The sequence below is a fragment of the Caloenas nicobarica genome, chromosome 5 (genome assembly GCF_036013445.1).
Source record: "Caloenas nicobarica isolate bCalNic1 chromosome 5, bCalNic1.hap1, whole genome shotgun sequence".
NCBI classification, from domain to species: domain Eukaryota; kingdom Metazoa; phylum Chordata; class Aves; order Columbiformes; family Columbidae; genus Caloenas; species Caloenas nicobarica.
The window spans coordinates 2,016,128-2,135,058 of NC_088249.1; the positions used below are offsets into that span (position 1 = coordinate 2,016,128).

Consider the following 118,931-nt stretch of genomic DNA (forward strand, 5'->3'; position numbering starts at 1 on the left):
TGGCCAGGCCCTCCATGCAGGGTGAGAACCCACCCCCGGGGGCCGCGTTTCTGCCCCGGCCCCCGTCCAGCCCGGCCTCCCCCCACCTGCGCACTCACCGCTGGCCCAGGCCGGACTGGGGCAGCGCTGCTGCCGGCGCCCCTTGTATACCGCCCCGTGGAGACCGGTCCCCTCTGATGTCACAGGCGCCAGAGCGCGTCACAGGCACGCCCGCCGGCCAGCCCGCCCTTCGGCCCCACTCACAGCTGCCCCGGTGTCCTGGTGAAGGCTGGGCCAGAGTTCATGTTCTTCATGGGCCCTCGCATTGTGCTTCACGTTGGGTTTGTTGTCCTCTGCCTGCCCATGGCAATCTCACAATCACAGAACATTTTGGGTTGGGAGGGGCCCACGAGGACCATCTAGGCCAACCTCTGACTCTGCACCTGGCAAGCTTCAAGTTAAATCACACAGCCATTGAATCATTGAAGTTGGTAAAGAGCCTTAAGATCATCGAGTCTACGGGAGGCTGGAGAGCAGCCGAACAGAAAGAGATGTGGGGGTTTGGGTTGATGGGAAGTTGAACATGAGTCACCAGTGTGTCCTGGCAGGCCAAAGGGCCAAGCGTGTCCTGGGGCACACCAAGCACGGCATCACCAGCCGGGCGAGGGAGGAGATTGTCGGGCTGCACACTGCGCTGGTGCAGCCCCACCTGGAGCACTGTGTGCGGTTCTGGGCACCACAGGAGAAGAAGGACATGAAACTCTTAGAGTGTGTCCAGAGGAGGGCGAGCAGGATGGTGCAAGGTCTTGAGGGCAAGACTTCTGAGGAGTGGCCTGGGTCACTTGTCTTGTTCAGGTTGGAGAAGAGAAGGCTGAGGGGTGACCTCATTGCAGTCTACAGCTTCCCGTGGCAGTTGCACATCGCCTGACAATATCCCAAGCCTTTGATAGCATGCTTGATGGCTCTTCAGCACCTACTGTGCCCCGCTGTGCCCCACTGTGCCTGTGTCCACGTACACAGCTGGGATGGTGCTGACGGTCACGTCTTCCCCACAGCTGGGGTCAGGGTGACTTCACCTCCCCGTGGCTGAGTGGGCAGGAGGGGTGTGACCCTTGGTCAATTGACAGGGTCCTCCACAAAGGAGGTTCCCCGAGAAGCTTCTGGACGATGTTGTAATGCCCACAGCCAGATCTGACCAGGGTATCTAATGGGGTCCCCTTCGAAGACCCCTTTTGAGTGGCCTTCTGGGAGCAGCGGCTCTGTGAACTGGAGCCCTCCCCTTAGACGGGGACGCTGTCTGAGGAGACTTCCCGGGATTGAGAGCGCCTCACCTCCTCCCTTGGGTGAGTGGTTGTTTTTCTCTGCTGGATATACCCTTGAGTGAGTCGCGGCCTAAACCAGGCAAGTGAATATTTGTTCTGGGTACCCTTGAGTGAGAGGCCTCTAGTTTGGTTTCTGGTGAGTGTACGCATGCACACCGTGGATTTTGGTGATTCTTTGTAGTCACACCCCAATAATGTCCTGAGCTGATATCCGAGTCTGTGATTTATGTTGTCGGAGTGCTAAGTAATTGGTATAAACCCAGGTTCCAGTATAAGTTGTGGAACAAGCCGTTAGAGAGCAGTGCAGGGGAAAGGGAGCTGGTGGTCCTGGGGGACAGCAGGATGACCATGAGCCAGCACTGGGCCCTCGTGGCCAGGAAGGCCAATGGGACCTGGGGGGGATTAGAAGCGGGGTGGTCAGTAGGTCAAGAGGGGTTCTCCTGTCCCTCTACTCTGCCCTGGTGAGACCGCATCTGGAATATGGTGTCGAGTTCCGGGCCCCTCAGTTCCAGAAGGACAGGGAACTGCTGGAGAGAGTCCAGCGCAGCCACGAAGGTGCTGAAGGGAGTGGAGCATCTCCCGTGTGAGGAAAGGCTGAGGAGCTGGGGCTCTTGAGCTGGAGAAGAGGAGACTGAGGGGTGACCTCATTAATGGTTATAACTATGTAAAGGGTGAGTGTCAGGAGGATGGAGCCAGGCTCTTCCCGGTGACAATCAACGACAGGGCAAGGGGCAATGGGTACAAACCATCCTGGGAGGTTCCATTTAAATATGAGAAGAAGCTTCTTCGTGGTAAGGTATATAGAACACTGGAGCAGGCTACCCAGGGAGGTTGTGGAGTCTCCTTCTCTGGAGTCATTCAAACCTACCTGGACACGATCCTGTGTAATGTCATCTGGGTGTTCCTGCTCCGGCGTGGGGATTGGACTGGATGAGCTTTCAAGGTCCCTTCCAATCCCTGACATTCTGTGATTCTATTTCTAATCTGTTTATTGGCTACACATTCCAGCTAGAATAAAGTCTGTTTTGGAACTTATTGTCTGCATAAAATTGACATTTGTGGTGCCTCCATGACACTGAATCAGGGGAAATTCAGATGGGACATTCCCAAGAAGTTCTTCCCTAAGTAGAGTGGTTGGCCGCTGGAACTGGCTTCCCAGGGAAGGGGTGACGGTAGCAAGGCTGTCCGAGTTCAGGGAGTGTCTGGACAGCAATCTTAGGTATATGGTTTAATTTTAGGTGGTGCTGTGAGGACCTGGGAGTTGGAATTGGCGATCCACATGGGTCCCTTCCAAGTCGAGATATTCTATGCTACTACCCGGAGAGCCATGCAAGGCCAGGATGTTTTGTGGTAACGCAAGGTGCAGGGAGGCAGAAGAGTTCCTGAAAAGGCAGGTCTGCCGGCAGACCAGGGCAAGAGTGAATGAATTCTTTTTTTCACTCTGCGTGGGCATGTAGCTCTCGCTTTACCTACTAAGCTGCCTTAACTCAACGCACAATTTTTCCCACTTTTACCCTTCAGATTTTCTCCACTGTGCCACTGGAGGAAAGGGCTTGAGCAGCTGTGTGATGCCAAGCTGCCTGCTGGGATGAACCCACAACGCCTGGGAAGCCAAAGCCAAGTGAATCATGAAACCAGTACCCACCACATCAGCTCTTCTGCAAAATGCTCCCTGCTTCTGCAGCAGCTCAGCAGTGTATTGGCTTTGTGTGGCAAGGTCGTGTTTTTTGCCAGGGCTTGCACAGGGGTGTCTTCTGTGAGAAGCTGCACCCTATGCCTGTGTTCCCCGAGGAAGTGATGCACAGACACAGATGCAGCATTTGTTCAAACACAAGTTTTATTGGCAACTTTGCACATGCTAAAGCTCCCAGAAGGAACGAACGCTGTCAAAGTCAGGAGTGCGGTCGCTGTCCGGGTGGCGACGGAGTCCCTGTCACAAGCCTCCTCGCGATGGCCTCTTCAGCTGCATCGGGTCCCCACTCCCCAGCGAGTGCTTTTGCTGGGCAGGAAAGGTGCGGCACCAGTTCCCACTGCCGACTGATCGGCGTGTTCCTCGTGTCCAGCGTGCTCGTTTCTGTGGCACCAGCTCGCCGGGGAGTGTCTGGGGTGGGCAGAGAGTCTCCCAGACCCCAGAGGACACGCAGAGGCAGATGGAGCCCTTTGTCACCAATGTAGACATCACCGGCTGCTGTGCTGGGGAGACCACTGAGAGGGGAATGCTGCCACTCTTGGCAGAGCACTGCTGCACAGGGTGTTCCCTTTCCTTTCCATGCCCTGCTTTCTCCCCTCTTTTTTCTTCCTGGATGATGCAACACAGCTCTGTACAGGAAGACCTCTTTCAGCGTCCTTGGAGCACCAGTCTACGAAGCCGATGTTGCAGCACCAGAAACTCAAGCCATGCATCCTCATAGGCATCCGGATCCTGCTCCAGGTGCTGGAAGAGGTTGAGCGGTTCAGCCATTTGCAAATGCGGGGGCAAAATAATCGTCTCGGGAACGTTGTCGTTGCCAGTGAAGAAGTGGTTCAGGCATCTGTCCTCCAGGCAGCTGCGCAGGTACTGCAGGATGTCCTCCAGCCGCTCCAAGAAATCCCTCCTGCCCCAGTCTGACAGGGGTATGGTGGTCAGCAGGTGCATCAGAAGGGTCTTCAAGGTATAGGTGGAAAACTGTATGCGCAGAAGCCTGTGGGCGCAGAGCTGCAGGCATCTGAGGTGGACGCTGTCAGGCTGCGCCTGCCTGGCAATATGCCTGAAGAACTTCATCTCTGCCACAGAGTAGCTCTCCAGCCAGGTCGTGCTTGGGGTGTAGGCAGCCTCTGTATTGTGGCTGCTCAGAAAGATGTCCGAGTCGCCTTGCTGCACCCCAAAGATCAACTCAATTAAGAGCCTTTTCTCCGGGCCTTGTGTCACTTGGAATTTGCAGGAGCGGTCGGAGGGCAGCATTGTTAGGCGGTGTGTGGCTGATTCGGGCAGAATCCTCCAGGAATGTCTCACGATGTTCTGGAACCAGCGCGCAATTTTCTGCACATCTAGGTAGGAGTCAGTGCAGAGGTCGTGTAGGATGCTGGGGCCCTCCCTCCCCCTCTGCTCCTCCTCGGGGTCATGGAGGAAGCAACGTGTCTCTCCTGCCGGCTGCTCCATCTCACAGGTACACACCAACTCCACCCGGATGCGAAAGTTCCTCGTCGGCCACACGGGGTCCTGCTCGAGGTGGAAGATGTGTCCACGGGGTGGCTTCAGGGGCACAAGCAGGCGGTAGGTGATGTCTTCTTCACGGGGACTCCATCCTTCAAAAGCGCTGCCCACTTCAATGGCTTTTTCCAGCAATGGGTACCACGGCTTGAAGACGACATACTTGAAGACAAAGAGGAATCTTTCCACCAGGTTCTTCACAGCCTCGCACTCTCTGTCCCAGTTCTGAACTGGCCTCTGGATGTGCTCCACAAAAAACCTTGCCGGGTCATTTGCATCTCTCTCTGGCTCACGGCTCCGTTTCCTGAGCCAGCAGCAGAGCCCGAAGAGCAGGACCAGGACTCCAGCAAGGGCCCAGCATTGCCAGTGCTGCAAGGCAGAGAGGAGCAGGGGTGCCCAGGCAAAGCCGCTCTGCTCCTGGTTCCTGTGCTCCTGGCTCATCTCCTCTACCTCCTGCCACAGCCGAGTCATCTCCCGGTTCAGCATCTCCGCACGCTGCTCCATGCGCTCGCGCGTCTCCTCGTCCGGCTCATAGCCGACCGACTGCACGTTCAAGGTAAGAATTTGCCAAATCCCAAAGAAAATGTCCACGATAGCCATGGCCTGCAGGAGAAGGGAGAGAAGGGGCTCAGTGGGGCTGGGCAGGAGGGAGGGGGCTGGCGGTGGAGGGAGTGGGGCCGCGGACCAAGGGAGCTGGGGCATGTAGGAGCGGGGCCAAGGCAGCTGGGAGGCAGCAAGGGCTGCCCCAGCCCCGGCGGCGGCTGCTCCGAGCCCTGGCCAAGGTGCTCCCGCGAGTGGCCAGGCCCTCCATGCAGGGTGAGAACCCACCCCCGGGGGCCGCGTTTCTGCCCCGGCCCCCGTCCAGCCCGGCCTCCCCCCACCTGCGCACTCACCGCTGGCCCAGGCCGGACTGGGGCAGCGCTGCTGCCGGGGCCCCTTATATACCGCCCCGTGGAGACCGGTCCCCTCTGATGTCACAGGCGCCAGAGCGCGTCACAGGCACGCCCGCCGGCCAGCCCGCCCTTCGGCCCCACTCACAGCTGCCCCGGTGTCCTGGTGAAGGCTGGGCCAGAGTTCATGTTCTTCACGGGCCCTCGCATGGTGCTTCACGTTGGGTTTGTTGTCCTCTGCCTGCCCATGGCAATCTCACAATCACAGAACATTTTGGGTTGGGAGGGGCCCACTTGGACCATCTAGGCCAACCTCTGACTCTGCACCTGGCAAGCTTCAAGTTAAATCACACAGCCATTGAATCATTGAAGTTGGTAAAGAGCCTTAAGATCATCGAGTCTACGGGAGGCTGGAGAGCAGCCGAACAGAAAGAGATGTGGGGGTTTGGGTTGATGGGAAGTTGAACATGAGTCACCAGTGTGTCCTGGCAGGCCAAAGGGCCAAGCGTGTCCTGGGGCACACCAAGCACGGCATCACCAGCCGGGCGAGGGAGGAGATTGTCGGGCTGCACACTGCGCTGGTGCAGCCCCACCTGGAGCACTGTGTGCGGTTCTGGGCACCACAGGAGAAGAAGGACATGAAACTCTTAGAGTGTGTCCAGAGGAGGGCGAGCAGGATGGTGCAAGGCCTTGAGGGCAAGACTTCTGAGGAGTGGCCTGGGTCACTTGTCTTGTTCAGGTTGGAGAAGAGAAGGCGGAGGGGTGACCTCATTGCAGTCTACAGCTTCCCGTGGCAGTTGCACATCGCCTGACAGTATCCCAAGCCTTTGATAGCATGCTTGATGGCTCTTCAGCACCTACTGTGCCCCGCTGTGCCCCACTGTGCCTGTGTCCACGTACACAGCTGGGATGGTGCTGACGGTCACGTCTTCCCCACAGCTGGGGTCAGGGTGACTTCACCTCCCCGTGGCTGAGTGGGCAGGAGGGGTGTGACCCTTGGTCAATTGACAGGGTCCTCCACAAAGGAGGTTCCCCGAGAAGCTTCTGGACGATGTTGTAATGCCCACAGCCAGATCTGACCAGGGTATCTAATGGGGTCCCCTTCGAAGACCCCTTTTGAGTGGCCTTCTGGGAGCAGCGGCTCTGTGAACTGGAGCCCTCCCCTTAGACGGGGACGCTGTCTGAGGAGACTTCCCGGGATTGAGAGCGCCTCACCTCCTCCCTTGGGTGAGTGGTTGTTTTTCTCTACTGGATATACCCTTGAGTGAGTCGCGGCCTAAACCAGGCAAGTGAATATTTGTTCTGGGTACCCTTGAGTGAGAGGCCTCTAGTTTGGTTTCTGGTGAGTGTACGCATGCACACCGTGGATTTTGGTGATTCTTTGTAGTCACACCCCAATAATGTCCTGAGCTGATATCCGAGTCTGTGATTTATGTTGTCGGAGTGCTAAGTAATTGGTATAAACCCAGGTTCCAGTATAAGTTGTGGAACAAGCCGTTAGAGAGCAGTGCAGGGGAAAGGGAGCTGGTGGTCCTGGGGGACAGCAGGATGACCATGAGCCAGCACTGGGCCCTCGTGGCCAGGAAGGCCAATGGGACCTGGGGTGGATTAGAAGCGGGGTGGTCAGTAGGTCAAGAGGGGTTCTCCTGTCCCTCTACTCTGCCCTGGTGAGACCGCATCTGGAATATTGTGTCGAGTTCCGGGCCCCTCAGTTCCAGAAGGACAGGGAACTGCTGGAGAGAGTCCAGCGCAGCCACGAAGATGCTGAAGGGAGTGGAGCATCTCCCGTGTGAGGAAAGGCTGAGGAGCTGGGGCTCTTGAGCTGGAGAAGAGGAGACTGAGGGGTGACCTCATTAATGGTTATAACTATGTAAAGGGTGAGTGTCAGGAGGATGGAGCCAGGCTCTTCCCGGTGACAATCAACGACAGGGCAAGGGGCAATGGGTACAAACCATCCTGGGAGGTTCCATTTAAATATGAGAAGAAGCTTCTTCGTGGTAAGGTATATAGAACACTGGAGCAGGCTACCCAGGGAGGTTGTGGAGTCTCCTTCTCTGGAGTCATTCAAACCTACCTGGACACGATCCTGTGTAATGTCATCTGGGTGTTCCTGCTCCGGCGTGGGGATTGGACTGGATGAGCTTTCAAGGTCCCTTCCAATCCCTGACATTCTGTGATTCTATTTCTAATCTGTTTATTGGCTACACATTCCAGCTAGAATAAAGTCTGTTTTGGAACTTATTGTCTGCATAAAATTGACATTTGTGGTGCCTCCATGACACTGAATCAGGGGAAATTCAGATGGGACATTCCCAAGAAGTTCTTCCCTAAGTAGAGTGGTTGGCCGCTGGAACTGGCTTCCCAGGGAAGGGGTGACGGTAGCAAGGCTGTCCGAGTTCAGGGAGTGTCTGGACAGCAATCTTAGGTATATGGTTTAATTTTAGGTGGTGCTGCGAGGACCTGGGGGTTGGAATTGGTGATCCACATGGGTCCCTTCCAAGTCGAGATATTCTATGCTACTACCCGGAGAGCCATGCAAGGCCAGGATGTTTCGTGGTAACGCAAGGTGCAGGGAGGCAGAAGAGTTCCTGAAAAGGCAGGTCTGCCGGCAGACCAGGGCAAGAGTGAATGAATTCTTTTTTTCACTCTGCGTGGGCATGTAGCTCTCGCTTTACCTACTAAGCTGCCTTAACTCAACGCACAATTTTTCCCACTTTTACCCTTCAGATTTTCTCCACTGTGCCACTGGAGGAAAGGGCTTGAGCAGCTGTGTGATGCCAAGCTGCCTGCTGGGATGAACCCACAACGCCTGGGAAGCCAAAGCCAAGTGAATCATGAAACCAGTACCCACCACATCAGCTCTTCTGCAAAATGCTCCCTGCTTCTGCAGCAGCTCAGCAGTGTATTGGCTTTGTGTGGCAAGGTCGTGTTTTTTGCCAGGGCTTGCACAGGGGTGTCTTCTGTGAGAAGCTGCACCCTATGCCTGTGTTCCCCGAGGAAGTGATGCACAGACACAGATGCAGCATTTGTTCAAACACAAGTTTTATTGGCAACTTTGCACATGCTAAAGCTCCCAGAAGGAACGAACGCTGTCAAAGTCAGGAGTGCGGTCGCTGTCCGGGTGGCGACGGAGTCCCTGTCACAAGCCTCCTCGCGATGGCCTCTTCAGCTGCATCGGGTCCCACTCCCCAGCGAGTGCTTTTGCTGGGCAGGAAAGGTGCGGCACCAGTTCCCACTGCCGACTGATCGGCGTGTTCCTCGTGTCCAGCGTGCTCGTTTCTGTGGCACCAGCTCGCCGGGGAGTGTCTGGGGTGGACAGAGAGTCTCCCAGACCCCAGAGGACACGCAGAGGCAGATGGAGCCCTTTGTCACCAATGTAGACATCACCGGCTGCTGTGCTGGGGAGACCACTGAGAGGGGAATGCTGCCACTCTTGGCAGAGCACTGCTGCACAGGGTGTTCCCTTTCCTTTCTGTGCCCTGCTTTCTCCCCTCTTTTTTCTTCCTGGATGATGCAACACAGCTCTGTACAGGAAGACCTCTTTCAGCGTCCTTGGAGCACCAGTCTACGAAGCCGATGTTGCAGCACCAGAAACTCAAGCCATGCATCCTCATAGGCATCCGGATCCTGCTCCAGGTGCTGGAAGAGGTTGAGCGGTTCAGCCATTTGCAAATGCGGGGGCAAAATAATCGTCTCGGGAACGTTGTCGTTGCCAGTGAAGAAGTGGTTCAGGCATCTGTCCTCCAGGCAGCTGCACAGGTACTGCAGGATGTCCTCCAGCCGCTCCAAGAAATCCCTCCTGCCCCAGTCTGACAGGGGTATGGTGGTCAGCAGGTGCATCAGAAGGGTCTTCAAGGTATAGGTGGAAAACTGTATGCGCAGAAGCCTGTGGGCGCAGAGCTGCAGGCATCTGAGGTGGACGCTGTCAGGCTGCGCCTGCCTGGCAATATGCCTGAAGAACTTCATCTCTGCCACAGAGTAGCTCTCCAGCCAGGTCGTGCTTGGGGTGTAGGCAGCCTCTGTATTGTGGCTGCTCAGGAAGATGTCCGAGTCGCCTTGCTGCACCCCAAAGATCAACTCAATTAAGAGCCTTTTCTCCGGGCCTTGTGTCACTTGGAATTTGCAGGAGCGGTCGGAGGGCAGCATTGTTAGGCGGTGTGTGGCTGATTCGGGCAGAATCCTCCAGGAATGTCTCACCACGTTCTGGAACCAGCGCGCAATTTTCTGCACATCTAGGTAGGAGTCAGTGCAGAGGTCGTGTAGGATGCTGGGGCCCTCCCTCCCCCTCTGCTCCTCCTCGGGGTCATGGAGGAAGCAACGTGTCTCTCCTGCCGGCTGCTCCATCTCACAGGTACACACCAACTCCACCCGGATGCGAAAGTTCCTCGTCGGCCACACGGGGTCCTGCTCGAGGTGGAAGATGTGTCCACGGGGTGGCTTCAGGGGCACAAGCAGGCGGTAGGTGATGTCTTCTTCACGGGGACTCCATCCTTCAAAAGCGCTGCCCACTTCAATGGCTTTTTCCAGCAATGGGTACCACGGCTTGAAGACGACATACTTGAAGACAAAGAGGAATCTTTCCACCAGGTTCTTCACAGCCTCGCACTCTCTGTCCCAGTTCTGAACTGGCCTCTGGATGTGCTCCACAAAAAACCTTGCCGGGTCATTTGCATCTCTCTCTGGCTCACGGCTCCGTTTCCTGAGCCAGCAGCAGAGCCCGAAGAGCAGGACCAGGACTCCAGCAAGGGCCCAGCATTGCCAGTGCTGCAAGGCAGAGAGGAGCAGGGGTGCCCAGGCAAAGCCGCTCTGCTCCTGGTTCCTGTGCTCCTGGCTCATCTCCTCTACCTCCTGCCACAGCCGAGTCATCTCCCGGTTCAGCATCTCCGCACGCTGCTCCATGCGCTCGCGCGTCTCCTCGTCCGGCTCATAGCCGACCGACTGCACGTTCAAGGTAAGAATTTGCCAAATCCCAAAGAAAATGTCCACGATAGCCATGGCCTGCAGGAGAAGGGAGAGAAGGGGCTCAGTGGGGCTGGGCAGGAGGGAGGGGGCTGGCGGTGGAGGGAGTGGGGCCGCGGACCAAGGGAGCTGGGGCATGTAGGAGCGGGGCCGAGGCAGCTGGGAGGCAGCAAGGGCTGCCCCAGCCCCGGCGGCGGCTGCTCCGAGCCCTGGCCAAGGTGCTCCCGCGAGTGGCCAGGCCCTCCATGCAGGGTGAGAACCCACCCCCGGGGGCCGCGTTTCTGCCCCGGCCCCCGTCCAGCCCGGCCTCCCCCCACCTGCGCACTCACCGCTGGCCCAGGCCGGACTGGGGCAGCGCTGCTGCCGGCGCCCCTTGTATACCGCCCCGTGGAGACCGGTCCCCTCTGATGTCACAGGCGCCAGAGCGCGTCACAGGCACGCCCGCCGGCCAGCCCGCCCTTCGGCCCCACTCACAGCTGCCCCGGTGTCCTGGTGAAGGCTGGGCCAGAGTTCATGTTCTTCATGGGCCCTCGCATTGTGCTTCACGTTGGGTTTGTTGTCCTCTGCCTGCCCATGGCAATCTCACAATCACAGAACATTTTGGGTTGGGAGGGGCCCACGAGGACCATCTAGGCCAACCTCTGACTCTGCACCTGGCAAGCTTCAAGTTAAATCACACAGCCATTGAATCATTGAAGTTGGTAAAGAGCCTTAAGATCATCGAGTCTACGGGAGGCTGGAGAGCAGCCGAACAGAAAGAGATGTGGGGGTTTGGGTTGATGGGAAGTTGAACATGAGTCACCAGTGTGTCCTGGCAGGCCAAAGGGCCAAGCGTGTCCTGGGGCACACCAAGCACGGCATCACCAGCCGGGCGAGGGAGGAGATTGTCGGGCTGCACACTGCGCTGGTGCGGCCCCACCTGGAGCACTGTGTGCGGTTCTGGGCACCACAGGAGAAGGACATGAAACTCTTAGAGTGTGTCCAGAGGAGGGCGAGCAGGATGGTGCAAGGCCTTGAGGGCAAGACTTCTGAGGAGTGGCCTGGGTCACTTGTCTTGTTCAGGTTGGAGAAGAGAAGGCTGAGGGGTGACCTCATTGCAGTCTACAGCTTCCCGTGGCAGTTGCACATCGCCTGACAATATCCCAAGCCTTTGATAGCATGCTTGATGGCTCTTCAGCACCTACTGTGCCCCGCTGTGCCCCACTGTGCCTGTGTCCACGTACACAGCTGGGATGGTGCTGACGGTCACGTCTTCCCCACAGCTGGGGTCAGGGTGACTTCACCTCCCCGTGGCTGAGTGGGCAGGAGGGGTGTGACCCTTGGTCAATTGACAGGGTCCTCCACAAAGGAGGTTCCCCGAGAAGCTTCTGGACGATGTTGTAATGCCCACAGCCAGATCTGACCAGGGTATCTAATGGGGTCCCCTTCGAAGACCCCTTTTGAGTGGCCTTCTGGGAGCAGCGGCTCTGTGAACTGGAGCCCTCCCCTTAGACGGGGACGCTGTCTGAGGAGACTTCCCGGGATTGAGAGCGCCTCACCTCCTCCCTTGGGTGAGTGGTTGTTTTTCTCTGCTGGATATACCCTTGAGTGAGTCGCGGCCTAAACCAGGCAAGTGAATATTTGTTCTGGGTACCCTTGAGTGAGAGGCCTCTAGTTTGGTTTCTGGTGAGTGTACGCATGCACACCGTGGATTTTGGTGATTCTTTGTAGTCACACCCCAATAATGTCCTGAGCTGATATCCGAGTCTGTGATTTATGTTGTCGGAGTGCTAAGTAATTGGTATAAACCCAGGTTCCAGTATAAGTTGTGGAACAAGCCGTTAGAGAGCAGTGCAGGGGAAAGGGAGCTGGTGGTCCTGGGGGACAGCAGGATGACCATGAGCCAGCACTGGGCCCTCGTGGCCAGGAAGGCCAATGGGACCTGGGGTGGATTAGAAGCGGGGTGGTCAGTAGGTCAAGAGGGGTTCTCCTGTCCCTCTACTCTGCCCTGGTGAGACCGCATCTGGAATATTGTGTCGAGTTCCGGGCCCCTCAGTTCCAGAAGGACAGGGAACTGCTGGAGAGAGTCCAGCGCAGCCACGAAGATGCTGAAGGGAGTGGAGCATCTCCCGTGTGAGGAAAGGCTGAGGAGCTGGGGCTCTTGAGCTGGAGAAGAGGAGACTGAGGGGTGACCTCATTAATGGTTATAACTATGTAAAGGGTGAGTGTCAGGAGGATGGAGCCAGGCTCTTCCCGGTGACAATCAACGACAGGGCAAGGGGCAATGGGTACAAACCATCCTGGGAGGTTCCATTTAAATATGAGAAGAAGCTTCTTCGTGGTAAGGTATATAGAACACTGGAGCAGGCTACCCAGGGAGGTTGTGGAGTCTCCTTCTCTGGAGTCATTCAAACCTACCTGGACACGATCCTGTGTAACATTATCTGGGTGTTCCTGCTCCGGCGTGGGGATTGGACTGGATGATCTTTCAAGGTCCCTTCCAATCCCTGACATTCTGTGATTCTATTTCTAATCTGTTTATTGGCTACACATTCCAGCTAGAATAAAGTCTGTTTTGGAACTTATTGTCTGCATAAAATTGACATTTGTGGTGCCTCCATGACACTGAATCAGGGGAAATTCAGATGGGACATTCCCAAGAAGTTCTTCCCTAAGTAGAGTGGTTGGCCGCTGGAACTGGCTTCCCAGGGAAGGGGTGACGGTAGCAAGGCTGTCCGAGTTCAGGGAGTGTCTGGACAGCAATCTTAGGTATATGGTTTAATTTTAGGTGGTGCTGCGAGGACCTGGGGGTTGGAATTGGTGATCCACATGGGTCCCTTCCAAGTCGAGATATTCTATGCTACTACCCGGAGAGCCATGCAAGGCCAGGATGTTTTGTGGTAACGCAAGGTGCAGGGAGGCAGAAGAGTTCCTGAAAAGGCAGGTCTGCTGGCAGACCAGGGCAAGAGTGAATGAATTCTTTTTTTCACTCTGCGTGGGCATGTAGCTCTCGCTTTACCTACTAAGCTGCCTTAACTCAACGCACAATTTTTCCCACTTTTACCCTTCAGATTTTCTCCACTGTGCCACTGGAGGAAAGGGCTTGAGCAGCTGTGTGATGCCAAGCTGCCTGCTGGGATGAACCCACAACGCCTGGGAAGCCAAAGCCAAGTGAATCATGAAACCAGTACCCACCACATCAGCTCTTCTGCAAAATGCTCCCTGCTTCTGCAGCAGCTCAGCAGTGTATTGGCTTTGTGTGGCAAGGTCGTGTTTTTTGCCAGGGCTTGCACAGGGGTGTCTTCTGTGAGAAGCTGCACCCTATGCCTGTGTTCCCCGAGGAAGTGATGCACAGACACAGATGCAGCATTTGTTCAAACACAAGTTTTATTGGCAACTTTGCACATGCTAAAGCTCCCAGAAGGAACGAACGCTGTCAAAGTCAGGAGTGCGGTCGCTGTCCGGGTGGCGACGGAGTCCCTGTCACAAGCCTCCTCGCGATGGCCTCTTCAGCTGCATCGGGTCCCACTCCCCAGCGAGTGCTTTTGCTGGGCAGGAAAGGTGCGGCACCAGTTCCCACTGCCGACTGATCGGCGTGTTCCTCGTGTCCAGCGTGCTCGTTTCTGTGGCACCAGCTCGCCGGGGAGTGTCTGGGGTGGGCAGAGAGTCTCCCAGACCCCAGAGGACACGCAGAGGCAGATGGAGCCCTTTGTCACCAATGTAGACATCACCGGCTGCTGTGCTGGGGAGACCACTGAGAGGGGAATGCTGCCACTCTTGGCAGAGCACTGCTGCACAGGGTGTTCCCTTTCCTTTCTGTGCCCTGCTTTCTCCCCTCTTTTTTCTTCCTGGATGATGCAACACAGCTCTGTACAGGAAGACCTCTTTCAGCGTCCTTGGAGCACCAGTCTACGAAGCCGATGTTGCAGCACCAGAAACTCAAGCCATGCATCCTCATAGGCATCCGGATCCTGCTCCAGGTGCTGGAAGAGGTTGAGCGGTTCAGCCATTTGCAAATGCGGGGGCAAAATAATCGTCTCGGGAACGTTGTCGTTGCCAGTGAAGAAGTGGTTCAGGCATCTGTCCTCCAGGCAGCTGCGCAGGTACTGCAGGATGTCCTCCAGCCGCTCCAAGAAATCCCTCCTGCCCCAGTCTGACAGGGGTATGGTGGTCAGCAGGTGCATCAGAAGGGTCTTCAAGGTATAGGTGGAAAACTGTATGCGCAGAAGCCTGTGGGCGCAGAGCTGCAGGCATCTGAGGTGGACGCTGTCAGGCTGCGCCTGCCTGGCAATATGCCTGAAGAACTTCATCTCTGCCACAGAGTAGCTCTCCAGCCAGGTCGTGCTTGGGGTGTAGGCAGCCTCTGTATTGTGGCTGCTCAGGAAGATGTCCGAGTCGCCTTGCTGCACCCCAAAGATCAACTCAATTAAGAGCCTTTTCTCCGGGCCTTGTGTCACTTGGAATTTGCAGGAGCGTTCGGAGGGCAGCATTGTTAGGCGGTGTGTGGCTGATTCGGGCAGAATCCTCCAGGAATGTCTCACCACGTTCTGGAACCAGCGCGCAATTTTCTGCACATCTAGGTAGGAGTCAGTGCAGAGGTCGTGTAGGATGCTGGGGCCCTCCCTCCCCCTCTGCTCCTCCTCGGGGTCATGGAGGAAGCAACGTGTCTCTCCTGCCGGCTGCTCCATCTCACAGGTACACACCAACTCCACCCGGATGCGAAAGTTCCTCGTCGGCCACACGGGGTCCTGCTCGAGGTGGAAGATGTGTCCACGGGGTGGCTTCAGGGGCACAAGCAGGCGGTAGGTGATGTCTTCTTCACGGGGACTCCATCCTTCAAAAGCGCTGCCCACTTCGATGGCTTTTTCCAGCAATGGGTACCACGGCTTGAAGACGACATACTTGAAGACAAAGAGGAATCTTTCCACCAGGTTCTTCACAGCCTCGCACTCTCTGTCCCAGTTCTGAACTGGCCTCTGGATGTGCTCCACAAAAAACCTTCCCGGGTCATTTGCATCTCTCTCTGGCTCACGGCTCCGTTTCCTGAGCCAGCAGCAGAGCCCGAAGAGCAGGACCAGGACTCCAGCAAGGGCCCAGCATTGCCAGTGCTGCAAGGCAGAGAGGAGCAGGGGTGCCCAGGCAAAGCCGCTCTGCTCCTGGTTCCTGTGCTCCTGGCTCATCTCCTCTACCTCCTGCCACAGCCGACTCACCTCCCGGTTCAGCATCTCCGCACGCTGCTCCATGCGCTCGCGCGTCTCCTCGTCCGGCTCATAGCCGACCGACTGCACGTTCAAGGTAAGAATTTGCCAAATCCCAAAGAAAATGTCCACGATAGCCATGGCCTGCAGGAGAAGGGAGAGAAGGGGCTCAGTGGGGCTGGGCAGGAGGGAGGGGACTGGCGGTGGAGGGAGTGGGGCCGCGGACCAAGGGAGCTGGGGCATGTAGGAGCAGGGCCGAGGCAGCTGGGAGGCAGCAAGGGCTGCCCCAGCCCCGGCGGCGGCTGCTCCGAGCCCTGGCCAAGGTGCTCCCGTGAGCGGCCGGGCCCTCCATGCAGGGTGAGAACCCACGCCCGGGGGCCGCGTTTCTGCCCCGGCCCCCGTCCAGCCCGGCCTCCCCCCACCTGCGCACTCACCGCTGGCCCAGGCCGGACTGGGGCAGCGCTGCTGCCGGCGCCCCTTATATACCGCCCCGTGGAGACCGGTCCCCTCTGATGTCACAGGCGCCAGAGCGCGTCACAGGCACGCCCGCCGGCCAGCCCGCCCTTCGGCCCCACTCACAGCTGCCCCGGTGTCCTGGTGAAGGCTGGGCCAGAGTTCATGTTCTTCACGGGCCCTCGCATGGTGCTTCACGTTGGGTTTGTTGTCCTCTGCCTGCCCATGGCAATCTCACAATCACAGAACATTTTGGGTTGGGAGGGGCCCACGAGGACCATCTAGGCCAACCTCTGACTCTGCACCTGGCAAGCTTCAAGTTAAATCACACAGCCATTGAATCATTGAAGTTGGTAAAGAGCCTTAAGATCATCGAGTCTACAGGAGGCTGGAGAGCAGCCGAACAGAAAGAGATGTGGGGGTTTGGGTTGATGGGAAGTTGAACATGAGTCACCAGTGTGTCCTGGCAGGCCAAAGGGCCAAGCGTGTCCTGGGGCACACCAAGCACGGCATCACCAGCCGGGCGAGGGAGGAGATTGTCGGGCTGCACACTGCGCTGGTGCGGCCCCACCTGGAGCACTGTGTGCGGTTCTGGGCACCACAGGAGAAGAAGGACATGAAACTCTTAGAGCGTGTCCAGAGGAGGGTGCCCAAGATGGCAACCGGCTTGGAGAAGAGAAGGCTGAGGGGTGACCTCATTGCAGTGTACAGCTTCCTCAAGGGGGGCAGTGGAGTGGCAGGTACGGACCTCCTGTCTCTGGCGACCAGCGATAGGATACGAGGAGATAGAATGAAGCTGCGTCATGGGAAATTCAGATTGGACATTAGGAAACAGTTCTTCTCTAAGGTGGTGGTTGGTCTCTGGAGCTCCCCAGGCTCCCCAGGGAAGGGGTCACGGCACTGAGGCTGCCCAGTTCAAGGAGGGTCTGGAGGACAGTGTCATATTGTTTCATTTTAGGTAGTCCTGCGAGGAACAGGGTGTTGGGCTCAATGATCCTTATGGGTCCCTTCCAACTTGAGGTATTCTATGATTCTCTAAAAAGGAAGATGAGGGGAATGAGTTAAAGCTCCTTTCCTCAGAGACCAGCTGCTGCAGACAGAGCACAGACACTGGGCAGACTGCACTAGGCTGTGCTCACGAGTATTCCAAAATATTCCTCATGTCAGCAGGACTCTGCTTGGCTGGAACTGCTTGGCTAATGCCAACCTTCAGGAACAGCATCCAGTCCAGAATTCGGAACTTCAGAGGAAAAACCTCCAGTTACTGCAAGGGTTTGTGTCTGTCCCTGTCCTTTCTGATACAACACTTGAGTTCACTGTGAATTTGTCTGTTGCAAGGATCCATGGATTCCTGCCTTGCCAGGGAGGGAAAAACTACAACGTCTAGGCTGAACAAAATAAGCCAAATCCCTTTCTGCACGAGAACACATTTAAGGTGTGATCTCTAAAAGGGCTTTACAGGGCTAAGTGTTTTGAAAAGAAAATAATTTCCTCACCTCTCTGATGTAATAAACATCCTGTTTCTGTCCTTAACAGGTCACAGGCTTAAATCTGCCAGCAAAATAGGAGTTGGGAATTCGGGTTGTGCAGTGTGAAACAGTAGCTATGGAAGCTGCTCAGGGATGCAGAAACCCCACAGGAGAAGTGGGCAGAACAAAGATGAGGTGGCTGAACACAGCGGGCTTGTGAGAAGTCACAGAGTACAAGTACACAGCAGTACAGGAATACCCCATGGAAAGGGGAAGGCTAAGAATATTTTGAATTTCCTCAGCTGCAGTCTGCTGCAGTTCAGGAAAATGACATCATTGCATCACTGCAGACACCGGCGCCATAGGAGCTCAACTGCCCCTGCAGATCGTTCCCCTGGAGAACCGCTTATGGACACGAGTAATCCCCCCCAGTTCCACGGGACTCATGCCGATGGCGAGCTCTACTTTCAGGAGCAAGCCTCGGTAGGCTCTGGCTCAGTCCTTACCAAGGTGAGACACAATGTGGGTCGTGGAGCTGCATCCCAGTTATTATAAATGAGCATGTGGCAGTTGCACTTTCCCCCGCCTCGCCCTGAGAACTGTGCACTGGTGACTGCCCATTCCTCCCCCCTGCCCTTCTCAGGACTGGGGCCTTCCATGGAACAGCTAGCGGCTTTCTTTGTGGAGACCCAGAGTCAGTGGATAGGGTCTTCAGCAGAGGAGGGGCTAAGAGTGCCCACAGCCCAGAGAAGCCGAGAAGCTTCTCAAAGGCCCACACTCGGGGGCGGGGCGTAGAGAAGCTTCTGGAATGCCCACAGTCAGATCTGAGCAGACTCTAAATGGGGTTCCCGCTGGAGACTGCCCTTTGTGTGGTCTCCTTGGAGCTGCGGGTCTGCCATGCTGCCAGAGTCGCTCCCCTTAGACGGAGAAACCATCTAAGGTAACCTCCCGGGATGGGGAGCACCTCACCTCCGCGCTTAGGTGAGTGGTAAATGACTAAACATATGTTTTAATAATTCACTCGTCTGAAGCAGACGAGTGTGAAGTCCTCGTCTGGAACAGATCAGTGTGAAGTCCTGGCTGCAGTAGCCAGTGTTCCTCTTTGTGCACAAATAGGGCAGAGAGGGCTGCGGTTTTGTTTTGTGAGTGCGTGTATGCACGCTGTGGATCCTCATTCTTATTTTGCTGTATCACAAATAATCTCCTAACTTGATATCTGAACCTGTATTTTATGTTACGGAGTGCTAGTTAGTTGCATAAACCCTGTCCCTAATCGGTTTATCGGCGGTGTTTTTCTTGCCAGAATAAAGTTTAATTTTGGACCTTGTAGTCCGCCTAAATTTATTTTTGGGGTGCCTCCATGACATTTAATTGGCGTAGTCGGCAGGATTATCAGAAATGGAGACATTATTTCGGGATTACAGCTGTGATAATCCTTCTGTGACAACTTGCACCCAGACGGGAGTGAGCTGGTGCGGTCCGGCGGTGACGGTGGCTGCGTGCGCCGCTGCTTGTGTTGCCGTTGGCGCCATCGTATGTGCTGCCTTTGGCGCCATCCTATGTGCTGCCCTTGGCGCCATCCTATGTGCTGCCTTTGGCGCTGCTCTGTACGCTTGTTTGAAGCAAGCTCGAAAGCAGCCTGAACCGCGCGAACAGCCAGAGGGGCGTGATTATGAAAAGGAGCTGGAAATACATAAGTTGAAAGAGCGAGTACGTTTGTTAGAAGAGCGGGAAACAGATAAACTGAACAAGCTAGTACGTTTGTTAGAACAAAAGCTTGGGCTTAGAAGCAGAGCAAAGCCCCCGAACTCGGAAATCTATTAGAGATCCTGAGGACTGGGACGAGGTTCCTGGGGAGATTCTGATAATAGTGTTGAGGAAGAGGAGGTAGAGACAAAGAATGTACGTCCTCTCATTAAAACTGAGACACACACAGGGCCACGGGCTGGAAATCCTCGAACTGCCGTTCGTAGCATCCCGTGGACAGGACCTGAGCTCGGCGACTTGCAAGCTACATTCTCACGCAAGCCAGGCGAACCAGAAACGGAATATCTCTGGCGCGTTTCGCTTACGGGCGGTGATCAGATATTAGTAATGAGGAAGCCGCGGGCTTTTGGGGACCTGTTGTGTTTTTAAGTGATGGTCCGGACGGTAATCAGCCCATAACATCTCGTGTGGCTTACTGGGCAGGTGGTGTAGATTCCAGAGAACACGGAGAACCTGGCATTATTAAAATACGAGGCTTGTCGAAGCTGGTAGAAGGCGTTCAAAAGGCTGCTTGTATACAAGCAATGTATGGGAGGGGGCATTCACTCCCCATGGCTGCGTCAGTGAATCCCACCCACCTTCGTCCTCTCATCCGGGGGATTACCGGGTGCCTTAAAGATATGTGTCCAGTCCCTCAGGGAGAGAATTCAGGAAGTCATCGATCGTAATAAACAGAACCCCCGAAATCCTCCCGCACATGTATTAACTTGGGCTGAAGTCCTACACAATTTAGTCACCTACGGGCGTGAAATGGGATGGGTGGACTCGGTTAGCAACACTGACGGGAACAGGAGAGTTTGGAAAATGGGTTGGGGGGCTTCCCCTGGACGACTCTCTCCCCTCCCGCGACCGATTAAACCGGCCTGGCAATAGGGAGCGAAGCCCTTTGTGGCGTCAGGCACTCGCCTTAAGGGTCTCTCAAACGATGCTACACCAACTCTCTGGGGAACATATACAGGAGCTGGTGGGATTACTAGAGGGGAGGACTGAGAACATGAAAAGAGCACCGGCAACCGCTCCTCCCCTTGAGAACAGCCGAGACGTTAACCCTTTCATATCCTCACGAGGGGAATGAAAAACCAGAGGCTGCGGGTTGGGATCTGGACCGCCCGACCCGCCTAGTACTTTCTTGCCAATGGTCCGCTGGTAAGGAACCATACATACATATTCCCGTCGGGTCAAAGCGGATAAGTTTAAAATTCTTGATTGACACAGGTGCCCAAATCAGTGTTTTAAACAAGCAACAAGCTGATAAACTCGGGATTAAACCATCAAGGAAGGCTATTAATATAGTAGGGGTAACGGGTGCAGTGGAAAGGTGTCCTTTAGCTCGAACTCAGTTTTGGCTGCCTGGGGAGAAGCGAATGACGGCTGTGGAAATAGCTCTGAGCCCTTACAAGGGAAATGTATTGGGATTTGATATCTTGGAAGGTAAATGGTGGTGCTTGCCTAATGGTGAGATTTGGAGTTTCGGGAGCCATGCTGCAAAGGCAGCTCGCATTAGGATCTTGCAACTCACCTCTGTGCCACTGCAGCTTAAGGGGGCTGCTGATATTAGGATTTTGCAAGTTGCTTCTGCTTTGCCGCCATCTAAAATAACCTGCACTCACAACCGCAATACCCACTGCCAAATGCAGCAAAACGGGGTATTACGGAAGTCATTATTGATCTTGAAAAAAGACAAATAATCAGCCGCACCCACTCTCCCTATAATTCTCCGGTTTGGCCCGTTCACAAACCTGATGGGCAGTGGTGCCTAACTATTGATTATCAGAAACTGAATAGCAATACCGCATCCCTAACAGCTGCCGTACCAAATATATCCTCAGCAGTGACTGCAATACAAGCAGCAGCCCATCCATGGATGGTCACCTTAGATGTCAAAGATATGTTTTTTATGATTCCCCTAAGGGAGGAAGATAAAGCACAATTTGCTTTTACCTGGGAAGGGAAACAATATACCTTTACTTGGCTCCCTCAGGGGTACAAACACTCTCCTACTATTGCCCATAATGCCCTTGCCACACTTATTGATGCTGTGGAGGTTCCCCCATACATTTGCCTATATCAGTATATAGATGACATCTTGGTGGGCGGAGATAATAAAGGACAGGTTGGACAAACAGCAGAGACTATTTGGAATCTATTGACACAGACTGGATTGGATATTCCACCTTCCAAGTGCCAAGGTCCTGGGCAGGAAGTTAAATTCCTAGGGGCTTGGTGGATAGTGGGAGCTATGGCAGTGCCTGATGATACCCTAGCTACTATAGAAAGGGGGGAAATCCCAAACAACAAGACAGATTTGCAACAGCTATTGGGTACACTAGGGTATTGGAGAAAGCATATTCCAGGGTTTTCCGTGATTGCCTGCCCCCTATATGATCTACTCCGGAAAAACAAAAAATGGGATTGGACTTTACAGCATACAGAGGCCCTTAATGTTCTAAAAGATGAACTTAAAACCTATCAGAAATTGGGCCCACTGCATCCACAAGACCCATTAAGGGTGGAATGGGGATTTGCAAAACATGCTTCTTATTGTGGCATATTCCAGAAGGGGCCAAGTGGACCAACCGGACCCCTGTTGTTTTCTTCCACCGCATTCAAGGAAACTGAACAACAATAATCAGAGTGGGAAAAGGGACTCCTCTCACTCACCCGAGCAGTTAAAGAGGTAGAGAGACTACGTACGTCACAGGACGTTATTGCGCAAGGTCCTTTCCCTCTGTTAAATTCTATCCTTAAAGGGTCACCCCCCCCCGAGGGGGTGGCACAGAAAGCAACAGTACAAAAGTGGTATGCCTATTTGGAGGGAGTTAGTCAGTTGTTGCCATTGAAAGAGGGTCCTGTTAAAATTTCAAAACTCCAACAACCTGTGAACGCTGATCCAGTCCTGCTGAGCCTGTCTTATAAGCCCTCCCCAATTAAAGAAGCACCTGAGTTAACCCGAGACTCAGACACACAGCGGGTCTGGTTTACAGATGCATCATCCCATCGGATAGGGACAAAGTGGCAGTATAAGGCAGTAGCTTTGGAGATTGCCACCGGGAAAACAATAGTTGAAGAGGGGGAAGGTAGTGCTCAAGTAGGAGAGTTACGTGCTCTCTTGTTAGCAGCAGCAGCAGGAGCCTCTGCAATTTACACTGATTCGTATGCAACTTATAAAGGTGCAACTGAATAGATATGCCGATGGGAATGCAACCAGTGGGAAGTAAGTCGCACTAGAGTGTGGAGAGCTGAAGACTGGCAAAGACGCTTAGAGGTAGGCAGGTCACAGCCCTCGAGTGTGGGCTGGGTAAAAGGACATGCAAAAGATGGAACCCGGGCTGCCAAATGGAACCAGCAGGTTGATCATCTGGCCCAAATTAGAGTGGTTAAAGGCATATCAGAGGAATGGTCACGGTTGGCCGAATGGCTACGTGTTAAACGAGGCCACTCTGGGAAAGCAGATCTGTGTTATGAATGCCGATCTCGGGGATGGCCAGTGTCCATGGAGACAGGTGAAGCAGTTTTGACAGGCTGTCCGCAGTGTCGGATAAGACTTAAAGCTGATCACCCAAATCAGGCCCCGGCCCAGCACATCAGACAGGGCAAGGCTCTCTGGAGTACGTGGCAAGTTGACTACGTCGGGCCATTAAAACCCTCTCATGGAAAAAAATACATCTTGGTGGGAGTTGAGGTGGTACCAGGACTATCAATGGCTACGGCTGTCAGCGCTGCCACTGGAGACCAAACAGTGCAAGTATTGTGTGAGTGGTTTAGTGTTCTACCTGCCCCTGAGGACATCCAAAGTGATAATGGCACACATTTCACAGCTGCCACGGTTCAAGATTGGGCTAGGAGGGAAGGTATTAAGTGGGTGTTTCATACACCATATTACCCCCAAGCCAATGGGATCGTGGAACGGACCAATGGTTTGATTAAAAAATATGCAGACGTCTCACGACACGGCTGGGACACACGGCTGACACGAGCTGTCTTCCTTGTTAATAACCGCTGGGGAAGCTATGGGAGCCCCAAAATTAGGGCATTTTGCCCTGATAGGCCAGTTACCAATAGTGGCTCTACAACAGACAAAGGGACAGACCAGCCCCCAAGAACACAAGTGGGTCAGCCTGTCATGGTGAAACTACCCTCCACTGATATTGTACCCATGACTTTAACAAAACCCACGGGGGTTATATGCTTGGGAGGCCCTTGATGAAAATGGGAAAACCCACCACATTAGTGTCCAGTGGATAGTTCCGGACTTTTAAAGCCCGGTTCCAAGGGACCGAGGCCTGTCTTTGTGTTCTCTTGCAGGACAAAAGGAAGATGAACAATCCTGACCGCCCCAACATATGGACGGGGTGGAAGAAGCTCCAGCTGGAACTGGGTGGTGGTTAAAGTCAGTCTTTGGAATGAGAGTCACGCCAGGGAGACATCATTGAGGAAGATTAGTGCCTGCGTGTGTAAGCAGTTGGTCTCAACAGAACTCTGTTACCTGAAATGTGCTTTTAGAGTTTCTGTAATGCTGGCTTGTCATCTGTACACTATATGAACTCTATGCATGATGTCACATAGGCTCCCTAAACAGAGTGATTGTCCAAAGCCAGGCCATACTACACTTGATCCTGTTGAAGGAAAAGGTGTATACTGGAAGCTGTGTCTACATCCTGAGCGTCTGGGTGCCATCACAAGAACCGCTACAAGGACAAATAACAGAGGACACAGGGGCAATTGTTGCTGTACTGGGGACCAACTGATAAGAACTTTCACTGTATTTGTTTTCTTTATCAGGATGGCTAACCAGCCTCCTCCAATATTTGTTGATAACTGTAATTGTTGTAATTTGCACTGTTCTATTGATTTGTGATGGTTGATTTGTGATGATAATGACAGCAAGGAGGTGACACATAAGGTATGGTGATCCACAGTGGGCATTAAACTCACCAACAGAATGCCCCTTTTGACTTTGGAGGCAAGAGGCGACTGCACCGCCACTCCAAAGTGGTCTGTCAGATCATGACTGTGGTCACGGGGTGGATTGTGTGGCAGTTGCACTTTCCCCCCCCTCGCCCTGAGAACTCGTGTGGCAGTTGCACTGGTGACTGCCCATTCCTCCCCCCCAGAGCAGCAGCAGCAGAGCTGGGGTCTGCATGTTTTTCCCCAGGCCTAAGGCTGCTCCCTGCACCTTGCAACTGCGTAGCCTCTACTTAGGAAGCCTGTAATCACACCACAGATTGTGAAGAGGTTAGGAACAGGGATGCAGCAGGCTGGTCTCCAAAAACTTGAGTTTTTATCCACTTTGCTTTAAACACAACTGCTTGGATCATATACTGGTTTTCTATCCTTTCTGTGTAACAGCCACACAGCTTACTTCAAGTAGGAGGATGGCAATTTAAAAATACACCTGCCAGCACCTCTGGAGAGAAATCATCCATGGTATAATAATACTATAATACACTAATTATAATACAGGTCACTGTTCCCAACCAGCAAAGTCTCACCTATGACAGATGAACACTTTAAGCAGCGATTCCTGTTTTGTTTTTTAAATTTGAAAACCATTAAGATAAAAAGGACTATGCCTACCATGTGCCAACTAACACCACCTGTTAAAGTAAAGCATATATGAAATGGAATGACAAAGTCATGCGGAATCTTACTTAAATGCCGTAGCACACTACCCAGTGTTGTCTCACCACAAGAACGTTTCTTTAAATATATGCTTAACTTCAAGAAATTTGCTTCAGGAACCAGAGGAGGGAGCTAGCAGACAGCATGGGAAATCAGCCACAAAAAGCATAGTTGTGGCAGTAAAAGACTCCACCACCGTATGTAAAGTTACAGCATTATTAATTAGCCAACAGTTCCTAAATATAGTGTATCTAAATGTACTTTTATTTTTTTCTTAAAGTTTCTATAGCATTTTCATTTAATATACATTGCTGTGGGTCAACAAAGTTTAACATTTCTGATGGTGGGAAGGAGGGCATAGAAGTGACTTCTGAGGCTGATATTTCACTAAGAGACTCAAGATTTCCTCGCACTCGTTTATCACTCTTACATGGTTGAATTCTTTCTTGGAGGAGAGATGCTGGGTGAGTTGTTAACTCAGCACTATTTGAGAGCTACAGACAGAAAACGTCTCTGCTAAAACTCTCAAAACAGGACCGTGTCCAGGTGAAATACTGCTCCGGCACCTTTGCTAAACAGCCTCATCCATTTCCTCACATGTGATTCAAAGGTGGAGTATTTTAACACAGAATTTATCAGAAAAGCTTCCATAGATGTTTCCCATAGTAGCCTGCCCTTCATTCTTCTAAGCATATTTAAAATCACAATATCTTAAAACAAATTCTCTTAACAATGCCATTTACTGTACATATAAATAAGGAACAACTCAGTAGACTACAACTCACGACGGTACAGAATTTCTTTAGCAGAGGACAAAATAGCATAGGAGTTGCCAGAGTTAAGTTTTTAAACTATACCTAGATGTGGTTTTAAACAGTGTTAGTATCTACCACCATACTCCCCCAAAACATCCATATTTTTCATATTTAAGTGTTACACACAAATTACTTAATTAAAAAAAAAAAACCAAACAGTGCCAATGCATATATATCTACTTGAAACAGATGAGAAGAATTGTTGTGTAGCATTTGGAAGCTTATTTCTCAGTAGAAAAAGCCCTCTTCATCAGCGGCGGGGGTGCTTTTCCAACATCAAACATCATTTCCAGTGGAGGATTATTAAGACAGCACCAGTCAGGTATACGGCCGGTCTGGCTGTAATATTCTTTGGACACAGATCGGCTCCCAAGTATGTCCTGAAGTGCTCCAAAAATGGCTCCTATATTATTGGGGCGAAAAAAAAAAAAGTTGCATTAACTTGATGTAGTGAATTTCTTCTTCTGCTTCTTCCCATCTAGACTCCCAACTATTCTTTTTCAGCTCTGTCTCAAAAATTTAAGGAATGAAAGAATCTAGCTGCTTTCCTTTTCAGTAGCCCAGCTAGTCCTAAAATTCATCTATTTATGTCTCTCAAAAGTGACTGAAAACAATCACCTACTTTCTGCTGACAGCAAAACTGGCCTCGCTGACCAAAAAAAAAAGTTTCCTGGAAGTGTTTAGTTTAAGTACTTCAAACAAACCACCCTGTGTTTCAGGAAATTTCCCCTCCCCAAAACGGGTGCCACACAACGCCCAGGAGAACTTTACACACATTGTGAGATGATTCAGACGCCAGCAGCTGACAAGCGCTGCCAGGGAAGAAAAGGATCGGAGAAATTGGTGCAGAGAATTCGTTCTTGTTTGCTACTCCTAAAAGTGGACTCAAAAGGTTTTACGACTAAAATCTGATAAACATTTACATTTCAATGCACGCGGAAGTAAAATCTACCTTCGCAGCTAAAGTTAGTTCCTTATACATCCCAGATGGGCTCAGCTTTTTAACCAAAAATTTAGAAAAGCATGAATTCTTATCAACCTCAGAACCTTCCTTAAGAGTTGCTAGCAACAGAAATCCCTTCTTTTTCCCAAACAGCAGCCAAAATCCAGTGCTGAGTTGCTGGTTTTGTTATCGGTGCTGGTGCACAGCACAGGGAGTCAGAGCCTCTGGCCCCTCTGTAGCTCACAGCTCCGCAGTCAGTAATTCATCTTGTTTTTTCAATAAGCAAAACTTCCTAAACCAAGTCTCTGCTCTGCCTAATTATTCACTGGTGCCACCATACGTCGGTAGCCTTGTACTGCACCTGGGACGACAACTCCTCTTCCACACCGTTTTTGTCACCTGTTTAAAGCTCCCGTAACCTCACTCCGCAGGATTTCTTCCAGGAGGGCGTAACAATTCCACAGAGCTCCAATGCAGCTTGATTGCAATAACTCACCTAAGTCTTCCTGCTATCTGTTCACTACAAATCCCACTTGGAAGGTTTGTTTTCCCACTTTGTACCTTAACACCTGTTGCCACTCTTACCTCCCAGCCAGGCCACACAGTTGGGTTTGGCAGGTGGAGTGTGAATTCTGAAGGTTTTAGTAGCAAGCGCTTCTTTGTATTTCGGTTTCTCTACCAGGTATCTGATTTCAGCCATGAGCCTGTGAAGGAATCCTGGCAACATCGCGGTGCCACCAATAACCACCAAGTTCTCTGCCAGCTGCTTCCTGGTGTCTATGGGACACTAACGCAAACAGAATAAAAAAAATAACAAGAAACAACTTAACTGCAGTTGCATGAACAAGCATTCAAAGGTGTGTTAGAAATTCAACCAGTCCACACTGGTTCAACCAATTCAGAAATTCAACCAATACACACATCAACTGCTGTTTTCTCTTTGCTGAAACATAGCTGAAGTATTTTCTCTAGACTTCCCAAGAAAACCAGGCTTAAGGAACTGCCTAGTCAAGGCTTACGTGAGCCCAGTGTGAGTCCCTGTAAAGCCCTTCAGGTGAGACAGGCACACAGAGGACAGAGGTATCGGTGACCCTAATTCTCATGAGTTACAGAATCACGGAATGTCAGGGATTGGAAGGGACCTCGCAAGCTCATCCAGTCCAATCCCCCCGCCGGAGCAGGAACACCCAGATGAGGTTACACAGGAAGGTGTCCAGGCGGGTTGGAATGTCTGCAGAGGAGGAGACTCCACAACCTCCCTGGGCAGCCTGGGCCAGGCTCTGGCACCCTCACCATGAAGAAGTTTCTTCTCATATTTACATGGAACCTCCTGTGTTCCAGTTTGTACCCATTGCCCCTTGCCCCGTCGTTGGTTGTCACCGAGAAGAGCCTGGCTCCATCCTCCTGACACTCACCCTTTCCATATTGATCCCCAAGAATGAGGTCACCCTTCAGTCTCCTCTTCTCCAGCTCCAGAGCCCCAGCTCCTCAGCCTTTCCTCACACGGGAGATGCTCCACTCCCTTCAGCATCTTGGTGGCTGCGCTGGACTCTCTCCAGCAGTTCCCTGTCCTTCTGGAACTGAGGGGCCCAGAACTGGACACAATATTCCAGATGAGGTCTCACCAGGGCAGAGCAGAGGGGCAGGAGAACCTCTCTGACCTACTGACCACCCCCTTCTAATCCCCCCCAGGTCCCATTGGCCTTCCTGGCCACAAGGGCCCAGTGCTGGCTCATGGTCACCCTGCTGTCCCCAGGACCCCCAGGTCCCTCCCCTACACTGCTCTCCAACAGGTCATTCCCCAACTTATACTGGTTCTGGGAGAAGATGTGCCAGAGAGAGGTGAAGCCTCAACCAGTGCTCTCAGAGTGGGAAAACTGTTACATATGAGATTGATTTTTTTGCTCCATGTAGGAGAGAGGTGCTACAAAAGCTGCAGAAAAGGTTTCTGCTGGAGCTTGCCTCAGGCATCACATAACCCAACTAGAAGACACAATAGCATGAGAAAGCCGAGCTTTGTGAGTTCTGCCCCTCACAAACAGATCTGTGCTATCCCTAGGAAAAAAAAATTCCTCTTGTCCAGCAGAAGTAACTGGATGCTATTTAACACTTGAAATTTAACATTTATTTTTTCCCTCTGGGCAAAGAGTGATATAAGGTAAGTGCCTGGAGGTACAGAGCTGAGGGGTCCAGGCACCCATCTTATTAAACAATTTGTTTTCATAAGGAATTCTAATTGAAGTGTTTGTCATGAAGTCCAAGCCTACGGCTCTCCAATAAATTATGTCTCAGCAAACTAATTCCAGTGGTAGCAAGAACTACAGGAAGTCAAATTTAATTAACATACCTATACCACCATATAATGAAAATTTCCATTTATAGTGGTTTTCTAACTCTTTTTTTCCTAAATATAATAAGAAATGAAACATTTGTACATGTCAAGAAAATTTTCCATAATATATCTAATATACTGCCTGTAATAAAGATGTCCAAATTAGTTTTATTCTGCCTTAGGTAAACCAGCAGTCTGTAGGACTCAAAGCCTAACTTAGCAAAACACCTTGAAAAAAAGAAGGAACAGAATACCCGTGTCATTTTGGTTTAGCAGTGTAATTCCCGCAACACCAGGTACTAGCGTCTCCTTTGTCATCACTTATGTAGAACCTCACCCCCCAAATAAACACAAGCTAGTTTATTATTTTTGCTGAGGGGGGAGTGCTGCGTTTCTTAGAAAACTCCCCTAGACACGCTGCAGTATATCAAAGAGTAAAAAAATACGATCAGAGAGTGGATGACAGACGGTGACGTGTGACCCCCACAGACATTCATCACGTGGCAGAACCCTAAGAGTCACCCTGCGCCGAACTTTTTAAACCAATCGCAACCCGCAGTCAGAAGGGTGCTAGTCTAGAAAGCATCACTTGTAACAGCAGGTTCTGCAAGGATGGATGCATTCAGTAAATTGTTTATAATATAAAGACACCTGAATGAGTGAGTCCAAGATCAAAGTGGCAACTGATGTCTCTTCGTTGTCCTGTTCAAACAGTATTTCGACGACGGAGTCTCTGTTGAAAAGACGAGAAATGATTGTTAATGAGAAGCAATACGTCGTTATGAGCTCACGCTCATCAACAGCAGGGCTGGAAATCACCACCCACTTCCTGCTGACAACGTGTCATCACCACTTCTTCTGTGCTGACACCCTGTTCACATCACTAAACCTGCCTCCCCATCCTGCACTGATGCTCCATCTCTCATCCCTCCAATCTCTTTGCTCCCATCTTCAACCACAAGCCCCCTGGAGAAGCTGACACCTCTCGTTATGGGCTTGCACTCTGCCCAGCACAAAGCCTTCATTTAAGAGACATTAAAAGCATATGCAAGTGTTCCATTAAAATTCAATTATATGAAAATTTACATGCTTTTACAGAGTTGAAAATATATCTCTTCCTAATGATAAATACTCTGCTGTGGTGTTTCTCACCTGATGGGGCCAACTACATGGAGAATCTTTTCTCCATCTAAAGGATAGTCCACGTCTGGAGGTGGTGAAGGACGCTAGAAGTAAAAACATACATGCATTATTTGAGAGGCCAAAAAGGCGACATCTGCTTCAAAAGACAAGGATGAGCTTCATTCTCCACCCACCTCAGCGCTGCCATCAATGTTGAACTTGGCTGCCTTGATTTTCAGCCCACGTTGGAGATCACTCACAAAACAAGTGCGGACTGCATAAAAGAGATGAAAGGGGCAGAAGAGAGACTTCACTGGATCCTTTCACCACTGACACAGACAATAATTTTGCTTCATTTAGAGAACACACACTTCAGGTCCTTGCTGGTCCAAGACATTATCAAATAAATGCAAAGAAAACCAGTCTCTACACTTCAGCAGATTTCAGGTGCTATCTAGACCACGAGTTTAAATGAATTTACACCAAAACTACGCTAGGACAGACGAGATTCATTTCTCCAACAAGCTACATAAGATTTAAAGACAGAGGCACTTTACTAATCGCGCCTTCAGTTACCACCAGGTGCCAGGGTTGGACTGCACTATCAAACACATCACTGCGGGTCTTGCACCACGGCTTCAAATGAGACATTGCAGCAGCGTGTTTAGCAAATGAGCAATCATGCAATATTTTCCCTACTGCAACTCTTCAGCACCCTGAGAATTCCAGAACGTGGGGTTTTTTTTGTTTCCTCCAGGTGACACTTCCAACAGGAACATATCCAGTTCCGCCCAAAGATATACTTTATTTTTTTCTGGTGTAAATGTAGTCCTTGACTCATCTCGCCTGCCTGACACACCAAAATGTCTTTTATACATACTTTATTTTTTTTCAATATTGACTTTAAGGCAAACTGAGCCATCCGAGTTAATTTATAAACAACATTAACTTAAAATATTCTCATGTCGTGATGTTAAGACTGCTTAAATGCTGCATCTGCAACCAAAGCATATATACGATAACAGGTTTTGAACATTCGATCTGGTGACTCTAAGCCCCATATAGAACACACACTGTACATGTTATACCCAGAAAACAAAATGTCAGTGGTTAAAAAACGCGATACCAAGAGAACCTGACCCACTGATCACAGGAGATACACAACCGCGCAATACTCTTACTGCGCTGGTTACCAAATGCATCTGTGAGCTACATCTTGACAACACAAAGGCTAAACCCGAAAGAGGAATTCAACATTGTTTCGGTTTTGCTTTCAAAGATCAAAACCATCCCAAGTTCTTCCAGTAGGTAAGAAATATGATAGAGAGAGAAGAAAAAATAAATTCCTAACGGTAAAATATTGCACATTTGTTATTATTGTACTTTACTGCACAATTTAATAAACTAGAGTTTTGTGAAGCAGAATGTTTTACCTTTTATATCCTCTACTATGTCTTCTGGAACTGAGCCTGAAATAAAAAAAAGAACTTAGACGGCAAGTTTTATAAGCAGACAGAGAATTTAAGAATGAAACTAAGTTTGAATTACATTTAGTACATTAAACTTTCCCTTTGACAGCAGCTTTTGAAGATTTCCAAGGAAGAAAGAATATTAAGAATGGAAAAAAAAAAAAGTGTCCTCTCTCAAAACAGACTGAAAAATTACTGCAGAAATTTTATCTCAGCCTTCATTCGAAGCTACTGCTATGAGTGGTTTATCATAAAAACAATGTATTTGTTAAATACAAAGAAAGAAATCATAAAAGTGAATACTAAACTCATTTTATTCACTCCACCGGACGGACCTTACCCATCACAGACGGGAGGCTTTGTCCTTTGGCTAATCCGGTATCGACTGTGCACTTCTCCAACAGCTGACATTCCAGCTCCCTAAAACATTGCACATCAAGCTCGTTAAAGACAGCTATTAACTCGGGCTGATTCTCTACATCATGCTTAAGGGACAGTATTTATTCCCTTCAGCTACATTCTTCTAAATAGAAACTGAAGCAGATCTGATTTCCACAGATTTTACTACAGCAAAAAAAGCCAAACAGGGGTAACTTTACAAACCAAATGCTGTCACAGCGGTTATGATTTAAGTCATGCTCAACAGGAATCTCTGCTCATTAGTCAAAGATGAACTTTCACAAATAGATCATGGCTAAACTGGAATGCATAACTGTGAACTTACTTGTGGATCGCCTTTCCTCCCAGAGGCAGAGAACCCCAGCAGCTCAGAATCGGAATTCCCTCATAAATCTATACAAAGATCAGGAAACTCTCCTTTTTTTGTTATGAGTTTTCAGTCTTCTGGAACTAAAGGCTTTTTCCCCTCAGCTTTCTCTTGCATCAGCTATTGGTAACACTTTCTAGTTGCTTTTCTCCAAAACTAATTTCTAGTATATAAAGGCTGGAGTTATGAACCACCCTTCCCAAGTTTTGAGGGAACACGGATTTAGCACGTGAGCTGCGAAGAGATTCCCCAAGTCATGACATCTTACAGTCAAAAGCCAGACTGAATCATCTGTTCCTGTTACTTTTTAGCACACTTGAAGTCTATAAAAAGACCAACTTATTGCTGAAAATGGTGTTTGTGTGTTACTAAAGGATACAGGCAGCACCAAGCTTTCTGCATATCCACAGTCCAGCACCATGGCAGAATTGATCCCAAGTGTCAGGAGAGACATGAGATGACTTGGAGCAAACAAAACGGAAGGTACCTGCATGGAGACCAAAAGGACAGTTGACAGAAGGGGGGAAAAGAAACAAACCACCCAAAGCACTGATGCTTTCTCCAAATATCATATTAAAAGCAAAACCCAAACAATTGTATCTTGAAATATCCATTTTAAATTTCGTTTTTAAGGTAGTATAGTAATGAACAAACTACAACAGGATTCTAAATTCTACGTTCATCTTATTTGTGGTACATACCACTTACTTCAGTACTAATTAATCTTGGAATGGGTTTGTAAGAGAAGCAAGTGTTAACTACAAAACTCATCTTGCGTCATAGATCAGGTTTCTTAATGCCATTGTCATCGAAAAGAAATTAAAGAAACTAAACCACAGCTACTTGAAATGCTGTATAAAGACTTGAAGATGCGAACACAGGTGCCAGAAAACCCCGGACGTGTACCTTACGAGAACACGCTGGTGCACACAACTTCCCAGCAGAAGATATTTAGAACACTCTCCCCAAAGCAATGTGCAAACTCAAGCCAAAATCACAAAATAATTACTTCCTTCCCCCAGATTTCCGTAAATCAAGTTTCCTAGATAGTGACAGCTCCTTTTCTTGAAGTGTGAATTAAATGAGCAACTTCAATAAATTCTGCATTTAAGTGCAAAATTAGAATCATAGAATGTCCTGAGTTGGAAGGGACTCACAAGGATCATCAAGTCCAACTCCTGTCCCTGCACAGGACAACCCCAAAATTCACACCATGTGTCTGATACTTAGCCCAGAGACACAACTTACAAACATTGACCTTGTATTAATATGCCACTCTTACTCTTTTACAAAATGGAAATACTAGTCAGAAAGAATTAACCCTCCATCAGTATTAGTTCGTTTCTTAACAAGTCACAGTCTCTCAATTCAAATATGACTTTCCAAGTCACAAGTCTTTTTCAGCAACCAATTCTGCACGGGAGCGCTGTATCTGAGACATATTTTTTTTCATGTAAGGGGATTAGGAAATAAAAAACGCTCCAAATCCCTCAAATCTTTCAGCAATTTCAAGTCATTGGAAAATATTATCAATAGTAGGAAAGAATTACACTGAAGCTTAAGATTAGTTGGTAAAGTGTGTTGTGGGAGCACAGTGAAGTACTGCAGACAAACTAGGTTTCACCACTTTTTATAGAAGAACCTTAACCTTTGTTCTAGCTGAACTGGAGATGGATTCGCCTTCCAAAACATCTCCAGTTAGAACTGAGCAAGAATTAGGTTCAATGTTTTCTTCAGAAAGGCCAATTAAGCTGAGAAGATAATAAATTACATGTAAGCTCTTAGCTAAATGAGTGGAGCCAGAGGTTAAATCACATGCCAGGCACAGATATCGACTGGTAGAAGTCATAAGATTTGCTGAGAGAGCACTAGCAAGGGTTGAAATATAAATCTAGCTTCAGGCAGCACTCAATAGGGATTATTGGATCTGTCTGGAACAGCACGATGCGAGCTGTATTTTCATATAAACCACAGAAACCTTTCAGATTCTTGTTAATAGCCCCTGTTCTGTGGTCTCACGAAGAATCAGAATGGAATGAAAACGGCCTTTAGTCCAATCTCCAAGTCCTACTTCCCCAGATGACCATCAGCTTTATTTTCCATTTTGGCATTGTTTTCATTTCTTTGTCCACATCTGGTAGTGATTCTAAGTAAAATTTCTACCGGCAAGTGCTATGCTGAGCACATCCAGCAGTTATGTAAAACACGTACCTCAAAATGCTTGAAAAGGACCCTTGTGAGCGTGTCCCTGAAGTGTGAAGGGCACAGGACAGACTCTATGATCACAACACGGCGGTCTCGGGGATTCACCAACAGATGTCTAAAGAAGACAAGACGTGTAAAACAGAACTGGTAAGTTAAAGCACGTATTATGAGACGTACTTTAAGTTCATATTCCATTCTCCTCAAAAATCCTAAAAATTTGCATGTAGGTAGAACTTTCTATAGCAGATCCCAAAGTCTTTTTCTCAAATTCTAAAAACCCAACGCTTTCCTAAAAGAAAGTCAGGAAACTGAGTTATGGAAAACAAGTTATAGAGCCAGCAGGCTGTCATTCTGAATATGTTATACATTTCTAAATCAATATAAAGAAATGTAAAAAAAGGCATAAACAATAGCCATTAGTGACTTGTTCAGTGTCATACAGTGTATCCATAGAAGAGAGAGAATAATGATGTAGATTTTCTGATTCCAGTGGAAGAGGATGGAATTGTCCCAATTTCAATTAGAAAGTAATGATTAAGGACAGGAAAAAAGCCAGAAACCCACCCCGGAAGATCTGAGGCGCAGAAATTACGTATTGGTTTCCCTGTGTCAAGTGATGATTTTTACTGTGTAAAAATAAGGAATGGAAGTAAAGAGAAAAAACTAAGTCCCACTTTATTATTCGCTTATGGTACTAAAAATACAATAAAAAGATATATTAGTAGGGTAAAAGTATTCCAAATCACTGTCATGAGGAGAGTTCTGCACCGATGTAAAATGAGTTTCGGCCCTACCAAAATCAGTACAGCTCCTTCGATAATGACTTTCCCCATCAAGTCTTTTACAAGTGCCACAGTTCAAAGGCAATTTATCAAATACTTTTTAATTCCAGAGAGCAACTGATGCTGCAGGACACTAACTCTTTGTAACACAACCTGAATCTCGGCACCACTGAATTTCTCCTGCAAGAACACAGCCAGACCTACAAAATCTTGTTTCTGTTTCTAATTTTGCCACAGCCTCCAGTCACACATGTAACACCTCCCAACGCACTTGGAAAAGAGCTGCAGAAGGTTTGAATAACTGATATCCAAGCATCTCTTACCTGAAATACAGCATATGGATAAATTCCTTCAGATATGAATATAGCTCTTCTGTATTAATGTTGTACTGAACAACTTTGACAGGCTGTAAGGTAAAAATAACCACAGTCATCTTAAATACTAGGCAGTGATTCTATATAAATAAATATATTTATGAGAGATATATATATGATAATATATCTGAACATATGTAACCTGACATATATTAAGAAATCCTGACTCTTGCCTGATTTGCTCTATGTCCTTAACAACGCATCTCATAAACTCACTCTATAACTAAACTCCAGGGTTTAATAACGCTGATTTTTCACACTGCTAACTTATCTCTACATGAGTTTTGCAAAGCTGCCATCCTCTACTAAAAGAAAAAAAAATAGCCAGACAAAGCAATTTCTCAATAAATGACTAAAATATAAGCTGCAGGGCTGATGAGAACCAATTACTATCAGTGTAGGTTACTTGTATATATTATAGTTACAATCTTTTAACAGCAGTTTTTATAAGATAACAAAAAATAGCTTATGATGGACAGAAAATGTATCTGAAAATTCATTCTGTATCATAACATAGTTCAGGTAAAATAGTTTAATTTACCTTTGCGACATCAGGTTTCTTTATTTCACTAGGAATAATGCATCTTGGTCCTGTTTCTCCTGCAAACCCACACCTAAAAGACAACGATGAAACCTTTATCATTTGAAGTCACGCTTTACATGCACAAAGGCTTTGTTAAATCCCCTCCATAGCCACACTGGAGTGATTTCCAGGTAACGAAGCAAGTACAACTTCATATAAAACCAAGTTTCATAGTTTCATGGCCTCTTTAGAGCAGCAGAGACACCCTCAGGGGTACAAGCAGGTAAATGCAACCACTCTAAAAAGAGCAGCACACACCTGCAGAGGTGCTTTTCCTGCACTACAATAATTTTTCTGTGTGCTGGCTGGCTCCCTGAACAGGCCACTGAAACTCAAGGAGCATCAGCAGAGTATTTTAACCCCAAACACGGGGCCGGATTGTTTAAACAGCCCGTTTTCCACGAGGACTGAGTGCACCTGGGACATGAGCACGGGGGGAGTTGGGGATTTCTCACACAATGGGGTATTTCCACATGGGGCAGCAGAGGCACAGAGACATTTTTGGCCCATGACATTTTGGTGAGACCCCACCCGGAGTCCTGTGTCCAGCTCTGGGGTCCTCAGCACAGGACACACATGGACCTGCTGGGGAGGGGCCAGAGGAGCCACAGAAATGATCCGAGGCTGGAACAGCTCTGCTGGGAGGACAGGCTGAGAGAGTTGGGCTGTTCAGCTGGAGAAGAGAAGCTCCAGGGAGACCTTAGTGTGGCCATTCTGTACTTAAAAGGGGCCCATAAGAAAGATGGGGACAGACTTTTTAGCAGGGCCTGTTGCAATAGGACAAGGGGTGATGGTTTTAAACTAAAGGAGGGAGATTCAGGCCAGACATGAGGAAGAAATTGTTGGCCCTGAGGGTGGTGAGAGCCTGGCCCAGGTTGGCCAGAGAGGTGGTGGCTGAACCATCCCTGGAGACATCCCAGGCCAGGCTGGACGGGGCTCTGAGCAACCTGAGCTAGTGCAGATGTCCCTGCTCATGGCGGGGGGGGGCACTGGGGGAGCTGGGAAGGGCCCTTCAACACAAACCATTCTGTGATTCTACAAATTCCTAAACACCGAATGTTTCTGCCACCACCTCGAGTTACACCCTGTTTGAATCTAAAACGAGACTACAACATAAGGCTGCTATTGTCGGCTTGGTACCACGCAGATCACCACAGAAAGGGGTTGACGGGGGAAAGCAAACCAAAACCAGACCAAAAACCCGCAACCACAATCATCCATCCCGACGTCAGGCCCGCCCCGCAGTCGCGACACTGGCTCCGCGGAGAAGCCTGTCGCGACATGAAGCGGCGCAGGCGCAGCACTCACTTGGTGAAGGCCTCGCCCAGGTCGATCACCACGGCGGTTTTCTCGCCGCCGCTGCCCAGACCCTCGTACAGCGGCATCACGGCCTCCGGCTCCTCCGCCAGCGGCACGGCGGGGCCTTCTTCCGGCGCGGCGCGATGGGGCCTTCCTCCTCCCCTGCGCGGCGAGCTGCCCCCAGCGCCTGCCCGCACATCCGCCGTCCCACCGATCCCCCCCCCCGCCCCGCCGCCGCTCGCCGCCCGCTCCGCAGTGCTCCGAGGCTCAGCGAACGCCTCTGCGGCGGCGCTGTGTGCGGCGCGGCGCGGATTTCCCTCAGCTCCGCTCCGGCGGCGGGAGGGACACCCTGCGGGGGGAGAAGAGCTGGTGAGGTCCCTGAGGGGCAGCGGTGGCGCGGGGGCGCTGCCGTGAGGAGCCGCCGCTCCGGGGCCGCTTTCACCCCGGCAAAGGGCAGCGGGGACTCGGCGCCGGTCAAGGGTGAAGCCATCCCGAAGCGGCCGTGCCGTAAGGACGTATCAATTCACACCGCACGGCTCATCTCTGGGGGACCAAGCGTCGCCTGCGCGCTCCAGCCCCCATCAAACCAACTCTTGCGGCCTCCAGAGCTCAACCCCCCGGCCCCGCGGTGTCTGCTCTGCCTGCCGCCAAATTTCATGCAAGAGACTTTTAATAAGAATGCGTAGCTACCCACAGCGTGCAGTGTCCTTCCTCTCAAACAGAAATAAAATGTCCCCAGGAGCAAGAAAAGCCCCATCACGGCTCCAAGAGGAGTGAAGACATGAGTGTGCTCATACAGTGAGGACAGGAATAATAAACAAACCCCACCGTGGTAACTCTTGTTTTGAAAAGCGGGTCACCTGTGCCTGGTAGACAGGCTGTAGAAGATGAGCTGGGGTGGGAGTCAACTGGTGGGGTGGAATCGTAGAATCAGAATCGCTTCAGTTGGAAGAGACCCTCAGGATCATTGAGTCCAACCATAACCCGTCCCAGGCACTGCCCCATGTCCTGAGAACCTCATCTCCGTCTGTCCAACCCCTCCAGGGATGGTGACTCCACCAATGTTCCAATGTTCCAATGCCCGACAGCCCTTTGGGGAAGAAATTGTTCCAAGATCCAACCTCAACCTCCCCTGGCGCAACTTGAGGCCGTTTCCTCTGGTCCTGGCACTTGTTCCTGGGGAGCAGAGCCCGACCCCCCCTGGCTCCAAGCTCCTTTCAGGCAGGTCAGAGATCAGAAGGTCTCCCCTCAGCTCCTGTTCTCCAGGCTGAACCCCCCAGCTCCCTCGGCCACTCCCATCACACTCGTGCTCCAGGCTGATGTGAGCACTGAAAAAGTAATTTGAATTAGTTCAATTTTAGTCATTTTCGTGAAAGCGTATTGTTGTGCCAATACAGCTAGGGTTTGCCTTCGTCTGTCTCTTTTTTGAAGGGGGGAATATTTTGCTGTTCGGACTTTCATAGTCACGGAGCTGCACCACAAGACACATTTTGCAAAGTTTGGGGTAATACTGTGTTATTTCAAACGCTCGAGAAATAACAGGCTGTCAAAACCAAGGTCCTAACTCAGTTTTGGAGCAAAGAAAAAGCTGCGTTTGTGTGTATGTTCCTACATATTGCAATGAAAGACTTTGACCCAGTGTTGAGACTTTAACCCCGTCAAAGTTAGAAAATGTTAAGTTTTTCTAAATAGCTTCATCTCTGCATTATAGCTAAATGTCAGCTCACTACAGGTGAGGTCAGTCACCACTTGTTTAGAAGTTGTTTGAGGTGTCTGAAATCTGCAGTCTTGCTTGGATGGTATTTCTGGTCTTGGTATTTCTGGTCTGTAACTGCCACGTCCTGCAGCCCTTGACTGTGACTTTGTAGGAATGGGTTCTACAGGTGGATCTGGGTGTGGATGGAGAGACAGTTATCCAAAAACACACGGAAGAGAGGAAAAGTATGTGCTGAAAACTATGAGAGAGTGTGTGTGTGAGTGAAATGTGTGATTAGTTATCTGCTGTTAATAATAACAGCTGGATTGTATTAATAGGAAGGGCTTAATCAATAAAAGGTGTTCTAATGAATACTGTTTGTGATGCCAGTGGAGTTTATGTGAGATGTTGGCTACTGTAAGTGAAAATTTGGAGTCACTTGAGAAAGAGATTTCTAAGGCAATGCTTCCCCCACTCCCACCAACCCCTACCAGTCTTTCCCTCCTCCTTTCCCCACGATAACTACACCTGTAGAATCAGCTGCTCTTCAGGGATTTTTTATGCATGCCCAGGAGTGTAACTATGGCCCTGATCACGTCCCCAAAAGATCTGTCACAGGGTATTTATATCAGCTCATTGCGCGAGACCCATTTCTTCTTCAGGAAGCAAAATAAATATTAAAAAAGCTATTAGCTCTTGAGCTGGGTCTAGACATTTGCTCGTTGCCAGACAAAGAGCCTGAAGTACCCATGTACAGCTCTAATGAAGCAAGAGGGTTTCAAGGTTGGCTGTTGTCACACAGGTGAGCTCTGTTGCCACAGAACCCCTGCTGCCAAAGCTGTGAGCCGCTGCTGGCAGTTTCAGACGCTGTACTTTTCGTGTAGTCGGTGGCGGTGCTGTTTGTCCCACATCCACACTTTCTATTTCGGATCTGTGAAGGTGGGGGCATGCGAGAGAGTGGGACGGTGAGTGGGAGCGAGGTGAGACACCGAAAGCTGTCGCTGCTGCCATCTGCTCTGTCGCCTGAGCAAACCTCTGCACTAGCCGGTTGTTGGACTAGCAGCTCTGCAGAACCCTTCTCTCTTCTGCTCCTGTCACAGCCTTGTCGCCTTCCCCGCTTCTGCTCTCCTTGAAGTAACTTGGGTCACAAAGTGGCATCAAGAGAGAAAGAAGAGGAGAGGAGAGGAGAGGAGAGGAGAGGAGAGGAGAGGAGAAGGAAAGAAGAGAAGAGAAGGAAGAAGAGAAGAGAAAGAAAAGAGAAAGAAGAGGAGAAGGGAAAGGAATAGAAGAGAAGAGAAGAGAAGAGAGGAGAGAAGAGAAGAAGAGGTTCATGTGTGTGCAGAGGAGGAGTGGAGGCTGGAGGTGCTGGAGGAGATGAGGCATCCTGGAAGGGCTCAGTATTATCTTGGTAGTAAGGCTCTACAGAGGGATCTAGACCAGCTGGGTCGTTGGGCTGAGGCCAATTTTATGGGGTTCAACAAGGCCAAGTGCCAGGTCCTGCACTTGGGTCATAACCCGAGGCAGCGCTACAGGCTCAGGGAAGAGTGTCTGGAAAGCTGCCTGGCAGAGAAGGACATGGAGGTGTTGGTCAAGGACGAGCTGAACATGGGCCAGCATGTGCCCAAGTGGCCAAAAAGGCCAACAGCATCCTGGCTTGTATCAGGAATAGTGTGACCAGCAGGACCAGGGGAGTGATTGTGCCACTGTACTGGGCACTGGGGAGGCCAAACCTCAAATCCTGGGGTTGGTTTTGGGCCCCTCACACCAAGAAAGGCCTTGAGGTGCTGGAGCGAGTTGAGAGAAGGGAACGGAGCTGGTGAGGGGCTGGAGCACAAGTGTGATGGGAGCGGCTGAGGGAGCTGGGGGTTCAGCTGGAGAACAGGAGCTGAGGGGAGACCTTCTGATCTCTGACCTGCCTGAAAGGAGCTTGGAGCCAGGGGGGGTCGGGCTCTGCTCCCCAGGAACAAGCGCCAGGACCAGAGGAAACGGCCTCAAGTTGCGCCAGGGGAGGTCGAGGTTGGATCTGGGGAACAATTTCTTCCCAAAGGGCTGTGGGGCATTGGAACAGGCTGCCCAGGGCAGTGCTGGAGTCACCATCCCTGGAGGGGCTGGACAGACAGAGATGAGGTTCTCAGGGACATGTGTTAGAGGTGGACTTGGCAGTGCCAGGTAAATGGTTGGACTTGATGGTCTTAAAGGTCTTTTCCAACCAAAACGATCCTATGATCTGGGGGAAATGTGAGGAATACAGGCAGTGCAGAGGGAATGCAAGAAAGGTGTGAAGAAGGGGAACTCTGTAGTGAGAAACTTGTGGGAGACTCCTCGCAAAGCCCTTGTATCCCTCATAGAGCTGTTGCATCTCATCTCTGTCCCTCAGATGCCATCCCACAACTCACCGTGCAGTCTTCGTACGACCCATCTCCAGTGCGTTCTGGAGTAGGAGGAATCATCGCCAAGGCAGCAGCGGAGGATGCTGACACAGGAAAAAATAAACAAACAAAACCCTATAGCAATTAAACATTCTGACACGGAGTTCAAATTGCCTTATGATTTTGTGTGGTTTGATGTTTTTAATGTTTTTTAAAATTATTTTTTATGGTTAGTATTCTGTGCCCTTCCAGAATACTGAAATGCAGCTGAACTTTAAACCATATGAAAACAACGAAGCCTGAAAATATGTTTAAATGTAATTCTCACAACAGTGCCTTAACTCTACTGTGTTTGAGCAATATCCCAAAGAATATGTGTTCAGTTAGAGTCACACCTGACTGAGCTTGGAGTTATATTCAAGAAACTTTTCTCTATTTGGGCTTTCTGTCAAGGAAACGATCCCAGAATTTCCCAGGTTCTCCTGGGGAAATTCCGATTGGCTACAAAAGGAGAATTTTTCACAATGAGAACAATCAGCAATTGGAATAATCTCTCCAGGGAAGTGGTGATTCTCCAACATCAGACACTTCTAAGGTTCAGCTTGTTCACCTGTATGTGGTATCTTACTGTGCCATTATTACATGTTTACAACACTATGCTTATGTTTTAAATGCAATGTTTCATGTAAAAATAATTACTTAGATATATTTTTCAAAAATCACAGGCTCTCCTTGAAATACACAGCCCATTGTTTCCTCCTAAATGTATTATTGCTTGGTTGGGAAAGATCAGAGTTTACTGCTAATCACATCAGCATCTTTATAGTCCATTTGAAATCTTTTCTTAAATTAGATTAATCAATCACAGTTAACATGAGTTCTGAAATGCAAGCTGCAGCTTAAAAGTGGCTTAATTTAATGGATGGTCTTTCCAGAGCCGAGCAGTTATTGATAATAGAAGCCAGAGACTTAGAGATGTGCCAGGGTTTCATAACAAAATCCATCCACGCTGTGCGGGTTTAATCAAGGAAGCCACTTGCATAATGTGAAAAGTGCTCGCGCTCCCCCGAATATGTAACTGTTGAAGAAACAGATGGTGATGCTAACCCGTAAGAATCGGGCTATAAATACATTCAAAATAACAATACAAATGAAGATAATTATTCACAGTGTAAGGAGATGGCAGGACAATTAAACCAGCTAAAAAGCAGGAGGTTGAGGGGAGTAAAAAGCAAAGTCTCCGTAACACAAGAAATAAATTATTCCCCAAAATGCAGCTGGTTCCTGTAACTCTTGGGAGCACTGGTGTCCTCTGCCAAGCAAGGAAGAGGTTGCATAACTCTGTAAAAATATGAGGAATGAAGAGCAGCCCATTGAAACCAGTGAAAACTCTTCAATTTATTTCAAATATATAGAACAGTTGATTTTGGCTAATGCAGTCCTTTCCTTTTTTTCTTTTTTTTTTTTCCCTTTCTTTTCTTTCGAGACTCTGTTGGTATTCAAGCCACCGGCAGCAAAAACCCTTTTCAAATCTCCTGCGGACGCGTTATTGTCACGGAGCGGCGGTGGAAGCGACGCTGGTACCTCGAGGTGGCAGCTACAGAACTACCCGGCGGGTTAAAAGGGAACATTTTTCATCAAGAAAACGACTTTTCCCGTACAAGTGCTGCAATCCGGCAGCTCTCAGTTGAATTAATCCCTGCAGTGCACTTGCAAACATTGCAAACATAAAAGAATGTGTCCTGCAGCGTAAACACTGCAGGCCCGCGTGGCTCTGGCGGGGCTGCATCGCGCCCAGCTCATATTATTCTGTTCCCTTTAATGCCGAAATGCCTCCCTGGAACCCCGCAGAGACGCGGATTTCAGCTCACCTCTATGCATATTTCAACAGCAAGGCGTTATTATTTTTTCTTGGTCATAAAATAAACAGTCTTTGGTGTCTCCACATCGGGTGGCTTTGCGGACTCGATTTTAAGCCTCTATAATCCCTATATACAGGCTAACGGAGGCACGCACCTCGGTTTTCTCACAAAAATTGCATGCTTCGGCCCAGCTTTAGACATAATAAAAGAGCAATTTCTCAGAGATCTCTCACAGCTTCTGGAGCTCTCAGAGTGTTTCCTCACCTTTTTCCAGCACAGGGATTCGAGGGGATCCACTTATCAATGCTCTGAAAGGAGAAAGAGCAAGAAAACCTGTCGTCTTTCTGCTGCTTGGGGTTCTTCTTAACCTGGGTCCTGCTGTGGGATTTCAGCTTAATTGAGTTGAATATTTCCAACACAAAAATGTGTATTTCTCCGCTCATAACCACCCCAAAAAGTTGTCTGTACTGCCCTAAAAATCCCCTGAAAGGGGAATAATGAAAACACTGGTGGTGTCTGGATGAAGAGCGTTGCCATTTCACACTAAAACGCAGTTCAGCTCCCACCCAGGCGTCCTGATGCTGTGTGTGACCCATGGCAAAGACCCCGTTTGTCCCCGTGGTTGGGGACTTTCAGCCCCGCGGCGTTAGTTTAGTGAGTGGTGGAATTTCGGCACGAAACTGCCTTTGTTTAAAACCTGTGGATTCAGGGGTTTGGTTTAACTTCCACGTTTCGAGAAGCAAAAGAAAGCTGAAGTTTTCAAAGGGTATTATCTGAACAACTCTATTTAAGATGACGGAGAAGCAGAGGGTTTAATGTCAGAACAGTGCTTAGGGTTAGCTTGCTTTGGGGTGGTGTGTCAAGTGCGTCTTTTATTGCCAGCCTAATTTTGTAGCAGAGTATGTAGGACGGGGGGAAAAAATATCCGAGCGCTACGGGGAATTGACAGGTGGTTCACGTTTTAGCTGCGGTTCCAATACGCGTGGGGATGGCTTCCCCAGCACTTTATTTCTGGGAAAATGGTAATACGTGGTGTACGTTGGTATTACCTGCGTCGATTTTGTTAAAGGATGCCGTGATGCAGCCGTGGAGGTGAACGCTGGTCCTCCCGGGCTGCATTCCCAGAGCAGCTGCAGCCGATCCCTGCGACCTTGGACCAGCCAGCACAAGCCTGGTTTCTCCTCTGAAAAGCGACGGTGTAAAAATGGCACTTTCCTACTCAGCAGATCTGGGCGCCGCGCGCTTTCCGAGTCACATCTGCTGACTGCGGTGACAAAAATAAGTTTCTACGGCTTTCCTGCTCTGTGAGCGCTGCAGAACCACGAGGGCTGGGGAAGCAGAAGCTGGATCCTGCGTCTCCCTGTAGGGCTGATTTCTATAAATCGCAGCCAGCAGAGGGGCTGCCCTGGTGTCTCTTGGCCTTGCGCAGTTTTTCTGTTAGTGCTGGCAGTGAGGAACATGGGAGAAGACAAGAACCCAGGTTGATTCTGTTGATTTAAGATTTCGTTTTGGGTGCAGGTGGCATTTATCAGGTTTGCAGTTAGAGGAAAAAGGAATCTGGTCATCTGTGGCGTTATTACATTTGAAATAATTAATTGGCCATAAACTTCCTGGTATCTTTTTCAAAGTGGACTTGTTTTAAATGTATTTTCCTCTCTGTAAGAGGGGATGCTGTTCTCACTTTCCCTAAATTAGACTCATTGCTACTCCATTCCGATGACTGCTGTTTAATGGGAAGAACAGGTCCCCTTCAAACAGGTGCTACCAGCTGTTGTAAAGGTGAATTGTAAAGCAAAAATACAGATGGAGTTGTGCACTGATTTATGTGCTGGATGTCCCAAATATCCAATTTGGGAAAGTCATTCAGGAGCAAAATTAATGTTAACGATTTTAAAATTGCCTTTACCTTCTGTGGCGTGTCCTGACATACTTAGGAGAGCTGATAGCATCTCATCACAGATGCCAGGAGTAGCACCATAAAGTGCAGTATTCTGATGTCAGGACAATGATTTTTAGTTCTTTTTATACATACAAAGTGTGTCTTCATGTATATTTTTAAGTGACTCAGTCTCTTAATTAGGACACGTTTTTGTACTTTTTAGTTTGCGCAATAAGCCTGCAACAGGAATACCACCTTTTAAAGAAATGCACTGTATTGTATTATATTATTAATTTATAAAGCTGAGTTTGCTGCTATAATAATACAGAGATCTTATAAGGGAGTCTGACAAAAATTAGGTATCGTTATTTCCATTTTACGGAAGGGGAGGTGAATGCAGAGAGCAGCGCGGTTTGGTTTTGAAACTCATCTAACAAGTCAGAGCCAGGAACAGGACATGAGTCCCGTGGTCTTTTTATCACCTACGCTACCCGCATGGAAGAATAAACCAGCTTACATCAGAATTTAAGCTCCAAATTTCACCCGAGGGAATTCTTTGAAGGACGAGGCCAGCAGAGGATTGCACTGAAATGTCTCGAACCAGAGCACTGACAAGAAGGGAAATGAACGGATATTTCTTAACTTGCAGTGGAAGTGGGGCCAGTTTTACTTGGTGTTATATATGCTCTGCAGGATACTGAACCCAGTTAAAAATTAGTATTTCCAATTAATAAAGCATAGAAATGAAAACCAAACTGATGCTCTCTAGTGATTTCTGATTTCTGCCTCTTTCATCACGCCTCCTTCTTTCAGTCTGCAGATTGTTATTTTGTTGATAATGCAAAAGCCCGTGATTTTGGCAGGTGATGCGGGGTAGAGAAGCTTGCAGTGTATGGGGAATTTGCAGTTTCAGATATGGAAGAAAACATAGATAACTGTCTATTTTTGTTACCGTGATTATCAGTGAAATCTTTAACCTTGAGAGTATACAGGGCCCATCTGGGTGCGGAGTCAGTCAATGACAAGGGGGAAGCGAAAACCTCTCCAATCTATTAAGCGCTCTGCGCGTCTTAGAGGACAGCGGAGCATCACTTACACATGCTTTACATTTTAAGTAAGTTTCCTCATCATTTTAAAGGTTGGATAGAAAAGAGGTTGAAATCAATACCCCTCATTCTGAATCCCAGGTCAACTGGTAGGGGTGAATTTTGTACCTACTAATGCGGAGCCTCTGGGTCGAGCCTGGTGGACTCGTCGCCGAGGGCTCTAATTTCTGGCAGGGGGTTCCCTGTTTTCCTGCTCCTCTCCCCGCACACGGATGACTGAGCGGCTTGGGAATCAATCCCTGACCCGCCACAATGTGTGCAGCGCTGCGTTGGAAAATAAGCCCTCATTGATTGCGGTTTGCTGGAAAAAATTCAGAGGATGAACCTGCAGAGAGCTTCGGGTGCCTAAGCTGGGGGTTAATGGTGTTTAAAATGGCCACAAAAATGCAGCTCTTACCTTTTCCTTTCCCTTCTGCTCTGTCTCCCTTAGAGGAGAGAGTAAACATCCTTTCTTTTCACATATTTGTATTTTTTTTTTCTTTTCAGAAAGAAGCCGCAGCACTAGATGCATTGATTTATGAATAATTTCCCAGATTTTACAGCTCATAGATGCAAAGCCAGATGGGACTATTCACATTGTTTTGTCTGACCGTTTGCTCCACCAAGCCTAACTCTGAAGTTCTTCTGATGTCTTTTGCCAATGACTGTCTTTATTGCTGATACAGGCATTTTTACACTTTATTTTCAACTTATGCAGAGGTTAGCAATATTACCCTGAAAGAAATTGCCTTGACCTACAACAAATCTGTCTTTAAAAAGTTTGAATATTGGATGCAGAGTGCTACCAAAATGAATTGGGTTGGTTCCAGTTTGGTTGAAATCCAGTAGCAAACACTCGATTTCTCTGAAATTAGATAGGTAAAACATTGGGGTAAGTTTAGCAGAGAGAACAAGCCACTTATATAAACATTTTTTCCAGGAGCACAACAAACAGGAAAAAAAGAGAACAATATATTGATGAGGAATATCTCAGTTTTCCTCAATAAGTTATGTTCATAGAATTACCAAATGGTTTGGGTTGCAGGGCCCTCCCCAGCCCCCCTAGTGCCCCCCCTGCCATGGGCAGGGACATCTGCACCAGCTCAGGTTGCTCAGAGCCCCGTCCAGCCTGGCCTGGGATGTCTCCAGGGATGGTTCAGCCACCACCTCTCTGGCCAACCTGGGCCAGGCTCTCACCACCCCCAGGGCCAACAATTCCTTCCTCACGTCCAGCCTGAATCTCCCTCCTTTAGTTTAAAACCATCACCCCTTGTCCTATCAAATGGATGTTGTTTTTCTAGAGAGCCCAGTGTGTGACAGATAAAAGCAGGTTAAATCTTACTCTGTTACATGAATTTTTAAAAAGCACCTAATTTTACAGATTATTATAACTAGAAGTAAAGAGGTATTCACTGATGTGCTTCGTGTGGCAGAGGGCATTCACAAAGTCAAGATTTTGAATCTCCTATATCCTCCCCCTGTTCCCTCCCAGCAATCCTCCATCAGATCTCTCCACCCCAGCCACCACCTCCTTTGAACGTTCATTATTGTTGGTCTCTTCTCACCTGTCCCTGCCCACCGCAAACGCTTTGCACCTGCTGCAGCTCCGCTCTGAGTGAGTCATTGCCCGAGACAGGGTATAAAACCCTGTGTGTGCAGAGCTGAGAGCTTGTGTTGCCCCTGAGTCCAGGCTGAAGCAAGAGGAAGCCAAGCTGGTCTCTTCTCTTGGTTTTTGGAGGCAAGGAATGGTCTTCTGAGCTGCTATTTGACAAGGTGATGTGTACTACAGAACTTGATAGTGTAAATGTTTTCTATTTTTTATTGTTAGACTAGCTGTGTGATTCCTGGTGGGGGGAAAAACCCAACAAACAGGTGGGAGGAGGAGACCAGGAGTAAAACTGTTTATTTTTCTTTCTCCCTGGCCAAACAGGTGCTTAAAAGAAAGTAACCAAAAAAAAAAAAAAAAGAAACTGAAGCAAGCTCTTCTAATGCATGTGTGGGATGCTATTTAAGAAGTCATCCTCCTTTGCAGGGCGAGTATTAGAGGAAGGTGACCTCTACAGCTGAAAATACTGGAGGAGAATGTGTAATAGCTGGAAAACCACTAACAATGCTGTAGGCCTTGCTTTTGTATCTTCTTGTAAGCAAAGAAGGAGCCTCGGCTTAGACCTTGAGCCCGGCTTGTGGGGAAGAGTTGGGTGCGCGGGCCGAGGCTCAGCCTCGGATGCTGAAACTTCTTTGTTTTTTATTTTGGGAAACTAAGCGGAAAAACGCGGCTGCGGGCGAGCTCTGCCAAGCGATGCGGGTGGGGGCTGAGGACAAAACCCACCGTGGGAAGGCGGGAACCGGCGCACGGGCGGAGCGGAGCGGCCAAACCCCCGACACCGCCCCACCGGGGGCGGCCCCGCTCCGCTCCGCCCGTGGGGCGCCGGGGGCGAGCGCGGCGCGGCGCCGCGGAACCGGGCGGAGGCGGCGGGAGGCAGGTGAGGCCGGAGGGGAGCCGGGGGGGGTCACCCACGACCACCGCTCTCGTCCCCAAGCTGATTTTCCCCCGTGTTTGTTCCTTTTTTTTGGGTGGTTTTTTTTCGGTGGTAGCGATGCCCGCAGGGCAGCGCATCCTCGGTGCGGCTCTTTGTTCCCGGCGAGCGGGCTGGTCCTCGCAGCCCCGGGGGATGGGGAGGGGGGTGGGCGCCGTCCTGCGGGGATGGGGGTCCCCGTGTGCCCCTTCGGGAAATCCCGAGCGGGGAGTTTCTTCTCCTGGCGTGCGTTGGGGGATGATCGCTGCTGTCCCTCCGTCCTGCGGCGGGTTTGGGCTGGAGGAGTCCCCGGCTGGTTGGTTGCACTTGATCCCTTGGCGCGTTGGGCGGCTGCGGGGAAAACACGCACTTCTGGGTCTTTAAGCTCACATGGAAATATCGCTAAAGAGGATGGATCTGTGCCCCGCGCTGGGTGTAACCAAGCCTGGAGCCAGCCCTGATTCTATTCCCTGGCCAACAAGCAGGTTCTACCCAAGCTAAAAGGGCCTGGCAAGGTGTATTTAATAAGACTGTAAATCTTCACCTGCAGAGACTTATGATCCTCCAGATGTGCTGTGCAGTGTTGCTGTCTGCATTAAGTGAGGCGCTGAAATTTTCGAGTGTTTCTTGCTGATGGGAATCTGAACACTACCTCTCTGCTCCCACTTGGTCTGGAGAGCAGCATTTCCATCCTTCTGGTGTTTGAAAATTGCTGCACCCTTTGGCCTCATTCTTACACTCCCCCCATTCCTCCCAGTCTTTTTAATCCCTTAGGAATTTGGTAGACCTCTGACTTGTGTGGTGCCAGGGACCTGGCACGGGGTCAGAAAGCCAGGAAGAACTACACGGCTTTTACTTGCAAATCCAAGTAGGGATTTCCATAGGTGGTCTGTGCTGTTCTGAACAAAGCGAGTGATCGCTTAGTGGCTGGGGGAATAATACCTAAAACATGTCATGTCTCTCGCTTCTCAAAGAACTACTGCTAGAACACCAATGCTGGAAGCAGAGGTGATGTATTATGTATTAAGGTGCCTTGCTAGGACTGGTAGGAAGCTGGCCTTACAGAATATTAATATCTAATTTGTTTGCTTGTGAGGATCTGTCCTCAAAGGTAGGGGAAGATGTGCTCCTCTGATGCATGGCTGTGTCTGTGGAGTTTTGCTTGTCTGACTCGGGCTGTGTTGGTGGCTGGCGTGGAGTTGTCACTTGGGATTTTGCTGTGGCTTAGCTGGCTGAGGTCTGTTCATCTGAAGTATGTGCTGTGAGAGCATCGGCTCTACAACTCACTTGATTGAACTGGGCAAGGACAGAATGTAAGATGAAATGAAGGCGTTTTTCCCAGCTTGTGTGCAAAAGTAGGAGTCGGAGATCTGCAGTGTGTTATCTGCTGACTTTTGTATTCAGCAGGAGTAATAAGGCTTGGAACAGCGTACATTAGCACTCTGGTAACACAGCGTTTGATTGCTGGCTGCTCTTTGACTTGTATGTTTTGGCTAAGTCTTCACATTAAAAGATTTGCAGTGGTTTTGTCCACTGCCTGTATCGATCTGCAGATGAATTGCGGAGCTGAGCGTGTCCAGGACTGTTCACCCAGTCAAAGCTGGCATAATCGAGCTTGTACTTGGAGGTGTGAAAAGCCGTGTTGTGCAAAGGCTTGGCAATGATTTCTCTGAAGCCGACCTGTTAATCTCCTGTGCTCTCTGCTATATGATGCATGCAGCCACTTCAGCTTCGGAGTAGAAGTGTCCTCTCTGTGTGGGAGAGGATTTGTTAGAATAGGGTTGTTAATTCAAGTGAGTTAAAAGCTCAGTGCTTTTTTTTCTCACTGTTTCAACAATTCAGGAAAAGCACAGCCAGGAGTTGCCAAAGGCAGAAAATAACAGCAAAGCGTTTTCTTTGGAATTTTCTCTAAATAAACTGGCTGGGTGAAACTCTAAAAAGCCATCCTGGGGAGAAGCTGCATGCAACTGGGGCAGAGGGGGAGTTTCACCCTTTGCAGCATGTGTCTGTGTAAGGAACAGCTATCGAATGGGAGAAAATGGTCTGCTCTGTGCTTGTCCACATTCAAACCTGCCCAGTTGGAGTGACCGTGGCAAGATGAGGTTCCTTTTGAGGTTCTTTCTGGGGTTTGTTTCATCAGACTTCCACAGAGCTGACTCTTCAAATGGGTGTCTCTCAGAGGGCTTGATAGTTATTGCTAGTGCTAATTGTATGGAGCAAGGAAGCAGCCTGGTTCAGGAGGATCCAACTGAGCCTTGCAGACCGCTTTAGCTGGTGATTAATTTATATTTGTTGTCCCTCAGCTTGGCAACTTGCCCACAGTGGTAGGTAGTTCTCGTTCTTATGGACAGCTCCTGGAGATGCCCAGTTTTGGCACCTTGTTTTTAGCCTAGCAGGTGTTAAAAGAAATCTTTATCATGGAAGAAAATAAGTTAAAGCTCTCTGGCTATCTGCAGCTGTGCTGCCTTTGTGGCCAGGGGAACCGCACCTCTTGGGATTTGTTGTTATTGAGTGCAGGGGAAGTAGCTGGGTTGTCTCTCGCCCTCTGTGTGTGCCTCCAGTTTGAAGCAAGGATTAGTTTTCTGCTGAGAGCCTGGTCGGTGGTTGGCAGATGTTGTCCAGGGCTTCGGCTCGGAGAATGCCAGGTGAAATCTGGGAACAAGTTGTTCCTGCAGCGTGAAATACCGAGTTATTCTACAGCTTCAGGCTAGTAAGGAAAAAGCTTGAGCTTACCACGGAGGAAGAGCTTGGTTTTATTGCTTGGCTGAGGCTGTAGAGCAGACTGACCATAAAACCAGCCACATGGGAGGATAAACGTATAGCCCAATGCTGCTGGATAACAAACTGCTTGACAGCCAGCTACCCACTAAAACCTGGATCACTTTCGCATTAAGCGGGAGTGCTACAGCAAGGTGTCAAACTCTGCTTAATAAGATAGCCAGGTCACTACTGTTTATACACTGTCTAATCCAGCCTCTTCCTAAAGCTGAGTAGTCTTAAGCTCCAACTAATCTCCTTTGAAGTGTGAACTTGTGCCAGGATCCTGCGGCAAGCTCCACGCTACTGTCCTGAGCTTGTATTGAACGTAGAGGTCTAGGCTGGCCTAGATCTGGTTGTTGGGCATTTCCTGAGCAAATAACTCTCAAACACTATTTTTACCACTTACAAATGTAGAAGTACAGTCCCCAGTGCTGTTCGGACCAGGGGAAACAGCATGAGGCTGCCCAAAGTACCCTGGAAACTCTTGTATCAGGCTTGTACTGACTGTCCACGTTATCTACTAGCCAGAAGGAGGAAAGGCTCTTAGTACTTTTTTTTTTCTTGGTTTGTTTTAATTAATAGATCTCTCGAAGCCAACATTTTAGGGAGCAGCTTTGCCTCTTATTCACTGCACTCTTGATTCCTAGGAAGGATGGAGTAAGCTTGTTGGGAGGACAGATTAACATTTTGATATTTCTGCTAACCTCATCCTGAATGTATTAGGCTATTTGGGAGCTAGAAACCTACAAAAGTATATCCATATGCATAATGTGTATGACTGCAAGTAATGCTATGGCTGTCTTTCAAGTGTGGCTGGAGTTTTGTTTAGGTTTAACTACTGCTAATATTACTTAGGTAGCTTAAAGAGACTTCTAGACAAATGATATTTGGAGCCAAACTGTTATTTTTTGGTGTTTCAAACCCTCTCATGTATCAATATGTCTGATCTGAATTGGCACTTGCTAAAGGAGTGTGAAGTGAATGTAATTTATACTCGTCAGCATGGCAAGGCAGATGCATGTCATCGGGCACTACCAATTTAACTTGCATAATATACTCTTAGTGCTCTTTAATTACGAAAGAGCATAAAGAATTAGCCTGTAAGAATAGCTACATACTGTCAGGTTTCAACTGCTTGTTTTGGCAGGGAGGGTAGAGGAGGTAGATGAGTAGCCACTCATCCTTCAGAGAAAGGAGGTTCTGAAAATAAAGTGGAAGGTGTGTATGCTGTTGCTGGTGAACAGCTTCTTGGTGGCTTCTGTTTGTCCCCGAGCACCTGGTGCATGTGTGTGGCCCGTGATGGGGATTATTCCAGCAGCTCAAACTGCTGAGGACCAGGGCTGCAGGGAGTGGAAAAAATGACTCTGTGCACCCTGAAGGCTCCACCAGCTAATGGAGCCTGCGGTAGTTGACTCTGACCTGTGTTTCTCTGAGATGGTAATGCTGAGGTGGTCTTGTGTGCCACAGACAGCCCTGCAGATCATAAGGGTCTTCAGCTGGAAAAGTCTTTCTCTCTTGTGTAGAGTAAGAGGTTTGTTTTATAATGGAAACACGTTATCTTGGTGTGACCAAACCAGCTTTCTGGTGTCTTGGTTGTGTCAAGCTGACTGACACATTCATCTCCTTCTCAACAGCATTAATGTATATATGTGAGCAGCAGGACACAGAGGGCCTTTGAATTAGATGGACTAGCACAAATGTGGTGTTTTGAAGATGCCTCTCCCCGTGACAGTGGTTACCTCTTGCACATGGGTTCATGAGCAGACATGGAGAAGTGGTACACCCGTGTGTAACAAAGCAGTAGTAGGCAGCTTGTTGCACTGTGTGTGTACAAATGCAAGTAACATTTACCCATGTGGGGGAATGAGGAGTCTAGCAAGCTGGGGGACTCATCTTGGTGCCCATGAGCAAAACTGCAAAGAGTAACCTTTACTTCTCTTAGCATAAAGACTAAGGCGGTCTCAGCCCTAACCCTCTTCCTTACCTTTGCAGAGGGGTAATGGATATTAATAAGAGTGGCTCACTGACACTGAGAACATGCCAGCCAAAGCAGGTGAAGCTGTTGATGGTTGGAGGCTTCTTGTGGTAGGGCTTGACCATGTTACTGGCAAACTGCCCCCCAAAACTGGGGAGAGGACCTTACCAGGCTGGCTGTGTGGTGGAGGGCTCTGCTATGTGCATGAGCCTTGTGTGACCAACTGTCCTGCATGTAGCAAGTGGGCGAGTGTGGCCTTGCATGAGATGGTCTTCTGCTGTTGAGTGGTGGTGCAGCAAGCCCAGGGCTGAGGCACCTGCCCAAGGGAGGTGGTTGGGAGCAGTTCTTGCTGCTGTGAGGTGTTTGTCTGTCTGGGAGCCTGAGCTGTGTCACCGGAGGCAGCAGAGCCTGCCAAGAGCAGGCTGTCAGCTGGCTGGATCGCTGCTGGGCTACTGGTTCAGCACCCATGGAAACTCTGGAAACACACAGTGATTATCCACGTGCAACTTTCTGGAAGTGCCTCCGTGGTGCAGTGCAGCATAAAGGCTGTGCTAATGCAGCAGTGCTGCTGTCTGGGCTGTAGCTTTTCTCTGGTGGGCCAAGGAGCCCATACAGGGTGTGATGCTAATGCAGCCTTCTGTTTTGGCTCTGATCCTATGTTGTGCCTTATAGACTCACCTTGTCCTCTGTGCAAGTTCCTTGGTTTCCTTCTGTGTCAATGCACAGAACGGGACTTGCCATAACAGGCCTGAGACTTCAGTCTGGCCCTGACAAGCATCAGTCCTGGACTTCGTAAAGGACAAACAGGCTGACCCTCCTCATATGCTTGCAAGTCTAATGCCTACTGGATAGACTGTAGCACTTTGCCACTGGGATGAGAGCTTGGCATGGTCTGTCTTGGGCTTCAGATCAAGATTTGGGTTGGTCTGGCATGAGACTTCAGATTGGGTAGCTTAGGAACAGTTAAATAGAAGGAGGGATCCATTGCTTGGGTTGTGTATGCGGGATATGCTCAGAAATTGCCATAGACCAGCACGCATGGAACTTGTCACCCAGTTATTTAAGGCCCTGGGTCAATAGGTGGTTGATTATGTGTAACTTGGATCCTTTTTCCCTTCCTAGGTCTTACACGCTGGACTTGACAGCCTTGCAGGCTTCCAGGCTCATCTCTTCTCCGCTATGAGTAGATCAATAGGATTTAACATCTGTGTGGTCACCTGCAGCATCCTGCTCTTGTCCTCCAGCCCACCATGCCTGGCATCTCAGCCGCTGGAGGAGAGGGACGTGACAAAGGTCCAGCATGGCCCCTGGGCGGGGAATGGGGTAGAAGACGAAAGAATGAGCATGCTGAACTTGCAAAGTAACCTGGGCCCTTCTGAGCAGAGTGCATCTGAAGAGCCCTGTGGAGTGTCAGCAAAGCCATCTGAGATGCCCTTCACTGAAGCTTTCACTGCAGAAGGAGAAACACTGCCTGTAAGCCCGAGCCAGGTCATCCCAAGCAGCCGGAGCCTGGGTGCTCACACCTCTGCTGTGGCTGCTGCAGATGAAGAGGGGTTTGGTCCCACAAAATCAGAGCTGGATGAGGATGATGCATTCAAGGCCATGCTGACCACAGCTGTGACCACGCTGAACCCTTCTGTCCAGGAGGAGTCTGTCAGCGGCCCCGTTGGTGAGGCCGCCACAGAGGGTGGTGTTGAAGTTGAGCCCAGCTCTGCTGGCCCCTCAGCAAACCCCCTTTCTGGGACAGCTGAGGAGGAGGCAGAGACCAGCTCGCGCCCCTCCGCTGCGCCCCGGCCCACGCTGCTCCCCAGTTCTCCCAGCTGGGAAACAGCAAGTGACCACCATGTCATCCCGACTGCCCCGGCTCCCAGCATGACCTCTGGGGTGGGAACGCCCACGGCTCGCACAGGGAGCCCTCTGAAGTCCCTGGCTGTACGAGCATCCATGGCTGTGACACGTCCCTTCATGGCAACCGAGGCCTCCCTCCACCTGGAAGCCGGGACGGGTGTCGAACGAGAAGGTCTGCCTGTCACAGCTGGCACTGTCACCGTCCGCCCTACGGACGCTGTGCTGACTGACTGGGATGACACAAAACTGAGGGATGTAAGTCAGGGGGGAAGCACCTCTCGTGAGGAGGTGACAGGGGGCCGGGGGGCAACAGAACCGTCCCAGACCCTGCAGGGAGGTGTGGGGGAGGAAGAGGATGCACCAAGAGTGCTGCCGTCCCCAGTGTCTCCTCCACCAACTCCCAAGCCTGCTGAGGAGACCAACTGCACAGAGCTGGTGCGAGGGGAGGAGGTGCCGGCAGCTTCCGCGGGCAGCAGTGATGCTCTCCGCGCTGCAGACCTGATGGGCATGGATGCGGCTGATCTCAACTCGCTGGAAAACATAAATGCGGTCACAGCAGAGGAGGGGAAAAGCATCTTGCCGTCCCAGCCGGAGGCTGCTGTGGTGACAGACACACAGTCTGATCTCTCTCCTACTCTGGAAAGCTCATGGAAAGGTAAAACTCACCTGTTGCATACACAAGCTTAGGTTTAGGAGGGATGCTTTTTGGAACCTATGCTTTCATTCAGGGGGATAAAGTGGAGAAAAGTGTGGGGTGTGTGTGTGTTTTTTTTGTTTTTGATACCTGCAGCAAAGGTGGGACACTCATTCTCCCTCCCAGGAAAGGCTATGGACCTTTGTGTAGAGGTAACAGCCTAAACAGTTAACTTGCACCCATAAATTAGTGCCCAGCCTTGGCTGTTCCTACACACGATGTCCCTGTGTACAGGTAGGCACAGTCTGGGTGGTACCCTGTCCTGAATGTTACGTGAAGCAACTGTGTTGAGCTGCATCTTTTGCTCTTCAAGCTGAGAGATAGTGTCTGCAATAGCAAACAGGAAAGCTGAGACTGGAAAGGCTGTGTCAGTGGAGCCTGGGGATGAAGGGGGTGCTTGGGTATGGGGGTGTCTGTGGTGAATTGGAGTCTCGTCAACAGAGACTTGGTGCTAGCTGATGAAAAAACTTAGTGAGGTTCTATGTGAAGTGTTCTACCAAAGCAGGGGCTTCAGCTTTGGTGCTCATGCAGCAGTTGAGAGGGACAGATGTAGTCTGGTTGTGGGCATCTCACCTCAACCAGAGATGTAAATTTGCCTCTGGTGTGACTCTTCTGTGACTAGGGAGGGAGCCCAGTCTCTGACCAATGGATTAAGTGCTTGATTGCAAGGAGGATGATGCTGCTGCAAGTGACCCTCTGATATGGCAAGTGCAAGGACCCAAAGGTGGTCTTTGCACAAGCTCACTTGGAAGCCCTGCAAAATGGAGAGGAGGATAATTCCAGAGGGGGTAAATGAATTAGCATCTGGGATCACTTATCTCTCAATTGCTAGCTGTGGACACTTGCAGTCAGTGCGGAAGATGCAGGGACAATGGGTGGCTGTAAATGCTTCCTAAATCCAGGAATAACTGAGCTGTACTGGTAGGCTGTGGGTAACTGGTGTCTTTCATGAGTTTACAAGGATGCTCGGATCAAAAGATCTGTCCAGAGCTCTGTAACAGAAGCTCCTGGTGTTGTGTCCCCACTGTAGAGAGAAGCTGTGGTCAGGCTCTGACTGCCCAGTGTTGGTGCCAACCCTGCTACCAGCAGACAAACCTTCCTCCCGGACAGCTGACGGTGTCACCCTGTGCTGTACTTACCTGCAGAGATGGCACCTTCAGCCCAATGACAGTGTTTCTACTCAGTGGTTAAAATGTAGGGGAAATGCTAAAAAGAGTCTGGTCAGGTCTTGGGCAATGACACGTTCCTAGGCTGAGGAACATGAGGTTTAGGACTTTAATTGCTGGGCACCTTTAATCTTTTTTTCTTAGGCTACCAAGGCAAAAGGACAGCTCCTCGCTGCCTCTGAAAGATCTAGCTTTTGCTGTAAAAGAAGGAAAGCTAACTGCATGCTGGTGCTGAAACCTGACTGATTAATTTCTAGATTAATTTATAAGCACTTGACTTGTCAGCAGGTTCCCTCTTTGCTCTTTCCCAGATGTTGGGGAAACAACACTATCAATAAGACTTGCACAACAAAAATAAACCCTTCTACAAAGCTGAAGTCTCAAAGCCATGGGAGCTGCTCACTAAAAGCACTGCCCTGGTAGCCTCACGTGCTCCAAATTGTATTTCACACCATGGGTCTGCAGGGCTGTACTCACTTGGGGACACGTGGACCCACCAGGGAGCAATGCCAAGGGGCAATTAAGAAAATGAGGACTGATTCTGCTGTTTTCATTTCCCTCATGAATATTCCCACATCCTTCTGCTGCACTGCATTGGTGACACTTGGCTGGACCAGCTGTGTGTGCTGTGGCTCTGGAAATGCTGATGCACAGAGTTATATTCCTTCAACATCTGCTCTGTCACTGAGTTGGTACTGACACGTGTTCTTGCTGCAGGTGTTGCTCGGGAGGTGACAACAGTTGCCCAGGAGGTTGATGCTGCTTTTCCAGTGGTGACACTGGTGCCTGGTGCTACCCAGGGGACAGGAGCCACAAGCCTCCCCCAGGAGGACAGTGGGGAGGACACCCAGATGCCAACTGCTCCTAGTGCCACCCAGATGTTGGTGGCAACTGGTACTTCCTCCACAGCAAACGCTCCAGATGTAGAAGGTAAGGTTCTGCTTCAAGGACCGGAGACTTATTTCCACACGAGATGAGATGGTGCATCTGAAACCAAAAATCAATGCTTGGACACTGAAGTTTCAACACACAGCATTCATATTCTAAGTGACTTTTTTTTTTCTAGCCTTGTACAGGCTGCCACTGCTTTCTGCCTGTGCTACCAGATCTACCACATTAAAATATGGCAGAATGTGTGTGTGAATTTTTTTCTCAAATTAACAGTGGAGTAGAGATTAAAAAAAATAATCATCACAAAACAAAACCCCTGCATTTATCCTTGCTAGCAAGCTGATTTTCAGCCTTAGGCGTTTAACCCAGTTTCTCTTTATGGAGGGAGAGCTTTTACTTCTGGAGCCAAAGGCAGTCACAGATTCCTGATAATCAGTCTGAAGGATGAAAATATTTCATCAGGGTAAGGTGGGAGCAGTGGTGGGGGAGTAGACACCCTCTTGCAAGAGTCTGGCAAGCCTTTGGGTGTGGAACCTTCTATTGAGGGACGGTGAGTTCATATTGGGTTGATGTAGCTCATACAGCGATGCTTCAAGCAGTGATGTTCATCTAGCTGCTGCCCACTGGCTTCATGTCACCTTGGCAGGTACATTTAGGAGCCTGTCTTCTTGACCAGAGTGTAGCAAGGGTTTCCTTAGCACAAAGCTGACTTTGAGTGTGTTTCTGTAGTAGAAGGTATCACTGTGGTGAAACTGCTGCTGAGCAGCTTTTCTGGTAATACTTACATTGCAGGGCAGCAAAAGAAAAAACCTATTTGCATTGTATCTCTTAAATGAAAGTCCCTTTGTAGGGGAGAAAAGGCTTTTCTGGCAGTTTCCTCTAATTTGCTTCTGGGATTTAAGTATAAATTCAACTAATTTTTATCTGTGTAATAAACAATTAGATTTCTTGTTAAGTTCAGATCTCAGCCAGTGTCTCAGTGCTATGGGGTGGTGACTAGCAGACCTCAAAGCAGTGGAAGTAAAACCTGGCTGAGTTTTCAATAAAGGGAACCTCCTGTGCTGGTTCTCCTGGAGAAGCTTTCATTAGAGCAGAGTCACTTGCACATCTTGAAAGAGGCAAGAGTTTAACTTCTACTCTGAGTGAAGTTTTCATTGAGGAGTTTGTTCTTAAATGATGGGGGGGTTATATTGTGCCAAACTGCTGCTGCTTTCTCTCTTCTGTAGATCTCACAGATGTCCTGGTCACTAGTGAGGAGGCTGTTCCAGTTGCTGGTGGGTTGTCTGCTACCCAGTCTGGACAGACAGAGGAGCCATCCAGCAGAACTGTGGTCCTGGTAACTCCAGCACCAGTGGCATCTTCTGTCAGGAGGACAGCTCTTCCATCCGTCAGGAGGATCAGTACAGCTGTGACCTATGGGCTGGACCGCCTGGAGTCAGAAGGTACCACTGATCCCAAGGCTAAGAAACGAGAGGTTTCATGCGGAGTGGCACGCTTGCCTTGACACTGAGCTCCCTAACTTGTCTCTTTGGCACACAGCTATGTGCGTATGTTATTGTTGCTAATAAAATTGTTGATCAACCTGTCCCCTTCCAGGAGGCACAGGAAGCAAGGAGTGACCAGTGTCAAGGGAGGATGCTTGAAATTCAAGTGGCTGTGGTGGGAGATGGGGTTCTCCCTTGGAGAGGGAGCAGCAGTGGTGTTGCTGCTGCAGTAGTCCAGCTCTGCACCTGTGACTGCTGGTGTGTGCGTTGATTGCAGAGCCTCTCTACCAGGCGACACTTGTGGGGACATGCTCAGCTGGAGAGCCCTTGCCACCCCACCACTGAAATCCTCACCGCATGCAATGCGGGAGGATGTCCTGTGTGAGATGGCTACAGAAACATTGCCAGGACAAGTGATGTGCTATTTACACTCCCTATGTGACACTGGGAGAGGCGAGGGATGCATCCCTTTGAGACCACCTCACAGCTCAGTGCTACCTGCTAAGCTGTTCTCTCATCACTGGCTCCTCCAACCTGGGCTCCTTTCTCTTAAACTCCTTTTTCCCACTGCCAGTTTTGGAGTCTCTGCTCTCTGGCTGTCTTCAGACAGTTGAAACCCAGTGATGCAAATTCTGCTTGGGCAACCACCCACCAAGAGAGGTTTAGGTGAAGTGGATCCTGCTTGGGCTTGGTTTGCAGCTCAGATCTGAGATCTCTTCAGCTCATCCATGACTTTCCTGCAGAGAATTGTTTCACTTCTGCATCTTGTTCTTTCTCTCAAACTCTGCTTGCTCATCTATCCAGTTTTGTACTCCAGTCTCTGGACTGACACCACCTGGCAGGGATTAATCTTTCTGACTGTTTTGCTCCCCTTCCTTTTTCTTGACCTTCTCTTGCATTATATTTTACTGCAAAGGTTGGCAGCCCTCCAGGGGTGGCATGCCAGATGGTATTTTTCTTCTGATGAGAGGTAGGGTGCCATAGACAACAGCTAATCAGCATCTTTTCTCTGCATGAAGCAATAACTTGCACTCCTGTTGAGTTTAGAGGGCAGCAGAAGCTGGGAGCTCTCACCACTGCATGTGCAAGGTGCTGCAGCTCCTGTCCTGTCTGTCTTGCTGCTGGCTTTGAATCCTGCCATGAGCTCTCTGGTCCTCCAGCTACAGCTCTCGCCCCTTGTCAGGGTGAATCTTGCATGTATCTAGCAATGCAAGGATGTGGTGCTGATGATGGGGGAGTGGCAGCAGGGGAAGAAGGGCACATGTGGAGGGAAAACCTGATCTTTGAGGCTGAGAAATAAGGTCCCTGCTTAGCAAGAGCAGGATGATTCAGGAGGCTAAAGTGTTTCTGAGCCCTCTGGGATCTCCTTTAGAAGCCTAGTTGTCTGCACAGGAAGATAAGAGGGATTTCTGTTTCAGCTGAGCATTGGTCTCTCCATATTTAACGAGAATTTCTGGATAGACATTTAAAAAAAAATCTGACCTAGGACTGCTGCAACTTCCTTGGGTTCCTACTGAGCTCTCTTATGCAACAACAGGTCTGTTCTCCCTGTTCTTGAATATGCTCCGAGCTCTTCTAAGGGGAAATGCAGGCTGTAGCCAGGACCAGCTTTTGTAAATGATGATGACTCAACCAGAAGGCTGTGGGTTTCTTGGCTCTGGGGTCTGGCTCTGCAGGTGCCTGTCATCCAAGGGATATAATGCTCACTGGTGTGCTCTGTTTTTGACAACTGGCACAGCTTTTGTGGTCTAAATCTCTCCTGATCAACTGAGACCTTAGTGCAGTGAGCCAGAATTTTCCCTGGTGTTGGGCATCACCAATCTGCTTCTTATAAAATGGGACAAATACCACTTGGGGATAGGCTTTCTGCCTGGGGATGCTACTGCCCCAATTAAGCATGAAAGAAGCTTTTGAGCTGTGAAGCTGCTTTCTAATATCTTTTCCTCTGTATAATGGCAAATATGGGGGTACCACATCCTCATGGTGAAGTAGCATTTGAAAGCTTGGTTTCTGTTTCCCCCAAAATTACAGTTCCTAGTGCTTATACTTAGAATATCTAGATGGTACCAGATACAAGCTGTTTGGGAGTGATTTCCCATGAAGATCTACTGAGCTCCAGCCCAAGGGGGCTCAAGCGTTTGGGGAACAGAATCATAGAACCGTTTTGGTTGGAAGAGATCCTCAAGATCAAGTCTAACCATTAACCTAACTCAGGCACTGAGCCATGTCCCAAAGAACCTCATCTGTGTCTTTTAAATCTCTCCAGGGATGGTGACTCCAGCACTGCCCTGGGCAGCCTGTTCCAATGCTTCACAACCCTTTTCATGAAGAAATTTTTCCTAATATCCAATCTAAACCTCCCTGGTGCAACTTCAGGCTATTTCCTCTTGTCCTATCGCTTCTCACTTGGGAGGAGAGACCAACATCCCCCCTGGCTCCAAGCTCCTTTCAGGCAGGTCAGAGATCAGAAGGTCTCCCCTCAGCTCCTGTTCTCCAGCTGAACCCCCAGCTCCCTCAGCCGCTCCCATCACCCTTGTGCTCCAGCCCCTCACCAGCTCCGTTCCCTTCTCTCAACTCGCTCCAGCACCTCAAGGCCTTTCTTGGTGTGAGGGGCCCAAAACTAACAGGATTTGAGGTGCAGCCTCACCAGCACTGATGGAAGATCAGACATCGCTGCTGTTGCAGACATATGTTTGGGTCCTTAATGAGGGGTCTTGGCTCTCTGTGGGGAGGCTGTGCCTTGCTCACTGGTGGAAGAAGTGCAAGGAGCTGAGTGAGCTTGGCTGGTCTCCACTGCCTTCTGTGGGTCTTGCTGACTTGTCTCACTGAGGGCCTGGCTCATCATTAAATATAAACCCCTGCTGTTCAGCTAGCTTGGTTTCTTGGGGACCATCTGTGCCCAACTGCCTGCAGTAAATTGCATCAGTACATTCCCCTACCTGGCTTGGCTGCAAAACAGTTTTAAAAAATAAATTGCGCAAGCAAACACGAGGTGCTTTGACTATGTCTTGAGGTGAGTTTATCTTCTCTAGTAGACTATGGAGAGAGAAGCTGGGTAGCAAATATTCTCTTACTTTGACTCTGTGGCAAGACTGGTTCTACTTGCCCTTCCTAGCCAGAGAAATCCTATAAAGGGATTATAGGATATGGGGACAGGACACAGCAGAGGATGAGGCTTACTTGTCTGAGAGACTTAATTATGTATTTTGTCCCTGTGCCCAAAATTTGCATCTCTCTAGCAAGTTAAATGCTGCAGCTTTCTCTGTAGGGCTTCTAGAGTCCAAATGATATAATCTAGTTCAGTTTGAATACTTGGGACCACGAAGTCTCCCAACACATTTTGAAAAGTGGCTCTTTTTAAAGAAACCATGATGCATTTGGGCTGGACTCCTTTGCCATCACGTCCACCATGGTGCCTATGGGCAGAGTTGGTTGCACTCCATAAGCATGGCAGCATTTGGCTGGTATAACTTTCCAACCAGCTTGCCACGTTCTCTTCTCTGCAAGAAGCTGAGACCTGGTGGGCAGAGAACAGCAGCAGCTGGGTCCCCTTGGCTGGTGCTCAAGTTGCAGCAGGGGAGGTTTAGATGGGATATTGGGGAAAATTTCTTCATGGAGAGGGTTGTCAGGCATTGGAACAGGCTGCCCAGGGCAGTGGTGGAGTCACCATCCCTGGAGGGGTTTAAAAAATGTGCAGATGAGGTTCTCAGGGACATGGGTCAGTGCCAGCATTGGGTTAACAGTTGGACTTGATGATCTTGAGGGTCTCTTCCAACCAAAATGATTCTATGATCTGAGCAGCTCCTGTCACCGTTCCATACAGGACATGATCCAGGGATGCTCTGAGGCCCAACAGAAAGTGAGCTAATCTACCTTCTGTGAGTTCCTTGAAGGCCATGTCATCCTTACGTGTGCTAATCCCAAACCAGCAGTTAGTACAGAACTAGGCTGCTGCCAGGAGTGATGGCTTACCTGTCACAGCCTGGGTGACAAGCCAGTTCAATGTGACGAGCTTACAGCACTGTTGCCTGTGGCTGTCGGTGAGGGTGGGTCTGCATCTGTCAATGCAGACTCGAAGCTCGGTGTTCTTGTGTGCCCCCACCCTGCCTGGACAGCAAAATCTCAGCTGAAAGGGCTCGAGGGTGGTGGTGACTGTGAAGAAAAGCACATGGGATGGAGAATGGGAAGATGTCTCGGCATTCATCAAACCCTACAAGGACCAACCTTTTCTGACACGTAGGGCAGATGTTGCTGTGTTACTTTCTAAGGCTGCCCAGATGCAGCAGTAACAGCTGCCTCTTGAGGCACCTGTCATCAACCCACAAGTCCAGAGAAACCCTTCAGCTGTTGGACCCCCACACACACTGCCCTGGATGCATCAAAGCTCTGCAGGAAAACATTAAGATCCATGATGCCCACTCCCTGCAGCTCAGTAAATTCCAGCTTGGCCCACTGCAGTGTTAATTTGGGGTTTAGAGACTGTCTACTTGTGCTGGTTTTGAGATGGAGAGAGAAGCAAATCTGGCTCTTGCTACTTTCCTGTAGGTGCTTGGAAGAGAACAAGGAAGAGTATTATATATGCACTGGCGTTTCTGATGTGCCTACCCTGTTTTTCACGTACCACATACCCCAAAATCCAAACCTGCTCTGCAACAGTGTGTGAGCCTTAAGGCTGGTTCCAGTCATCTAGGCTTGCTTCAAGCCTTTGGGAGTGAGCTGCTTGCATGGTTTAGCTGTCATGGAGAGCACTTAGAGCTTTTATAAAAGCAGGGGATGCTCTGCCTGTTGTGTGGTGTCAGGAACAGTCCATAACTCTGTGAAAATGGACAACTTAAACTCAGCTGCTCTCGAGGGAGATCATCTCAACCATATAGCTCTTGGAGGTGATCTGTTCCTGGTTAATCAGGGTGGCTTAGACTTTCTGACCTGAACATATTCATGGTAACTTTACAATATTCACTTGTCTTTGGGTTTAAACAGTTCCTATTGCTCTTTCCTGACCTATGTACTCGTTTACCCTTCCAAGGAAACTGTATCTTAACTAATTTCAGTGAGAAGAGCTCTCCTAGTACTCTTCTTCTTTCTATACCTATTTCCCTTGCATCTTGTTCTTCTTGTACACAATAATCTAAGCTGCATGTCATACTTCACAAGTGAAGGCAGTGGTTGCCTTTTTTCAGAAAATACTTCAGAACTTGTAGCCATTTACATAACTTTATGAAAGACTCTTCAAATTCTCCTTACATTTTTCTTCTGAGCTGTGTCACAGTACAAGGACCTGTCTTATCTTTTTGGATGTGAACAGTATTTTGGCTGGAAATCGAGGCTCTGACTGGGACTGCTATTTGGACCCTGACTGTATGGATTAAGACCTGCCTTATTAAATCTCTGTAACCTCATTAAAAATTTAAATGAGTGTAGGGGTGTAAATAAGACAGGTACTTAACCCAGCATGGTTAATGTGCCTGATACTGTAATTCCTCACCAATTCTTTAGATATCAGCTGAACTGGCAAGGAGCAGAGGATGGAAAACAAAGCATGTGCAAAATGAATTAATTATTAAATGTTGTTGGTACATATCTTTGTTTTGCTTCCAGTTTATTGCTGTGACTGAAATGGGAGCTGCTGTCCCTCTGGTGCAGGTCGACCTCCACGTTCTTCACAGTAGATGGTAGTTCATCCCCCAATTCTCCTCCTTTGTAGCACAAAAATGTAAAAAGAAGAAGAAAAAGTGTGATAGAATTCTGCATCAAAACCAAGCTTTATTTCTTTTTCTGAAAGTGTTTGACCAAAGATGATGGTTTTGGGGAGAGGAATAAAACTTCTCTAAGTAACTTTGTCCTTTGTGATATTCCGGCCTTGGTTTGCCTCCAGCAGGTGACATTTCCTAGTCTGACCCACTGTTGTTCCTGCTCTGGCCAGGCTATGCTTGAATTTTGAACCATATCTGACTCTTCTTTTGTCCAAAAAATTAGAGTTTGTTTAAATATCACTTTAATGTTGAAGCTTTCCCATGCTTATCTTCAAGCTCAAACAAAAAAACAGCAGAAAACCCCTACTGTTGCTATTGAAAGGTAATCGCACTGTGTGGGTGAAAGTTTTTAATGAGTTTTTGTTGGTTTTAATCTGGGGATTAAGCAGTTCACCCTCAGCCCTGGGGAGGTGGATGCGGATCAGCAGGTATGTGGTGGTTTGTTTTGAAGGCTTTGCAAGAAGAGTTTTCCTCGGGAGCCGTGGATGGCTGGGGTCTGTGTTTGGTGATAGAGTTGCTCATGGGGATTTTCTGGGGAGCTTTGGGCATCGGAACCAGGGCAAACCACCCTGCAAACTGGTTTAGCTCTTTAATTTCTGTATCCTACCCAGGGCAGCTGGGATGCTGTCCCTCTTGTCAGTCTGACACAGGAGGCAGTGACTAGACCACTGGCTTCTTAACTCATCTTCTAGGAAGAGTCATAGGCTTTTTTTTTTTTTTAGGGAAAAAAAATAAGCTCTCTTTAAATGTGGGGGGACCTCATGATGTGTTTTATCCTGGCTGGCATCAACACTTCAGACCGCATGGGTGCAAGGGGTGGTGGTTTTAAATTAGAAGAGGGGAGATTTGGGTTCAACGTGAGGAAGAAATTGTTGGCCCTGAGGGTGGTGAGAGCCTGGCCCAGGTTGGCCAGAGAGGCGGTGGCTGAACCATCCCTGGAGACATCCCAGGCCAGGCTGGACGGGGCTCTGAGCAACCTGAGCTGGTGCAGATGTCCCTGCTCATGGCAGGGGCGGCACTGGGGGAGCTGGGAAGGTCCCTTCAACCTAAACTGTTCTGTGATTCTAAGGATAGGCCAGCAGTGTCTTTCTGAACCTCTCCACAAAAATACCCTGGGGAGAAGCACTACCCTTGACAAAGGATGGTGGAGGCTGCAGGAGGAAAATGGACTTGTTAGCGCTCATGCTTCTTTCTTAGAAGTGACTGGGGTAGGTTTGCAGTCATCTTTCCTTCTGACACCTGATAGAACTTGAGCTAAAACTCTCAGTACCCTGGAGACTGTCTGTAATAATAGATCCACCCCTGAATCTATATCATCTGCAATGGATCCATGCTGGGTTTGTCTAGATGATGAAACTTCAATCAAATGTTTTCTTAAGTCTTGAGCTGTTAGTTGCTTCTTTTCCAGGCAGCGTGGTTGAATTGGATACTTCTGAGGAGAAGTAAATAGCTTTTTGCCAGGTAAAATGGAATTAACATCTCTGCTGGGGCTTATTTTTTTTTGTGATTGGAAGAAAGTACTATACCAACAGCCCTTTTCCATTTGAAAATGGGGTTTTGTTAAGAGAAATAAACTGTCTGCCTTCATCAGTCTTGTCCTGCCCTGTCTAATTACAGGTCATAGTCATTAAATCTGGACTGATTTGAATGCCCTCACTTGAGAAATAACCCCTTTCTCTTCTTGATTCTTATACTGGTTAGTTCAACAACTGCATGTTTCAGGTTGGAAGAGATGTCCTGCAGCAAACTAGGGAGCAAACTTATTATAGGCCATACTGTGTATCTTACAGCATTCTCTTTTTTTCCCTTTTAAAATAGCCTTTTGTTGCTATAACTGACTCTCTAGCCTGGCTCAGTATGAAAGCAATTTTGTGGTGGATGCTGCTGGAAATCTGGCTCTTAGTAATGATTGTCTCTGATCTTAATACAGAAGTGGACCCATGGACCCTGACAGAATATATATTTTTTTTTTAAATCCAAAAGCTTTTCAGTGCCTCAGATCCCCTGTGACAGGCAATGAGCCAGGACTGAAAAAGCAAGTGTGAATCCCCTCAGATTTGGGGGGAAGTAGGTTGAGATCAGAATCCAAATCTTTCCTTGTACTGTCTTTGCAAGGTCAGTGAGCCCTTTGCCAAGTCAGTCTTTTTTTTTTTTTTTCTTTAAATTTTTTTCTTTTGTTTTTCAACTTGGATGGGCTACAACCCTTTACATTCTTAAAAAAACAAACCAACCAAAAACCATAGAAATTCCTCAAACTGCTTCCACAGCATCAAGACTGATTTCTATAAGGAAACCATGCAATCTTTCAGATTTATGTAAATAAGGAAAGAAATTAATTAAATATTGCATACAATCTCTTAAATTAAGAATTTTACTCGTTTACAATAAAATAACCAAGTGAAGTTACAAAAAGACATGTTACTGTGAAAAGAGCATACTCCACATTTTGCTGATTAATAATGGCAATCGTAATTTAAACATAATAAAAGAATATATATCTATTGCTTTTATCATACCTGATAAATACAGTATGAACAAATTACCAATGTATATTTATCACGAGATAATAAATAAGTTAAATAGTTTCATATTGAGTTGTGTGCAGTGACTCATTCATGCAATCAACTCAAACAGCTAAAAAAATTAAAAGAAAAAATCAGCAGTTATTCTCCAACAATTACAAGCTAAACTCAGTTGAGTGCTTCTAAATAAAACAACAACAAAAATTGTTCTAAGCCAAACATCCACTAAGTGGTGGCAATGGACTTGGGCTTGGGCAAGCAGAGTAAAAAGTAAAGTAAAAGTATTACTGGTCATGATAAACTGTATGGTGTTTAAACGCAATATTTAGCAAGAGTGGAATTCTGCTGAAGTTAATGACAACCTCCATTCCTTCTTGCTGAAGAAGATATGCTGTGACCTCCATAAACCCATATTTTTTACAAGAGTGTGTAGTGATAGCACAAGGGGTAATGGTTTTACACTGAAAGACGGTAGGTTTAGATTAGATATATGGCAGAAATTCTTCACTATAAGGGTGGTGAGACGGTGGAACAACTTTCCCAGAGAAGCTGTGGATGCCCCATCCCTGGAAGTGTTCAGGGCCAGGCTGGATGGGGCTTTGAGCAACCTGGTCTAGTGGAAGGTGTCCCTGCCCATGGCAGGAGGTTGGAACTAGATGATCTTTAACCAAACCATTCTGTGATTCTATGCAATTTTTCTTCTCTTGAACTTGATTTGCGTGGTAGGATCCCACCCAAGGGATGCATTCTTCCCAATGCCCCTTTCCCTGGCTCTGTGCAATCAGCCAGAGGCTGATACTTCCCACGAGGGGCTGTGCTTTGGTTTGGCTCCCCTTTCGGTGCACAACATTTTAAGACTATGCTCATGCAGCACAGTCTGCAAATACCTCAGAGAGGTTTGCAGTGACCACAGCTGCGCTTAGCTGAACTCATCAGTCTGAGGGTTTTACCCTGATGATTTTGCAGAGCTTCTGCACCCACTACTTGCTTGGGTATCTGCACCCACCAGGGTATAGTCCTCTGCCCAGAAAGCTGTCTGCATGATGAGGGCCTGTCTACGTTCCTACCAGCTGTCTCCTTCCAAGCTGTCATGAGCGATTGTTTTTGGCAGCATTTTGGAGATGTGGGATGGTGATGTTGTTACTGATCACGTGAAAGCAACAGATTAATAATGAAAGAGTGGTCTTAGGAAGGCCTTCCTGCCTTGGCAGCCAGCTGTGATTGTAAAAGCAATGCAGAAAATGAGCCTCATTGGAAGAAAACATTTGGCAGAGACTTCTTAATGCCTCTTGCTCCTTTTCTGGCAAGAGAAGGTAATCATAGAGCTCTGTCCATAATCCTGTCATCATTTACACTCGTCTGCTTCCCATGCTCTATGCACACGTGGGTGACCAAGGGCCAGTGCTGCCACAGGGGTGTGAAGTAGAAGAAGATAAGCTATGGTGTGCATGGTGGACAAGACACTTCAGTCTGCCCCTGCTGCCCTCTGCCCTGTGAGTGGCTCCAGGACACACAGGAGGAAAAGAAATCACCTCCTCAGGTGCATGGTCCACCTGTGAAATGGGTCTTATTCTTCTCACCCTGGTGCGGCATCCCTGGGAGAGGGTGGGACTGGTGTCACATCATTCCTGATTTCATACCGCAGAAGAGTTATAACAGGGGCACAAATTAACACGACTGCTCCTATAGCTTGTTCGCTCCAGCCTTTTGAAGTCTGTAATTTAACACTTAAAAATCCTGTTGGTCTGTTGCATAGCAAGAGCTGTAGATGGGAGAAGAGGGGTAGCTTTGACCAAAAATGTTGCCCCAAGAGACAGCATCATGATACCTCTTAGGTGCCTAGTTTGGTGTCTGTGAGGCTGTTGCAGAGATAAAAGCAGAAACTGGGTCCTCTGCCGTGTTTTGGTCAGCCACAACTTCTTGAAAAGCAGAATTTTGCTGAATGGTGTGTGGATGCAAGCTTTCCCAATCAGCATCATCATGCTCCATAGTGTTCTCCTTTCCTTCACAGGCACGTTATGCAGGTAGGTTCTAGATCTACACTCTCTGCAGCCGCCACTCAGCTCACAGGAGCTTTTGCTCGGTGCTTGTACAGGAGAGGTCTTGGTACACGGGTCTCCCTGAAGTCATGCAAAGAGTGGGCTCACCACTGGAAACCAATTAGTGCTGCCCGCTTGTTAATCACAATTTTCTTGGCATCCATCAGATGCTGCTGGGCATTCAGACCCTACAGCATTTGGTGCCATATAAAATCGAAGCTTAGAGTATAATGAAGCACGAGGATGCTCTGAGTTACTGTCCAGACACCATTGTCCTCTGAGTTTGGGGTGAGGGAGGCTGGGAAAGGACAGAGAAAATGAGAACTCCAGGTTTTGTCCTGCAACCTCCTTTTTAGTTTTGTTTGGTGCGTTGTTTGTGTGGTGTTTTATTTGTTTGTTTTTCTCCCCAGTTTGAATTTAGTTTGTGACTGAATCTGTCACCTTCTAAGGAGAGACTCTTGCAGGTCAGGGCACGGCAAGCTATTTCTCTTGTGCGCTAAACCTGACAAATGATGGCTTCTTGAATCATCTGAGGAGTAAAAATGTTTGCAAACAACGGAAAATATCTAAAGATAGAAACACCCCTCTTCAGGGAAGGTTTCTGCAACTGGAAACAAAGGCTCTGATGTGACTCTGACTTCAGCAAGGTTATAACAGTGGCTTCAGCTCCAGCTTGTTACATGCCATTGTACCAAAAAAAAAAAACCCCTTTCTTTATTGCCTTTTTAGCAGGTTCCTGACAGCCGTGCCTTGCTGGTGCTGCTCCCCATGGCCTGGTCTTGCAGCCGTTGCCCTGCACAAATAGCAGCGCTGCTGGTAATCCGGATTCCCCGTGCCCGGGAGGAGGGCGCGTTTCTGCAGCCGTGTGAGAAGCACGAAGGCTGACAGAAGCCATCTACGAAGAACGGGCTGTCGGCACTTTGGTTGTCCTAAAAATAGGGTTCTTTACCCAATGTGCATACGAATGAGCCAAATTTAGCACAGAGAGATGAGATATTGTTAATTACAGAGTTGCGCAAGTCCGGGCGCTGGAATAAAGCCAGCAGGCCAGAAAGAAATGTAAAAGGCATTATATACAAAATCTTAGCGCTACTCAGGGCAGTCCTAAAGAGCCAATCGGTTACACATTTGCATGTTGCATTACATAATCATTTTAGCGTATAACGAGCAATGTTCAGCTAAAGGACACTTTATGCAACACTCTTGAGAGATCTGCCAAAGCAAGACTCAACTAACTGTGCGGCTTCAAAAGGTCTAAAGCTGCCAGGTCAGAAGTGTCTGTAGTTTGTGATTAGTTGTCTTGCAAGTCACACTTTGCTATATGAGGAGACCGACCTAAAACCGAAAGGATTTACATATTTTTAGGTTAGCAATTGTAGACGGGATTCATTCTTTTAAGTGATGACAACACTTGGAGGTGCCAGAAGGAAGAGCTGGCCCTGTCATCTCCTTCCCTCCTGCTCAGGACCATCCTGAGGGGCCAAAGTCCCTGTGATGTCCTTCCCTGCAACACAGGACCGTCCCAAGGGACCAAAGCCTCTCTTTGCAGTTGATTTGTGAGGGTCCTGCAGCCGTTGTGGGCTGAGGCTTTGACCTGTGAGCTGCTGGCTGTGGTCAGGGACGTACCTCATGAAGAAGATGTGAGGTGGTCTCGTTTCTGTCTGCTGAGCCACAGAAGTCATCATGGTTATGTACGCTTTTGCAGTGGAAAACCTGCTTTTGGAGCACGCACAGGCAGCTTTTGCCACCCTGAAATGGCCAATCCCATCCTATGGGTATCACCATTGCTGCTACTGGATCAGTACAGAGCCCCATGGTAAAGCCCAACCACGGCTGTTTCTTTGGTGACTATTATTAAAGCTGTGAACCACCAAAAACTCCCCTAAAAAAATTGTTATTTTGTCTCAGGCTTGTTTTTTTGGTGCTCTCCTATAGCTTCTCGAAACCTGCAAATTTGAACGCCTGTTACAAGGTTGTCAAGTCCTTCAAAACTAAAATCTTTGACATGTGAAATGGGAATCTCATTTTCCTGGGATTCCTGCTGCTTGCATCTTTCTGAGGTTGTACTGTGGTCACAGCAGGGAGGTGTTAAGTTTCCTGTTTCTTTATTTTTCTGTTTCAATGAAGGTGAAGCAGAGCCTGCTTTACAGAATACAGGGTTTATTTAGCCTGTCAAAGAGTGACAGATTTTGGATTTCTTCACCCTTGGAGATGAGTCTTTAACTCTGCCCCAGAATACTCTCACATTACTGTAACTGCAGGAGACAACACAAACATCTACTTGGGCTGTAAGTGTTTCAGTGCTGAAGTCTCCTGGTGTCACCAGGAGAGGACACAGGATACCATCCCTCCTGGGTAGGTCCATGTGGCACATCACAAGCAAGACCTAGGAGTTGGTGCATGCAAACGGAATAACAAAATCAGTTTATATGCAATAAGAAGATCTATAGAGCAAGGGCGGCTCCCAGCAGAAACTGCGGTAGGAGCAAGGAACGCTTGTGAGCGGTCAGATGTTCGCAAGTGTTCCTGCAGCTGGGCTCCAGGTGAATGCCTGACTTGGATAGATTCATATCCATGACCAAGAAAATGTAATACTTGCCTTTTTTTCTTTTTTTTTTTTTTCGTAACATGGACCTTTGTCAAAACTGAAAAGTGTATACAAGCATGATACGCAAGATAGTTCACAATGGGCTGCAAATGCACATGAAAATCCAAATGCCTCCTGAATCTGTTGGCCTTTGCACCTTCAGTCCTTGCTACTTTCAGTCTCTTCCATTTCTTTTCTTTCAAGGCTGCTGCTGAGGCCTCTGAAAGGCCCAAAAGTGCCAAGTTGGGCAGGAAAGCGTGAGTTTTGTGAAAGGCTCTCTTGTGAAGCACGCACCTCCAGCTTGAGGTTCAGCTGTGTGATGCTCGCTTCCATTTTCCATCTTACGAGACTACCAAGTGCTATGTGCACCCTGCCCACAGCTGCCCCTGCAATCCAGCATTTGTGAAGTCTGCAATTTTTTTTAAAGTGTAGCTTCCTCCTTGTGGCCACCAAGTGGTGCTCTGCACTGCACCTTGCAGCAAGGCAAGCTGTTGGCGTTTTGGGATGGGGGTTTAAAAAGCTGTTTTCAGAAGTGGGAATGAGCTAGAGAGGAGGAGGAAAGAAATGAAGAGCCCTTTCCTTTCCCCTTGCAGCGATTGTGCTACGGGGGCTACATTATTCACATCTTTACGCTGTGGCTGCGTGATGATAGATGTAGCTCGGTGATGATCAGACGTGCTAAGTAGTCTTGGCACTTTCAATTTGGGTGTTCAGCTTGGCTGCCTGCAAGGCTTTGGAGGTACAACGATGGTTATGTGCCGCTTCAACATGAGATCCAGGCAGGTGGCTCCGATTTGGCTTGCTAAAATTGCAAGAAGCTACTAAAAACCTTGTCCCAAACTAGTTTTTCAGAGAAAAATATCTGATCCCTGCTTTTTCTTGGCTGCTTTTTCACCTGGTTTATCTAGGGAAAAGCTCTGTCTGTGTTCCTTCTCTCCGGCGTGCTAGCTGTTTCGTGTCTTTGCTATTAAAGTTTGGGAATGTTTATAGCTCTCAGCAGAGGCAGAAGACCTACATTAGTTTGTCTTTGCAGGTTTCCTGCAAGTGCTCTCCAGGTGCCATTCTCAGGTTTACAGAAGCCGCATCTTTTATATGGAAACATGTGGTTTGATAGAGAAAATTCTTATGTTGATTTGAAACGATGGGCACATTATAAGACAGAAACTGCCTATAAAATGTAATGGGAATTTGAAAGGCTAACTGCATCCCTGTAAGCTCCATTAGATGCTCTGTGTGGTATAATTGTTTGTAGGAGTGATCATTCCAGGTGCTGAAAGCCGTGCTATAGCAGGATGATGCAGCTAAATTCAAACAGCAGCTCATTTGTATGAACTGCAGGACCAGAATTGAAAAGTGGCAAGCGGGATTGTCTCGTTTGGTGAGCTGGAAAACATGCAGTGTTTTAAAGCGAATCCTTGAGTTAGAAGGAAAGGAGGTGCCATGTAACAGCACAGTGAACGCTGTGGTTTTATAACGTGCACTGATTTCTCTAGGTATTCCAATCTGTGAAGTAGAGGCCAGAGAAAGGAGGCCAGCTCCCCCTAGTTAACTAATAGCCACCAACGAAATAGCTTTCCCAAAGTTCCCCAGTTTGTTTCTCGGGTGTTTTGTGGAACAGCTGTGCTGGAATGACATTGCATCCCACTGCAGAAAGGAGAAGAGTAAAGCATCACCTGCTTTACCTACAGCAGGTATGATACGTGCACCCCCTTCAGGTGTCCCACCTCAGCTGCCCCATCTTATTGCAGTGTCTGTGACCTGTATGAGGTACAACTCCGAGAGATATAAAATGATATCTAGATAACAAACGTCGATTTTGGTGGATCGTTAGTTTTTAGCATGGTCTTAGACCCCTGGCTAAACCAGCTGCTGAGATGCAGAGTGATGAGGTCTCATAGTCCGAGTGCATCAGGAAGGAGTTTTTCCACAGGGCTGAGCAGAGCTTCATATAAATTAGATAAAGTTCAAAAATATTATGTTTTAATTTTCAGCTTTGAAAAACTAACTATCAGAAGTTCAAGCATGTCATTATTCCAGATACTATCTTTTCATGGTGGATAGCTTCATTAGTAGCTATTAAATAGCTCAGATGCAAATCGTGGCTCGGAGAGTCCTTGAGTCTTTGATAACTATTAATAAGATCTGGGAAGAGACACTGTGGGAAGACTGGCTTCATGTGACCCCTTCTCCGGTCTTTCTTCAGCATCTGGGGCTGGTCGTGGTCAGAAATGGGATGTGGGCAGAAAGGACCTTTGGTTTCATCCAGTGAGGTTGTTCTTGTTGTTGCCATTTTAGATTCTAGCAAAGAAAAATACCTTAAATATTTATCTCTCCATATGTTAACAGCGCAGTCGTCTTTGGAATAAGACAGGTATCTGCTCTTGTGGAAAATCCGCAGGGATTTCCTCGACGTCACGTTAATCTGCTCTCATGTGGAGTACTGGTGGTGCTGCCTTCTTTCCAATGCTGAGCTAAGTTTTCCTTGGTCATACCTGTGTCTGGTGTAAATCTGTCATGACAGGAGTGCTGGTATGAACCTGCTGAGGATCATGACCATCACCGCTGTTCTCCTGCACCCGAGAGCCGATCTGCCAGCGCACATCAAAGTGAGATGCTTTTTAGGGAGGAGGACCCATATCACCCTAGTTGGGCTGGAAAGCAGCGTCCTTCTCAGAGCTGTGAAAGGCCTAATAAAAGTTAAAAATAGAGCCAACTTATTGCTGCCTCTGAGATTGGAAATCAGGGAGCTGAAATTAGTTGAGCAGAGAGTGCTGTAGTTATGTCTATATGTATAGTTATATATACTCAGGTGTTTGTACACATGCTCGTTTGTACTCCGCTATTAGGAAGCAAAATAACAGTATTTCCCACTAACGTATTTGACAGTCTGAGACAACATCTCATTGTTACTTAGCAACTTCAGACAGTGGTGAGCTCTTTCAAATTAACCCCTTTGGGTTCCTTTCCTGTTAGAAAACAGGCATGAGTTCATTCAGCTGCTCTGCCTTTGGAGAAGTGGTATCAGCTGGTTGTCTTGGTGCTCACCTATAGAGATGTATGAACCTTCTGCCTTGTGGGGTCTTTCCTGATGTTGCTTTTGTGTCTCCTTGGCCAGAGGCTGAGGAAGAGGAAGAGGATGAAGAAGAGGAAGAAGAAGAAGAGGAGGAAGAGGAAGATGAGGAGGAGAAAGACATGGATTCGTTGGATGAAAGCATGGAGGGCGACACGGAGCTGCCAGGTTTCACACTTCCAGGCGAGACCTCCCAGGAGCCCATAGCTGGCCTGGAAAACCCTGTGGCCCAGCTGGCCGGAGTGTCCTACCAGGTTCCTGACACCATCGAGTGGGAGCAGCAGAACCAGGGTCTGGGTAAGAGAAAAAGCCCCTTGTTCCTTTACCCTTGCAGAGGACGTGTCTCCTGCTCTTCACTTTGCATGAGACGGTCCCTCGTGCTGGGAAGTCTCACGGGTTGGCTCTCAAGCTAAAGACGGAGCAGGTTCATTTCTGAGGAAACCTCATCCACCAGTGACAACTGGTTGAACTGGGATGGGTCCCAGGCAGCGTGGCCTGAGTTTTTATTTTGAGGAGAGCTGCTCTGAATACTCCAGACCTGTTCCTTCATTCCCAGAGCTTAGTGTCATCTTGCTCTAAGAGTGGACAAATAAATAACTTATTGGGTGAGATTCCTGGGGAAATTTCAGTTCCCTTTGCCCGAGATGGTGTAGGGATATACATCCTGTGAGGACAAAGCGAGTAGGGTCATTGGATAGTTGCTCACCAGCCCATTTACTACTTCAGCAGCATTTTTATAAGTGCTGCTTTTTTGGCATTTTTAAGGAGTGTATGGTCCAGCCATGGGACCCTATACTGGCAGCGTTAAGCAAGACAAACCTGCAAAGCCTCTGTAAGACTTTATACAGTTTATTTCCACTGTACATATAGGCCCTGTGTTTAATGGCTGAACAAATTTATTCCATGTACGAATAGCTTATCAGTGTTGATATGTGTCATATCCATCTGACGCAAGTCAAAGCTGGTGTGGGACAAGGTAAAGGTTAGAAGGGAACTCGCTCAGCTTGGCTAAGGGCACTGAGATCGTTTCCCAGCATACTCAGTTTCCAAGCCAAAACCCATCAAAAGCAGTGGGAACCTTTCAGGTGAATTGGTGCGAGCCGAACCATATCTACACAGAAGGTCTCTGTATCTAACTATTGGAGAACCAGCTGTTTTGAGAAGCTCATACGATAAAGAAACCCCAAAACTCTTTCATATGTTGTATTATAAGAATTATCACTTCCTCTGGATGTTTAATTCTGATTTAACCTGGTGGTTCTCCCCCTGTAGTGCTGTTTCTAGCCAGCTTTAGCTTTGTTAGCTACCTGTGAATTGAATCAAAGAGCTTATTTCAAGAGCTCTGTGGGAGGGTAGCTCTTTGAGGGCAGATTGTGTTTGCATCAGGTCTGATTTCTTCCTGTCCCACTAACTCTTGCTTGAAAAACATTGTATTGGGTGGTTGCTGTGTCAGATCCATTTCCTGTGTCCTGTTATCCCGTCAGGCTGGACAGGAGCTGTGTGGAGGGAATAATTATAAGTGTTTAAAGCTTTCTGTTTGACTTTTGTAAGTTGGTACATGACAGTGCCCAGAGGAAAAGTGTGTAAGAAACAGGGTTATGATGGGAGTCACGTCAGCAGCTTTGCGTTCATATTTTACTCGTTTCCTCGGTGCAGGATCTTTGTGGTGTCTTGAAAGAAAATGTGAGAGCAACAGCATATTTCCTGCACTCAGGGGTGCAATGGGATGGCTTGGTGAGCTCTGTACGACTGCTAGCAATAGTGTGAAGGTAGCATTAAGCCGTTGACCATCTAAAACTATTTGCCTCGTTCAGGATTGTTAGTACGAGGATAGATGGCTTGGCAGAGATTTGCCTCTGAATCAGTCAATCCTGGCTGAGGGTGCCAGTGTTTTGTAATGCGTTCAGGAGAGGCAGCGTTTTGCAAACTCCAAGGTGTGTCCCCACACCAGACATCCAGTTATGCAGCAGTGGAGGAAGATGGCACTGATATCTCCCTGGGGATCTGGGTACATTTATCCATCCCAGCCAGGGGGGCTGATGCAGTGCCTCCTGGCTTGGGTCCCCGGAGGGCTCGTGTTGTTGTCATTACCACTTAAAAGAATGAATCCTGTCTGCAATTGCTAACCTAAAGATATGTAAAAAATCCTTTCAGTTTAAGGTCAATCTGACAAAGGTAAGAGTGACTTGCAAAGCACCTAATCAGAGAGACTGACCTTGCACCTTTAGACATTTTGAAGCCCGCACAATCATTTGAATCTTGCTTTAGCACATATCTCAAGACTGTTGGATAAAGTGCCCTTTAGCTGAACGTTGCTCATTGTACGCTAAAATGATTATGTAATGCAACATGCAAATGTGTAACCAATTGGCTCTTTAAGACTGCCCTGAGTAGCGCTAAGATTTTGTACATAATGCCTTTTACTTTTCTTTCTGGCATGCTGGCTTTATTCCAGCATCCAGACTTGCTCAACTCCGTAATAAACAATACCTCATCTCTGTGTGCTAAATTTGGCTCATTTGTGTATGTACCGGGTAAAGAACCCTGTTTTGGGGACAACGCTCTGGTGGGAGCCCTGTTCCCAGAACAGCATGCAGGGCAATGGTTAATTTGTCTGGAAGGGTGTCTAGAGACTGCTGAAGATGCTGTTGTATATGCCATAGGCTCTTCCCTGATCTTTGGGGCTACAGAGGAGGTTGTTCTGCAGAAGCCATCAGACACAGCTCTGTTCACAGCTAATGCGGGTCTGAACTGGAGTCACAGCTGCGTTTCCAACCCGAGCACCTTCACTGCTGGAGGAAGAGGCTCAGGGTAGGAGATGTCTATCAGATGCACTGGTAAATGAGGTGAGAAAGCAGTGACCAGGGGCTGAAGCTGTCCCCAGTGTGCAGTAAACCTCTCTGGTTGGACACACTCTAATAATCATGCACAAGAAATAAGCAGACCTAGTATTTGAAACAATATGTAGCTTTAACACTGCTTGTGTAATAGCATCTATTATGAGGCATCCTTGCCCCACGGCAGAGCCATGCCAGAGGATGCACTTTGCAGTATCTCTTCTGGAGATCTGCTTCTGAACTTGTGGTTTCAGTTCCATTGCTGATGTTTAATATTACATCATCTTGCCGCCTTTGTCCTGCACCACCTTCTGTCTTTCTCAGACCTTTGAAAGGCTGTCTTTCCAAAAATTTCAGGCGTGGAATAAATTGGGTGGCAAAAGGTAGGATTTTTCTCCCTGACTTACGTTGTATTGATCCTCACGCAATTTGGAGGAGCCCCCTGTGAAGTCTGTTAAGTTGAGTCAGCTGCAGAGTGCCAAGTCTGGGCACCTGAAGAACTGGGCAAATGTGAATTTCTGCATTCTCTGGAAGCGCCTGGCTGGGTCGGGTGTCACCAGATCCAAATGCTTTGGATTGCCTTCTGTTTTTAAGCTGTTGCAGTCTGTGCAAGCAGCCGTGAGGGAGAGGATGATGCTGTGGCTGAGCTGAGTTCCTCTGTAGGAGTTAGATGGGACTTCTATGCAGGGGTGTTGTAGGTGAGAAAAGAGGGGATGCGGTGGGATCAGTCACTCTGCTTGTGACTCATCCATCTTATTCCATCAGGTAAATATTTGTGTGAAGACCAATTTATTTTTCTGTCTAGATGACCTTAATGGCTTTTTGATATTGCTTCCTTCGCCATCTACAATGTGCTGATGCCCACAGTGCTCTTAAGAGGAAGGGAAATTATTTATGGTTTAGAGGCACGAAGAAACCCAAGGATGTGCGTGAGCCCACATTGAAAATCTGAGGCAAATCAGAAGCTGAACCCGGATCTTTGAAGGGCTCATTAGCTGGGTGTGCTCGGGGAATGGGAGATGCTGCTGCATCCTGCATCTCCGTGGTAGTGCTGGGCTGCTTTTCCCTGAGGTGCTGCTGCAGCGGTGTAGCCCTTCTCTTCTTCCCGGTTTGTGCCAGGTGGGAGTTTCTGCCCTGGTTCTCCAGCCCTGGGCACATGGGTACACGCTGGGCTGCTCCTGTGTCCATATCTGTGTCCATACCTGGTCCTAGTTATGTGTTTCTTCATGGGGTTTATCAGGGAGAACAGGAAGGGTGGAAAAAACGTGTAACTCGTGTCAGCAGGAGGAGGATTGTTAAGAACAGAAGAAATCCTCCGAACCTGGCAAGAGGCTAGAAGAGCTGCCCATGTTGTTCTGCTGGGGCAGCTGGAGACACCAGACTCACCGTGAAGGGCTCCTAAAGCTTTAGATCTAGTGGACATAGGCATGGACTATTTATCTTTGAAACCCTTTTTTAGCTTTTCGCCTAAGGCTACCTCTTTGAAATCTATTTCCTTTAAGTGCTTTTCTTCTAAAGTTAAAATCAACTTGACTTTAATTTTAAGATGGCTTTGTAGCCGCTGGACATCCCCAGATGGAGCCAATGGAGGAGGGAGCTCCAGTTCTTCTGGATGCAGCTGGGTCAGGGCACAGTGCTCCCGCCTGCCTCGACCCACGGTGTGTGGCTTTGTGAATCCCATGTAGAGCTCTGCACTTCTCTTCCTTCCCCAAATAGTGCTGAGATGTGAAGAATTTCCCATCTTGTGCAAGCGAATTATGGTTTAGGAGGGGAAGTTGTTCTGCTTGTCCTGGGGTACAGCACAGGAAAGCAAGACCTGAAGAAAGATGATGGTACCTCACACAGTACAAGAAGAGGAAGAAATTTTTCACATTGAGGGTGGTGAGAGCCTGTCCCAGGTTGGCCAGAGAGGTGGTGGCTGAACCATCCCTGGAGACATCCCAGGCCAGGCTGGACGGGGCTCTGAGCAACCTGAGCTGGTGCAGATGTCCCTGCTCATGGCAGGGGGGGCACTGGGGGAGCTGGGAAGGTCCTTTCCAAGCCAAACTATTCTATGATTCGATGACGGTACACCATCTAAGCACCAAATTTTACAGTTGGTATTTTCCTTTTTAAAAATACTTTGTACATATGACCTTCTCCTGGGGATGCATCTGTCTTCTGGCCTTCAGAATTTTGACATTTAACGCTAAAACCTATAGTACAGAAGAGCCCAGAAGTATTAGAATCGCTGTTCTCAGGTCAGATATTATTGAGTTTGCTCGGTCTGATGGCTGACACACTGCAAATCCCTCGAGAACAAGTAACTTGATCCACGAACAGCTTGGCAGAGCAAGAGACAGTTTGGATTTTTGTAGTGGTCAGTGAGAAAGTGCTGGAGAAACAAAATCATTAAAAATGTCAATTCTGAGGAGTCAGATGGTCCTACATGAACTCCAGCTGAGCAAAAGCAATTTATAAGCACCAGTGAGGAGGCTGTCAGTTTTACAGTCCATCAGCTGATTCTCTAACCAGCAATAATTAGACAAAAAAGTAAAGCAGAAGATGATGTCATCTCTGCCTTTATAAAATAGAAATTGATCCTCCAAAGACTGTTCTGATGGCCTGTAGCTCTGGAGAAGGATCGTCTGAATATACTTGGGGATCTCTTTTGCTGTCCCATTCAAATGCTTTGTCTCCAGACGTTGTTAGCAAAGGACATCGCAGTACTTTGGGACCTCTCTGCACTGTGCGCAAGACGTCTTTTGACCTTTGGAAACTTGGGCTTTCTGGAAATGAATGAAATATCATTTTCTCTGCTACCTCTTTTGTGATTGTGTATGTGTGACAAGAACTGCAGTTGGTTTAGATGGCTTCAAACCTAGTGAAGGGTTTTTGGGTCCTCCTTTAGCTGTTCCTCATGATGGTTTTTGTTGCACACCTCTACTCCTGTGTTGGTGGTGGCTACTGTGACTGTGTTCTTCTTCCACTTAGTATTATTTCTCCCAGTGTCTGGGAGAATCCTTATTTTACAGACCGTGAGCTGAATCAGAGCAACTTAGCTTGAACTGTTATGGCAACATTGTGGTAGAGCATAAAAATGTCCCCAGGCTCCCCAGCTACTTATTAATGCCATAGTTCTTGTCCATCATCCACATTCCAAGATGAAATTCATAACTGGGACGTCCTGCTATCCATGGTAAGGTGGCAGCTGGATGTCCAGGGCAATTTACTAAGCCTTTAATTTTCCTGCTTTGGGTCATGCAGCGGTTCACTTCATGCATTCAAAAATGTACGGAGTTGTTTGGAGCGACAATGGCATTGGCTTCTCGAGGCATATGAGCTTGTGGCATTTTGAATGTATTGCTCAAATTGGCTAAGCAGAGGTTGTTACGGTGGATTTTGGTTGTTTAAGATGTTAACTGAAACCAGTTGCTCATCCTGGGCTACCACAAATATCAGATAACAGCTGTAAACAGGAGAGACTGATTTGAACCAGAAGCCTTAGCAGAAGAAACTCCACTGTTATGCTCAAAATCTTATTTTATGGGCAAAGAGAAGACATCTCTCATATATATATATATATATATATATATATATATATATGTGTATATATAAAGCCAATAATTTATTGCTAATATAGTTTAAATCTTAAGATTCTAAATATTATAAGTCCAGATCTAATTATTACAGGAAAATAAATAATAATGCAGTTAGGATTGTTAAACACGCACTTCTTAGCTTCTGTGCTTTATCCTGGTGTTATCCTGGTCCTTCCCTTGCTTCTGTGGATCCTAAGGTGGGTGTTTTCATTCAGGGGGTTGCGGTGAATTTCTTAGGGTGGGTCATCAACACCTGGCGTCCTTTTCCAGGATGATGGGAATTAAAGATTCAAAAAAAAATGAAAAATGCCAGTTTAGAAAGAAGTTATGGAGTATGACAATGTAATTCTCAACATGTAGTTTCCAAGATATATATACACCGTGTCTGCATTTCATCTATTTTTTGTGTGCAGGATCATGGTTCTTACAATAACGGAAGGCCATATAACACTTAGGTAGTGACAAGGCACTTGCATGATAAACACACTTTTGGAATGTGATTTTATTTTAAAGGATAAAAAATATTTGCAACTCTGAGTAGTTACTTACAGAGAAAATAGCTGGAGCTGTATTGCAGATCTGTGGTCGCAAATTATACTGCATAAACCATGTAACAGATGTCACTTGTTACTGATGGTAAGGCAGAGTAGCAGAGTAGTGGAAGATGATGAATATTTGAAATGTCAATTTTACAGGAAACTACGATTAATGCTTTTATGGGCAAAAATAACCAGCATTAGGAAGACAGAAGCCGAGACTCAGAAGTTAGTAGCACATTCTTTAATTGCTGCCCCAAATGGATCTATTTTAAGTACTCTTACAGCTCGTGTTATTGGAACATCAGAGTACCTTTTAATCTTTAATGCATTTATCTTCTTAATTACCCTGGAAAGGCTATCCACGTTTTACAAGAGGCAAACAAAACCACACAGAGGCCGAGTGACCCCACTGGTTTCACGAGGGAGCCTTTAGCAAAGTCGAGATTTGAACGAGGGGAATTAAATTAGTGCCTGGGCATTTTCTTTCTCTCTCTCTCTTTCTTTCTTTCTTTCCTTCCTTCTTTCCTTCCTTCTGCCTTTCCTTCTGCCTTTCCTTCTGCCTTTCCTTCTGCCTTTCCTTCTGCCTTTCCTTCTGCCTTTCCTTCTGCCTTTCCTTCTGCCTTTCTCTGCCTTTCCTGCCTTTCCTTCTTCCTTTCCTGCCTTTCCTTTCCGCCTTTCTCTGCCTTTCCTTTCTCTCTGTTTCCCTTCCCTTCCCTTCCCTTCCCTTCCCTTCCCTTCCCTTCCCTTCCCTTCCCTTCCCTTCCCTTCCCTTCCCTTCCCTTCCCTTCCCTTCCCTTCCCTTCCCTTCCCTCACCTTCCCTTCCCTTCCCTTCCCTTCCCTTCCCTTCCCTTCCCTTCCCTTCCCTTCCCTTCCCTTCCCTTCCCTTCCCTTCCCTTCCCTTCCCTTCCCTTCCCTTCCCTTCCCTTCCCTTCCCTTCCCTTCCCTTCCCTTCCCTTCCCTTCCCTTCCCTTCCCTTCCCTTCCCTTCCCTTCCCTTCCCTTCCCTTCCCCTCTCTCTTTCCCTTGCTGGAGGAAGGATGTGCACACCTGAATTTCTCCCTGCACAGGGAGCAAAGGATAACACAAGAAGCACTCGAGAGATGGAGTCACCATCCCAACAGAAGGGACGGAGTCCATAGAAACCGCAGGTGAGAGAGGCCGGCAGGAGCCAGGATCAGGAGCGGAGCCAGGAGGTTTTTCTTCCTGACGTGTTGCAAGTGCAGCTGCCCACAACCGTTCGGCCCTCTGTAGCTGTGCCCTGTACGTGTCTACGGGAGTTTTGTTGCACAAAGTGTTGGCCACGCGAGGTCTGTGTTCCAGATGGCTGCAGACTGAAATGAGCAGTCATAGAAAAAGAAATGATAATTTTTCCTGTCTTTTTGGGTGCTCCAAATAATTTATACTGCTCCATATGTTCTTGGCTAGCTCCTCCTCCCTCTCCCAAGCAGTAATAAAGCTCCCATCATCAATCTGTGCCTAAATCAAGTTTCTATTCCTCATAAAGGGTGGGTAGTTTGTTTGGAAAAGACTTTTTTAACTGTTTTATGAGATCGTTCATGGCTGCGTCTTAATCCTGGAACAGACTCATATTTAAACAGGTTTTCCTTATTAAAGGAGACTTCGTATCCAAATACCTCTAAACAATAACGATCCTCTTTGCCAGCTCCGTGTGACATACGCTGTTGTAATGACAGAGCAGCTCCCAGGAGAGAACAATTGACATCAGAGATGGCTTTTTCTTTTTGTCAGATTTTATCCCAAGGTGTTTTGGGGAATGTCTCTTTCTCCTCTTTAATGTTGTTTCTTTCTTTGACCTGAGTTGCTCCTACTTCTGTTCCAAAGCCAGCCGAGATAACGAGCAGTGCAGAGCAGACCTGCACGGTGGCATGGTGACAAGCAGCCCTATGCCTCGCGTTGGGAACTTGGATGATGGGACCGTCCAGGAGATCTTAGAATCATTGAATATTTGGGGTTGGAAGGGACCTTCAAAGCTCATCTAGTCCAACCTCCCTGCAATGAGCAGGGACATCTTCACCCAGATCAAGTTGCTCAGAGCCCCGTCCTGAAGGGAACTGAAGTCTGGGCCACCGGTTGCCTACAATTTGCCTAGCAGACCACAGCTGAGCAAATTCCTCCTTTTCGGCATGCTCGGGAGCACGGCAAGGCAGCCTGCAGCAGCACCAAGCTCCTGGGCTTTCCCAGTATAGGAGAGACTTCGTTTTTCTTGCTCAAAGGCAGACGAGAGCTGTTCAGTCTTGAGAGATACCAGTGGCCAATTCAGTGGGGCCTTGAATTCAGCATTTTCACCGGCGGGGGGTCTGTCTTACCCCATCCTTGTTCAGCACAGGATGAAGATGCTCTGCAATGCACATGCCTGCTGTTCCTGAGAGCACTCGGGCTGGTTTTGCTTTGATTGCACCCTCTGACACTGCAGCCTTAAAATCAGGGTTAGCAAGAACTGAATCCAGCTCAGGAAAACGTCTGAGCTCTAGATGTGTTTCTCTCAAAAAGTCATTTTTGCAGCTGCGGTGTCAGCACACCAAAAGGCCCACATCTCCACATCACGTGCTCAACTCTTAGGCTGGGTTTTACGTTTGCTTGAATAACCGCCTGTAAAGAAGTCAATGACATGATATCTCATGCCAGCCTCCACTAAGACTGCTAGAGAAGGAAAAAAAGCTCTTCCCACCAACACCCACTCTCCACCCCCTCCCAAAAAACTACTCATTCACTGTTCACTCTTAATCCTTCATTCTTCAAAGCTGGATGGCAGCAACGTGATGACAAAGAGATAAACAGTTCATTTTGGAGCTAGAGGGGTAAAAATACATGGAGCACTCTTAGGTCTCATTTCAAAGGCTGAGAATCCTTAAAACACGGAGAGGGAATAGATTTGCTGCCCCCTGAATTTCTGCCAGGCTTCCTGCCTGCACCTCCGGCCGCTCTTGCTGGCCCAAGAAAGCAAAGCTGGAAAAGCCAAGCACGTGGCTGAGCGTTTTTGACCTTCTCCAGCTGTCTGGCTCTATCCGTCTGTTAGGATGTGTCTACCTCGGAGTACGGCTTGGCATTTGCTGCTCTAAGTAATTTATCTTTTTTTTTTTTTTGGTCTGGATTACAGGATAGGGCCCATTAGCCTGTGCAGAGCTCCGTGCTGCGAGGGCTGGGCTGCATCTGCTCACCAAGCACCATCTGCGTTTCTGCACACCCTTCCTCCTTCCTCCTTCCTCCTTCTTCCTTCCTCCTTCATCCTTCATCCTTCATCCGTCCTCCTTCCCGACTGTCAGCCGCCTCGGCTCTGTCTGTCTGTCCTCTTGGCTGTCAGCCCTACTGTAGTATAAATGGTAGTGTCTTCGCTCTCCTTTTAATCTGCAGTAATCCTTTTTTCTCCTCGTGTCTGCAATTCAGTGTGCACGTGTATCACATTTCAGTCTGCTTTACCTCTTCCTCTATCCTTCAGTTTATACACATCAGAAAGCTTGGCTCCGTTTAGACAGAGGAGATGGTTTTCAGCCCTCTCTCCCTTTGGATTTCAGTAATCACTTAGCTTGATTGAAGAACACAGGCAGGCCAGTAGCTTTCCCTGGATGAGAGTTATTAATTTTTCCTTTATGTGCTAGTCTGAGTGGCCTTTACCTTGTAAAAAGCGAGTTGTCCTTACGTTGGAGAAATCACATTTATTTTCTAACAGTGATCTATACTACAGTGCAAAAGATCTGTCTGCTTTCATGGCAGGTGAGCTCTCCAAAAAAAAATAGAGAGAGGGAATACAAAGGTTCATTGGCCTTGAATTGCCTCTGTCCTTCTGGGGATTTGCGTCAGAGGCTGATCTTTTGGGTTAAAATGTTGGCTCCATTGCAGAGCTGGTAAGAGAAAAACAGAGGAAAAGAGCTCATTGCAGCAAGTGGCAGGGAGACAGTAATTTATTGAGCAGATGCTTTTCAAATATTCCTTTCTAATGAGGCTGTAGAAACGTTTTCTCTCTGCTTGGGCAGTGCAAACCACAAATGACTGATGCTAAACCCACCTCCCCTCTGGTGTTTGCTAAAATTAATTGCACTTGAGGATCAAAGGAGATCCAGATTCCTTCCTGGAAGGACATTCTATTGATACACAAATAAATCCTGCCCTGCATGAAAGTGACTTAGGAACATATATTGGAAATAAGTAAATTGCTTAGATTTTGATTGACAATAAAATAATTACCTCAAACCTCAAGCAATTGTTGTTTTGCAAAAATGCTGGGTATCAGCATTAATCACAGAAAGAGGTCGATACGGTGAGAATTGCTAGAAGCTTTTGCTTTCTTTTTTTCTTTTTTTCCCCCCTTGTTTTTGAATAACTCTAATCACAGCCTCATCCAAGCCTGGGATACAATAATGTATTTTAGCAAGGCTGTTCCCCGATAGCCAATCATTTATTTTAATACACCGGCAACTCCATCTGCACTTGAGGTTTTGTTAATAAGAAGCAAGGCCAAGAGTTTCTCCAGTTTCATTCCTTTTCTATGTTGCTTTCCCCACGTCCCCCCATTTCCCTCTGACCGCTCAGGCTGACTTTCTCGCTCAGGAATTTTTGCACAAGCCGGTTTTGCAGGAGCTGATGCTGAGGCTTGTGCTTGTTTTCAGCAAGGGGCTCGATGCAATCACTGGGGCTGGGCTCTGTCCTCCTGGCCACCCGTTCTACGGCCACAACGTGTGTCCCCAGGGGTCCCCCCTGTTTTGTTTAGCAGTGTCACATGCTGTGCTCCTGTCGCTGTCCCCGTAAGCTGGATGCGCCGTTGCATCCATCATATCAGCTTGTGGATGCCCATGCCGGGGCAGTCTGGATGCTGCTCCAAGGTCCCCATCAGGAACCCGGCGCTGGCACACGTGGCATCGTGATGGTCCTTCTGCACTTTTGCTGCACATGCATGTTGAGCTGGCGTTTCTCTTTGCACGCTTGAGGACAGGTCTAATGCCAGTGGAGGATTTCGTCATCACTGTCTTGCATCTGGGCAAGAACAACCCCAGGTTCCAGTATAAGTTGTGGAACAAGCTGTTAGAGAGCAGTGTAGGAGAAAGGGAGCTGGTGGTCCTGGGGGACAGCAGGATGACCATGAGCCAGCACTGGGCCCTTGTGGCCAGGAAGGGCAATGGGACCTGGGGGGGATTAGAAGGGGGGTGGTCAGTAGGTCAGGGAGGTTCTCCTGCCCCTCTGCTCTGCCCTGGTGAGACCGCATCTGGAATATTGGGTCCAGTTCTGGGCCCCTCAGTTCCAGAAGGACAGGGAACTGCTGGAGAGAGTCCAGCGCAGCCACGAAGATGCTGAAGGGAGTGGAGCATCTCCCGTGTGAGGAAAGGCTGAGGAGCTGGGGCTCTGGAGCTGGAGAAGAGGAGACTGAGGGGCGACCTCATTCATGGGGATCAGTATGGAAAGGGTGAGTGTCAGGAGGATGGAGCCAGGCTCTTCTCGGTGACAACCAGTGATAGGACAAGGGGCAATGGGTGCAAACTGGAAGGCAGGAGGTTCCACTTAAATATGAGAAGAAACTTCTTCCCGGTGAGGGTGCCAGAGCCTGGCCCAGGCTGCCCAGGGAGGTTGTGGAGTCTCCTTCTCTGCAGACATTCCAACCCGCCTGGACACCTTCCTGTGTAACCTCATCTGGGTGTTCCTGCTCCGGCGGGGGGGTTGCACTGGATGAGCTTTCGAGGTCCCTTCCAATCCCTGACATTCTGGGATTCTGTGATTTCAGAGAACCCTTGGTGACTTCTCTCCCCCCATGCCGCCTGCTTGACCTGGCATGGGATTGCCCCTCTTGAGTTGCCATGATTCTGTTTCCTTTTAACACAACTGTCCCAAAACCCAGACTTGAGCACGTGCTTTGGTTCAGGATTGAGGGGAGATCTCGGTGTCTGCCCTTCCAGTCGGGGCAGAAGCCGTCTCTTCCCATGGGGGCGGTTGCTTTGCCCTGCTCCGTTCTGGCTTTCCTTGCAGCTGTCCATAAGCGAGTTTTGAAAAATTCTAAGATAGGATTGAATACAAATATCCTGTCAGGAAAATACCCTCCTCTTGAGTTTTGTTGTTTTCTGTATCTATAAGAACTGTTTAAATACAGAATCTTCCTATTTTTCGGTTCTAGGGAGTGTCAGGTAGAGGGCTAAGTATAGTATTACACTGGATTAATAACCTTGATGAAGCAATGTTTTCTGGCTACATGTGCTCTCCTGTAGCCAGAACATGTTCCTGTGGATGCTGTTTATGAAGGCTAGGTTAAGTGCAAGTAGTATGCTATTGATTTAGAAGATGTTTTGGGGTTTGGTGGGCAAGGATATAATCCTCCAATAGGCATTTGCTGCCTCTCAGTGCGTACAGCTGTGTAATATCTAGGGTATGCGTACAGCGTACAGCTGTGTAATATCTGTGTAATATCTAGTGGGTTTCTTTGCCAGACAAAACGCAGCTGCATACCTCTGAACCCTTCGCTGTCTTTGTTGAAGCCAGCAAATATGTTCCTGATGGCAGCTTTCCTGGGAGACTCGTGCAGTCTTGTGCCTCAGGCTGGTGTCAGTTATGGAGCATCAGCTGGAGCACGGTAGCTGCTTGTGCACGTGGGCTTCATCTGCAGTGACCTCGAGGTGACATGCCGCTGCCTGGCCACAGCAAGATCAGAGCACCTTACGTTTCCCATCAGTTGGGAATGTGCCCGTGGCTGGTCTGTGTGGCTCAGGTATTTTGCTGTGACCTCTTAAGCCACAGTTTGCAGTGACTCCATGGTGACTCAACCCCGTTCAGCCACACGTTGCTCGCTCCAGTACAATTGCAGCGTGGAGGAGGAGGATGCAGAGAGTTAATTTAACTTGTACTAGACCAAGCAGGAGCATTTTTCTGTAAGGCGGATATCTTAATGGAGCAGATAAAGTCAGAATCCCAGGCAGCAAAACTGAGCAGCATTCTGGTGACTGCTCCGCTGGAGGCTCTTGTCCCACAGCCTTGGAGCTGCTGTGGCTGTGAAGACCCTTCTCCAGGACCAAGTACCATTTTGCTTCATGCTTAGCAGGGCTGTCACTGTTCTCTTGTGTCTGAATTCAGTTTTGTATCCTGACAAGCTCAGAGCAAAATTTGGCCCAGGTTTAAGGGCTCAAACCATGCTAGATCACCTATGTGCGAGACGAGGTACCAGCCTGGCTCTAGGTGGGCTCTGACAGCACCGAGCACACAGAAATGCCTCCAGGAACAGCGTGGGGTTTGGGATGCAGCTGCGTGGCTCATTCCCAGGGCACTGCAGGGGATCCCGTACCCGGAGGTGTCTCCCAGAGTCGTCGCTGCAGCCGGTGGGACCTCCTGGGACAGTGCATGGACATGGACCGGCACGGGAGCTGCGACGACATCCCTCTGAACCAGAGCTGGCATCCCCGAATCCGAGTCATCTGCCATAGGGAAAGCACGCTTCAATGGTACTAATTGACAGCAGTGATGATTAGTTATTAAGGTGTGATTAGTCACTACTGTGTGGGCTGTGAAGATGAATATGAGGGTTTAAAAACCAGCGGGATTCTTAATATATTCCGAATCGGCTTCAAGCTCCTGCCAGCAGTGACACTGGATATATTATAATAGATAGTGTGGGTGGGCAGGAGAGTTCCCTTGTCCTCATCACCCTGGGATGAACCAGGAGAGACCTGCAGCTACCTGGAGCGCTGCTGAGGCTGCTGGGGTCCCTCTTCATCACCTGCTATCTCAGCTGCTTCCCTCTGCTCTGCACTGCTTAAAACCAGACTTTCCTAACAGGGTTCCCAGGTGATGAGTACTGGACCCATCCTGCCCTGTCCCAGGCCCTGGGTAGTGATGCAAAGATTTTCCCCACAGTCACTCTAAGCTGAGGATGTGTGGGTGTTAACACTTGCAGTAAATAGCCTTGTGAGTCATGGAAGAAATAAGACTTATTTATGCCTGGGTGAGTACGAAAGTGGATATAATGTTTCTGAAAGAGATCCTGGAGAAAATCCTAGAGACAGTCAAGTTCCAGGGGGAAATTTAGGCTGAGAGTTATTTTTATTAGTCCTGTCACCATAATAGAGTGTGTTTGGATGGTGATCTATTGGCAAAGAGTAGAAATTAAAGCAAATCCTCTGCTCCAAGTCCTTGTGAGAGGGAGGATGATGCATTAGGAACAGTGGTCTGGTGGGATGTGGGGGGAAAAAAGGAAAAGAGAGAAAAACAACAGCCATTATTTTAACCCTAAATACTCAGTGCTGTTCTGCCCATCTGGAAAAGGATACAGCAAAGCTGAAAAAGGTATGTGGAAGAAGAAGGATAACCAAAGAATAACCCAAAGGATAAAATAACAAGAATAACCAGAGGATAAATGAGATTCTGTCCAAGAAATGAATACACAGACCTTGACTGAGGCGAGTAAAATCACAAGGGGTGTTGAGTAGGGGAACAGTGAGTGACTGTCCCCTGGTGCCAGAGCTGGAGAGCATCGTGTGAAACAGGCAGGATCAGGCAGGTTCATAACAAACTAGGTGAGACTTCGCTCAGGGCATCACTAACCATGGGAAAACGCCTGCCCACAGGATGCCGAGGTGCTCACAGTTCGCACGTTTGCTCTTCCATTTGGGTAGACAAGTTCACAGAGGAAAAAATCCATCCCAGTCTTTCAGGTGCAGAAACTCAGCATCTGGCTCTGCAGGTCTCTGAGCCACAAAGCACCGGGCGCCAGGAGGGTGTGTAAGGGGAGCATCACTCTGTGGTCCTCCCGTTCATAGATGCTGTTGGCCACTGTCAGCCTTACTAAGACGGACAGACCTTTGGTCTGACCTAGACTGGCTGTAAGCGGAGCCTGGTCTCCTCATCAGTTTAATTACTGGCAGTGCTGCTTTTTTTTTATGCATCCTTGAGCAAATCACCCATCCTGTGCCTGAATCCTGGTGTTCACAGATGGGCAATATCGATGCTTCTGTGGTGGTTTATTCATCTAGGTTCTTTTGGGTAGATACTGTCTCTCTTTACACGTTTGTAGAGCGTTTATCATGCCTGTGTCATCTCAGGTGGCCTTTCTGCTGTCACAGTCATAGAAATAATTAACAAGAAATTATTTCTCTTCCTCCCTTTATTATATTTTGCTCATAGACAAAATGTTGACAGTTGCTGAGACGACAACAGGTATAGAAGCCTGCTAAAGAGGAAAGCCATGACCCCTGGATCGGCAGTCAACTGCCTCAGGCTAAAGAGTGAGACAGGGAGGTATGAGTTGTGCGTTCGCCCTGCATTTAGGCTTTTCTGTGAGCATCTGCCTTCAGAGATGGGAGGTGGGGCAGAGCTGATCTGGTACAGCCATTTTTACATTCTCTTCCTTCAGCACAAGCTTCCCCCCCCTTGCAGCTCTTAACCATATGCCAGGGACAGAAACCCCCGAAACTGCCTGGTTTTGCTCATCAGCAGGGAGATGTGACTCAGTAAGTAAATGTACCTTCCAAGGTGCTCATCTGGACAGTGTCCTTCAGGTTCACCAGGCTCCACATAAAACGTTTCTATAGCGAAATCAGAGGTGAGACCCTGTTGATAATTTAGCCCAGGGACCAAAGACGTGCAGCTGAGCACAGATATCAGCGCAAGTTTATGTCGTCCCCTTCCCTTGCTGAGGGCTCTGCACGTTTTCTTTAGCGTCTGGCCTGCCCTGCAGTTGCTTTCGCTGTTGGGCGGAGTTATTTTCCTGCTTGCAGCACAGTCAGGGTCTTATCTCAAGTCTCGAACGCGGAAAAGTTGGTGCGGTACCCTAGAAACTAATGGCATTTTCAGCAAAGCACCAGATAGGTTTTCTTCCATCTTCTTCACTGTTCACAGATACCAGAATGGTAATTTTATTCTGTGCGTGTATTACCTGTGGATTCCCAAAGCTGGTTATGGGTCCAACAGCTCATATGAAAATGTGTGGTTCGTTGTGGTTCTTTGGTAGATCTGTTTGTTATCTCTTAGAAATAGACTTTGAAAATGAAACTTAAACTCCTGTATCCTTTTGAGTTCAAGTAAATGAGGATAAATAGCGTTTCTCAGTCAAGGGACAGATTTATAAATCAGGAGGTTGTGATGAACTGGTTTGAGTCAACAGTTCTTATGGTCTGTCAATCAAACTGCTAACTAGGCTTGATCAGTAATTGCCTAAATCTGTCAGCCAATTCACAACATTATAGGATAAGACCAGTAGTTTATCTTCTATGTTTAGGGCTAAATTTCAGAAGTGCTCTGCGGTTCCATTATTTTCTGTACCTACAAAGAATTGCAGATTTTAGGTGGCCTGGAGAGGTTTTGTTTGTGCTGTGGAAAAGGAAGCCTTTCCCCTGGGAGTCCCCCGTTCAGAATATTTGCAGTTATAAACCAAAAAATTACAACTTATTCAGACACAGCGCTCTCCTGACCGATGCACTGTGATACTTTTGAAACAGCCAAAAGAAATTTCTGTTTCCCAACCTTTTCTTGGCTTTGTGTATTTCTGAAATGTGCTGCTGGGCAACATTTTCCTCTCAGGGAAGGCTATTAACATCGCCTTTGAGATTAGAGCTTGCTCACTTACTTGTTTGCAGGATTTTGCAAGACCTGTTGGAAAGTAAGCAACCAGCCCCCTGCTTGAAGCCTGATGAGATGCCCATGTCTTTCTCCAGGCTGATTACTTTTAGCATGTAATGTGGAGATTTATCTGCACACCAGGAGATACAAAATCCTTGCAAAGGTCTCTAAATATTTCATAGTGCCTTCTCTGGCTGCTTATTCGTGTCTTTTTTGACCTTTGTTGCATCATCTAAAGTCACTTGGTTTGTTTAGCCTGGAGAAAAGGAGACTGAGGGGAGAGCTCATCGCGGTCTGCAGCTTCCTCACAAGAGGAGGAGAAGGGGCAGGTCCTGATCTCCTCTCTCTGGTGACTGATGACAGAACCCAAGGGAACGGCAGGGAGATGTGCCAGGGGAGCATCAGTTGGACATTCGGAAAAGGTTCTTCACCCAGAGGTGCCGGACACTGGAACAGGCTCCCCAGGGAGGTGTCACGGCCCCAACCTGACAGTGTTCAAGAAGAGACTGGACAACGTCCTCAGACACACGGGGTGAGCTGTGGGGTGTCCTGTGCAGGGACAGGAGCTGGACTCCATGATCCTGGTGGGTCCCTTCCAACACTGGACATTCTGCAAAATCTATGAATCTTACCGTGGGGGTGATGCCCTGTCCAACAAACCTTCCAGACTGGAGGTGGGAGTTGCCCACGGTGAGACTGGACAAGGTTCTCCCATCTCTGCATTTGCCTGGGGAGCAAACAAGTCTGTGCGTGATGCGGCATGTAGCCTGATGCATCCCATCATCTGACAAGAACCGGGGGGTCTCAGGAGGAGTGGCTGCCCCACAGCTGGGCATGGGCTTTGAGGGAGGTGCCCTTTGAGGACCCTGTCGCGTGTCTCACCTGGTGGGCACGGAGCAGCTGGTCAGATGGGGTGAATGACTCCTGCCTGGTGCATGGGGCCATGAGCAGCAGAGAGCCTGTAGCATCCATCTGCTAACCCATAAGGGTCAAGTCGTGTTGGGGAGGCGGCCATCAAGAAGAAATCAGGTTGCGTGTGGTTGGAAAGCCTTTACACATGAACATATTTCTTCAGTGTATCTAATCTCCTTTAAAACCACCGCGCAATCAAGCCACTACAAAACTAAGCTTTAAAAGTGTGCTCTGTTTATTCCTTCCTTGGGGTTTGTCAGCGCCTTCTTCATCTGTCTGTCTCTGCAGAACTTGTCTCCTAGAGGACCTGATGCACTTGTCAAGTCAACAGAAAACTTTCTGGCCCATTTCGTGGGCTTTGGAAGCTGATCAGTAGAGAGGGGCCATCAGCATTTAGATAATAAAGATTTGCAGCTACTTTGAAAGCAGATTAAGCTCTGAAGCTTTATCCGCGTAATTTTGTGAAGGTTCTCACGTGTCAGATAATTTCTTCATTATTTGAACAGATGATGGCAGCAAAATAAGGAGTTCATTCAGAGACATTCATATTCCAAAACGTCTTCTTAGAGCCACATCATATCACCCTCCTAATCAGAGTGGTCTCTGACCAGTTCCAATCAGGGTAATGCCCTTTCAGTGTAAGTAAATTGTTACAGATAATCTGCCTGGAGAAACAGCAGATCCATTCATTTCTGCTTCTCTGCAGCCCCTGGAATAGCCACTCCACAGCAATAAAACTTAATATATAAGGACTTGGGTTGAAGGTACAAGGTCAGAAGGACGTGGAGGTAGGGCTGGTGCTTGGTGTGGAGTTTACTCTCTCCAGCCAGGGCATCTCTCCAGGGCGTAGATGAGATCTGAGGAGGAACCAGGAGTCTCAGGGGCCAGGCGCTGGACCAGTTTGCTGAGTCCCACCAGTATGGTTTTACACCATCAGCCCCTGGAAACAGCTCGGCTAGTGGGAAGGTTGAATTTGGCCTCACGCCTTGTAAAAAAAGCCAGATCCTACCACGATGCCCACCCTGGATTTGCCAGCCTAGCCAGTCACCAAAATTCCTCCTCTCCTTCAAAGCATTTCCCTTTAGAGACTTTTCAGTATTAAAGTGTTTGAGATCAGCCGTTTCTCCCTATGCAAGCTACAAATGGAGCTGCCTTCTCCACCTTTTTCTACCAAATATATTAGTGGCTCCTTCATTTGGAAAGCCCAGCATCGGACTGTCATGTTCTGCTTCCTAGGAGAGTTTTTGTTCATCAAACTTGCTTTCTCCTCAGCCAGCACAGATTCAGTGAAACCATTTTGGTTTGATTGGCATCATCTGTCTGAGTCGTTATCACTGAGAAATACCCACTGGCTTTGAACACTTGTCGCCTCATGGCCCAACTTTTGCTAAGAATCTTTGCTATTAACTGAATAGGAAGTGTCATTGAGATAATTTTTGTTACGACAGTAAAATAGGACCTCAGCGCTGGTCTGAACCGCTTTGTGATGAAATGCAAATTCCTCTTCTCAGCTAGAGCAGAATTTTATCTGCACTGAAGATATTTGCAGATTTTGCCCTTGATTTTTTCACTGGCTTTGGGTCTTCCTGCCTCCATTTGGCGGTAAATACACCTCGTTGGTGCTTTCAGGTTTGGATTCCCAGTTAATTGACGAAAATAGCACTGCTTGCTTATATTAGAGAAATGTTGTGAGTGCAATTAAAGCTGAAAAGTAGTGGAAGAGCTAAATATCATTACATAATGAGACCTCGTTCACAGTAAATTATATGAAAAATGATTTATTGCGAAGAATAACAAATTGCCATGGCTTTTTAGCCTAATTGTAGATGCTTGATTCTAATTTGTTATTTGTCATTTCCATATTAATGAAGAGCTTTAGATATAATTACCACATTTGTGGCAAACAACACATTATCATTTTCCAATGCTTGAGAAGCACCGTCTTCTTTAGAAATAGAAGAGCTGAATAATTATCCCCATTGTGCAGATCTGGGAGGGCTCTACAAATAATCGTGTCCAGCTCCTTCTGCAGAACAGGTCTTGTGCGAGACGCTTCTCAAAGGCAGCTGATCTCATCAACCTTCTTCTGCATTTGGAGAGCCAAGACTTGGAGACATGAAGTATTATAACTTCCCTGGGGCACTTGGCAGTGCTCCTGGTACCCAGATCCCTTCTGGACAGCATCTTCATCACTCTCACAATGCAAAAGCTGGCCAGAGCCACCATTTCAGTTCATATTAGGTTTCCTGGTTTGTCCTAGTTACCATAGTCAGGGAAATGATGCCCAAGCCCCATCCACTGGCAAGTTGCAGAGATTTTGTGTGATCAAGGCTGGGTTTGACTCGCATTGGTGGTGATGGGAGAGTTTCATGGGTTTCTAGGAGTATCTCATCTAAGGCCTGGGAAATCCTGGTATGATGACAACCCATAATTGCTGTTTTGGAACAAGGCAGTGGTTGTGGATTTCCATTGCGTTGATAGACGTGATAGTTCCTGATCCTCCATTTTAGCTACATTCCTTCTTGGTGTCCTGCTCCATCCAATGACAAGCGGAGCCCAACGTGGGCTTCTCTCCATGGAGCAGCAAAAGGCAAGTTTGAGAAGCTTTGATGCATAACAGTAGGAGAGAGGGGTCTTAGCGCATTGACTTGAGATACTGATGAACATGTCACTTCTCTGTGGTGGGCAGCTCTATCATACCATCCACCTCTACCAGCAAGCTCCATCTCACATCTACTTCGAGGCTTGGCCAATGCTATGAAAAGAGCCTTGCTGCTCTGAAAATGAGAAGCCTTTGGCTTTCCAGTCTCAAGTGTCCATGGTCCGTTTGTCAGTGGAATAACATGGTTATTTAATTTAACTACCTCTTCTCTGTAGCTCATCTTCCTGTCCTGGTCCTTGCACACTGGGATTTGCTTATAGAGGGCAATGCTGTTCCCTTTCAGCCTTTGCTATAGCAGAATGAGCCAAACGTCTTTTGCTTTTAATTTTAAGACAGTTTCTGCTTTTGCATCCCAGCACCGAGAGTCTGAGCATGCCTGTTGTGAACACCTCCTATATGTGGCTTTTCGTTACCCAGCAGGGAAGGTGGATGCAACTCAGAGAAAGATGTTGGGAAACCAGCAACAGGAGGGGGCTTTACAAATATCTGAAGGGTCTGGTGAATATAATAATGAGGGCCAGAGACATGTGCTAAGCTTTGGGGACAGACAAATGTTCCAGTGCCACGTACAAGACTATGATCCTCTATGTTAGACTATATCAGGTATTAGAGATTCACCTCCCTCCAGCTCTCAAAACAGGGAAAACTGTTTCTTTTTCACTCCTTTCCATACTCTTGAGTTCCTCGCTTTTGCAGACCATGCTTAGAGCCCAGGAGCTGGCACGTGATGTGTTTGAAGTGGAATAAATCAGTGGGCACTGCTTTCAATTATCCCAGCCCAAGCTTGTTCGCTGCACAAGACAGCCTGTGAAATATGGCAGGACCGACAGGGCGTGAAGCGCTGCTGGAGCGTTAACGCTGATGTGCAGACAGACACCAGCACGGTCCCTGCCGTGAGCAGCAATTCCTGCCTACACTGCGGGTGACAGCTCCAGCTCCCCTGGTTTGAAGAGGCTGAAAGCAGAGGTGGGAGCTGGAGGACAGCGCTGAAGTTCACCTCTGCCTGCATGCCGTGGCTGAAGTCCTTGAGCTGCTGCTGCAGCTGATGCTTAGAGCCGCCTCAGCCTTTTCAAACACAAGATGTGGCCAGAAAGATCAACAGCATCCTGGCGTGTATCAGGAATAGTGTGGCAAGCAGGACCAGGGGTACTTGTGAGGCTGCACCTTGAATCCTGGGGTTGGTTTTGGGCCCCGCACTACAGGAAAGCCCTTGAGGTGCTGGAGCGAGTTGAGAGAAGGGAACGGAGCTGGTGAGGGGCTGGAGCACAAGTGTGATGGGAGCGGCTGAGGGAGCTGGGGGTTCAGCTGGAGAACAGGAGCTGAGGGGAGACCTTCTGATCTCTGACCTGCCTGAAAGGAGCTTGGAGCCAGGGGGGGTCGGGCTCTGCTCCCCAGGAACAAGCGCCAGGACCAGGGGAAACGGCCTCAAGTTGTGCCAGGGGAGGTTGAGGTTGGATCTGGGGAACAATTTCTTCCCCAAAGGGCTGTGGGGCATTGGAACAGGCTGCCCAGGGCAGTGCTGGAGTCACCATCCCTGGAGGGGTTGGACAGACGGACATGAGGTTCTCAGGACATGGGGCAGTGCCAGGGCTGGGTTATGGTTGGACTGGATTATCTTGAGGGTCTTTTCCAACCAAATGATTCTATGTTTTTATGTCCTGAGCTGCTAGTTTTAAGCCATTGAAATTGAAAGCATTGCCACTCATATCTCACTATGGTGAGAAAAACACTGCCCCGTGGTGGTAATGACATTACTTGAGGCTTGTGAACACAAAATGGGATGGAAGACCTTGCTCCTGCCCCCATCCCAACCCTGTCTGTTTGGTAGCTCTGAGTTAGTCACACCTCCATGGTTTCCCAATCTGTCTTGCAGAACAAGATACCCAAGATAGAATTGAGCAAGGCAACACGGGTGGAGGGTGGGCCGGGGGAGAGCGATGCATGCAGCAGTCGGCACTGGCCAAATCTTAGGCAGAGTTTATTGTTTGTTAACACACACGCGCTCCTGGAGGAAGAGGACTGAAACAAAAAATATGAGACTTGTAGTGCTGACCTTCATCCCATCCCAGGCACTCTGCTATTCCAGCGGCATTCACGCCGCTGCAGTGTTGGGCACAGCATACAATGAGGTGCAAAGCCTTCGCCCGGGAGGTGAGAGTTCAACCCCAAAATCCCGTCAAAATGTTCCTTAACCTGAGCCCCTTCCCCTGGGAAACCATCATCAAAAATCATTGTAAGAAATTATTGTCAGACAGCTGCCAGACTCTGGCACGGGCACTCTGGTTCCTGTAGCACCAAGCAACCTGGTACGATGAGAATTTCTGATTTATATTTCCTTTTAGTCAGTGCTATAGTAACACTTTCCGACTCATCTGATCCTGTCGCCTGCCTTCTAGTTTAGCCTGGTCTTACGTGACTTCACGGGATGTACACAGAGGACTTTCCCCTCCTGCTTCATATGCTGGAAATTGAGGGCGGTGGCATTCATTCAAAACGGATTGCAGCGAGTAGAAAGTGTCATTCATGCTGCCTTGGAATGATGCTGCATGTCATTACCTCCCTGTCTGCCTCACTGCCAGACATCAAGTATGTTTGTGCCATCGCTTTCCTGGAGCTCAGAGTCTCCTGATTACTCTCCTGGTACCCGGCTCTCCCGCGACCTTCTCAATGACCTGCCCTCCCAAGAATGCCATAATTTCTGGAGTTTTTTAGGGGATAAAATCTGCCAGTGACAGAAGCCATTTGTAGACAGCGGGAATAAATCATTGGAAAGTGTAAGCACAAGGGAAAATCCCTGTGTTTCTAGTCAGATCCTGCCATTTCCATGTTCTCTCTCCATGGATTTGCTTTGCTCTTTGCTCATTCTCTTTGCAATTTCCCCATCCCCATAGTTCTACCGTGAACATTACAGGTGACTGGGAGAGATTTTGGGAAAACCCATTCACTTTCTTCACCTGCCTAATGAAACTGTTTCATTTTTCTTCTCTTCTTCCCCAGCTGGATAAGGATGCTTTGCTCTGCAAATTTTCAGCCTTCACAGTTGTGAATTTTACCGTCAGTGACGATGGGTGTTGACCATTTTGGGCTTAATATATAGTATGTCTGAGTCTTTGGTCAGGTTCATGTTGGCCTTAGCGGACAGTAAGTAAGGCCTTATGTGAATTAAATGGAGCAGCATCATTTTGGGGACCCTTCATTGGCACCAGGTGGGCACAAGTTGATGAGTTGCAGTTGGGTATCGCCTCCTCCCTGGAGCTGGGCTTCTCCTGGCAGCATTCACAATTTTCCTGATGTTATTGAAGGTATCAGTGGACACTACAGGTGTATGATGTGGCAGTGTACCTGGAAATGGTGCAACTCTGCTGAAGTTAGTGGAGTTTCACCACGTAGGGAAAGGCTGAGTTTGATCTGCTGTCCCATGTTTCATGTTCCTTCCTGGAGCAGGAGTAAGATCGGCTTCCATTTCTGTCACAAATAGATGCTCAGAGCAGCTTTCTGAGCAGCAGAATTCTTCCCTCTTTGGTCCTATATTTATTAGACAATTTGCTTCTCCTTGCAAATGTTTGTTAAAAACTTTTTTGCATGTTCTATCTTCAAGAACAGGTCATATAGTCTGAGTGGATACTAATGAGGGTAGGGAGTAGAGAATATATTTGTTTTTCTCTAGCACCCTACATACTTTGATACTTAAAATAATGGCCTCCTAAAGAGCATTTGTTTCTGAATAAGACCATTTTACGATTTAGTATTTGCACTGTATTAGCTTCTAGAACGTCACATCCAGATGAAGGTGTAACAGTAGGAGCTACTAAAATATGTAGGAAGAGGCTCTGGCAGAACTCACAACTGAAACAGAAAAGACCTACTAAATATTATATATATTATACCCTTAATATTCATGGTAAGGACGAGAAATGGAATAACAGAGATTAATTTACGTGCCTGTGGTTATACAAGAAGTCAATTGCGAGGCTATCGAACCGGTGTCAGGAACCTTAAGTCCCCATTTGGCGTTTCATCACAAGAGCATCGAATCACAGTGGGAATCGATGTTCAGTTCTTGATGCAAGAGGAATATGGGGTCAGACTTTTTCTGTTAGCAAATATAAGCAAGTGCATTTTCCTTTTGCAACTAACTCTGGATAGTGCTTGTGTTCCTAAGTATTTACATTAAAATCAGTCTCTGCGATAATCAGATTTTATTTCTAGCATCTAATCGATGCTCAGGGCTTTGTGGTTTAATTACTAGAATAATTGTTTGCTGAAAACACAGTTCAGTATCTATTTTTTCCTTTAAAGGTCAACTCTATCATTTTCATTTCCACCCATTTAGTACTTTATTGATCTTTATGTCGTTTCATGAAGAATGCTGCATCGTGCCAGACAAAATAAAGGCCAAAACTTGAAATAAGAAAAGGGCATACTTTTTCTTAAATACAAAAATGGAAAACTCCCTATTTCAGCCTTGCTTGCTGCAGGCAAATCCTTCATACAGTGTCTCCAGGAAAAATGATTCTGAAAATTACATTTGCTCTTTATGGAAGGAAAAAAAAAAAGCGAACCAAGAATCTTTTCTGAGCCTGATTAACATCAGACATAAACTGAAGTACAGAAAGAAATTTTGCAGTTTAGCTGCTGATCCTTTACAGCAGATAAGGACACGGGCTCTGTCGGGAGGACGGGAAGTCGGTGTGACTTGCATTTAGAGAGGGCTGAACAAGCGGCTTGAGTAGCCGCACGGAGAAATTCTCTCTCCTCTTTGTAGAGGGGAAAATCACGTGGCTTCAGCTGTAAATTTGGAAGGTATTTAGTCAAATAACAGCAACCGTTGCTTTGCTGCCATCCTGCAATAGAAATGAGATGCTGTTGATCAGAGAGATGCGTGAGGTGCTCTCCGTCTGCAGCCTCTCCAGCTTTTTCACTCCCCTGCCATTTAGTTTTAATTTGCAAAAATGTTTAATTTTGCAAAAATGTATCTGTCTTTCCCAGATTATGGGAAAGGGTGCTGGGTTACGGAGTGGAAAATAGGCTTGTTGAAATATGGGCATTAAAAGGTAGCATGGGACCAGTTTCCATTTCGTGTTCTTTTCCTACGAGTATACGGAGTTAAATCCTACAGTTGTAGCTCAGGAAAACCCACCGGCGATTTTAGGGGGACTTGGTGCCAGAAAGGGCTAAAACTTTGGCTTAATTTAAGTATAAAGATCCCTGACCCATCTTTGCAGTTTGGCTCTCGGCAGCATCAGATGCCACAGCTTCTCAACTGCCACAGGGCAGCTCCATGCGGTATTTATCCCTCTTTATTTTCTCTGATCCCCAAGACAATTTGAGCAGATTGCAAACACAACACAGAGCCTGCTGGCAGTAGGAAGAATTTATGTTCTCGGGCAACGTCCTCAGCTGCTGTAAATCAGGAAACAGGCAACTAAGGATCTCATCTTACCTTAAAGCTTTTTAAAAAATGTGGAGATATGCTTACTATGGAACTTACTTATGCTTACTGTGCTTCCCCCACAGGGCATGGCCATGTAAATCTGCACACACGTGTGGCTTACCTGGCAATAACAGCCATGCCAATCATTAAATTTGTTGGATTTTTTATATTCTAGTTCGTGATTAAACATTACTGAATTTTAACTATTTGGACCGAAACTTTTTCCATGGTGCTTGCCCTAGACTTTTAAAGAAAATTTTAGCAAAAGGAGTTCACCTGCTCCAGTGGATGAAGAGAAGATAAAAAGAAACCACTAGTAATTTTTTTTACTGGAGACCTCTGAGGAAAAAGTAATGTGCAATTAGAAATGGCATCCTGCTGAATATACAAAATGGAGTGTTTCTTTACTCATGAGTCTTGACTTTGCAGCTTTAATACCCTTTTTAAGACAGCTCTTGTGTATCATTTATTTACGTACCGCTACCCAACTATTACTACATAAAAGCAGCAATTGAAGAGCCACGTGTCCTGTGAAAGAAAGCCTTCATGTGCTTTTTCAGTGCTTTTTTCAGAGCTGTTCCAGAGTTTTTGCTAATCCCTGCACTCTGAATTCTTGTAAAGTTTTGCTGTACAGAGGTTTTATTTTGCAAGTGCCCCCATTGCTCAGTGCAAGGACTATTAACCTGGCCTCCCGTAGCCCAGAGAATGGATTAAAAATCTCAAAAGAGCAACAAGATGAACAAAAAACTGCCGTGAAACCCCACTTCATGCATTCTGCTTCCCTTGGAGAGGAGCTGAAGAAGACATGCAGCATGAAGGCCTTGTGAGAAGCTTGGAAGCCCTGGAGACCCAAATGAGGGTCTGTTGTGTCTCAGCCAAGGGAACCCAGGGGCTGGAGTTTTAAATGGGGGTTTTCACCATTGCCTGTGAGACCGCGCCGTATTTTCTTTTAGCTTCAGGATATTAGATCTTGCAGTTGTGGCGTATTTATGTTGTAGAGCAGCCGTTGCATTTTAGCTTTTTTTTAGAAGTTTTTAAGGTATTTATCTTTGCTTGGTCCAGTAAGACCAGTGGTATGGAGGCTGGAGTACAGAGGGAGGGACAGAAGATAACATCACATAGAATCATAGAATAGTTTGTGTTGGAAGGGATATTCAAAGCCCATCTGGTGCCCCCCCTGCCATGAGCAAGGACATCTGCACCAGCTCAGGTTGCTCAGAGCCCCGTCCAGCCTGGCCTGGGATGTCTCCAGGGATGGTTCAGCCACCACCTCTCTGGCCAACCTGGGTGGATGACACTGTGCAAGTGTCAATCTCTCTCAGTGATTCTGGGAGCTGAAGGTAGATAGACTTTTAATTTGGGCATCTCGGATAGCTGCCTGAAGTTTCATGGGATACACATTAAGTCTTGCAAACAGTTTTTCCCTTTCAGGTGGTGACATGCGTTTTACAGAGGAGGAGGGCGAGCTACAAGTGGCAGAGCCAGTTAGTAGATAAGGCATCCCAATTCAGTTTTTAGGAATAGGTTATATTCCCAATATGGACATTGTGACTATGTCATGAGTGAAAGCTGGTGAATATGAACATTTTCAGCCCACAAGAAAGCCCATTAGCTAAAGCAGGGCAGATCCTTGCTGGTGGTAAGTCCATGTGTTGCTCTAGGAGCTGTGCCAGGCCAGAACGGTGAAGAACCTGGTCCAGCATTTGCTTTGGTGGACACGTTGATGTTTCCATGAGCAAGATCTGCATTTCCTCTACCAGAGTGCACACAACTTTTGGACATGGTGCAATGCAGTAAATGTTTAATTGTACAACAAGTTGTGACAGCCAATTCACAGCAGCGTCCTGCTGATACCTTTTACACTTAGGATTTGGAAAGGTTTTCTACCTTGGCTTTGTTTTAACATCTTGAGCCTGTTTGGTTCCATTTAGGGAGAAACAAACAGTTTGTCTATGTCAACAAGTGTTTTGAAGGCACCAGAGAAGAACTGAGTTTACAGAGAAGGGCAGTGCCTTCGCCAGCCTCAGCAAGTGGCCACTCGGTGCGGGCAGATCCAAGTGGAAAACAGCCTAAAAAGTGCAACGGAAAAGGAGAAACCTGACCTAATGGCATGGGGAAGGCAGTGTCGTAAGGATTGCTGAGGTCAGGGAAGGAGCTGGGAAGACAATTTGAGCTTCTTTCTGGGTGAGCACGGCAAGTTGTCCCTCCCAATGTGCAGCCAGGCTTGGGCTGTAGCTGGGCAGACAGGGAAAGGTTGTAGTCGGTACAGTTAATAAGCCAGACAGTTTCATGGTAATTAGTAAAGTTCACTTTATTAATTCAAAGTTCACCCAACATTCTTTTTTTTCCTGAAAACCAAATAGTAATTGTCAGTTTGACTTTTGTTTGATTATTTGGCCGTTCAAGTCTTCTTGAGTTGGGCATGTGGGGAAATGCATTCATCAACATTCCCATTGAGTAGAAATAGTTTTTTTTCTGGAATTAAAAATAAGCCGCCTCCCAGCCAAATGCTGTTTTCTGTATTATTTGTTTGTTCTAGTGAGTAAATTGGCAAACGTATTTTTTAGGGAAAAGGAGCCGATGCAGCCTTGTGCCATTAACTTCTCAGAGCTGAGCAGGTGAAGCACGGAGCGTTTCTGCAAAATTGTTCTTGCTAGACTCATTTAAAATAAAATCTTACCTGCAAGAGAAATGGGTGGAATCTGTAAGGTAACGGAATCACAGAACGGTTTGGGTTGGAAGGGACCTTAAAGATCATCTAGTTCCAACCCCCTGCCATGGGCAGGGACACCTTCCACTAGACCAGGTTGCTCAGAGCCCCGTCCAGCCGGGGCTTGAACGCTCCCAGGGATGGGGCATCCACAGCTTCTCTGGGCAGCCTGTGCCAGGGCCTCAGCACCCTCGTGGGGAAGAATTTCTTCCTTATAACTGATCTAAATCTCCCCTCTTTTGGTTTAAAGCCATTACTCCTTGTCCTATCGCTATATGCCCTTGTAAAAAGTCCCTCTCCAGCTTTCCTGTAGGTCCCCTTTAGGTACTGGCAGGCTACTAAAAGGTGTCCCCAGAGCCTTCTCCTCTTCTCTTTTCTCTTCTCTTCTCTTCTCTTCTCTTCTCTTCTCTTCTCTTCTCTTCTCTTCTCTTCTCTTCTCTTCTCTCTTCTTCTCTCCTCTTCTCTTTCCTCTTCTTCTCTCCTCTTCTCTTCTCTCCTCTTCTTCTCTTCTCTTCTCTTTGCTTCGCTTCGCTTCTCTCCTCTTCTTCTCTTCTCTTCTCTTCTCTTCTCTTCTCTTCTCTTCTCTTCTCTTCTCTTCTCTTCTCTTCTCTTCTCTTCTCTTCTCTTCTCTTCTCTTCTCTTCTCTTCTCTTCTCTTCTCTTCTTTCTTCTCTTCTCTTTCCTCTCCTCTCCTCTCCTCTCCTCTCCTCGCCGAACACCCCAACTCTCAGCCTGTCCTTACAGCAAAGGTGTTCCGTCCCTCTGATCATCTTTGTGGCCTCCTCTGGACTCGCTCCAGCAGTTCCATGTCCTTCTTATGTTGGAGACCCCAGAGCTGGACACGGGACTACAGGGGGGGTCTCACCAGAGTGGGGTAGAGGAGGACAATCACTTCCCTTGACCTGCTGGCCATGCCTCTCTTGATGCAGGCCAGGATGCAGTTGGCTTTCTGGGTTGTGACCACACATTGCCGGCTCTTTGTTGAACTTCTCATCAACCAACACCCCCAAGTTCTTCTCCTCAGGGCTGCTCTCCATCCATTCTCCACTCAGCCTGTGTTTGTGCTTGGGATTGCCCTGACCCACGTGCAGGACCTTGCACTTGGCCTTGTTGAACTTCATGAGGTTTGCGCAGTCCTACCTCTCAAGCTTAATAGGGCAAATTGCTTGGTGTAGATGGACTGATTTTTCTCTATTTTTTACATTTTAACCAGCTCTCCTCTGCTGGAGTGAGGAATACAGCTTGGAAATTGTGCATGTAAGTGAGGGAAGAGGAGGACTAACTATAGCAAATCTCTTGCTCCAGTGTATGTAACGGAGGTTGAACAGGTGCTCTAGAGGACAGTAATGTCCCATTTTCTCACTGCAGAGGTTTATACAGGCAGCTGCTCTGGCAGCCGGGTCTCTAGCAAAGTCTAACCATCAAGGACAAATTTTACTCCTCCTGACTACCACGAGTTGTTAGCTCCAGCCAGAAGTAGCTCCAAACCCCAGCCATTTCATGACGGGGAACAGGGAGAGCAGGGTAGCAGCCAGGCATGGAAGAGGTGAATGAGTTTGTCCTGGGGAAAGAGGCGATGGGAGATGTGCTGAGCTGCATCAGCTGCAAGGTGCAGCTACCTTTCACTGTACCATGACCTACACAAAGCCTCCTCACTACGTATTTACAATTTCTGTGCTGTTGCAAATACGCCAAGCCAGGCTTTTCCTACCTTACAACAACCGTATCTGTGGGTGGGACAAAAACCTTGTCCTGGCCAGAGGAAGGCAGAGCAAACCCAACATCCACGGCAGGCGTTTCCAGTGCTCAAAAATTGCTGCTCTCTCTGCTCCTTGGCTCCATCCATCTTTGTCTGCTGCATCTTGTCTGGTGCACAGGTCACTTGCGGTGGGGACGGTCACCTGCTGCAGTGGGGGCCTTGTCCTCAAACAACTTCTCTGGTTCCCGAGATAGGAGTGTCTCTGGTTTCACAGATGTGAAAGCAATTAACAGGAACTGTTAGATCAAAATCTTTTGACGCCCTGAGCCTATGGGGGTGACTGGTATTTTCTGATTGCTCAGAATGAAGCTTGGTGCAGCTCTCCCAGCTTATTGCACTTAGGGAATTACAGATACAAAGGTTGAGTCAGGTTACTTGAGCTCCAGCCTAACCATAAAACCATCCTTCAGGCCTTTTCTCTGCCCTTTGGAGAGCAGATGGGAGCTTGGGTGCCACATTTTCACCGCTGGTCTGGTGGTCATGGTGGAGAATTGTGCTGGATGTACCAATCGGTATCAAGATAAAGTTCTGGAATTTAGATGTAAATGCTGGATTTGAAAATACAGCAAGATGCACAGGGCAGAGGGATAATGTACTGGTTTTGCCATGGAAAAATAGAATTGCTTGAGATCATGATTAAAAATGGGAATATAATTAAAACAGTGTGATAGGATGGAACTAAAGTGATAAGATAAAGCAGCAGGATATACAAGAGGGGAAAAGGGAGTCAGAACTGATGGCAGGAGAGCATGAATTATTGATTGAAATCTCTACCAGAAGGTAAAATCTTTGCATTTTCTTATCCGAGAATGAATGAGAAATGAACAGAATTATTAAGCAGCTTTATCATTCCATTGGAGTGGATAATTAGGCAATTAGGATTACTAAAAGTTGGCAAAGCATGAAGCCCAGAGGACTTGTGCTCCTGATTTCAGAGGGGGGTGGTGAGGGAAGCAAGGGAAAGCATTTGGCGAGGGATTTGACGATGATTTATGGTGAGGCTTAAAGGCAGAGCCTGGCTCTGGCACCCAGTACCCTGCAACTTCCAGAATAAAAGGGAGTTCAAGAGACCTGACCAACAACGAGCTTATTTGAAGGTGGACAGTCCTCTGAACAGCACCGAGAAGTGAGGTTGCGAACGAAGGTTCACGGAAGGAGAGCACAGCTAGTAACGGTACACGTGGACCCGCTTTTTCCCATGGTGGGGCTGCACAGTAGCCATGGGAACCACTGTGTAGTAAATGCTTTGTGTGCTTTTTCCAGAACTTTGTCCTCAGTTAACATCCCCTCTCCTTTCAGGTGAGTTGTTTGTAGTGAGACTTTGCAGGGCCATAAGCTGAGGGTGCTGCCAGATCCCCGAGCAGAGCACCAGGAGGTCACACTCTTCCCTGGGAGGAAAGCGTCAGTGTGGTTTAGATTTGTGGTGAATATGGGCTGTCATCCTACATTAATTTCATTTTCTTTGGTCAGGACTGGCAAATACTGGGTTTGTCCCTGATGTAAATCATGCAAATGCTTTGTTGTCAGAGGGTCCTTCCAGCTGGACTTGGAGGCAGCTTCCAAACCTCTTCCACCTCAATTCTCCATTGTACATTATATCTGATCACCCGCTTGGTAAAGAGGAGCCCCACAAAAAAATGACCGAGCAGCTTGAGTACGCTGACTGAATCTATTCTTGCAGGGATGCAAAGCTGTAGGACACAGTTCAGCAGTGAAAGGAGATGTTGGGCCATCCACTGCCATGTGCCGCAGACCCTCAAATGCCGCCTATCACCTCCTGAACCTTCAACCTGCATCTGGCAAAACCTGAAATTTTAGAAAGGTTTTTCTCATGGGGCTTTTTGACTGTCCCTTTGGACCAAGTTCCTCCAAGGACGGGCCGGGCAGGCAGTGCAGGTTGCTGCTTAACTCTGCAAATGAGCTTGACCTCTTCAGTTGGCACCGTGGCTTTTTAATAGCTGGCTGCACATTTCAAAGGGGAAAGCTGGGTAAAAAAGGCTAAAAATAGCACGGTGCATCTGTAACTGTCTGAATTCATCCTGGGCTGCTCTGACGCCAGTGCTAGACAACCGTGCTCCTCCTCCATGCTCCTGACCTGCTTAATCTTAAGCTATATATTATTTAAAATTAATTTGCAGAGATGCAGACATTATATAAATCACTGAGGAAATGTCGGATTATGTATGTAATTTTCAGAAGTGCTCCACACTCATCTCACTCAGTTCCCCATGAAACCAAGGGATCAAAATTAAGCCGAGGCAGAGCTGGGACTAGTCACTGTCCTTGAAATGCCACGGAAGACAAGCCAGCACTGCAGACACTTGCTAGCGATTTCGCACCCAAAGATTGTTGTCATTTTTTCAGGATGTTCAGTGATCAGGGACTGAAAAAAAAAAAAAAAAAAAGAGACGATGAAAAATACATGGATTAGAGCAGGGGTGTCAAACTCATTTTCACCGGGGGCCACATCAGCCTCGCGGTTGCCATCCAAAGGCCGAATGTAATTTTAGGATTATATAAATGCAGGAGTAGTTACATTTATACAGTCTAAATAGAGTATTTTTCAGTTATCAGGGAAGAAAAAAAACAAACAAAGGAGAGTATGAAAAATACATGGATTAGAGTATTTTTTACTAATTATTTGCTTGGCCTCATTGGCAAGTCACCTAGTGTTCTTGGAGAGTGTTGTATTTTTATGAGAAGGTAGCATCCACAATGTTCTTCTTCCACGACCAAGTCCAGAATATTAATTATGGATGGTGATGCATAATTAGAGTCTGAAGTCCAGAATTAATTGATGTTAGCCATTTAGCACAGATATCAATTCTAACTTGAAAAAGTGCTTTATCTCCTACCCACACCCCGCAGTGTCCACATATGGGTAAATAATTGCAGCAGTAAGCGCTCGGTTTCAATGGCACACTGTCTTGTCATTTCCTCGGAGGCGTTTAACCAGTTTTGTGCATTAGTGGCATTAAAAGTGTTTGTAATTCATGATAATCTGGTGCTCCTTGACTTGACTTGTAGATCTGAGGGGTTCGCTCCTACCCGGGAGAGCTGGACCCGCTAATGCTGCACACGGGTGAAATCCTGCTGGGACATTGAAGGTTTTTGACCTCCTGCTGCCTTAACCTTCCAAATTCGGGACCATTATTTTCCCCTAGCACAGGTCAGGGGCTTTCAACCAGCCAGAGCCAGCCTGTGGCTGCGTTAGAGCATCTCTCAGAGAGGCGTCCAGGCTGGAGGAGAAATCACGTTTGATGTTTTTAACACGGCTCAGGCTGATTCACAGAGGCATCTGGCATGCGCTTTACATGGCTGAAAAGGTTGGTTTTAATAATGAGCTATTGTATAAACAGCAAACAAAGATTTGTACTGTAGTGTCTGCGGGTCCCAATGGACGTGCTGCTGTCGTTTTGCAGAGCAGAGGAGAACAAAGCTGGAATTTGTGTTTGTTGAAAAGAGGTAGTAGAATATTATTAGATCAGTCCTTGCCTCCGACTTGTCAGAAATACTCCGGAGTTAATTGCTGCTTTAGAGGCACTGTTTTTGGCTGCAAGAAAGCGGGTCAACTATTGATGAAATCGCCGATCCCATCTAATTATTGTGAAAGACGTGTCAAAATAGGCTTTGTGCTTAGTTTGAGTTGGGGCCAACCGAGCATCACAGCAGCACCGTGTGGACGCGTGCAGCTGTCTGGATGTGCAGGGGGGACGTTGGTGCAACGCTTCAGATCATGCACTGGGGTTTTGACACTGGCTGTTACTGAGGTTGTATCATGGAGGGGATTGGTCTTTTCTCCCAAGTTACAAGTGACAGGACAAGAGGAAATGGCCCCAGGTTGCGCCAGGGAAGGTTCAGATTGGATATGAAGAAAAAACTCTTCACATAAATGGTTGTGAAGCATTGGAACAGGCTGCCCAGGGAAGTGGTGGAGTCACCATGCCTGGAGGGGTTTAAAAGATGTATAGATGAGGTTCTTAGGGACATGGGTTAGTGCTGGAGTTAGGTTATGGTTGGACTCCATGATCTTGAGGGTCTCTTCCAATGAAAATGATTCTATGATTCCATGATTCTACTGCGTGACTGAGAGTCACCATCAACCCTCTTCCCTTCCGCCTGGGATAAAACATGATAGCATCGTTAAAGGTGAAAGCATGAGAAGGCTCTTTGGCAAGAATTTAGGGGTGAGTTCCTTTGGTTTGTAATATTTGTGGTTTTAAGCAGAATTTTCTGGGTGTTTGGTGTTCCCGTGCCTGTCAGAAAGGCAATGGTGTAGGGGCTCTCCTTAATAGTCTACGTTTATACTCAGTGTTTTAGTGTTACACCTACAAACCCAGCTGAGAAACGCAGCCCAGGGGAACCCTGCATTTCCTTCCCCTCTGGTATTCCCCTGGGAGTGAAATACCAGAAATTCAAGTCATGCAGGCTTGGACTGGCAGAGGATGATGAAGATGGCACCTTCATCAACTGAGTTTACTATGGCTTAGTCCATGCGGGTCAGGACTAATGGTGGGAAGGGTGGTAAAAGTAGACATCTTATCCTCTTCTAGTGCTGTGGGTGACTGAGTACGTCTCCCGGATAACAAAATTTTTTTACTTAGCTACCTCTCAGAGACAGGTCAGCTTGTGTGTACACTCCTGTGCCTGTTTTATACTTTTTTCACCTCCAGGTAATTTGGGATCCTTCTGTTTGCAAAGTGTTGTATTACTAGCAGTTAAGAAAGGAGCGTTGAAATTACTTCGAACCTGTTAAAATGATGCGGTTTAATTCAGCGATGCTGATGTCTGAGCTGAGTCTTATTACTTCCTAGCTGCTGTGCTTCTCCGTATTGTATTTGAGAGATAAAAAGGTGGTTTTCTGGTGCTGCACCCATAAAGCCCATTTCAGTAGGGTGGTTCCCTGAGTTCTGTATGTGCCTGTGCCAACAGACAGGCTCTAATACTGCCAATGAAAGCTTTGAAGGGAGCTTCTTTAAGAAGGCAGGCTCAGAAATAGGGTCTCGCTCCATAAATGGTGTGTTACATTTGGGATCTAATGTGTCCTGGGAGAAATATCCCTCGGAAGGACACTGGTGCATCCAAGAGTCCCCTTGTGCCTCCAGCATTGTCCTCCTGGAGGAACAGGGATCCTTGAGCGGGGCTTAAAACACAGTTGCTGGACCCTGAAAAAACCCAGCATTTAACTGTTTTCTCGCCTCTTACCTATGAGAAGGAATTCGTTAAAACATTAGCGGATCTCTCAAAGGCTGAGCATTTCGTCCTTGGTGCAGCGCAGACGAATCCGGCCGCCTGCAGAGCTTATGAGTCGTGCCCCCACTGCTCAGCCCTTGCGCTTCTTTGGGATTAGCCGAATAGTTCATCCCAAAGTACATGCCATTAAAGACTTTTAATTCTCGGGTATCATATTTCATGGCACTTATATTGACTGTTAGGAAATGAAAGTCTCTGTAATGGCAGTATGAATTTACTTGGTTTAGTAATTTAGCACCTCCAGTGCTATTCCAGTCCTCCGATATTTTCTGGTGACTTCCCAAAGCAGACAGTGGCTGCTTTCAAAAAAAAGGGGAATAAAATACAGGGAATAATACTTTTTAAGGCATTGTTACAGGCTGTGCCAAAAAGAGGGAAAGTTATCTGTGTGGAGGAGGCCAGCGCAAGGGCATAGCCACGCTGTAAGGTTTTCATCCCACTGTGTGTGTGAGAAATGCTGGTTAAAAACACACAACCCGAAATACTTTTTTTAATCTTCCTTTTTTTAATCACTCCGAAGATGTGAATTGCACAGGCAAAAGCGATATTCTTGCCTGCCAGCTCGCTTCAAGTGTTTCTTGTGTTGAATTGCTGCATTTGCTCTTTTTCATGAATGAGAAGAGAGGAAATCTAAAGAAAAGTGTTAGCAGCTTGTCAAGTTAATTAGTGTCTATTTTAATACTATCATTATCATTCTTTACTAACTAATACAATGAGTAACATGATTACATCTTTTTTTGTCTTATTTTTCAGTGAGAAGCTGGATGGAGAAGCTGAAAGATAAGGTAGGAGGCTCAGTGTTTCAATTACTTTAAAAGGAAAAACACTTTTATTTGCAGGAATAAATAAACTCTTGTCAGTGCAGTTCATTATCTTTACAAAGGCAATCGAGAAAGGGCTTAAAATTTTCTCTGGGAGGCAAATGAACCAGATGCTGCTGTTGTATATAGTGGTGTAAATCCACAGTACATCTCCGATGAGTAGTAACTAAGAGCAGGAGTAGGGAGAGGGGTATTTGATAGACTTCTTTGCGCTAGAAAATCCCCTTCTCTTCAGACTACATGGGTTACTTTTTTATTGCCCTCTAACTTAGCTCCACCCTTTTTCTCTAAGTCCTAAGCTTGGTTCTAGATCCAAGTCAAGAGGATCTAGTGATCCTCCCTGGTAAGAGACTGTGTGCCATGCCACTGCCTCTGGATGAGAACTTTCCTGCCTCCACATGCAACAAGAGCTGCAAATTCCTGGAAGGAAAAAGAGCAAACACAGGGAGACTGAAAAGACAACAGACCCTGATCTTTTCTCCCTGGCGTTACAAAGTGGTGGTCCATGAATTCAAGAGCCGTGCCAGCCACAGGCAGTGATGGCTTTTTAGGCTTTGCTGCCCTAGGGCAAATATTAACATTTTGAAATAGTTGTGAAACCTTCCGAATGTTGTGTTGATGATGGCGAAGCCATGAAGCTGGAAATGAGATGATGGTAGTGTTTAAAGACAAGGACATTTTGTGACTCAACAGAGCCTGGAAATTCTTGAACAGGATCAGAGTTAATAGACAAAAAAACCCACCACAAGGAATAATGACTCGATAGGAAACTCCAGCCCCTGAAAGTACGTCTCTAAGCTTAAGCAGATTGTTAGTCGATGAGCTCAGCCTTCCCACATGATCCCCACCAAATTTCAGCAGCATCTTACCATCAAATTTGGACAGAGAGACAGGGTCTGGGTATTTGTTTTCCAGGACTGGAGAGTGGAAGGGTTTGAGGCGGATTCCTGCCTCTCCCATGTTGAGTTGCTTTTCTGCCTACAATAGGAAGGAGACATGTCTAGTGTGGTCTATGCCCATAGCAGAGCACCTTGGCCTGGGATTCAGCCTGAGCGAACGCCGAAAGGGCAGAGAATGGTTTTCCCAACGAAGGTAAAAAAAGCAGACACCAAGACTGGCTGGAGTGAATGTAGCATGAAGGGGTCACCTGCTCATGCCAGACCTACCCATTGGCACAACATAAGCTTGGGGGCATCAGGCATCTTCTCACTGGAGCCTTTCTTCTTGGCACCTTGTTGGCTACTTCTGCCCTCCCTCATTGCAGAGGTGGGTGTTGCATGGTCCAGTCTCCAAAGGAGTTGCTCTGTAGGGTCTGAGCCTCTTGCAGGTAGATGTTGGACTGCATGGCAGTGCCCAGCACAAGCATTGGTGTAACTGGGGGTCTGCTGGTGGCCACTTGAGAGACTCGGCCCTGAGCCATCTCCCTCCTTTGAGGAATGGCAGATGTGTGGCAGCAGATCTTTTGCCTTGCTGATGCCTTACCTTGGAAAAGCCCAACAAAAACCACTCCCCCAACCACAGGCTGGTGAAGCAAATCGCCCTCAAAAAAATCAGCTCGCCCGGTTTCCTCCTCTTCCTTGTTGAGTTTATCAGCACTGTCATAACATGTGCCCCTCTCATTTGCTGTTGGCAGAGCCCTGCCCTCTGTTTTCCAATCCCTCCACCCAGGAGAGGATCCTGGCACATGATGGCCCCATCCCTGAGAGATGTGTCCTCCTGTGTCCATCAGGGCTGCCCTGCTGGGAGAGGGAAGGGCTTGGGGAGCGTAGGGTCAGTGACAGATTTATAGAATATGTATATTTATAATACATTTATAACATATTATTGTCTGGTCTCCTGCAAACACTGGGCAAACGTTGCATTTGACATGCTGAATAATGGACGTGATGTCCCTCTGAAGTCCTTTGTTGCTGTTATCTCGAAGTCCAGCAGAGCCAGGACAGTCATGGATTGGCTGTATTAAAAGCATCCCTGGGATCTGTAAAGAAGCTGCATCTTCCCCATTGGCAAGGGGGTAAAAAAGTGGCTTCAGAGCTGCTAGTGAAATGGGGTTTCTGATCAAGCAACTGCAGATAGTCCCTCACGACTTGGGCTGCGTGACACAGAAGGGCTGGGACATCAGGTCCTGGATCTGCTTCATGTTGCAGGTTTTGGGGTTGAAATCGTTGGTCCAGCTGTTGGGGGAAGCCTGTAAAAGGGCATGGGCTGGCCAGGCGTGATAAAGGCTTGTGGATGGGCTAGAGAGTTCAGTGATTTCTGGTATGGAAACTCATCTGAGCAGCAGCTATAAAGCCATTTCCAGTCTCCCCTCACCACCCACGCCAGCAGCAAAGTTCCAGAAATAGAAAAACCCATGCCACACTAATTAGGTCATCCAATTAAAGCACCTTAATTGCCTCGCAGAGATATAGTCTTTTATCTGTGTTCTCACTAACCTCCTTTTTCGGGGGTGCAGGCACAGCCCCCCTGCGAGCGTGTGTGCTGGGGTTCTGGGAGGGCATCCAGGGAACCTGCACGATGTGGATGAAGATCCCTCAAGCCTTGGGTTCCAGGCACAAAGTTGTTATTATTTAAAGCCCCAAGCAGGATCTAGAGGGTTTGGGGAGAGCAAAGCAGCCTTTGTTAGCATTGTGTCTGCCCCAGATGAAAGCAGATATTTTCATTCTTCAGGTAACAGGATCATAGAATGTCCTGTAAGGCAAGTGTATGAAGGCAGGGCAGCGTGCACTTAATAGCTTTTTTTCTGCCCCAAAACTCAGTGGATTATGGAAGAGAAACAATTAGTGTGTAAGCAAGTGTTGTTAAGTTGTATTGCGGTTTGGGAGTGCAGGTGACGATGAGCAGTTGTAAGCAATGGACTGAGGCTTGCTGAGAGGTGTCTGATAATCCTCTGAACTGTGCGTGCGTCCCCTGGAAGGTGTAAAATCTGGTTTGGGGGGAGCGGATGGCGAAGGGTAAAGCTGTAGTGCCACAGCAGAGGACTCCATTCCTGCAGTGTGAACAAAGGCAGCGGTCAGAGGGACGGAGCCAGGTTTTACGTGCCACCCTTACTCCACTGAGCCCCCCAGCCTGAATTAGGTGAGGATGCTGAAGAGGATTCTGAAGCAATTTGGTGCTTTAAAACTTGGCTTAATTTTCATTTCAAGTAGTAATATATAAAATAACATGCACTTGGGAATATTTTCCAAAGGATTTATAACGTTTAAATGTATAATATTAAGTTTTTAAATGCGTAATTTTAAATTACTCATGCTTAATATTTTTTTATTGGGCAATGCAAACATATGGGTCATAGCTAATGAATTAGAGCTGATTTACATTTGCCAGGCTTCCCTTAAGGACAGCTCACAGAATCATAGAATGTCCTGAGTTGGGAGGGACCCACACGGATCATGGAGTCCAGCTCCTGTCCCTGCACAGGACACCCCACAGGTCACACCGTGTGTCTGAGGACGTTGTCCAGTCTCTTCTTGAACACTGTCAGGCTTGGGGTGGTGACATCTCCCTGGGGAGCCTGTTCCAGTGTCCAGCACCTCTGGGTGAAGAACCTTTTCTGAATTTCCAACCTGACCCTCCCCTGGTGCATCTTCTGCCATTCCCTTGGGTTCTGTCACTGGTCACCAGAGAGAAGAGCTCAGCTCTCTATGTCCTTGTCCTGTTCATGCAAGCCACCCTTTCCCATGCAAAGTGAAAGCCTTTAGTTGAAAGATTTTGTGTACAAAGCTGATGAGTTTCAATCTGGGCAGGGAGAGGGCAAACTGCTGCTTCTTCCTGCAAAAAGGGAGCACAGCCTGGCTTTGCGCTTCAGCTCCTTCAGAGACCCAGCGGCAGGTGTTGGGAGCAGCTTCTGCTGTCCCTATGCTGAGACATAACATTATCGTCCCAGGGCACTTGGTTTCCCCATGCCAATGTGTCTCTGGGAAGCACGAGGCCTGTGTAATACTGGGTCATTCAAACAGACGGACCCAGTTTCAAGCCAGTATTTTTCACAGTGGCAGCATTTTACAATTACACAAAAACTTACGAATGGGTTAATGAGTTATCAAACAGTAATAATTTGAAACTCTCTGTCCCACCATTTGCAGTGGTAAGAGTTTCATTCACGGGCAGTCCATGCTCGCAGAGATATAGTGATTTCAAATTGGGTCCATCTTCTTGGAACACCCTGTACTCTTTACTGGAGGTACATTGAGCAGGTTGACCACGATAAGACACACTCCAGCAATCAGAGGTGGCCAGGAGGATGTTGGGTCTGTTTCCCATCCACCTCCCACGATGGAGGTCAGCATGCGTGCTTCAAAGTGCAGCCATTCTCCAAAAAGAGCTCGTCACCCGTTCTGCCTGCTCCCTGGCTGGTACCTGCCATCAAACCTGGTGCCTCTTACACACCAGCTCTTCTGCCGGCACCGTGCTGTCCTCTGCCTGCTCCCGCTGCCCCCAGACATACACCTGTGCCTTGGTTTATGCTGGTGGTATCTGGGCAGCTTGGAGCAGCACTCATCCTACTTTACACAGCATGTGGTGAAGCTGTTTGAGTGGTGACAATTCTTTCTTGTGGCTTGAGATTACCTGCCCTTGGCCGTTGAGGTTTTCCATCACATGTGCACCTATATTAACAGAAACTTCACCCCAGTGCTTGAAGATCTGCACCAAAATTGCTTCCTCTCCTATAGGTGGGCAAACACTGTCTCGGCTATCACAAGACAATATCTGTCAGCAAAAGCTGATGGTGAGTGAGCCGTGGTGTTACTGGTATCATGGAATAGTTTGGGCTGGAAGGGCCCTCCCCAGCTCCCCCAGTGCCCCCCTGCCATGAGCAGGGACATCTGCACCAGCTCAGGTTGCTCAGAGCCCCGTCCAGCCTGGCCTGGGATGTCTCCAGGGATGGTTCAGCCACCACCTCTCTGGCCAACCTGGGCCAGGCTCTCACTGCCCTCAGGGCCAACAATTTCTTCCTTCTATCCAGTCTGAATCTCCCCTCCTTTAGTTTAAAACCATCACCCCTTGTCCTATTACTACATACATACTAAAAAGTCTCTCCCCATCTTTCTTACAGGCCCCTTTTAAGTACAGAAAGTCTACACTAAGGTCTCCCCGGAGCTTCTCTTCTCCAGCTGAACAGCCCAGCTCTCTCAGCCTGTCCTCCCAGCAGAGCTGTTCCAGCCTCGGGTCATTTCTGGGGCTCCTCTGGCCCCTCTCCAGCAGCTCCATGTGTGTCCTGTGCTGAGGCCCCAGAGCTGGCCCAGCACTGCAGGGGGGGCTCACCGAGCGGGGCAGAGGGGCAGAGTCACCTCCCTCCACCTGCTGCCCATGTTCCTGGACCAACTTGGTCCTAGAGTAAAGCTGGTGGAGGCCTTTTTTACTGATCCTGGAAGCCAGGCTCATCCCTTGCAGGCAGGTGATACAGACCCAAGTACAATAAACTTTGACGAAAGCAGTGTAGGGATATATCACAGTCCTGGACTGGTGAAAAACGTCTCTGAAAGGATGGTCTTGTGAGCGCTGCTCTGCTTCTCTCTTTTCCACACAGGCTGGGTACATGTCGGGGATGCTGGTGCCTGTAGGAGTTGGAATAGCCGGAGCCCTTTTTATCCTAGGGGCACTCTACAGCATTAAGATCATGAATCGCCGAAGGAGAAATGGCTCGAAGAGACATAAAAGAAAGGTATGGCAACTGCAAAGGAAAACTCCAATCCCACCTACTCTCCTTTTAACCATTTTCGCTGTAACACGAGCGCAGCCTGGTTACGGTTTCTTTGGGTTGAAGTGTCCAGGACGTCTCGGTTAGACTTAGAGGGGGATGCAAATACTCTTCATTTCCCTTTTGCATGTGGACTTCTTTCACGTTTCTCTTCTTCCTCCAGCAGCGGGAATTTAACAGCATGCAAGACCGAGTCATGCTCTTAGCTGACAGCTCTGAAGATGAATTTTGAACCGAACTGCAGTGCCCTTTGTGAGAGTCCGTGACTTTTCAAAAGAGGGAGGGGGAGGAAAGAAAAAAAAAAAGAACAAACAACTTTCTGCTGCATCGCTGCTCTCCACCGCCCCGAGCCACCGAGCAGTGGTCGGTACCACCCCGGCGAAACGGCATGCTCTGCTCTACGTGTACCGCCCAGTGATGTGTGTTTTGATACCGTAGTGAGATTTCACATTCGCACCCGGCGC

At 48.0% G+C, this 118,931-nt stretch overlaps 5 protein-coding genes across 5 annotated transcripts; 1 reads left to right on the forward strand and 4 right to left on the reverse strand.

Moving 5' to 3' along the window:
• Positions 1–3,639: 3,639 nt before the first annotated feature.
• On the reverse strand, positions 3,640–5,091 carry LOC135989721 (inositol 1,4,5-trisphosphate receptor-interacting protein-like 1). Its single transcript, XM_065636749.1, has one exon. The coding sequence runs from the start codon at positions 5,089–5,091 to the stop codon at positions 3,640–3,642; it is 1,452 nt and encodes a 483-aa protein (XP_065492821.1).
• Positions 5,092–8,924: 3,833 nt separating this feature from the next.
• LOC135989730 (inositol 1,4,5-trisphosphate receptor-interacting protein-like 1) lies at positions 8,925–10,376 on the reverse strand. Its single transcript, XM_065636762.1, has one exon. It carries the CDS (start codon positions 10,374–10,376, stop codon positions 8,925–8,927), a length of 1,452 nt encoding a protein of 483 aa, XP_065492834.1.
• Positions 10,377–14,206: 3,830 nt separating this feature from the next.
• Positions 14,207–15,658, reverse strand: LOC135989707 (inositol 1,4,5-trisphosphate receptor-interacting protein-like 1). Its single transcript, XM_065636724.1, has one exon. It carries the CDS (start codon positions 15,656–15,658, stop codon positions 14,207–14,209), a length of 1,452 nt encoding a protein of 483 aa, XP_065492796.1.
• A 9,255-nt stretch (positions 15,659–24,913) lies between these two features.
• Positions 24,914–37,658, reverse strand: ACTR10 (actin related protein 10). The gene is made up of 13 exons (XM_065635921.1): positions 37,528–37,658; positions 36,178–36,250; positions 35,586–35,668; positions 34,487–34,595; positions 32,655–32,762; positions 32,234–32,301; positions 31,850–31,929; positions 31,474–31,509; positions 30,235–30,314; positions 30,071–30,144; positions 29,570–29,651; positions 27,172–27,373; positions 24,914–26,046 (listed from the first exon to the last, which is right to left on the reverse strand). Exons 1-13 carry the CDS (start codon positions 37,602–37,604, stop codon positions 25,865–25,867), a joined length of 1,254 nt encoding a protein of 417 aa, XP_065491993.1. The 5' UTR covers positions 37,605–37,658; the 3' UTR covers positions 24,914–25,864.
• A 12,260-nt stretch (positions 37,659–49,918) lies between these two features.
• ARMH4 (armadillo like helical domain containing 4) lies at positions 49,919–118,699 on the forward strand. Its single transcript, XM_065635622.1, has 8 exons — positions 49,919–49,933; positions 54,783–56,163; positions 58,086–58,298; positions 59,486–59,701; positions 75,760–76,011; positions 112,699–112,730; positions 118,297–118,431; positions 118,631–118,699. The coding sequence occupies exons 1-8, from the start codon at positions 49,919–49,921 to the stop codon at positions 118,697–118,699; spliced, it is 2,313 nt and encodes a 770-aa protein (XP_065491694.1).
• Positions 118,700–118,931: the final 232 nt, after the last annotated feature.

Excerpts from the sequence above, each read along its gene's own strand:
- ARMH4 (XM_065635622.1), top strand. Across the intron at positions 56,164-58,085 it reads TCTGGAAAGCTCATGGAAAG|GTGTTGCTCGGGAGGTGACA; the intron begins GTAAAACTCACC and ends TTCTTGCTGCAG. Across the intron at positions 59,702-75,759 it reads GGACCGCCTGGAGTCAGAAG|AGGCTGAGGAAGAGGAAGAG; the intron begins GTACCACTGATC and ends CTCCTTGGCCAG.
- LOC135989730 (XM_065636762.1), bottom strand. The coding sequence starts at position 10,376 with ATGGCTATCGTGGACATTTTCTTTGGGATTTGGCAAATTCTTACCTTG.
- LOC135989721 (XM_065636749.1), bottom strand. The coding sequence starts at position 5,091 with ATGGCTATCGTGGACATTTTCTTTGGGATTTGGCAAATTCTTACCTTG.
- LOC135989707 (XM_065636724.1), bottom strand. The coding sequence starts at position 15,658 with ATGGCTATCGTGGACATTTTCTTTGGGATTTGGCAAATTCTTACCTTG.
- ACTR10 (XM_065635921.1), bottom strand. The coding sequence starts at position 37,604 with ATGCCGCTGTACGAGGGTCTGGGCAGCGGCGGCGAGAAAACCGCCGTG. Across the intron at positions 35,669-36,177 it reads AGAAACCTGATGTCGCAAAG|CCTGTCAAAGTTGTTCAGTA; the intron begins GTAAATTAAACT and ends TTTACCTTACAG. Across the intron at positions 34,596-35,585 it reads ATCCATATGCTGTATTTCAG|ACATCTGTTGGTGAATCCCC; the intron begins GTAAGAGATGCT and ends TGTCTTCTTTAG.